The 121,762-nt window shown below is 49.8% G+C and overlaps 3 protein-coding genes across 6 annotated transcripts; 1 reads left to right on the forward strand and 2 right to left on the reverse strand.

Moving 5' to 3' along the window:
• Positions 1–1,086: 1,086 nt before the first annotated feature.
• Positions 1,087–11,048, reverse strand: NPC2 (NPC intracellular cholesterol transporter 2). Of its 2 annotated transcripts, none has more exons than XM_081047535.1 (4): positions 10,681–11,048; positions 6,306–6,413; positions 4,040–4,212; positions 1,087–1,902 (listed from the first exon to the last, which is right to left on the reverse strand). In XM_081047535.1, the coding sequence occupies exons 1-4, from the start codon at positions 10,760–10,762 to the stop codon at positions 1,816–1,818; spliced, it is 450 nt and encodes a 149-aa protein (XP_080903661.1). In that variant the 5' UTR covers positions 10,763–11,048; the 3' UTR covers positions 1,087–1,815. The 2 variants fall into 2 exon arrangements, with proteins under 2 accessions (XP_080903661.1, XP_080903660.1); XM_081047534.1 differs by having other exon boundaries at positions 10,444–10,954.
• A 99-nt stretch (positions 11,049–11,147) lies between these two features.
• On the forward strand, positions 11,148–15,553 carry ISCA2 (iron-sulfur cluster assembly 2). 2 transcript variants are annotated; one of them, XM_081047538.1, is made up of 4 exons: positions 11,148–11,269; positions 11,507–11,609; positions 11,723–11,838; positions 12,264–15,553. In XM_081047538.1, exons 1-4 carry the CDS (start codon positions 11,172–11,174, stop codon positions 12,436–12,438), a joined length of 492 nt encoding a protein of 163 aa, XP_080903664.1. In that variant the 5' UTR covers positions 11,148–11,171; the 3' UTR covers positions 12,439–15,553. The 2 variants fall into 2 exon arrangements, with proteins under 2 accessions (XP_080903664.1, XP_080903665.1); XM_081047539.1 differs by having other exon boundaries at positions 11,723–11,852; positions 12,264–15,457.
• LTBP2 (latent transforming growth factor beta binding protein 2) lies at positions 14,119–113,512 on the reverse strand (the record flags this gene model as incomplete). 2 transcript variants are annotated; one of them, XM_081047536.1, is made up of 36 exons in its annotated part: positions 14,119–16,946; positions 17,370–17,519; positions 19,161–19,442; positions 19,762–19,929; positions 20,025–20,162; positions 20,512–20,640; positions 21,418–21,501; positions 21,610–21,801; positions 22,657–22,800; positions 23,373–23,498; positions 23,805–23,936; positions 24,637–24,759; positions 25,189–25,314; positions 25,415–25,537; positions 26,413–26,538; positions 26,989–27,114; positions 27,343–27,465; positions 28,542–28,661; positions 33,492–33,611; positions 36,149–36,277; positions 36,991–37,119; positions 38,205–38,318; positions 39,208–39,247; positions 40,434–40,453; positions 41,561–41,776; positions 42,027–42,191; positions 45,308–45,430; positions 48,587–48,661; positions 58,224–58,326; positions 59,322–59,608; positions 60,449–60,655; positions 60,940–61,110; positions 63,112–63,302; positions 91,308–91,554; positions 105,136–105,206; positions 113,019–113,512. In XM_081047536.1, 36 exons carry the CDS (start codon positions 113,510–113,512, stop codon positions 16,801–16,803), a joined length of 5,460 nt encoding a protein of 1,819 aa, XP_080903662.1. In that variant the 3' UTR covers positions 14,119–16,800. The 2 variants fall into 2 exon arrangements, with proteins under 2 accessions (XP_080903662.1, XP_080903663.1); XM_081047537.1 differs by lacking the exons at positions 23,805–23,936; positions 24,637–24,759 and having other exon boundaries at positions 14,139–16,946.
• Between the last annotated feature and the right edge of the window lie 8,250 nt (positions 113,513–121,762).

Consider the following 121,762-nt stretch of genomic DNA (forward strand, 5'->3'; position numbering starts at 1 on the left):
GTTTCCGTTTACTCTCTGTGCTGTGTGTGAGGGGTCATTCTAAATCTTTTATGTATCATCTCCTTTAATCCTATAGCCCTACTGTTACTATCCCTATTTAACAGATAAGGATACTGAAATGCAGGAGAGGTTAAGGGATTCAAAGATCGCACTGGTGGTTCTATTAATTGGTGAAGCCAGGATCCAACTACTGGCAGTCTGCAGCCAGAGACCACAGCAGTTTAACTGCTTTGGAATTCATACAGGGTCCATCATGGGGAGACAGAGTGGGCTGTGCCTCTGGACACAATGTGAGAGGATACACAAAACGTCTTAGCTAAAGAGTACAGTGGTTGAATGGCTCCGGGAATTAACTAGCAAATCTTGGCTGTTGATAACTTTATTCCTGATCTATGGCTGTCCCCTGGTGGTTTCCCTGGGAAACTCACAAGCCAAAGAAATCCAAGGGTCTAGTGAAATCAGTGGGATGAAATGAACTGGACCAAATAACTTATTTGCTGTATAAAAAACCCACATAAAACAAATAGCCTTTCGAGGTCCACATTACTCAGCTCAGTTGTAAATAGGGTTGTAATCCCTGTGACAGCTAAGAGCTGATTGACAGCACATTGACTGAAACAGGAAGGAAAATACATGCCCCATGATTATACTTGTACTTCCAAAGGAGGCAATTCCAAGATTTAATGAACTCAGCCATTACTTGCAAGATCACATTTCATTTTGAAGCTTCTAGGTTTTCCAGAAGATTCCCAAGACTACTATGCTTCATGCCAACTTGTAACCTCACTCCCTGACCCCCTCCTCAATTCCCTTGACCTTTCAAACGTTATTATTCAACTAGGTGAAGTTTGCTTTCACTGCTTATTTCAAGCATACTTGGTGGTATGAGATTATACAAAATAAAGCAAAACAAGGTCATTTTGTATAAAATAGATAGGTAAGGTCTACCAAGGCAAAAAGGGGGGAGAAGGTAGTTTCTGAAGAGTCATGTTTTTCCTGCACTCTGGGACACGGGACTGGGTGTCTACCTTCCATAGATCTGGGGGAAATACTCCATCTGAAAGAAGCAAGTGACCACGGCACAAATACAGAACACTGCCATCTTTTTATTTATTCAAAGGGACATTTCCAGGTACAGAAAGAAATCACAAGGTAATATTAGAAAAAAATAAAAATCAAACACCTGCTAATCAAGTGTTGCACTTAATGCAAACTACCTAAGACAGAAAAGGAGCCATGAGATCACCACTGACAACCAGTCACCCAAAACACCACCCCTCCACCGAAACGCTGGATACCAGTGGAGAGCAGGGCATTGTTGTTGTTGCAGCGGAGCTAGAGGTGTTGTCAAGAGTCAGCAGACTTGTGGGCCAGATGCACTGAACTCAACGAGGCACTTGAAGATGTACTACTATCACAGCTAGAGGAATGTGGTTTGGAACCTGTCCTCCACTGCAAAGGCTGACAACCCCAGGGCAAGTCAACCAATATCCCTAAGCAGACTCATTTGGGTCCTGTCTGGCTGGACCCTCCTTATTCCAACAGCAAAGAACACTGAAGACAATTAAATCAATCCCTACAGTCAGTCTCTCCTTTTCCTTCAACCCTTTTACAAAAGATGTTATTACAATGGCAACAATTCTGAGCTCTCAGGAAATAGGGTCTTAGGTGCGGTTGGAGGCTGAGACGCATGAAACAGTTGTCTAGAAATTCCTTTCATCTTATGGCACTGATTTAGTTTAAATTGGACTTCTTCTTTTCTCCCTCCACCCATGTGCTCTCATCCCCAGATGGACATATTGGCATCAAATAGCTCTAGCTTTCAATCTGTACTGGGATTTCCCAGCAGAAGAGACATTTGTCTTTGTCATCCTGAAGTTCCCACTTCACCACCAGTTTTATCTGGAGAAAGAGAAAAAGAATTGGGAAAAATGAAACTAGGACCTCACCTCAATCCAGAATTGGTTTAACTACGAATCTTAGATGTACATTGAAACAAACTGCCTAAGTCTTGATGCTTTTCTTCTTAAATCGTACCATAATGAAAGCCGCTGCAGCTGTGGGCACAGCCTGTGTCCTTCAACTTAGAAGAGTGAACCAAGTTATACCTATGATTTGGTGTCAGCACCACATACTAACCTAGTTAACTTATCAAATATAATTTCCAAAGCATTGTTTTTCCATTTTAAATCAATGGTACATAAACAAAGGCTTACATGAAAAATAATTCTACGTTTAGACCATTTCTCATGTATGTGGAGATGTGATCCAGCTTTTTCTGACTGTAACCATGAAGAGCAGAGAGTAAAAAGTTAGATTCTTAGATATAAGGAAACTTATGCGTTAGTTGGAAATGGAAATGTCAAAGCACAAAGGATGTCCAAAGAAGTCTACTGTTGTATGAATAACTTCAGGAACAAGAACGCATGGTAGTATGTAGTTTCAGTTAACTTCCTTAAACTGCTTTTGATAATAGTATACCTCATTAGATATCTTTGCCTTAACTTGTTACACTCATACTATGAGCTGTCCTTTCTAATTCTTTTCCTTTGTATATATTAAATATATTAAAATATATTTATTTATTTTTCTCAGTCACAGTTGACATTCAATATTATTTCATATTAGTTTCAGGTGTACAGCACAGTGGTTAGACATTTATATAATTTATGAAGTGAACCCCCATTAGTCTAGTCTCCACCTGGCACTATACATGGTCGTTGCAACATTATTGACTAGATTCTCTATGCTGTACTTTACATCCCTTCTAATTCTTAAGAAATCACTGACACTTTGCCAGTCCTTTCTTACGTGGACATGAGCTTACTTGGTATTAGTTACTGCCACTCTTTTGTACTCAGCTGTTTCTTTACAACACAACATTTGAGGGACAGTGATACCCAGCTTTTGGCAACTTGTTTTGTGAGTTTTTCAAGACAAGTACATATTAACTATTTCACGTAGTGCCTAAGTTAACATAGCTTAAGCTGTTTTTCAAATGAAATACAATTCACTTAACAATAACTACCATATATTAACTGCCTACTATGTATCAGGCCCTAACCTGACACTATAAGTAACGGACGGAGGCTCCAAGAAGCCCATGATCATATGGCTACTCTGAGAATTAATGTATAAATCTATCCCTGACCTTTAGGGTCACTGACATACCGTGACCCTAAACACAGACTCCCTATCTTGGAGACTCTTTAGAATGTTCTTTATTTACTTGCTGTTTCTAGAAAATAAATGCCTAGATTGCGCCTGGTTCTATTTAATTTCCTTTCAAAAAAATGTTAACTCTTTTTTTCTTCATGGTAAAAAGTATCCTTCTACGTCTCCATTCTCATCAAGATTCATATCTTTAATACAGGCCCTTTCCAGCATTCTCTACCTTACAAATGTTAGGTAGAAAAAGAAGTAGGTATAGCAGAGTGAGTCAGAGGTGAAGGTAGGGGTTGGAGGGGAGAACGAAGAGTGGAAAAAGCTACCTCTGCGGTGGAGCTAACAAACTCTCTTGTGAACAGACAAACTACTTACAGCTCTCTTATGAACAGACCAGGATTTTCTGATGACAATGCTGTAAGCGCTTGAAATCCTGAACTATTTGATAACTGGCTAAAATCTTCCAACACTGCATAGGTTTTAGAGTCAGAAAACCTGGCTCTAAATCTAGGCTGTAATATTGCTTAGCTGAGTGGACTCTGTTCATATTACATAACACTGGAGGCTCAAATTTCTTCATCTGTAAAATCGGGATAATACCACCCCTGCACAGGGTGGTCATGAGAATCCAGTTAAATAGTAGATATAAAAATGGCTAACCATTAGACTGTAGACAAAGAACAGGGGGACACAATGGAAAGCATCTGCCATACCTCTTGGATCCTAACACTCTAGCTGGTCTCCTTTCCCTCGGGCTTCTGCTGCTTCATCATAGAGATGAAGGACTCCTACTCTCATCTTCTCTTCTACCTCATTCCTCAGATATGTAATCTAGTCACAAGGACACTCCAGTGTCCTTAACAATGTCACTTACAGAGGGGTAGTCACTCTTCACTGGTAGTTTATTCAGGTAGCTGTAGGTCTTGTTTTTTTCAATGGGGCAGTTGACTCCACTCTTACAACCATCAGACTCAGGAATGGGAAAAGCAATTGGGACGCCCATCAAGATGCCATATACCATGGCTTTGCTCCCTTGAGACTCAGTACCTGTGAGAGAGAGAGAGAGAGAGAGAGAGAGAGAGAGAGAGAGAGAGAGAGAGAGAGAGAGAGAATCAGATAGTGAAGGAAACAGCCTATTTACAAACTCTAAATAAAAAATTCAGATACATTCTCAAGCATTGCTATGATAATATGTACCTCTTAATTCCTAGGGTCTATTTCTCTTTGTAGTTATGCTACAGAGCAAGGATTCACTTCAAAACTTGAAAAATTACTGAATTATAGGGGGGGGAAGGAATCATTGGGGGTTGTTTTCTTTGCTCTTAACCCCACCTTGCTCTTCACTGCCTTTGTTTCTCAGGAGAATCAGAACTACTTGGATAAAACACCTAATCCGACAAAGTAACATTTTTGGCAGTACACTTTCTATTTACTATTCATATCAGCTTCTGTCAAAGTGCATTGTGTATATTAAAAAGTGTTAGGAGATTGGTTTCTTGAATTCTCCAACATTCCTGCCTAAAGGATTCCATTAGAAATTAATAAAATGGAAGGTGAAGAGGGAATAAAGAGTCTACACGGACATGCCATGGATTGTAACACTAGAGAAAGAGGCAACCTTTTAGAAACTAGGTTATTAGGTTGGTACAAAAGTAATTGTGGTGGAGGCTGGCCTGGTGGCTCAGGCGGAAGGCTGCCGGTTCGATTCCCACATGGGCCAGTGGGCTCCTAACCATAAGGGATGGTGGGCAGTGCCCCCTGCAACCAGGATTGAACACGGCACCTTGAGCTGAGCTGCTGCTGAGCTCCCAGATTGCTCAGTTGGTTGGCGTGCATCCTCTCAACCACAAGGTTGGCATTGGGGGTTCGACTCCCGCGAGGGATGGTGGGCTGCACCCCTGCAACTAGCAACTAGCAACTAGCAACGGCAACTGGCCCTGGAGCTGAGCTGCGCCCTCCACAACTAAGACGGAAAGGAGAACAACTTGAAGCTGAACGGCACCCTCCACAAGTAAGATTGAAAGGACAACAACTTGACTTGGAAACAGTCCTGGAAGTACACACTGTTCGCCAATAAAGTCCTGTTCCTCTTCCCCAATAAAATCTTTAAAAAAAAAAAAAAGTAATTGTGGTTTTTGCAATTATTTTCAATTGCAAAAACAGCAATTACTTTTGCACCATTTCTTGCTAAGCTCTACCCTCCATATAACAAGATGGGTAGGAGGAATAAATATAATAAAATTAGGGCAAACAGAATTATGAGCTATTAGGTTATTCTGGAGATCCAGAGTATTGGCTGTTCCCTTCTTTCTGTCTAGGTTGGTGATTACTTTTGTTTAGAAGGTATTAACACTGTTTTGGTTTGGAACAATAAAGGGGCCCGGGTATCATCTCGAAGCGAAACTAACTCTAATACTTACAGCTGTCTTTAGGCTTAAGAACAAGAGATGGCAGGAACATTGAGATTTCTTTTTTAGACTGTCTAGTCCGGTTCCATAGGATAGAAAATGAGAGAGAGATTCTAGAAATAAAGACTTTGCATTTGTCTAGATTCCTGGGAATCTGAAAGTGATGAATATGGTACCAGAAAGCAACAAGTTCCAATAATATTTCTTCAAGTTGAAGAAAGCTCTCAAATTTCTTGATTGCTTCTTGGGTCCCCAGTGAGTTCCCTAAACCTTACCGAGGCTAAGTATTAATTGCTCTTGTATTTTGAGGCAGAACATAGGTATGTTGCTTGAAATAACAGTATGGAGAAGTTCCAAAGTCCACAGATTTGGGGTCTGTGCTAATACTCTGCAGTCTGTAGGTAAACAGAACTGACATTCCCATAAAAGCCTACTGCGATATGATCCAAAATAGGAGAGAGAGAAGCCAAGCTGTCTTTTCTCACCTGTAAACACATGGAAATCTCTCTCTTTGCTTAAAGGGAGTCTGGATTCTAGGAAACAGACATAAGGGAACCCCATTATGAGAAGGGTATCTAAGGGCATAGTGAAAGCTAGCTTTGCACAAGTTAGAAGGGAAGGCACAGAATTCTTGATTGCAGTTCCCTCCCCCACATCCCTAAGCTCTTCCAATACTTGAGATTGATGTCATGCTTTAAGATGAATTTGAAGGTAAGAGTCACTTTTACTCACTACTAGTGAAGGTGACATTGACGGTGTAAGACTCTCCTTTCTGCAGAACGCAGGGCTGGATGGGGCATGGGCTCACATTCACTTCCTTTATAACTCCAACCTCAGAACCTGCAAAAGAAGAAAAATGAATTGGAAAAGGAGGAAAATAAACCACCTAGGCTGTCCCTACTTAATGAGATGATTCTCTGCTCTCCCAATGAGGGTGAGCTCGTTCTCCAGGAAACTGCTTATATTTGATGGGTGAAGGGGAATTAAGGGAATTATAAAGTATACGAGGTCTGATAATTAAGTTCGCGAACTCGTTGCAATGATGTTGCTAACCTTTTTTTGCTATCAAAGGGATTATTCCTTATGAATGTGTACCAACTGGACAGCTAACCAAGTTTATTATTTGGAAGTGCTGAAAAGGCTGCATGAAAAAGTTAGACGACCTGAACTTCTCGCCAACAATTCATGGCTCTTGCATCACGACAATGCATCAGCTCACATGGCACTGTCTGTGAGGGAGTTTTTAGCCAGTAAACAAATAATTCTATTGGAACACCCTCCCTACTCACCTAATCTGGCCCCCAATGACTTCTTCCTTTACCCAAAGATAAAGAAAATATCGAAAGGAAGACATTTTGATGACATTCAGGACATCAAGGGTAATACAATGACAGCTCTGACGGCCATTCCAGAAAAGAGTTCCAAAATTGCTTTGAAGGGTGGACTAGGCGCTGGCATCGGTGCACAGATTCTCAAGCGGAGCACTTTGAAGGTGACTGTAGATATTCAGCAATGATGTATGTAGCACTTTTTCTATAGGATGAGTTCGCGAACTTAATTGTCCACACATAGCCAGCTCCCCTACTCTACATCCTGGGAGGGCTATACATGGAAAATCATCTCCACCCCTCTTTCCACTCCGACACAGGATTTTAAAGCAGCACACATATATGGCACAAATCGCAGTGCTACTGTTTCCATTTGGAATCTTGAGAGTGGTTGCTCCCAAACTGTCCCCCCACCATCTTTCAATCCTGTCCTGGTATCTCTCCAAATCAGTGGTCTCCAAGCTCTGTATACCCCCACCAGTGAGAACAATTTAAGCAGGCACCTGCAATATACAGATGTACACTCGACTTTGGAAACCTGTGTTCTTCAAAATAAGTTATCTTTGAGGTAGGGTGGTCATCTCTTTTTTTTAAAAAAAATGTCACTCTAAACAAGGACATAAGTTATATTTGTTCACAATAAATGCTTGATCAAAAAAGGTTAAGTACAAATCGTTAAAAATCCTGTTATCTCATCCAGGCCCCTGAAACTGGACAGCTGAATAGGAGAGAATGCAAGTGAACTGCCTCCTACCACGGCCTGTAACAGGGTCCGCATAAGCTCTTCAACTCAGCCAGCACTGCTGAGATAGACTCTGGGACCTGAGGCCTGGGTGTGAAACCTCATTGGCCGCATTCCTCACTGTGTAACCAACCTCAAGGTGACATGCTGAACCACTCGGGGATAATAATAGTACCTACCTCACAGAGTAGGTGAGCTAACACACATACAGCTCTTAGGTAAGTGTTGGGAACACAGTAATGCTATACAGTAGTCCCCCTTATTTGCTTTTGGTGGTTTCAGTTACCTGCGGTTAACTGTGTTCCAAAAAAGATTAAATGGAAAATTCCAGAAATAAACAATTCGTAAGTTTTAAATTGTGAGCAGCGTGATGAAATCTTGCACTGTCCCACTCCATCCCGCCTAGGAGATGACTCATCCTTTTGTTCAGCTAGGCACTTAGTAACCGACTGTTCCAGTCCCCGTATTACAGTGCTTATGTCTAAGTAACCCTAACTTTAATTAATAATGGCCCCAAAGCTCAACAGTAGTGATGCTGGCAATTCAGACATGCCAAAAAGAAGCCATAAAGTGATTCTGTTAAGTGAAAAGGTATGTATGTATAGGAAAAAACTATATATATATATATAGTTTTTATTATATATATATAGTTTTTTATCATATATAGTTTATCATATATATAGTTTTTATCATATATACATGATAGTACCATATATATATATATATATATATATATGGTACTATCCCTGGATTCAGGCATCCACTGAACGTACCCACCTCAGATAAGAGGGGACCACTGTATAAATGTTTACCATTATTGTCATTATTTCAGGATTCAGTCCATAAATTTAACCTAGAATAGCTGCTCCTGGGTGGGTTAGCACATTCCCTTTTGACACACAAGGTGGGACTCTCACCTCGAATATATTTTGTGGGTAGAAATTATGGATCCAGCTGATAGAATGGGCTCTTTCTGACTCAAAAGTAGAACACAGGAAGACAAAAAGCAACCCGCAGGCTGGGAGCACATTTTCTGCTTTGCAGTCACCAGGTTAGCCCAGTTCTGGTATGAACTGAGAAGCTCATGTGGATGCTCTCTGCTTTCTCAGCCTGCGCCTGCTCTTAGGTGGAATAGTTGAATCATAGTGAACAACACGGCTCCAGCTAGGTCGGTAAATATCTTGCAGTCCTTTATCCCCAGCTTGTTTTTCCATCATGGCAAAATTCTCAAACTCTACAGGCAAGAATCCTCTTCTCTAAGACGCTCTACCACTCTGTCCTATCTTCTATGGACAGGAAAAAAAAAATCCAGAACTTTAAGCAACAACCTATTGAAAATCAGTGCTTATGCTAAAGCTTTCCACCTCCGGCTTCTACCTGCTTCTTTCAAGACTGGGTCACATGATCTAGTAGGAATTGAGTAAAGGGTAGTACTTATAGCTCCTTCATCCGGTTTTCTGGTTGACAAGAGGTTCTTGGATTTCCAATGTCAGTAAATCAAACTCCTTAGCCCTAAAGTGCAAAAATTGCAAAACTAGTTTGCCTGACCCAATTTCTCACTTAAGGAAATGCCACTCCAGGGGAAAGTGGGTGTACAGTGGAACTCAAAAACTTTTGATGTGGGCACTGAAATTTTTACATTGCATTTCCCAATTCAAAAGTAAATTGAAAATCTGTAACTGAAACTCTCCTTCCCTTAAGAAGTTCTTGCCATCCACCTATGCCTGCTTTTTTCAAATGAGTAGAGCAGTCTCTGGATTTAGTTTCCTTAGGTTTTTCTGTGTGGTTTTTTTTTTTTTTAAAGGTTAATGTTACCATTGAAACAAAGTGGCTCAAAAACACACACTAGTTTCTTATTGCCTACTAGCTATGAGAACTTGGGCAAGGTACTCTATGTGCCTGTTTCCTCATCTGTAAAACAGACTGTGAGGATTGAATGAGTTAATAAAATTAATATAGTGTCTTCCTCCAAATGTTGGTAACTAAGTTTAATGGAGGGGAAGGCAGTAATTTGAGATAATAAAAATATCTTTCATGTGCCAGTCTCCTAGTTCAGTGGAATAGCGTTTGTTAAGAATTAATAGGCTAGCAGCGTTTATTCCTTAATCTATCCCCTAGTTCCCACCTTCGTTTTTGCCTCAACATGAATTTTGATGACATAGTGGAAAGAGAATTTATTCCCTCATTTATTTTTTCAACAAATATTTATTGAGCAGTTACTATTCCCTGGGCACTGGATATAGAGGAGGAAACTTATTCTGGTTCCCATTCTGCTGTGTGACTTTGGGTAAGTTACTTAACATCTCTGGAATTCAATGACTGAATATATGATCTCCAAGTCTTCTTCCAACTTACAAATTTTATAAAATCAGTTTCATGCTTCTTTTATTTATCATTATACCTCTCCACTTCAGAAAAGCATGGTTGGAACACCTGACTGAACGAATTCACAATTTCTACAGCTCACCCCTGTATTTCTCAACAAAGATTCCAACCACAGCGTCAAGAGGGGGTTATGTGTCACCCGCTGTGACCGGAAACACGAATTTTATAGCTAGGAGTTAATCACAAAACTTCCATAGCCCAAGGGAAACGCTAACGAAACAAGTCTTGAAAAAGAGAACTGACTTTTGACTTATCAGCAAAAGGTAAACTAGAAGAGAGAACAGAGTGGGAGGGAGAGGTCATCCAAGATACAGACAAAAAAAAGTTCTGCGCCTCACCCCTCACTCCCCGCGCTGCATATGGAGCTTTGGTTGTCCGCCCTACAAACTTTAGGAAACTTCAGCAAGAGGCCCACCTCCAGGAATGTCCAGGGTCCCCAAACACTCGTTCCAAGGAAAGACACACAGCTGTGAGCGGTCGGGTTTCCTCGAGGCCGGCAGCTTCTTCTCCACCCCAGCCCACCCCACCAGGCGTGCAAGGCTCAGCCTGGCCGCCCACCGGGTCGGCCCCACCCAGCCCCGGGTCTCAGCGCGGTGTTCCGGCGGAGGCTCCCGCAGAGGGCGCCGGAACCTCGGGCTAGTCCCGGACTCACCGCAGTCCTTGAAACGCACCGGCTCTGCCAGGGCGGAGGCGCTGAGAGCCAGGAGCAGCCAAGCGGCGGCCAAGAAACGCATAGCTGCTAAAGAGCTTCCGAGCGCAAGGAAGGAAGAAGCGACCGCCGTAGTCACAAGATATACGGGCAGGGGCCGGCCAGGGGTGGAGCTCAGTCAGGCGACCCGGTACCAGCAACCGAAGCAGAAGCCCCGCCCCCAACTCCTGGGAGCTTGGTTCTGCGGGATCTCGCCCGGGCGCCCCTTTCTCCGCCCATGTTGTCCGCTTTGCGGCGGGGTGGGCTATGATACATCTCCACCCCGCCCCTCTCTTTAGCCCTCGGCTTTGTTGGTGCGTCCCCACTTCCGCAATGGGAGCTTTTCTAGCCAACCAAATTCCTTCTTCTCCCGCACCACCCAATAGGCGTGTCCGGAGGCGGGGTCTCTGTGGGTCCTGCCTTTTGAGGCCCAGGCGAAGAAGAGGATTGGAGCGATGCGAGGGGCGGGGTGTGTGGAGAAGATGGCGGCCGCCTGGGGCTTATCGCTAGCGGCCGCGGCGCTGAGAGCGGTCACCCCCGGGCCGAGGAGCAGGTACCAAGCCTAGAAGGGCAGCTGGGAAGTGTTAAGATTTGGGCCTCCAGGACTAAGCAGAAACTAAAGTCTGCGGGGAGGTGAGGGAGTGGCGTGAGGTTGTCCAGTTGGAGGTCGTCAGGTTTGACGTGAGCCAGTCCAGATGGGGGTCGTCAGGTTTGACTTGAGGCTGTGCAGGTGGGGGGTCGCCAGGTGCCCCTCTGCTCTGGGTTCATCCTCCTCCCTTGCGCGCGGCAGGCTGCTGGCGGCCTCCGCTGGACCGCGGGCGCGTCGGGAAGCGTCGTCTTCCAGTCCCGAGGCTGGCGAAGGGCAGATTCAGCTCACAGACAGCTGCGTCCAGGTAAGAGCAGCGGCGGTGCCTAAACGAGGGACGGAAAAGCGGGGACTTCCTCTTGACCTACCCTTTTTGTTCCCTTTACCCGTCATTCCTGCTCCTCTCTCCCTGTATTTCAGAGGCTTCTGGAAATCACCCAAGGGTCAGAATTCCTCAGGCTGGAGGTGGAAGGAGGTGGATGCTCCGGCTTCCAATACAAATTTTCACTGGATACAGTTGTCAACCCCGACGACAGGCAAGGAAAAAGGGGTGGGTCCTCAGAATGTGTATGGGGGGGAAGTGTCTCCAGTTTGACGTGCACTTTTATTCCAAATTTAAAAGGTTTTCAAAGGATGCTTAACGCCACCCTTCTCACACAGTAGGGATACAGTGAAGATATGTTGTCTTGATTTAAAATAAGTTATAGGAGGAAAATATGTCCATAGGGTAGTTGGTAGAGAGTCAGGCTGGACTAGGTTCCAGGCCTAAATCTCTAAGCATTTCCCAGTATGCTTTCCATTGAATCTTTTTGCCTCAAAATCAGCACCTGTTGGAAGTAATAAGGGTGCTTCCTCTGTATTTCAGAAAACCGAGGATATGCACCTCTCACATCAGGGTACAGAGGGTGTCATGTTTTTGGTGTTTATGATATTCATTAATGCTTTCCTCCTGTCTTTTCAGGGTATTTGAACAGGGTGGAGCACGAGTGGTGGTTGACTCTGATAGCTTGGCCTTCGTCAAAGGAGCCCAGGTGGACTTCAGCCAAGAACTGATCCGAAGCTCATTTCAAGTGTTGAACAATCCTCAAGCGCAGACAGGCTGCTCCTGTGGGTCATCCTTCTCTGTCAAACTTTGATGCAATGACTGGTGACACAGAGATTGCTACCCTTTGTACCAGTTTGAGGAACCTGGGATTAGTTGGAATTCTACATGTGTCCTTCCAATCATGTTCCTCTCTCAGTTTTATTTCCCACAGTGCAGGAGTGTTGTGTTTTGCCACTGTTATTTTTAGAATGTGAAGCTTTTACTCTTGACTTAATTTCTCCTGCACAATTCTAAAGCTAAGCTTCTAGATGCTGTTACCTACAATTTAATAATTGAAACCCAGTATAATCTGTAGAGCCTCCAAGGTTCCAAAATTGGAAATTACTTCTCTGGCCTTCAGAGCTGCTTGTACATATGTACATAGCTACGTATAAAAGCTTCATTTTAAAGAAAGTCCTCATTCAGTCGTGTTTTGGATCAAAGTCAGAGAATAGGTAGTTTGAACACTGGTTACTAGGCTAGAAAGGATGCAAAAGGCAAATGAAATGTTCTTATTTTCATCTCACCCTTCTTGAATGTGGTAGTTGACTTATCCTTATTTTCTGTGCAACACATTCTCTATTTCCCATTTGTTAAAGCAGATACGTTTTCCTTTCACACTCATGAATCTGCTAGATTCGCAAAACCAAAAGCCCATCACCCAGAAAGCAGACTTAACCCCCACTGATAACTGAATCACTTGAAAAATAGCCTCTATACTCCATACTTCTACAGACACTTCAGGATTCTATGATCATTTAGTGACTGAATCTTTTAAAGACGTTGCTTCACTTACCTTATGATGTAAGATGTCTCTGGTCTCCTGCATAGCAGGAACCGGTCCCTTTGTTGGTATAGATAACTTAGAGATTTTCTTTTAGGTTGGATTACCAGATAAAGTGAAGTATGTCCAGTTAAATTTGAATTTTAGATGAGTGACATAATTTTTAGTATGTGTCCCAAATACTGCATGAAACATACTTATACTAAAAATTATTTGTTGTTTATCTGAAATTCAATTTTAACTGGGCATCCTGTGTATTTATTTGTTAAACCTGGCAAGTTTACTGTAGGGTCAGTGAAAGAAAAGAATTTTAAGCCACACATTCCAATGAATTCTAAAGTACTTGTTTGGGTATGGCACTTAAATAGGCTACAGAGCTAGAAATCGTTGTGGTATGTGTATGACAGTGCTGGGCAGCCAGAATTGCACTGGACACCTGAAAATGGACAAAAATACCATCACCATGGTGACTGATTTATACATGCTAATGTTGGGGAAACCACACCTTACTTTCTTCTGAGAATTGAGCCGTATCCTTTTGGCCTTCTGTTATAAAGCATCGAGTGGAGGGTCCATATTTGGCAGGAGCATCCTACATAGAGAAGTAGGTAGCACTGGTCATCACAGTGCAGCCCTCCCTTAAACTGTGGCCCTGAGCTCATGTCATGCAGCTTAGGCCCTAACACTGTCCAGAAACATTATTCCGGTTTTGTGTGTTTGTCTCAAGGGCAGGAAAGTACTTTTCTAGGAATCTAGCATTGATGTTTATGATTACTCTTAAAATCCCTCTTTGCCATTTCTCCATAGAAATGCCACAGGGCTGCTTAAAGGAAGTTTGCTTTTAGAAGTTTTGAAATAATTATCATCTGGCTTTAATTGTAAAATAAGGTCAGGTAAATATATAAAGAGAGGGAACATTTAAGCAGTCTATGGCCAGCAGCTGTATTTAAAAATATTTTATTTTTTTTGGACTAGGTAATACATATGGTACAAAATTCAAAGAGACACAAAAGGGGATACAATGAAAAGCCTCCCAATCCTGTACCCATCTACCCGGTCACCCTCCCCACAAACCACCCTTGTTTCTAAGAATTGAACCCACAGGCATAACCCCATAGATAAAATGTGAAATAACATTTGCACAAGAATATTCATTACAGCATTATTTTTAATAGCAAAAGATAGGAAACAATGGAAATGTCCATCACTAGGAGACTGATTAAATAAATTATGATTTATCCATTCAATGGAATAGTATACATTTATAAAATAGAATGAGACAGCCCTTACGTGCCGGTATGTATTAAGTGAAAAAAGCAAGGTGTAGAACGGCATGCAGAGTAGGCTATGTGTGTGTGTAATACAAGGAAACGTGTACATGCATGAGATATCCCTGGAAGGGAAAGCAGGAACGTGAGGGTTGGGAGGAGGGACAACAGGAATAGCATTTAAGAAGGTGCAGTACCAGCAGGATATCCCAAGGAATGCTAAGGAGTTCTGTGAAACATGGGGGGTGAGGTGGAGTGCCACGGTGGAGGTTAGCAGATACCCAATTCTCTCCCCTTTCTTTAGATAAATAGCAGCATACATTACACTTTGTTATACAACCCTCCTTTTCCCCTTAATCTATTTTGGATATCAAGGCAGTTAGAGCCACTTTTTAGGGCTCCATAACGATTGCTTCTAATCTTTTGCTATTACAAATAATGCTATAATAAATAATCTCTTACATATATCATTTCACATTTGATGAGAATATAGCCGAAGGTTAAATTCCTAGAAGTGGAATTATGGATTCAAAGAGTAAGGGCTTTTATAATTTTGAAAGACATTGCCTTATTCTCCTCTTCAGAAATTGTGTCAGCTTGTACTCTTTCTCCAGATGCTTGCCAACCAGGAGTGTTAACACACTCCTTGATCTTTGCCAATCTGACAAAGTGTCTGGGTCTGGTTTTAGCTTGCATTTCTTTTATTATGAATGAAGGTCAGAATACTTGCATACATTTAAGAACAATATATTTTTATCTGCTGCAAACATCTCAACTAGTATAGTGACCTAGAGCAAATTATTTAAGCTTCATGTGTCTTCTTTTCCTCAGCTGTGAGTTGGTAATAAAAATAGTAAATAGGATTGTTGGGTGATTAAATGAAATTTGTGTATAGCATTCAACACTGCCGACCTAGCACATAGCAAGCATTCAATAAGTTATATGGTGGCTGACAATCAGAGCAGCAGGTAGGACAGGACAGATTAAATTAAAATAGTGTTCATCTTCATGTCTCCAGGCACTCGGAGCCTTGTTTACTTGCGTTGTTATTGATAAGAGAGATACAAAGTCAGAGCTTTCCTTGTCTTAGAAGAATAAAGAAGCTTTTCTCATTGGAACCCAATCAGAGAGCCGGCAAAGGGGTAGGCACAGCCTCATTTCTAATATTTAGACTTAGCCAACATGGTAAAGAAATTTGGTTTAATATGAAACAAAAATGTGAGAGACCAGATGAACATTTCTTTATTCTACCGTGGTTCTAAACTAGCTAGCCAAGGTTGGAGTGGGTCTTTACTTGTAAACTCGGAGGAATGCCAGCCAGTCATTTTCTGAAGGGGAAGAAGGCAGAGGCTTCTGGGTAGAGAGGAGACACAACAAAGGCAATCTGGCTTCCCCCAAAACATGACTACACTGCATTGCACAAGCTAGAAAATAGACCTCTTTATTTTTAGCACATCAAACTGGTGTCCACAGAAGGAGAAGCCAGGAGAGAGCAGGATGCGTCTAATGCAGGTCTTCGGAGATGGGCCCTGCCCGTGGCAGAGCCCCTCGTGCATCAGGTGCTGTGCTGGGTAGGTTTTGAACGTTTATTTGCTGGAAGCTACTGAATATTTTCTAGAGACTGTGTAAAGCCCTGGCTCCCCCTGTCCTATCAACTCCCCATATTTTTAGTATTGCCCCCTTGCTTTCTCAGGCTCCTTGCTCCCCTCATGTCTCACACTTCAGCAAGCTGGCATCAGTCTTGCTTCTGTCAGATGAGGGTATCTCCTGCCCCTCCCTGGGGCCACAGAAGTGACTACAGGATGGAGATGTGGCAAAATCTGGTCCCGACCAGATTGAATAGCAGTGATGGCTCCTGGGGGAGGAGGCACTGGCGTCACTCCCCAAACTTCCTCCAATCCTTTTTTGCTCCATGGATTCGGAAGGACCATCCCAGGGCAGGTGTAGCCTCTGACTCAGTTTTGGGATCATCAGGATGATCATCGTGGCTGGAAAGGGTGTCCGTAGTGTGAGGCCGAAGGACCTCGCATGTTTGCACAGCTTGAGGGAGGTCAGGGGGGGATGAGGGCCATCCTTTGGTACGTATCCCATAGCAAGGCCAGGACAGATGGCAAACTGGGCCTCACGGCCAGTGGCTGAAGCATTAAAGCATTTGGTGGTGGTTGAGCCGAGCGAGGGTGTGGTGGCATGGAGGCTGTGACGAGCTCACCACCAGCACTGAAGCTGGGAGAGATGGAGGCAGGGCTGGCTGGGCGTGGGGCTGCAGGGCCTCCCGCCTGATGTCTCCCCAGCTAGGAAAGCGTCCTCAAGGCCCCTGCCTGAGGCCAATTTCCAGGTAGCTGCCCACACCGACTCCTCACTGCTACTCCTTGGCGGTGCAGTGTGGGGGGCCTGCCTCGGCCACATAACCTGGGGAGCAGTGGCAGCGGTAGGAGCCCTCGGTGTTCTCGCAGTGACCGTGGGCGCAGAGCGCAGCAGGCCCGTTCAAATCATCACACTCATTGACATCTAAGGGAGGAAAACCGAGCTGGCCAGAGCTGAAGGGCCTCTGGTCACGAAGCCCTGGTCCCTGCCCTGCAGTGGAATCCCAGGGATGGCAGCCAGAGGCTGAAGTGACTGTCCCAAATGAGCAACTCAAGGACACAAATTAGGTGGTAATGAGCCCATACTGTGCCCAAGAGAGTGGCCTGCTCCCTTGTCCCTGACGTTTTTGGGTCAGGGCACCTCCATGGAAAGGTCTTTCTAAAGCCCGCATAAGGGCCTCCAGCCGACCTGGCGCAGGCAGTCCCACTAGGGGGCAGTATGGATTTTCCAGCTATTCTGAGTTCAGACATGCATTCCTAACGTGAGCAGTGGGCCAGTCTGACCGCCACAGGGAATCATCAGGGCCAGTTTGCTTCCCAGGCATTGCCACTCTGATGCCAAACTTACCCACACAGGCCATTTGGGCCATGTCCAGCTGGAAGCCCTCAAAGCAGTCACAGGTGTAGCCCTCCTGCACGCGCACACAGCGGCCATTCTCACAGCCATTCAGGATGCCACACTCCTCTGCCTGAAGCCCTTCGAAGCCGGCCTGGTGTTCTGGTAGAAGGAAGTCAGAGAAGGAAGCTGAGGCCCTGTGCCCAATCCCTGGACGCTCTCCCTCTGTTGAATTCCTGGGGTGGGGGTGGGGAGGGTCTTAAAACTCATAGATGCTAAAACAAAAGACTCATCTTAGAAAATAAGTGTGTGTCATTTTAGGTGGGTGAGACCTTTAAATGAGGCCTCCCAGGAAGGTTGGGATTCACCGCTTTTACAATGCCAGGCTCCTGAGCAGCTGAGTGTCTCTGGACATTTTGGGTTTTGTTGTGGTTGCGGGGAGGGTGTTTTGATAAGATCTTTAGATATATAGTTTTTTGCTTTGTTTTGTTTTGTTTTTGCTGGGAGGGGTTTGGCAGCGAAAGTGGATTACCCTTACTCAACACCAAGCAAAACTACCTCTTCTCTCTAAGCAGCTCCCCACCACTGAAAAAGACCCCCTCCCAAATCTCAGTGCCGTCTTTTTTCTTTTTTTTTTTTTAAAAAAGATTTTATTGGGGAAGGGGAACAGGACTTTATTGGGGGAACAGTGTGTACTTCCAGGCCTTTTTTTCCAAGTCAAGTTGTTGTCCTTTCAATCTTAGTTATGGAGGGTGCCATTCAGCTTCAACTTGTTTTCCTTTCAGTCTTAGTTGTGGAGGGCACAGCTCAGCTCCAGGGCTGGTTGCCGTTGCTAGTTGCAGGGGGCGCAGCCCACCATCCCTTGCGGGAGTCAAACCAGCAACCTTGTGGTTGAGAGGATGCGCTCCAACCAACTGAGCCATCCGGGAGCTCAGCGGCAGCTCAGCTCAATGTGCCATGTTCAATCTTAGTTGCAGGGGGCGCGCCCACCATCTCTTGCAGGACTTGAGGAATCGAACCAGCAACCTTGTGGTTGAGAGCCCGCACTCCAACCAACTGAGCCATCTGGAGGCATTGCTTCTCAAGGTGCCGTGTTCAATCTTAGTTGCAGGGGGCAGAGCCCACCATCCCTTGTGGTACTCGAGGAGTTGAACTGGCGACCTTGTGGCTGAGAGCCCACTGGCCCATGTGGGAATCGACTGGCAGCCTTCAGAGTTAGGAGCACGGAGCTCTAACTGCCTGAGCCACCGGGCTGGCCCTCAGTGCCGTCTTGATCAGTCTGATAAGGTGGCTGTGTCCGTGGCAGGGACCTGTCCATTGCACAGACGCCAGGCCTGAGTTCCTCGTTACCATCCAAGTCCTGAGTGCTGGAGTCACTGCCACTGACAAATCAAGTCACCACAGTGGGCTTTCAAAGGGATTAGAAATCCTTAATTCACATTTCAGGTCCCAAGTTTGAACCTGTAGAGCAGGTTATTCTGCATACCCTAGGTGGTGTGGAGCGGAAAAAACAGACAGTACCCGAGGGCACCAGCTTTCACTATCTCAACTCCCACAGGGAAGCTTTCGTGGTTGGGACAATGGTTTCCCATGCCTTTGTGTCCCCTGTGCTAGTTCATCAGAGGGACTTGTTAGGGTCTGACCCGGGCATTTGGAGCTGTCCCCTGAGTGGCCTGTGAGAGGGCTTGGTGTGTCTTTCCCTTGCCTGTCCTCACCCTGCTGGCAGCAATTAGCAGGTGGAGGAGATGGAAGTGAAACAACTTTGGTGCCCCACCTCTTCCCCATTTTTGCAGCCACACAGACCTGGATGGCTGGCCACATAGTACGGTTGCAGTTCTGAGGGCTGAAGGGGAGACTCAAGGACTGGTGTACGGTCCCCTGTGTGGCTGGCGGTGTTGTGGAAGGGCAGCTCGGGGATGGCATCCTCAGGGCCCAGGTAGTTGTAGAAGGGGGCCCCGTCTGGGCCGTAGAGGCTGTAGTGCAGGTCACCGGGCCCTGGGCCGTACTCATAGCCTGGCCGGAAGTGGACCCCGGCCTCCCGCTCTGCTTCAATCCGGGCCACGTTGCACAGCTGAGCATAAACCTCTGGCAGGGAGGAGGGAGAGAGGAAGATGGGCCCAACTCCTGGGAGCTAAAGCCTGGTGAGTGATCCCCTGGCTCACTGCCCCAGGGACAGAGGAGCCCACTGGGACTGGTCCCCTCTGACACTTCCTGGCAGTGCTCCTCTCCCCACCCCATCACCTGCCCCGCTTTATCCCCAAACAATAGGGACAGAAGAGGCCACTATGATTGCCCTACTTTCCAAATCCCCCTTCCAAGGTGAGGGCATTCTCTACCCAGGGGCCTATCCCAGCTCTGCAGGTGTCTCCCCTCCCTCCAAGCAGGCACAGGCCACCCGTTTCACCAGAGTTCCTGGGGGGGCACAGAGCACACTGCTGGCTCCAAGCCTCGCCATCCTGGCAGCAGCATTCCGTGTAGGTGGTGCGGCGCCCGTGCAGGGGTTGGCTGCACACATAATTGGTGACCTTTTTCCAGCAGATGTCCATGTGGATGTCGTGGTCAGGTAGGTCCTCTGGTGGCACAGGCACAGAGGCACATGAGTCCCCCACCCCCGTCCTGGTCCACTCCCCCTGCTGCCTGTTGCCCCGCTACCCCAGGCCCACTGACCCATGCTGTTGGTGCTATTTACGCAGCGCTGATGACTGAGGTCCAGGGTGAGGGGTGGGCTACAAAAGCAATGGAAAGAGCCTTCTGTGTTCACACACTCGCCATTCTCACAGGCCATGTCCTGGCACTCATCGTGATCTGTGGTGGCAGGAAGATGGGAGGAACATGTGGGGCAGTGCCAAGGCGGCTTGCCCACGGACCACCTTCATAGAAAGGAGTTTTCTTATAACTGACAATGAAGAGGTAGCACCTTTCCCCTGCTTCCCCTCCCTTGCTCCAGCCCAGCCTGGAAGGCCCCTTCCGCAGGGATACTTCTCCAACAGGTCCTCGTGTACAGACCCTGAGAGCCCCACAGCTCCCCTCACCTCAGACCTGCCGGCAGCGGCCCCCAGAAGGGAGACTCCCAAAAAGAATGGGGCTGGCTGGCAGGGCTGGGTGAGTGCTCAGCTGTGGGCCCAGGGGTGGGGAGGGCAGCGTGCGTCCTCACCCTCACACTTCCTGCGGGTGGCATCATAGTGGTAGCCAGGATTGCACAGGCAGATGTAGCCAGGCGCCGTATTGAGGCATCGGCCGTTCTGGCAGAGACCAGGCCCGAACATCACACACTCATCCGCGTCTGTGGGAAGGCAGAGCTGACGTGAGGGGAAGGTGAGCAGCACTGTAGCTGGTACTTGACACTAGTGGCTCCGAAGCCAGGCTTGCTGGCTTCGAATCCTGGCCCTGACACTTGCTAGTTGGGTGACTTTGGGCAACTTGCTTAAATTCTCCTTGCCTCAGTTTCAACCTTAAAAATGTAGATATGACTCTTAACCTCTTATGGTTGTTATGAAGATTAAAAGGGTAATACACATAAGGTACTTAAAGGTGTGCTTGGCACATAGCAAACACTTGAGGAAAAGTACTTCATTTTTTATTATTTCCTTCTCCATCTTCAGGATTACGGCATTGAAGGGCTCACACCTAAACCACCCACTTTGAGTATGGGTTCCCCAAAGTTTCTGGCTTTGCAAGTGTGGTCAGGGAGATAAGCAGCTGCCTCTGGCCTCTGTACAGCGGCACTGCCTGCTTCCCACTCTGTCCTGTGCCCTGTGGCTGGGTTAGTCAAGGCATCACAGTAGTTCTTGGAGGGTTCAGCCTCGGGGGAGCAGAAAAACTGAGGTGGGGTTGTCTGGACACTCCCAAAGGAGCTCCGGTCAGAACTTGCAGCTAAAACTCTGCAGGTCGTCAGCCCTGGGACAGAAATGATGGAAGTGACCTAGGAGGCTGGGGCTGCATGCAGAGCTCCCCTGGGGACCTCTGGAGCTCAGGGGAGTGGAGCTCCAGCTCAGGTGAGTGTGGGGATCAGGGTCTGTAGGGAGTGGAGTTTGGGGATCAGGGTCTGTAGGGAGGTTACCTGTGTACGTGGTCTGTCCAAACATCCAGGCCCCTTCCACAGGGATGTAGCCTTTTCCACTGGGGCAGATCTCACTGAATTCAACTGTAGGGAGGCATCCAAGCTTAGAGAGAGCAGCACTCTGTCCCCATTCTCCCAGTATCACCCTGCAAAGCTAACCCTGAGAGGATCTGGGACCCTCAGGGTCCTTACCTGAGTCCTCGGCTGGGCAGACGTCACAGGCCTCTCCCCAGCTGGCACCCTGGGTGCAGCAGCATTCGGCCTTCGTGGTATTCCGGCCCAGAAGGCTAGAGCAGGGCGGCTGGCCCTTGCGCCCAGAATAGCATTCCATGCGGATGGGGCCTGAGAGGCGGTCCCCTGGGGGGGCCGCAGGGATACTCTGACCTATGTGTGATAGACGCCCCTTGTTATTGTGTGTTCACGGCCCTCTGGGACACCCTAGTCTTTACAAATTTCACATTTATATACCATTTTACAGTGTACAAAATGCTTTTACCTATATTATCTCACTTGATGCTCTCAACAACCCTAGGAGGTGGGCATTATTATCATCAGCTCCCTTTACAGATGAGGCAATTGAGGCTTCGAGAAGCCAGGTGACTTGCCACAGCTGGTAAGTGACCCCAGTTTCTCAGGCGCCAAAGCCCCTGCTCTTTTCAGTATCCACTCTTCCTCCACTGCAGTGGGCTGCCCCCAGGCGCTGGCATGCCATATGGGCAGCCCTCTGCCCACTCCTCTGCTTTATACTGTACCCCAGCCCCTCCCACTCTTCCTTGTTCTAGGTCCTGCTTTCTTTTCCCCAAGTTAAAGAAAGCCAGCTGAGTTCTAGTCCAGCCTGGGGTGAGAGGCTGAACCCAGCAGCCCCGGGTGGAGTGAGAAGAGGAGAGTGGAGCTTAGCTCAGCCTCCAGGCCTTCCTTAGTGGGAGGGCTTCCCGGGGTAGGATTGAGGATCCCTCCAAGATCTCGGGACTGGTGCCCTCAGCGGGCCTCAGAGCTTCCTGAGCCTCCTGCTGCCTCCGGAATGTTTCCTGCCTTGGAGCAGAGCCCCCTTCTTGTCTTGACATTTGCTGCACTCTCAGACTCCTCGGCCTACCGCACTCCCTTCCTAAGCTGCGCCCCTATCCACACTGCTCCGATCTCGATCTCGGTGCAGGCTCCGTCTCAGGAGCGGGAGCAGTGGAAGAGTAAGCCCCAGAGCGGTTGTGCATCGTGGCTGGCTAGCCTACGGGGCGTGCTCACCTCCAGCCACCCGGGGGCGGCAGCGCCCCTCCTGAGTGTCGTACTCCTCCAGGTCGCTGGCACAGAGGCACAGGAAAGAGCCCTCCACGTTTTCACAGAGTGCCGCCCCACACACCGCCAGCATGAGCTCACACTCGTTCACGTCTGCCAGGCATAAGGACAGGCTCATGGGCGGAGGAGAGGCAGCCCAGGCCCCCTCCCTGCCTCCAGTATGGTGGGCCAACATTCATCCTCCCAAAAGGAAGAGGCTAGGTCTCAGGGAAAGAGCAGAAGTGGGTATGAGATAGCAGGAAGGAGGTACAGGTGGACAGAGGGCATGGGAATGGAGAGAGAAGGAGAAGGGTGACAGACAAGGGCCACTAAATGGACAGAGGAAGGATTCCGCCCTGTGCACATTCTCGGAACTCGCCGGTTGACACTGTGGTCTCTGGAGAAGGGTCTGAGCCATCATTGATGTGTTTGTTCCCCCTGCTGGTAGGATGTGGCCACGCTTTCCCTACCAACCTGGCCAAGGTGCCAGCGGTAGGGTGGAGCTGAAATCTCCCTTCCTCGCCCATTCTACGAGGACCCATTATGGAGCCGTGAGGGCATGAACATTTCAGGAGGAGGGCCCTAGGGCTTCTATCCAGGACAGCCAACATCGGTGGAGATGGGAAAAAGGGCCCGAGGGCCTGCCGTTCCCTGGCCCACACCCAGCTAGCCCGCAGGCTTCTCACCAACGCACTCCCAGCCGGAGGACGAGGTCTCGAAGCCCTGGTCACAGAGGCAGCGGAAGGAGCCTTCGGTGTTGTCGCAGAAGCCATGACTCCCACACACAGTGTCATTGGCACACTCGTCTATGTCTGCAGGACAGTGGAGACAAGAGTGTAGGGGGTGCTCTCACTTGCTCCCTTTATTTGCTGGGAACACTTATTTATTTGGTCTATTAACACTAAGATCTGTGAAAAGTAACTCGAAAACAGAACAAGAAAACTGTAACATTAACATTCCTCTTCAATTTTTGTGTAAGCCCCGCTGTATGGAATATATAAAAAACTTCAAAACTTCAGTTGCAAACATAGTGTCCTCGGGAGAAAATAGTTGCTAGCTGGATACATGAAAGTAGGTGTCCTCAGCATTCCCATGTCTGACACTTCCTCCCTACTCACCAATGCAGTCTCCAGTCGGGGCCATGTGGAAGCCAGGCGGGCAGCCCAGAACACAGCGGTAGGAGCCAGGGCTGTTCTCACACCTCCAGGCCCCACACACGGGTGCTCCGTAGTCCTCACACTCGTCAATATCTGTCCCCAGAGCCATGAGAGGGGACAGAAGTGGCCAGGTCACGGCTCTGGCCCCACCTCTCTGCCATTAAAAGGTGATGCCCACAACCATGCTGCCCTTGATCTATTCGGCATTATTGTGCTTATCTCAACCCCAGAACCCCAGGTTCAGAATCATTTCCCTGACCCAGCAGGGATGAATGTCTAAAAGAGAGTTCTGTGCTATTTAAGAAAGCACTGAGCCCTTAGCCTTTTGTGACACTCCTTTCCCCCACCCTCTCTTCCCTACATCAGAGCTCTTTATACTTCTCTTTATATAAATAAAACCTTCACCAAAGTGTATTACAGAAAGTTGTCTTCATAACTGTCTCTCTTGCTCAATTTCAAGATTGCCCATAACTGTCTATTTGTCCTAGCAAAAAGACATTGAACCTAGCAGGTTTTTAATAAATGTCTATTGAATCAGTTTGGCTTTAAAAACTTGATAGTGTGCTCTGCTAGCATGAGGATTATGATTGTCTTCATTTTTGTCATCCTCGCACAGTCCCTTAGTCAGCAGAGGCTCAACAAATGCATTCTCTATTGGATGATTAATCTGTGGAAAGTGCTCTGCTTCCTGAAAGCTGCAGTTCTTGGTCCCAGGGAGCCGAAGACCAGGCAGGGGTTGAGGTGGTCAGAAATGGGCAGAGCCCTGTCCACTCCCCCACCCTGGCACCCTTACCCACACACTCCCCGCTCTCTGGGGAGGGCTGGAAGCCAGTTTCACACAGACAGTTGAAGGAGCCCTCAGTGTTGACACAGCTCCCTCCCAAACACCAGTCTTTGACTGCACACTCGTCCACATCTAGAACAGAGACGCCTGTCAGCAGACCCGGCCATGGGTCCCTAGGGCCCTGTGCAGCTTCCTCTGGGCCCTAAGTAGCCCCCAGGGGGCCAGGGAGTGGCTCAGGGTAGGAAAGGGCTGGGAGATCTGAGGAAGAGTTCAGAGCTGGAAGCCCCAGGCCAGGCTGGGGGAGGAGCCCTGGAACTAGGGCTCTGTCAAGGGGAGAAGGGTGACACTCAGAGAGCTCAGAGGGCAAGTGCCTGCTGTAGACAGCATAGAGAGACCCTGGTGCAAGGGTCCCGCCCTGACACTTGGCTCCCTCTCATCACTGTCAGCCTCCCATCTTCCTAACCTCGGGTGGGACCAGGAGAATTTTATTTCAGTACTCTAGACATAGCCTCTAGCACCCCCTGCTGCTGGCAAGTGGACATGGCCACGCTAGCTTCTCACCCAGGCAGCTGGTGCCTCCCTCTGCGCTGGCAAAGCCCGGTGCGCAGAGACAGAAGAAGGACCCCTGGCTGTTGAGGCACTCGCCATGGGGTGCGCAGTACTCGTCTCCCACACACTCGTCCACATCTGCAGGGAGAAGACAGGCAGCGGGGTCTCCTGGGGATGCTCCCACCTCCCCATATACTCACTGCCTCCATTCCCTGGTGGGGTGACCTGAGCAACTCACCCTCACACACGGTGCCATTGACCAGCTGGAAACCCCGGGGGCAGAGGCACTGGTAGGAGCCAGCCATGTTTTTGCACTCGCCTCCCAGGCAGCTGCTCTGGAGGTCTTCACACTCATCCACATCTGCAGAGGCACACAGGAGGAAAGAAGCTACTGGCAGCACCTCCCAAGGACAGGGCGATGGGGAGGACTCCAGAGGACCTGTCACCTGCCTGAGGAGTCTGGCATCAAGGAGCATCATCCCTTATGAAGCAGCATAGTTTGGAGGAGCTGGGGGGGCAGGCTTTGGGGAGCAGGATGCCTGCAGCTCCCTCCACTGTTGCTCCGGCTCAGCAGGCCTCCCTGCCTCTGGCTGAGCTTTTCCAGTTTCCCACACTATGCCCACCTTGGGCACACTCGGGCTCTCCCAGCCACCATGGCTAGGCTGGCCAAACCCCACTGCCTTTCTGGCTGAGATGGCTTAGATTTTACTGAGAAGCAATAGGAAAACAGATGAGAACCAAACCCAGGAAACAGATACAGGGAAACTGAGAAGGTAACAGAAACCAGATTTTTCAAGTTGGCCTACAGATTGCCTGGTATAGGCCAGTGTTTTTCAAAATACCGTCCCAGCACCCACCCTGATGAGGAACTGTTGGGGAACTTGTTAGAAAACAGATCCCAACCTCTCTTGCCCCCAAGAGAAGTTAATTTAGCACGTCTGGGACAGGCCCAGGAAGCTGCATGTCAGACAAACTACCCCATTGGTGCCGGTGCACAATGAAGCCTGTGATCCAATGGCTCATTGCCCCTTAGACCCAGATCTGCAGTCGCCTTTCCAAGTCCTGTGGGGGAGGGGTGAGAATAAGTGTCCCAGCTAGCCACCATCCAAGCTGGACAGAGGGTCCCCTGGTCTGGAAACAGCCCCTGCTGTGCCCTGGCCACTCCCTTCTGGGAGGGTGACGGCTTAGTGTCCCATATCCCATCTGTGCTCTCCTCACCTGCAGGGGGGCTCTCACCTTCACAGGTGTGGCCCAGGGGGCTGGGCCGGTAGCCCTGGTCGCAGTCCCTGCAGGAGAAGGAGCCAGCAGTGTTGGTGCAGACTCCTGAGGGGCAGACTCCCGGAAAGGCACACTCGTCCAGGTCTGGGGCAGACAGCAGTCAGTCACTCCGGGGCTTGGGAGGGTGCCCTTCACCGGGCAAGGCAGGAACCTCCCTACGCCTCTGGCCTCCCTCTCTTAGAGAGCTTAGGGAGCTTAGAGAACTCTCTCCAGGGCCCTGGGGAAGGGCAAGCCCTGGCTGTGGACCTTCTCTAGGCCAACCCCAGCACCCTCTCCCCCGGATGCTCCTGGGGCAACTCCACTGTCAGCTTCCCTCTCGTCTCTGTGACTGCCTTTTCTTTCGGTCTTCACCTCTAAACTTTGGGACTATGATAACAGAAGCTCTTTTTGGGACCACGTCATGTATAGGGTCCTCTAGCCTAGCCTGGAGGCCCTTTGCATCAGTCCAAAGCTAGGGGACAAACGGAGAGTTCTTGGAAGGTAAGAGGGCCGATATTCTTTGTCCCTCTCTGCCAACCCCTTCCCCAGGGTTACCTTCACAGGCAGTGCCGTCTTCATTCACCCAGTACCCACTTTCGCAGGCTGAGCAGGCGAAGGAGCCCTCAGTGTTGAGGCAAAGGCCCGTGGGGCACGAGGACCGGCTGGAACATTCGTTGACATCTGAAACAGGCCATTGAGTTCTGTGTGGGACTCTACAGGACAGATATGTGGGGACAGCAGGGACTGACAGGTAGGCAGAGATTGGGCAAAGGAAAGGTCTTGGCAGTGATGTCTCAGGTCCACATGGTTAGGGGTGCGGGGCCGGGGGTAGATTAGGAGTGTGTGTGCGGGAGGAAGGAGATACAGGCTGGTTTGCTGCAGAGCAAGGGCGCTCCAGCATCGTCGTACCTTGGCAGCCCTTCTCCTCTGAGGTGAGCTCATAGCCCTGCTCACAAGAGCATCTAAAGGAGCCCTCCAGGTTGATGCATCTTCCATGGGCACAGACCCCAGGGGTGAGACACTCATTCACATCTGTGGGAGAGAAGTCCAAGATGGTGGGCTGGCCTCCTCTCCTTCCTGCAGCCCCTTCATCAGGCTTACAGCATCTCAATCATGAGGCCCAGGAATCACTATTCAGAGGAGCAATAGGCCACGCTGGGAAAGCCATGAGGACATCCCCGCGCCTGACACCTCCCACTTATGCAGGGCAGGGTGCCCTCCCCGGCCAGCTCACTTCAGTTAACACAGAGCACGCTGCATACATCCTAGAAAAGGGGGCCAGGTCCCCCAGCCCTGGGGCTGCTTTGGCCCACCTGAGGACACCTGCAGTAAAGTGTGCAAGACCCTTGACTCATCTTACAGTGGGTCTGAACCTCTCTGGCCCCCTCCCTGCCAACCAACTTAGAATGGTCTCATGTTCGCAGCCTAACAACCAGCTTCAGTAGGTGAGTGGGCAAAGCAGAAAAAGGCCAAGCAATGCCTGGGTAGATGAGTGGCAGTGTCAAGGGCCTGGGAAATGTCTGCCCTCTCCAGGCCTCAAAGCGTCTATTCACAACTCAGTCCTTCCTGACATTCTGAACCCCTGACCCTTCTTTCTGCGGGGGCGCAGGCGAAAGAACATTCCTCCTACAGCTGCCATGCAGCCCCCTGTGGAAGGAGAAGAGCACCCACTGCTCCGTCAGTGTTGCTGTTTAGACACTGCTGTTGAGAGGAAGAAAAGTAGAAGACCCTCCTCCCTGGAAACCAGATTGGGGTCTGGCTGCTACATCTCAACACCAGCGTCAGCCTCTTCCTACGATGCTTGTCACTTCACTCTAACCAGCAGGAGCCAGCCACAGAAGCTTCCGGGACTTTGTACTATAGCTTCTGGACAGATATGGCCAAGAAGCCAAGGGGACCCGCACCCAACTGGTTCCGAGGGCAGAGCACCAGCAACTGAAGCTTACCCATCTCATGCCCAAGGTCATCCGGGAACCTGGCCGGATCATGGAGAACAACAGCCTCCAAGACACTTCCCTCTGCCCACCTCTTTCTCTCCCTGTGTGTGGGCTTAACCAGAGGTCCCAAGGTCAGATAGTCCTCTCAGGGCCTTGGCAAGCAGTCCTCACCTACACAGCTCCCGCTCTGGCCCCTGTAACCCTCCTCACAGGCCAGACAAGTGTAGGATCCGGGGGAGTTGACGCATTTCCCATCAGGGCAGGTGCCAGGGTGACGGCATTCATCAATATCTGCAAAACAACATCCCCTCCCTTGGTCATCCATCCCTTGGGAACCACAGCACATGGGTGGGTCTGTGAAGAAGCAAATCCCTGACCCTGCCCTTGGTTGTGCAGAGGGAGGGATTCCAGTTTCTATACAGACGGAAACTAGGAAAAAGTGAGTGTTGTCCTGTGTTCCCTACTCCACCTTCCACCCACTGTCCTGGACAAAGATGGAAGAGAGATGGAAGAACTTTAGAAAGGGAGACACCCTGGGTGGGTGTGAGAGGATGTGGTTACCATGAGCTGTGGGAGGGTGAGAGAGCTCTACTTCATGAGCAGGATTTTTGGGAACGGCCTTCATATCTCCCTTGGTGAACTCCTGTTTCTTTACAAGTAGTGACAATTACTGGGATTGTACATACTTGGAACAGCAGGCCCCAGAATAGATCACCAGCTAGGCAATGAAGGCAAAATGGGTTTCCTTGCACCAGAAAATGAGGACCGAGGATGACCCCCAATCTTGGATGTGGCCAAGACCAGTCCTGAGATTGATGCAGAGAGAAGGGTGGACACTGGCATAGTTTCTCTGCTGGAGGGCAGACTCTTCTTCAATCCAAGAACCATATAGGGCTCCCAGCACCCACTCTGGTGAGATCCAGGAAAGTCAACCATAAAGGATGAGCCTCAGTACCAACAGGACAAGCAGGGGAAGAGGGGGTCCATGGAGGGAGAGGAACAGCAGTCCTGGGACAAAGACAATAAAGAGGAGCATGGAGATCTTGTTCCCAGGAGCTGCAGGCAGGGTTCTTTTCCAATGGGACCTGGCATCTTGGGGAGTCCATATCCAAGGCACCCAGGGGAACTGGCTGAGCGAGGGAGGTCCTAACACAGGGACTAAACTCTGGGTCAGGGCTGCAAGAGGACGCTGTGCTCCTCTGGCCCAGCGTTGAGGCTCCCAGTCATTACTCGTGACACACAGATCCACCGAGCTCCAGAGGAAACAGGAGGGTCTATTGTTCCTAAGTGGGTCATTGTCATTCTTTTGGAGGAAGTCCACCCGGTTATGCAGGTTCAGAGGCCCGACTGCCCAACCGGAAGACTTACTCAGCCCCATGGAGGAAATGCAGGAGGCAGGGCCAAGGGTCAGAACACAGGCTTATTGCAAAGGGACTAAAGCCAGCAGCTGTCATTATGGAACAGAGCATGGGCCCTGTTCTATGGGTGGATGGTGAAAATGAGTCTCCCCTGAGTCATTTGGCCTACATCAAAGTCCTCTGTCCAGGGAACCGGGCCCTCTCAAGACCAAAACTTCACGCTGAGGGTCCAGAAGAGGAAGACATTCACAGGGCAGATGGTTAGTCAGGTGGGTATTTGCAAGGAGACACCCAGAACTCCTAGGTAATCTTAGGATGAGGTTCATCTGAGATAAGGCTCATCGGAAAGAGGGCAGCCAAGAGCCATGAGTTGGGTTGTGGTGACACCACACTAAACTATTCTAAGTGCTTCTGTAAAGACAGAGATGGAGAGAATGAGACAGAGATGGAGGGAATGAAAGATCTAGGACTGCGAACTTTGGCCTCCCAGAAGAAAGCATCAGTACCACATCCTGCTGACCTTGGCTGAGGTACCGGAAGGAGGCTGAGCAAAGATATTAGGAAAGATAAGCAATCTTTGATTCAGGGAAGCGAGACTTTGGGATGAAGAGAAGGAGAATAAGGAGGAGGCAAGGATCCTCCTCTAAGATCACACGGAGGAAAAAAAAATTAGTTTTGGGGCCTCTCCTGTGGGGATCAGTTAGTGTAGGAAGGAGATGAGATTTACCAGCAGCAAAGCGCCCTGGGGTCTGTCCTCCCCCAAATGTTCTGGGCACTTATGTGGAGGTGGTGCACGGAATGTCTTATGCTGGGCCTTAGGACACTTGTAGTCCTAATGCTGTTCACTAAATATTCCAGCTCTCTGCTTTGGACTAGTGCCGGCCAGTGAGCTGTGAGTAGATATATGCCATGTGTGATTTATGGACCAAAGCATATAATTGCGTACAACCCTGCAGAGTGCTATTTCTTTCTTCCATGGAGACTAGCCACTTTCAAGATGTTGGCTATTCCTTTAGCCTGGTTCTAGAGTGAGGAAATGTCGGGGAGGGCACCAGTTGACCCATGATGGACATACGGCCTTGGTCAGATATAAGTTTGCGCTATTCTGAGTCACTGAGATTAGGGCTGTTTGTTAATGCCGCATAACCTATTCTCTCCTGGCACACCACTGCTGGTTTCCTTCTTCAAACCAGAGTCCCAGTCAGAGATTATCACACGTGAGAGGTCTGTCAGCAAGTGGGAGAAGAAGAGCAGAAGCTCAGAGCAGCCCTGAGCCAGGGGAGGCCGCTTCTGCATGGGAGCCGCTAGCTAAACCAATCAGAAGGAGCCAGATAAAGATCTGGATGAAGTGGAGTCCACTCCTAACCAGTCCGTGTTAAAGGCACTGGATCTAACCTCACCAGATATCCTGAGGCTGTTCTCCCAACCCCTTGGTGCCTGGACTGGAGCCAGAGTTTTCTGCCTAGTCTAGGGTTTGATTTTTAATGCTAAGATCCTGGCATGTTTTGGTAGGTTTTACCCTCGGCGTCAGGGGCAGGAGCTATCATTCTTACTTATTGCTATATTCCTAGCCCACGGCTGGGACACAGCTGGCATTCAGCCAATGTTTGCTGACCAAAGAATGAGACCATGTGATTAAGACACCACATCCTCCTCACGTGAGGCTGCTGAAGAGACCCCAGAAGACCCATGGAAACAGTCACCCCAGGGACCAGCTTGCCGACCTGCTGTCTGTACGAGGATTCTGGAGCGTCTCTACCAGCACTTCAGTCTGTGCATGAGAAAACGTAAGGGTACTAGCTTCTGCACCTTGTGAAAGCACAAGGAGGGGAGGGCGCTCAGTCAGGGGCCAGAAGCTCAGGTCACCTTGGATATGGGGTGGGGGTGGGGGTGGGGACAGTAAAGCCCTGGCAGCCTGCAGGAGAATCTAAGCCCTTTCTGTGGGAACCCAGATTCCTGGTACGACGGAAATGCCATTGAGACTTTGGATGGGCCGCTATCCAGACCACTCAGGCCTTTCACCAGAGATTTTGAGTTTAGTGGAGAAAGTGGTTTCTTAGTTGGAGAAAGAAAAAAGAGAGAGAGGAAATTGACCGGGCTCCCAGGGTGACAGGCTGGGCCTGTGGTTACCGACGGAAATCTGGAGAAGAGTGCAGGCTGTGTCAGTCTTTCTTTCAACAGACTCAGAGTGTCTGCCCTGGGCCAGGAACAGCCTGACCTCCCAGCCCAGGTGTGTCGGGAACCTTTCCTCCAGAGGGGAAGGGGACAATCCAGAAGCATGGTCTGGGGCACAGGGGGAGTCGAGATGTGAAAAAGAATGGAGCCCTCAGATAGTCATACTAGCCCTATTCACTTAGGGTCTGTATGTGTGCATTGTATGTCTTAGCTTATTCCGTCCTCACGTGAGCCTCTGAGATGCGCGTTGCGGTTTCCATTTTCAGAAATTGAGACAAGAGCCAAACCCAGGCCCGTCTCTGCCAGAGCCTGTGCCCTGAACATAGACTGGTTCTTTTTAATATCCTGGTAATGTTTTGGTTGATTTCTTTTCATTTTGCTTTTCTTTCTAATGCAGTCTTATGTCAGCTTCATAATGTGATGCCAAAATGAGGTAACCTGTCAGGTAGCACAATACCTGGCTGCTCGTAGGCCCCGACCAAATGCTCACTCCCTTTACTCTCCATTCTCCTGGAAAATACCAGGCTTTCTGCCTCTCTCACGCTCACGAGGAAAAGGGGTTCCGGCTCTGATCATCTTAGGCTTGAGTTTTAAAGGGGGAGCCCCAAGAGGGAAGTATTGAGAAGGGAAGGTGACATGCGGGGTGAGGGTGTGTGCAGACAGAGAGCTGTCTGTCTTGCCACCCCAGCCACCTCTCCCCGGTGCTAGGACCTTCTAGGACTCCGGACTTTGCTTCTGTAGTAGTGACATTGGGAAGAGGACTTGCCCGTCACAAGGCACACAAGCTCACTCCTCACCTCTAGGACCCTCTGAATCCAAGCAAGTCCTGTCCAGGAAAAACCTGGAGTCTGCGAGGAGGCTGGCCCTCGGGTCCAGAGCAGGATTTCTCTTCAGAAAGAGCCTTGATTTACCCTCATTTATTCTAGTCTCAGACAGTCTTGGGAGCATAGAACCCAGGCCTTTTGTAAGCATTTGACACTCCAGCCTGGCAGGAAGGTGGTAGTGGCAGAGTTGCCAGGAGGTGGCAGGTGCAAGACAGTCTGTGAGGCTGTGAGGTGACCAGTTAGCAATGTCACAGCCACTTTTGCTTAGGAAAGGGAGCAAGGATTGAGGCTCATTCATTCAACTAGCACTCATTCATTCAACTATCATTTGTTGGGGTGTCCAATGCATAGACAATTATCATGGCTCATCTAAGGATATGGTCCCCTCCTAAGAAGCTCACAGCCTAAAAGCTTTAGCAACAAGGCCAAGGCCGAGGCTCCAGTCACCTCCCTGATAGGCTGATTCCTCCTCTCCAAACAAGGAGAGTGCTATGACTTAAAGTGAGGGGCACGAGTGTCCAGAGGGAATGTTCCCAGGGTCTCATGTGCGTAAGTTGCTTGTGTTCCTTGCTTCAGGGGACAGACAGGAGGGCCAAAATGTCACTGAGGGAATGGAAGGGCCCAAGAATTCCCAGACAGGTCTCTCGCCATAGGAGTGGGCTCCACATCAAGAGGCCCAGTCAGGGACAAGCTGGAAGGGGCGTTGGGGGCAACCGGTGTGTGGCGAGGGACAAGGAGAAGGTGGCGCAGACTCAGGTCCTTACCTTGGCAGTGTCCCTTCCTGACCATGATGTAGCCCTGGTCACATCGGCAGTGGTAGGAGCCCTCTGTGTTGGTGCACCGCCCCTTGTGGCACGCCTCTGGCTGCTCACACTCGTCTATGTCTGTGAACACACACAAAAGGCCTGAGTTGAGACCAGCCCTGCAGGGGGTCCTGGGCATCCCAAGCTGAGGCCCAGGCGGGGAAGGCATTCCGGCTGTAGCCATGAGTGGCAGGGGCTCCTATACCAGGTCTGAGACTGACCTAGCTCAGGCCCTGGCAAACTCCCGAGTTCCTTTCTCCGAGGGAGGCTACTTTTGGGGCCCATGAGGACCCTCACAGTTGTTGTCTCATACCTCCCGTCTTCAGGCAGCGGCCCGTGATCTGAGGAGGCCAGCAACATTGCCCTCCTGACCCCAACACATCCCCCTGGGTTGGTCTGCTCCTAGAGTTCTCAAGGGCCTTCTTAAAGGTCAGGGAGCAAAAGACGGCAACAAGCAATTTCCAGGTAAGGACACCCAACAGTTAACCTACGTAGAGATGCTCATACTTATTAGTAAAGTGTAACTGTTACTGTAAATATTTAACATTCAAATAATTTATATTAACCAATGATATCACTGGAATTCTAGAGATTGTAATGATTAATATTAATGAATTATATGTAAATTAATGACATCATCCATAAATTAAAAACAAAGTAAATAATTAAAATAATGGGATCGTTTTATGAGACTGGCAAAATTTAGAAAGTGGATGTTATCCTGGATGAGGCATCATAAAGCAGCGGCCAGGCCCCACTGGGAGAAGCACTGAGTGCTGACCTTGAGCTCCCTCCCTCCTCCTCTCTGTTTGGTCTGGCAGAGACATCCCGGATACCCAGGCTGGCACGCAGTGGAACCCCTTGTCTGGACCACCTGGAGGAGCCACTGCTGGTCCCGGGCCAGCACCTCCAGCTGGGCCTACAGAGAGCAGTGCCTCTGGCCCACAACACCTCCGAGGCCGCGAAGCCCGGAGAAGCCCCTGGCCCACAGCCTCTTCCCTTGCTAACTCCAGCCTGTTCTGAGGACTGCTGCCTGAGTCACCTTCCTGAAAGCCAGCTGACTGCATCACCACCCTCTGCTTACAGACCTCTACTGGCTGCCACTGCCTGCGGGCCAGCGTCCAAACACTTCAGCCTGGCACTCAAGACTCTTCACAACTGGCCTCAGCCCCTGCCACTTCCTCCACATACCCCACGCTCCATCACACTGGATTTATCATTATTCCCAGCACATGCCAGGCCTGTTCACTACTCTGCTTTCTGCAGAAATGGTTCCCTTTCCCTGGAATACCTTCTGCTCCCTCTGGTCCTTCACCCTGCACATAAAGGAATATGTGGTTGGAAGCAAACCATGCTTTGGGACTTTGATTCTGTTTCCAGCTTTGTCAACTAGGTGTGAGCTAGTTTGGGGTTTAAATTCACCAATCTGAGCCTCAGTTTGCTAACCTATAAAATGGGGACAAGGATTTCTACTGTATGGTGTTGGGGTGGTAAGCTTCATGTAATAAAGTGCTTAGGACAGTGCTGGCATGTAGTAAGTGTTCATTAAGTGGTAGCTACTATTTATTCTGTCCCGGCTCAAACACCCCCTTGGGGAAACCTTCCCGCATTCTTCTATACAGAAACAGTTGCTTCCTCCCCCCACAGGGCCAATTCATGCTTACTCATCACACTACCCCCAGAGCTTACACAGCACCTGGCACATAGACGCTCAGTGCTGGAGTGCTGAGTGAATGATTCATACAAGTCTCCCATTCTTCGGTTAAGGTAGGTGGGTTTGCTTCCTTTGCTTCCCTTGCCCCCACGATCAGGTGAAAAGACCTGGATGGTTTTGGTCTCTGCAGACCAGACCTTTAGGAAATTAGAACCCAAGGGCACCCTGGCAATGGGAGGATACCCAGCTGCCTTGGCTTCCAGGAGAGGCCCGTTTCTGGGCTGCCCATCCCAGAAACACACTGTGAGTCCCAAGAACAACAGTGCCATTCTCCAGGTGAAGGATCCAACTGGGTTGTGAGTCTTAAGGCCCTGCTTGGAAAGTGCTGCATCATATTCTTTGTGAACGTTTGCAACCATGTAGGTATGGCAGTATAAATTCTGCATATAAAGGTTTGTGTCGGAAGCATTTTTACCCAGTTGTTCATGCAGAGCTTCCCAGGGAAGTTCAAAGCCTTGCAGGCATCTCTATTGCTGCCGAGGACCCATGCTCCTTGTGCAAAGCCATGCTGGCTCCCCAGTCAGCCAGGTGTCCCAGACATCGTCCTCACGGCTTGCCCTCTTTACCCAAAATGAAAGCAGCTCCTTGTCACTCAGAATTCGGGAGTCTGGCTTTTAGTTTTTCTCCCTAGCCATGTCCCTGGACCCTCACACTCTTGGCTTCGGCCACAATTCCTTGGAGTTTTTGTGAATGTTGCTGCTTTTCAGATTCCTCCCTCTCCTTCCGGTCTCAGGGTAGGTCAGCTTCCTCCCAGGTGCAGGTCAGAGCCCTGCTGCTGGTCCCCACAGCCCCTTTAACTCCCTCACGCTGCAGCATGGTGACCGGGTGCTGTGAGTGCCTGGATCTTCTTCCACCCCAACACGATCTGTGGGGTTCTGTGCCCATGTCAGGGGCAAGGGCTTACCTTGGCATTGCGGCGTGGTCCCGGAGGTGGCTGGCGTGTAGCCAGGGTAGCAGAGGCAGGAGTAGGAGCCCATGCTGTTGACACAACGTCCTCTTCCTGCGCAGGGATTCCTCAGACACTCGTTGTCATCTGGGCAGTGGGAGATGGGGAGGGAGGTCAGGGAGGTCTTGCTTGGGCACCTGCTAGCAAACTGTCCATGCTAAGGCTGCACTGGGCACGGTGCTGCGAGCCAAGGAGGGGATGAGGGAGTAAAGCAGGCCAGAGAGATGAAACATCTCTAAGGCTTGGAGCCACAAAGTTGGCCCATTTGGGCACCAAGGGCCCCGGCGGCTGCCCCCCTGCACCTCCTCCCTGCCCCACGGCCCCTCCCCCAGTGGCCCCATGATCACTTCCTTTCTCCTTCAAGGCACAGCGGAGGTGTCTACTTTGCACAGTAGTACTGGATGGGAGGAGGGATCAGGCCCACATGTGATGCTGTCTTGGTCCCAAACCTGTCCCCCGGGATGCCCTGGTGGAGACATTTACAATGAGGGCAGGTCTCGGGCTGCCCTGCAGGCAGTGGGATGGCCAGTGTGGGTGGTGGACTAAGCTCAGAGCTGAGGCCCCCAGGCACCAGTCGGGGATCCCTGGGGTGGCTTTCAACTCTTCTGGAGTCCTGGAGACTCATTGGACGGTGCTTCTAGAGACTGGTCTCCCCAAGGCTAAGGTTAGCTTTGTCCATAGTGACTGCTCCCCTCCTAAACCCACCAACCGCACAGCGCTGCATGGACATTCTGCTGCCTGTTCTCCTGACTCTGTTTCCCAGCTCTGCTCCCATCCAAGCCCAGGCCATGAGTAAATACCCATGCAGTAGGCCTGGCTGGGGTGCAGTCGGTAGCCCGGATTGCAGATGCATCTGTAGCCAGCGGAGAGGCTCACACAGGTTCCGGGGCCACAGATGTTATTGGCTCCAGAGGCACATCTGTCAATATCTGTGGGAGGCAGAGCGAAGCAGGGGTTATGGAAGAATCGGGGATGGGCAAAGGCAGTGGAGTGGGGTGGGAAGAGTTTGGGGGACAGGGCACAAGGGTCTCAAAGGAGCCAGAGAAACCTCATCCCCCTCTTAGCTGGGCCCTCCCCTATCTATGTAGTATTTTCCTTGTCATTTCCAGGTGCATTTTCCTTGTCAGACTCAGACTCCTGAGCCGAGCCCTTTCACCCAGCTCACACTGCTTGCCAGGCAGAGGGGAGAGCAGAACACTCCCTAGAGCAGTGCACTGAGCCCAGAGGAGAGGTCCTCGGAGCGGGCAGCGGGACGTCTTGGTTCAGGCCTGGAAGGCTCAAACCTCCACCCACCCACACTCTGACCGTTCCATCAGGCTGCAGGGCCCTTCTTTTGCCAGAGCCAATCCAGACATACCCCCTCTCCTAAGGTGGCCTCAGCCTGTGGGGTTAAGAGATCAGCGAGCCCCTAGTGTGGGCACATGTGAGCTCACACATGCACAGGGGGCCGCAGAGGCAATGCGGCCTTGCTTCTCGGGAACCAAGTCCCCAGACAATGAGTCTCTGAGGAATGCACATTCCAGAGCAAGGTGGATTTGCCAGGGATCTCCCCACACGGCACCCCCTCACCATTGTAGTGGGCCAGAGGGGTGGACGCAGGCTTTCAGGCAGTTAAACAACCTTGAGAACTAGAACCAGTTCCTTCCTGAAAGTTGGCCCTCCTCGTGGGCAGGGGGCTGCCCACTGCCAGGGTCCTCAGCCGACTCAGGCTCAGTAGCCTGGGAGAGCCAGGCTCCTGGAGGCTCTGCATGCTCCCTTTCCTTAAGAAGACCCCTGGATTGTCCTGGAAGGCCCCTCTGAGTAAGACCCACCCCCAGGAGTCCCTTCTGTTTCTCTTCCTGTCTGGAACAGTGCTCCAGAAAGGACTCCGTGTTCACTAGGGCGCCCTGTGCTCTCTGAGGCGAGGCCGGGGGCACTGAGCGTGGGCAGGAGTTCACTGGATACTGTTCATCGCGTTGAGAGGCCATGGAGTTGGCTCTGGGCAGTCACACCTCATGGGGCCAGCAGTAGGTACCTGGGGAACCCAAGGTCACCAACACGTTGGTGGGGGTGGTCACTTGCTCTGTTTCCTGGGTCTCTGTAATCCCCTGTCCAGGTAGTGGCGGTGTTGGTTGTCCTGTGGCATCTCCTGCAGAGGGGAGAGGGAGCAGATGTGCCGCGGCTGCCTGCCTTCCAGTCCTGGACCGTATTCCATCCAGAGATGCTGGCAGTGGCCCTTCCCTTCTCTGCCGTTAGGACTCCAAGAGCCATGGGTGGAGCCTAGAACTACTTCTGCCTCCTAGCCTCCTGAAACTTGACCTGGCTCCAAATAAAGTCAGAGAATGTGAGTGCTATAATGGGTCTCAGAGCTCATCCAGTCTCTGGCTCCATTTTACCAGCAAGGAGACGGAAACTCTCAGAAATGGCCACTTGTCCAAGGCCACCTAGCTTGCTGGACACAGAGCCAAAGCCAGGTCTCCTGGTTCCCACTTCAGCATTCTTCTCCCTGTTTGCAAAGCACTTTACAGCTTCCAGAGCTCTGCCATGAACGTGAACATCTCATCTGCCTTGGGAGGCAGCAGGGCAGGTATTAGTGTCCGTTTGACCATACAGGAAGTGGAAGTTCAGCTTTCTGACTTTGGAGCAGCTCCCTGTCTCCAACCCCAGTGACTGGTAAGCTGGGCTCTGCAGAGCCCTCACTGTTCCCAAGGGAGGGTAGGCCACTGGCAAAGGGCTCCGGGAACATGACCAGCCAGCTAGTGCTTTCTTCTTGGTCTCCTTTCTATGCTGAGTGGCACTATGAAGTGCAGACAGAATGCTGTGGTAGGGAAATATTTGCATAGCATTACTGTTCTTCGCTGACCTCCTTAGGTGTATAGGGCGCCCAGAAAAATATCCGCATGTCACACCGTCATCCACGACCTCACCTGACTTGAGCTCTGTGTATCAGCTCAGGTGAACTAACTCCACTACTAGATGAAGGTCTCTCCTTCCCTCCCTTTTCTGTTTCCTGGGAGCTGCTAGGAAGAGGGACTCACCTGGGACCCAGGCAGGTACTTGGGTAACACTGGGTGTGACCTGCACAGAAACGGGAGAATGTCACTCTTGGCTCCTCTGTCACCCCCATGACACTCTCCCTTCTGCCACCCTCACTCCTGTCTCCAGGTTTCCCATCCAAATCACTCACTCATATTTTCATGCATTCCTGCCATGGATGAATTTTTACTACATGCTGGGCATTTTGCTGGGTGCTTTATGTTCACTGTTTTAATCTTCTCAACTTTCCCATGATAGTAGGTTATAATGATTAAATGAGCTGATGTATATGTCATGTGCCATCTCAGTGTCATAGCACCAAGTATATCAATGCTGTGAGCTCAGATACAGCAACAGAAGCTCCAGACTTTCACTGCCTACCTAGGGTCCAGTGTGGGGAAGCCAGGACCCTAGGCCACACCCGGTGTCCCTCAGCACAGCCCACAGAGGCAGATAAACCGTGGGAACCTGGACAAGGAGCATGGGCAGAGGATGACAGAGGAGCAGGAGCATGGCTTGAGGCTGTCAGGACACAGAAGTAGAACTTCGGTCTGGCAGGACAACATGTGGTTCTCCAGGGAGAAAAAAGCTCATTGGAAAAACAGTGTTTGGGGACAGTTAGGTATGTAGGTTGGAGGGGCAGGGGACAGGGAAGGGATTGGCAGACTAGAGAAGGAAGAAGCTGATTCACTCTTCTGGAATGTTTTTCTAGGAGGTCACTCAGTGTTTTACAGCGGACTCCTGGGTACAGGGAAGGGAGTGGGATCCCCCTTTCTCAGTGAGGGGGTTTCAGGCTATGTACAACTAGGCTTCTATTTCCCCACGAGCCACTCTCAGAGGAGACCTTGAGATTTAAGCAAATCAAGCTCAGAAAGTGCCAAATCTGAAATTAATCCACAACTAGTTCTAGACCTCATCCACAGTGTTTGAATGACGGCCAGGACTAACAGGACACATTCCTGCTTCCCTTCTGAAGGGAGCCCCAAACCATCCCAAAGAGAGCATAGAAGCTACTGGATAAACAGGAGCTGTTGTTATTGCTTCCTTTAGGGTAAAACGAGGTGTTTGGAGTAACCCTCCCACTTTAGCATTTCTCCAAGTAAAATCCTACATGTACTCCATCCTTCTCCCTTTCCTCCCTCATGGGACACGGCCCAGTGGCCCAGTGGCTACCAGATTCCACTCTCTGCCATGCTTGCCCAACTCCCTTGTGGGAGGACTCACTTACCTGGCCAGCCTGAGAGTCACCTAGGAAAGAAAGGTGAGAGCATGAGCTCAGTGAGAACAGTCTGGCTGCCTTCTCCCCTCCACCCACTGCCAGGGCTGGTTCAATCATGACCTCTTGACCTTGTCCCTCGCAGGTCAGCAATGGAAAGTGCTGGGGTTCTTGCCTGCCTCTGCCCCTCCCGCCCTGCTGGGACTGGCCACTACAGATTCCAAAATCCCAGGTTTGGAGGGCCTACGAGGTGATTCACTTGGTGAGAGGAAACCTCCTGCTCCCTTTAAGGCTTCTGGTGACAAGAGTCCCACCCGCTCCCAGGCTAGTCCCCCATCAGTCCTGGCTGTAACCCTCCTTCTTACACTGCCACCTCCTCCTTGCCAAGCCTCCCAGCCACATTGGGTCACTCTGCCTCTCACTCTGGGTTATAGGCCAGGGGAATAGTTCTAGGAAGGAGAGGATCTGCTCCCTGCGTGCCCCAGGTCTAGTTTCCATGACAACTAAGGCTCTGTCCTGACATCTCCATCTGTCTGTTCCAGATTCCTGGAGCAATTTTGGCCATCACTTAGTTCTCCTTGTCCTAATATATCCTTGGCCTCCTGCTCTCTGCTACCAGTAACTTGAGCATGCTTTCTGCATGATTTCCCAGGCCACCTGCTGGGGATGCCATAAGCCCAGTCTCTTCCAAGCTGCAGGCCTCCTGGGCCTAAGGCAGTTGAGCTGGAGTTAGTGTTTTGACTCGAAGGCCAGGAAAGGGGATCTAAGGCACTCAGACCCCCGGCGTCCACCTGCCAGCTCTTCAGGCCTTGCAGCATGTACCAGCCTCCGAAGATGCAAGGTCTGGGGCAGGGCATGGAAAGGCCTGGAGTGATCAGCTGGAGTGAGGACTCCTGCTGACCTCTCCCACCTCCACCAGCAACTTCATGGGATGTGGGCACCTCCTAACTGCATATGGACGAGGAAGGGGGTGAGGCTTTCCCGTCATGCCAGGCCAGGAGAGCAGGTTCCCAGGGCTGGGTGCTGCTGCTGTAAACTCCCTTTGGAGAGGAGATGCCATGCAACCAGGATAAGCTCTTTGACATGCTGTAACCCAAGGGGAAGGGTAATCCCTCAGGCATCTCCCCCAGACCAAATACCCTTGTCAGGGGTGGTTCTGGCCTCCAGCCAAGTGCCAGTGGCTGCCCGGAGTGGCTGCCTCTCTGCTGTCTCAGGCAGGGTCCCATTGCTCTTCTGTCCTTGCTCCCATAAGGGCCTGGCCAGTTCCTCCTCCTCGGCTTTCCTCACCGTCAGGCGGATGTCTGAGCTCGAATAGGTGTAGCCATGGCCAGCAGGGCAGATCTCCCTGAAGGCCTCTGCAAGATCGACAGTCAGAGGACACGCTGAGAGATGCTGTTCCTGCAGGACCCCAGCACCATCCCTTCCCTCCCTTTGGAGAACAAAGCTACTGTGGCAGCAAGGAGGGAGGGACTCCAGGTTGGGTTAAGGAATTGAGCCAGAAGAAAGAGTAGGGTCTTCTGGATGAAGGTTAGGGACAGGTGGGGGGAAATGGCCCTTGGAGGAAGCCCCTTGATGCCCAGAGCTGAGAGGGAAACAGAGGGTTACCTGTGCCAGGCAGGGGGCATTTCTCACACTTGCTGCCCCATGCTTTGCCCACTCGGCTGCAGCAGCATATCTGCTTGGTGATCCTCTGGGCCAAAGGCAGGGCACAGATGCCGGGCCCCAGCGACCTGTAGCACAGCCCCTGCTGCATGGACACAGCCTTGTCCGCTGCAACAGACACAGCAGGTGGGGATGGCAGGTAGCCAGCAGGAGAGGAAAGCATAGGAGGGAAAGCTGAGGATGGAGGCATCGCGTGCACTGGGATTGGCCTGGCCCAACTCTCAGTGCGGAAGTTTGGGGCCCTGACAATGCTCACAAGAATGTTAGGAGGAACAGCTGCAGTGGAACACTTTAGCACCTTCTTATGTTACCTGTTTGAGGATACCCTTGACTCCCATTCATGTGGAGAACCTGAGAGCAGGAAATAGGGAGGTACCTGCTTGTCTCCAGGTGCTGAGTTTATAAGTGTCTACTAAAGCCCAGCATGGGGGTGAGTGGGCAGCAGTGTGCTCTGGGGACCATAGTCTTCTTGGGGAGATGAGACAAGATAAGAACCAAAGGCCTGATGGGCAGCTTTGAGGACAGGGACCCTATCTTGGTCATCTTTGTAACCAAGGCACCCTACACGGCATCTGGAGCAGGCAGCTATTCAGTAAATGCTGTTGGATCAATGGATAGATGACTAGATACACGAATCAAACTCTGGTGGACCAGAGTGAGGGCAAGCTGGGCGGGGTTTCTATAATAACAATGCTACAACCATTGTCCCCTTGCTGGTAAATATTACAGACTATTCTCTTGTAAATTAGCTCAACAGAAGATGAGGAGGCCAGGCCTTGGTGGAAGAGACTGAAATCCTAAGAAGTCTGGACAAGGGGACGAGGCATGGGGTAAAGAGGGCAACACTTACAGCTCAGGAACTGATGACTCTGGGGAGTCCTGGTCAGGACTGAGCAGCCCAAGTTCAAATCCCTGCTTCACCATGAGCTACATGACCTCCCTGGGCTTTACCTTCTTTATGTGTGAAATAAGGTGATGATTCCGTGGATAGTAGAAGACTGTATTTCTGCCTGTCTGGCACCTGTGCCCCCATATTCTGATAACAGCACCCTCATTTTGCTATGGGATCCATTCTATCCCCCAGCTTTGGTTCATGTGATTGGAGTGGAGGCTGACCCCACTTCCTGGCTGAAAAAGTACAGCCCCTTCCCCTGGTCACAGCGCTCGGGTCAGGGATGAGCTCTTGACAATTAGGCCCAATGGTAATCATCAGTTTGGGGACTTTTCCTGGATTTTTAGAAAAGAGGTGCTTTTAATTTTTCAAAAAAATTGAGTTTGCAAGGCTGGGAGATGTCGGCCTGGAGTGTCTGGTGGCCACCTTTCAAAGAACTATGAAACCGACACAGAGGAAACACTAGAGCAAGAAACATCCTCGTGACACTGGGGAAGCCTGGATCTGGTCAAGTCCAAGGAACACCTACTGTGTTTCCCCGAAAAGAAGACCGGGTCTTATATTAATTTTTGCTCCAAAAGACGCATTAGGGCTTATGCTCAGGGGATGTCCCCATCCTGAACAATCATGCTAGGGCTTCTTTTCCAGTTAGGTCTTATTTTCAGGTAAACACGGTAGCTCTGGCCTTCCTAGTTGTGTAGATGAATTCATTATATTTGTTTATGGTGGTTTGAGTTGAGATTCTGTCACTTGCAACCCAAAGACTCCTGACTAATAAACTTTCTTTACAGTGAGTGATATATGAGAAAATGCCTTGTCAAAGGTCATGTGCTACACAAAGGTCAGTTATCAGTCAGTCCATGAACCTGGGTGTCCAGGGGCAAACCTGCCTCCAGCTGCCACTTCCCTTGGGATATTGTATGCAAGGGCTCTGTCCTTTGGAGCAGGAGGGTAGAGGTGACCTAGCTGAGAATATTAGGAGGCGGCCCAGCCTAGAGGAACCCTTGTAGATTGCTCTACTCGCCCTGGTCAGGTGACAGGGAAGAGGGCAAAGCCCAGAAATGAAGGGAAGAGAAACTTTGAGCCTGCCCCCTCTTACTTCCAGGGAGATGAATCATCAGAGGAGACTGGAGCGGATAACATTAGGGAAGGAGAAAAAAATAAAGAACAGCCAAGGGCCATCTCTGCTTTCCTATACTAAAGGTCTCTTTTTGGCACTAATAAATATGTCACCTCAGACATTAAACACACCTGCTTGATAAAGGAATTTTCAGTGGGGGTGGGGGTGGAGAGAAGGAAGGGCTGTATGCTCATCAGGGACTTGATTACATGTCTCGTCACCAGGAGGTCTTCCCAAGAGTGACCTGACATGTTCTCCCTACTCTGGGCACACTGACTCTGTGGGTGCCCACTCCTAAGACTCTTACTGTGTCCTCTCCCTGGAGACACACGGTGGATCGACTCCTCCCTTCAAATGGGATGCTTCCTCTGGGTGGCGCTGGTGTCGTGTTCATTCTGTGATCTCAGACCCGGCAGTTTGCAGGTTGAGGGCTTAGATAGCTTGAGGGAGCTTTGCTGAGTGGAGGTGGCTGACCTGGGCTATCATTTTGCAGGGGCCAGTGGGGACTGGTTTTATTCAGCTCTGGTCAGGTCTCCCTGCCCCAGGAAAGCCCTGTCTGGGCCATGGCGTCCGCTCTGACATGGGGGTTGGGTCTGTCAGCCTGGGCCTTTCCCAGCTGGAAACCACAGAGGTCACTGGAAACAGCTGCCTGGGTGTGTACACGCATGCGCACGCTGACATGATGCTAATACGACTTGTGACACGTATGTGTTCATGGGTGCCGAGACACATTCAAAACCGCAAGAGACCACAGGATTACGGAAAATCCCCGGGGCTGGGGCAGCAGTGCCATTCATGCTAGAGACAGACCCCTCGAGAAAGGTCTGCAGCTAAGTGACCAGGCTGCTAAGCTCAGGCTCTAGAAGAGGCAGCCGCTGCTCAGCCAGATATTAGAGCAGAGGCAACACACATTCCCTCAAAGTAAATGAGGCAACAGGTAGGACAGAAATGATTAGACAAAGTAGAAAACCTCAAACTGCAAAGTCCCCAAAGAAATGCCTAAAGCCAAAAGTGAAGTAGTAACTGTCTCCGTTCCAGCAGCAGGAAACAGATCCATTATTGTACATTGGGCCCAGTTCCAGCTTGAGTTTTTGACACTGGGCCCTGGGATGGGGCCTGGTGGAAATTTCTGCTCTGGGCCCAGCCTGTGGATGCTGAGGGTCCCATCTTTCCTCCCAGTGTCCCCCACCCCTGGGCCCCACCAGCACTCACACACACAGCGGCTTCTTGATGGATCCAGCATGAGGCCAGGCCTGCAGGTGCATAGGTAGCTGCCCCTGGTGTTCACGCACTCCGAGTCCTTACACAGGCCCAGGGTCAGGCACTCATTGATATCTGCAGGGATGGAAAAGATGACCAGGCGCCCGCCCCACCGAGGCCTGATGGGGGGTGGGGCAAGGCTGGGGCAGAGATCTTCAAATACTTTCCCCAAATGAAAGGACAACGATAAGAGAGCTGTCATTTATTATGTGTGATCCCTCTCTCTGTGCCTCAGTTTCCTGATCTGTAAAATGGGGATAATAATAGTAACTACCAGCTAATCATAGATAGGAGGATAAAATGAGATAAAAATTTCAAATCACTTGGTCCTATAACTGGTAATAATGATCATAATATTAAGAGCTCATGTTTATTGAGTTCCTATTATGTGTCAGGTACCATGCCAGGTGCTTTACATATAACATCTTATTTAATTCTCACAATTTTATCAAGTAGGTCCACATGTCCTCATTTTATAGGTGGGGAAACTGAGGCTCCAAGAGTCACTTGCCCAAAGTCACGCAGCTAGTAAGTGACATGCTGGGAGGCAAACAGAGGAAGCAGAGAAGGGGATATTTGGGGTTCGAAGGTGGAGAAAGTGTTGTCTAGACCCTCTTATTCAGCTTTGCGAGATCTTGAAGCTTCTCTGCAGGACCCAAAGTCTGGAGAACATGTCTGCAGTGAGCTGCAGTATGAAGGGACCCCAAAAAGAAAGAGGAGGCAGGCGCTTGGGGGCAGAGGGTTAGGAGGGTATGTCTCCAGTTCCTTCAAACTCTCCTGCTTCAGACAGGCCCCCCGCACCCCCGAGACCAGGGAATACTCACACTAGGAGCTATGTCAGCTCCCTTTGTGATCTCAAAGATGTTTCACGCCCCAAACTTCTTTGTGCCAAGAGCAGATCCCAGCTCTCACACTTGAAGCTCCAAGAAGCCAGGGCCCCTCTTGGTGATGGAAACTTTGTGGCTGACATGGTGGCAGCAGTGATGGTGAGCATGAAAGGTGTGTGAAGGGCACCCACCTCCAAGGCCAGGAGATCACACCTGGCAGCCCAGCATCATCAGTGCCGTCTGCTCACTCACTTTGGCTTTGGGGAAATTGGCACCGAGCACAGGAATGAAGGGGCTGAAAGACGACCCAACCACTCCTCGGCAGGACGCCCCGCTGGAAGGAGAACTAGGAAGGGAACCTGATCCATTTGCTTCCAGACTGTGGCCAGAGCGATATGTCTACACACAAATCTGACTTGCCTCCACTTTGCTTGAGAAGTCTCCGGGCTCCCTATCAGCTCCCAGACGGAGCCCCTACACCCTGTCATGGTATCCAAGGCCTTCCGCCACATTTCTCCAAAGCCTGTGGGTGAGTACTGGCTCTGAGGAGACCCTGGGATGCCCGTGTTATCTCCTGTCTGTACGCAGTCTCTACTCCAGTCAGCCCAAATTACTCCTTTGTGTACACTTGTTTTCTGTGCCTGGAATGCCCATCTCCCCTTTGACTCGCCAACACTATACATTTTATAAGTCTAGGTCAGGTATCACCTGAAGACTTCCCCGAGCCTCCAGTCTGGGAACGGCCCCCACCATGCAATCCCATAGCACCCAGTGCTTCTTTCCATCGAGAGCACTTTTCTCATGGTGTGTAATTTTTAAGTTGTCTGTCTTCACCTGGGACAGCAGCTATGTATGAGCCATCCCTGTGTAATAGAACCTAGCACAATGTATGCAGTTCATAGCAACACCCCAAAATTACCCTGTGGAAGTGGGAGAGAAGAATGGAGAGAGAGAGGAGGGATGGCGCATGTGAGTACAGAGTTGAGTGGGTCCATTCACGCACAGGGAGACCAAGGCCACAGACATGGGAAGGGTAGAGGTTTCAGGGGCATGGTCTCCTGGGGCGGTCCCCTTGGCATCTTGGAGGTCCCCCTGGCATCTTATATACTGGATCCGCCGTGGAGGGAGAGCAAAGAGCTCATTTGAGATTCTGGGAATAAGTTTAACCTTGGCAGGCTGGGAAACCTTCCAAGAGGAGAGGCCCCTGAGGACAGTTTATGTATGAACGACCTTACTGCCCCCTTCAAGGGCAAAACTATAGACATCTTCCCACATCCACTGTCCACTAGGCCCGCAGCCCACTACCACTCAGGGGGGCTGCCCCAGGCTGGGCTAGGGGAAAGGCCCACCCTTTTGCCTGGTCCACCTTTTCTTATCCATGGGCCAGAAATTCCCTCTAGGGCATGGTATCCCATAGTCACCCCAGGGATCCTTAGACTTTTTTGTCCTGAATAAACCTTCAGAGAGAAGGCCCTAGGAGGCCATCTGGGTCAATCCCTTGTCTCCAACCCAACTTCACCCAAAGTACGCCGTACAGAGCCCCCGGCTAGAAGGCCCTGCTCAGATCAGACCTATTGCCAGGCCACAGCCAACAGGGGCTCTCCACTCAGTGCCTGAGCTGCTCAGTGGCAGCCGCTGTCCCCTCAGTGAAGGCTTCAGGACCCCGCAGTCATTCTGGTACTCCCCACCCCCTCCAGAATCCTCTGTAGTGACAAAGCCATAGCTGAACCTACTTCCCACCCCTCTGTCCCAAGGTGCCCCTGGGCCTTGGCCCTCTAGGGGCTCTCTAATGCAGAGTACCCTGGGCCTCAGCTGACCTTACAGAGCTGTCAGCTAGGCCAGCAAGGCTAGAGTCTGCGCTGTACAGTCCTTTTCTCCTCCAACTGTGCCCTCCCCTCCCCCCTCCTGCTGTGGGTTGAGGTGGGGGACGCCTGAGCAGCTGAAGGTGCTTTGTTGAGGAAAATCCACAGAGGTCCCCATTAACTTAGGCTGACTTGATTTCCCATCCTGGAGTCAAACGTCCTCCCATCCCAGGGAGATTAGCCCTGAAGATGAGTGGATGTGTGGAGACTGGGCTGGCATCCTCAGACACGGAACTACACAGCCCTAGAGAGGTACCTGGCCCAGGTCTGGGAGGGGGTGGGTGGAGATGGGGAGGAGGGGATGGGCTCAGCTCCCAGGTCCTTTCTCAGGTCAATCTATCACTATCCTCCGACTTCTTTAAGCCCCTGGAAACAACAGTTCCCATAAGTCCCCCAAACGGGGGCTTAGAGATACCTAGTAGAGACCACTCAGGCAGCATCAACGGCTTCTCCTGTCTGGGGGTGGGCGGGGGTGTCCCTACATCATCAGATCTCTGCCGTTTCCCTTTCCCAAGCCCAGCCTTGGCCCCTGTCATCCTTACCTTGACAATGAGTAACATTTAGTCTCTTGTAGCCCTGGGGACACTCCAGATGACCATTTTCAATCACTGGGGAGGCTGAGGAGTAAAGACACAGGCAGGTCTCGGTGAGGGCCCTTGGGCTCCTCTGTCACCCATGCTGGGAGCTGGGGTGCAGTCTGGTTCTCTAGCCCACCCTGCAGGTGTGAGGCTCCATGTCTCTCAGCCACCACCCCGGGCAGCTGTGCCTCCTTGGCTGAAATCCCTTCCCTGGTTCCCACCAGGTTACTCTTATCTCACCTTACTCTTTAAAATGATACTAATTAACTATATATCTTATAGACAGTTATATATTCTATGTCAATGTAATACAATATCAATATAATACAATCATATCAATATAATGCAATATAACATATGATTGAACATGTTTTGTTATTACTTTTCTAACTTTTTCTTTAGAAGTGATTATAGATTTGTAGGAAGTTGCAAAAACTAGTACAGAGAGGCCCTGAGCCCATCACCGAGTTTCTCCTAATGGTTACATCTCATGTAACTGCAGTTGTTGTATTAGTTTTTAAACATCTGGATGCAATTCACACCCTGGATCAATTTATTTTGATACTTGGTTTTAATGCTGCAGGACCTGACAAAGTATCCTAGCTCTGAGATGGAAGAAGCTCACGAGTGAATGCTCTTGCAAAACCATTACATTCATTTTTCACTCACATTCACCCACCACGTGATGCTGTTGTTGAAATCTGGCTCGTAAATTTCCATCTTCCTGGAGGTCACTTAGTTGCTCTTACAAATTCTAATTGAGTTATAAAATTCCAGCTTTCAAGTTTTTCAAGAGTGCAGATGGAGATGGTTTACAGCATCCATCCCATAATGAGGAAATAGTTTTCAGTATTTTGGTGCTGATACACTTCCCGCCTTGATTTCACAACATCCCCCCTTACTTTACAGAGAAAAAAAAATATTTATGTTAAATAAAACTGGGGGGAAAATCTCCATTACTTCGAAGGGCCAGAGTAGTACGGCAACCTTCTTCTGCAGCTCTAGCAGGTAACAGGACTGACAGCCGCCTGTCATCCCAGAAAAAGGCGGCAAATGGAGAAAACCCATCTTTTTGTTTAAAACAGAAAAACTCATCCTTAAGTTTGACAATTCCTTTGCCAAGGCATAGCCAGCAATTCTCAAGGGGTATAAGGGATTTTTCAGACATTATTCCAACACAAAGTTCTAAAAGAAACCATTATACTTTAAAGGTCTTTTCTTATAAAGTTAACTGCATGACTTCCTGTAGCAATCTGCCTTCTTCGGGCTTGGACTTCTTTGTGGCAATAGCTTGCTTATGAAGGCTGTGATAAGGGAATTCTATTTCCAGGTCTCTGCATCGCCATTACCTTACCTGCAGTCATAGCACCAGCGGCTACACTTCCAAAGTTGTGTGATAACGTTGATTTTTATTCAAAAGTTATTTATTGTTGAGAATATATGTCCTTTGGCTCATTCTTTCTTTAGTGGCTGACAAAAAGATAGTTCTTCATATATTTTATTGTTGAAATAGATTCTTGCAAATACCAAGAGACATGTTAGAAATAGCTATACTTTCATCCAGTTGTACAGCCAAGTTTGAGTGTCTCCTTGTTTTTCCATGTTTTTCTAATCAATACAGCTTTGATTGTCATTAGCTGCTATCTTTGGGCAAGGTTTGTTAGTAATGACAGCAGATAAAACTATATTTCATATAGCCTTCTTGATCTTTGGATTCTGGGCTCCATTTTGGGTCATATCTGAGAGGCTACCAGTATTTTTACTTTGACATATGGATGACTACAGGTTAGAGGAGAAGTGTCAGCTTTGCATTTTTTAATGAGTACTTGTGATTATGTTATTAGCATTATTTTGAATTGTATTTCTTTGCAGGGATTTTTTTTTTTTTTTAGAATCACTTCTCCACTTGGTGAGTGTTGCTTTAGTTAAAACTAGACAACGTAGGGTGGCCAGATGCCTCAGTTGGTTAGAGCGTGAGCTCTCAACAAGGTTGCCGGTTCAATTCCTGCATGGGATGGGGGTCTGTGCCCCCTGCAACTAAATATTGAAAACAGCGACTGGACTTGGAGCTGAGCTGCGCCGTCCACAACTAGATTGACGGACAATGACTTGGAGCTGATGGGCCCTGGAGAAACACACTGTTCCTCAATATTCCCCAATTAAAAAAAAATCCAGATCTAAAATTATAAAAAAAACCTAGATAAAGTAATTGAAAAATCCCATAAACCGAGCATTGTTGTATGTTGTGTGTTGTGATATGCCAGACAAACGTAAAAGGCACCACCTTTTCTTGGAACCCCAGTTTTCCCCGAGGACTGTCATTAGCTGCTATCTTTGGGTAAGGTTTGAATTGCCAAACATGACAGGTGACAGTCTGACATACGGAACGAAATAAGTGAGGATATAAATTAGTCTTATTTTTAAAAAATTAGGCTTAATGTTTTTTTAAGATTAAAAAGATGTAAATATAAGTTGTAATATTTGTTCCTGCCATGGAGGATTTTGCTAGGGGTTCCCATATTCTCGACGATGGGGACTAGTCTCCAGCCTAAAAGGTCACTGAGTGGATATAAATGTGGATTCTGAAAATGCTGGCATTGAGGCAGAAGGATGGGAGAGATACTGGGAAATATGAGCAGCCCCACGCCCAGCATTTGAGCTGTACGATTCAGAGTGAAGGGCGAGGACAGGTATCACTGCCCCTGCCACTGTCACCCACACCAGGCACGCCTCTCAAGTGCTCCCAACACATGCAGGATTTCCCTTGTCATAGCATTAATACGCTGCTCCGTGACAGCCTGTTGTCTTGCCCATCTCCCCCAATAAAGCATAAGCTCTATGACAGCGAGGACCTTGTCTTCCTTGTCACTGCTATGTCTCTAGAGCCAAGCATGGCACATGGAACAGTATAGGCACTCAGTCAAAAGGGAATGAATAATAATAGCAAACACTAAAATGGCACTCACTAAGAGCCAGGCCCTATTATAAAGGCTTTTACATTTATTAACTAATTTCATTCTCATAACAGCTCTTGGAGGTACTTACTAATATTATCCCCATTTTACACATGAGCAAACTGAGGCACAGAGGGGTTAGGAAACCTGTCCAAGGTCACCCAGCAGGTGAATGGAGCTGGGATTATGATCTCAGCTGCCTGCTCCCAGAAGATAAATTCTGAACCATTACTTTCTACTGCCTCCAAATAAATAAATGATTGAATTTATGCAAGTCTTAGGAATTGTCTAGGCTGAGAATCCTAGGGTCTAGAGGCCCCAGGGAGACACCTGCCCAGCAGGAAAAGTATCACCCTTCCTGGAACTCTCCCCTATCCCTTTGCCCCCTTTTAAATAAGAGATTAGGAGAGTGAATGAAAAAAAAATACAAGGTTACCCAGAAGGAAGCCAGAAGAACTAATCAGATGCCGGATAAATGTATATAACCAAAGTGCCACGCAGAATATATAAAGGAAATGGTGAAAAACCTATATTACCCCTCATGGCCCCTCAGCCAGATCAAGGATAAAATAACAGGTTGAAAAATAGAGTGAGGAGGATTTGTGAGATCTGGAGAGAGAGAGTAGCTAAGCCGTGATTTCTATGGGTGCTTCAAGGAGACACTTGGGAGCTGCCAGCAACCTTGTAATTGGGACACTTAGACCCGAGGAAGCAAAGCAGCGGCAGACAGATCTGCTGGAATCAACTGTCACTCCAAGGAATCTGAACATCACAAAATGCCCATGAATCCTGTAGGGCAGAGATGTGTAACTTTCCTGGTAAAGAAACCTGGACCACGTGGGCCTGGAACTGAGGTCTTCTGGTCGCTGACCTGCGCCTGTCCATTCACTGCTGCACGTCTGTCTGGGCACGTACCGGGAAGGAAGCAGAGGGCCCCTGGCTGCAGCCTGCCCTTGCCCTGCACATGCTCTCCCTTGGCTGCTGGGACTCCCAGGGAGGCCTCAACAAGGGCAAACTAATTGCTGGAGACAATTTTGGCCCCGACTCCATGACAGAGCTTCAGGGAGGAGGAGGAGGTGGAGACACGTGTCTGGCCAGAGGGCTGTCGACTAGCCATGCCAGTTTCAACCTAATGACAGATGGCTGCAGCAGAGAGGTGTGGAGGGTCCCCTGCCACCTACCCTTTTGCCCAGAGAACACACACACACACACACACACATACACGCTAGATGAGGGTGAGCCAGCTGGAGCTGAACCCCCAATTTGCAAAACTCGGCGAATGCTGGAGAGAAACTTCTAGTTCCCAGAGCAGGAGAAAGAATATGGCTGCTGGGGGCAGCCAGACCTGCATCCAGTTCCTGGTTCCAGTCTGAAGAACTGTGTGACCTGGACCACATTTCTTAACCTCTCTCAGTCTTGATTTTTTCATCTGTAGAAGGGGGGACAGAAACTCAGTTCGTGGATTGTTATGAAGATTAACTTTACCGAAACAATCAGTGGCAGACTGAAGCTAACACGATGCCTGCCACAGTCCCTTAAAAGCTCCCCAAGGCTCCCTCCCTTCCTCCCTTCCTTCTTTCCTCCTTCCTTTTTTCCTCCTTCCTCCCTCCCTTCCTTCCTCTTCCTCCTTCCTTCCTTCCTACCTTTTTCCTTCCTTCTTTTCTTCCTTCAACATAGTTTCAATAGCAAACTGGACTGCTGCCCTTTACTGGCTAGAGAGATTAGGGCAAGTTACTCAACCTCTCTGAGCCTCAGTTTTCTTATCAGTAAAATGGGGATGACAATTCCTTCCTGGATGGGTTATTGTGAACACTGAACAAACATGTAAATCTCTGAGCACAATGCTTGTCACGTGTTCCTAATTATCATAATGTTCATTATTCCACATTTTCCTCCTTGGTGAAGTCCTAATGGATCCCCCCAGTAATTGTGGAAATTCCACCCAAAGATGGGCTCTGACTGCTGCCTCAGGGCAACACTAGAGCCAAAGTGAGCATCTTGGTCACCACAAACAGTGAGGTGGAGAAGGGTCTGGTCAGACCCCTGCCTCAGAGAGGTGCCATTCCAGCCACCCTACCCCCATCCCTCCTTAGAGCTCTCCAGGCCAAGGTGCCACATGTCAGCGACACCCCCGCTTGGGAAGGGAGGGCAGGGACTTGAGTCCAGGCAAAATTCCCAAGAGGCTTCAAGTCCCTTGGAAGAAGCTCTCAGAACATCCTCAAGTCAAAGAGATGCTGCTTTTTCCAGCCCAACAACTGGAATTCTGAAAACTCCATTTCTTTATTGCAGGAAACGGGTGTCTCACCCAGAGTTCCAGCAAAGAGGAGCCCCACCCAGCACAGCTGTTCCCCAAGCCAGGGTCCCCTAGTTCAGCGAATGCTAAGTGCCCGAGAAGCGGCGCAGGAGGCAAAATAGAGACTGGTTAGAAACAGGGCCCCGGGGTCGTGCAAACCTGGGGGTTCAGACCCAATTTCCTCACCTGTAAAATGAAGACAGTAACACTCAACTCCTGGAGACATTGTCAGCATGCAAGGAGATAAGAAAGCACTTGGCCTGGCACATATGAAGCGCTCTGATTCACGATGATGGTGACGATAATGGCATTGCTGCCGTGACCTGCCTCACATTTCTCTGCTCCAACCTGGCCACATGCCCAAATCACCCTCACATGCCCAGGGGCTGGCATCACAGACCTGTGCCTGTCACACTCCTCGTGGGCAAGGGCTATGACAAAACCAAGCTTGTTTTCTACTGAGCGTTTCAAATGAATGTTCAGATGTGCATATGAACCTCCATTCACCCTCCCCTTGCCCCACATCAACTTCCTTCCCCAAGTCCTTCCACAAACCTGTTCTCAGTAGGCACCCTCCCCGTGGCGGAGCTCAGCACTGCTGGGCACACGCCATTATATTTCTTGACAGTTGCAGTTTTTAATAAGCTGCTCCTTGCACTCAGTTTCGAGGTGAGCTCTGCTTACAGAAACACCCACACGTCAGCTTTTGCCCTCCTGAACTGCACGCAACAGGCCTACCCACTTTTCTCTGGGCCAAGTCTTTCAACACATGTCTGTTAACTCTTAGGCCTGGGCTGCAGGTAGCTGTCCTGCCTGTCCACTCAACCCCAATTTTGTGGAGGGCCATTTGTCCTTCACGCACATGTTATTTATGAAATACCGCCGCCTAGAGATAGGGTTAGCATATGAAATTCTGTGAAATTCTGGTCTGGGGTCCTGATTTTTGTTGTCTTCAGGCAGGCTCAGGCCTTTCCAGAACAGTCAGGGAGATCGTGGTCAGGTGAGAGAGAATCAGACACACTGTGGTGTTTGAACCCTAGCTGCAGTTGTCCTAACTCTGTGACCTTGGACAAGCTCCTCAGCTTTCTCTCAACTTCATTTTCCTCACCTGTCAAATGGGGATAAAGAGCCTTGGCTTGCAGATTTTTGTAACAATTAAATGACGAGTGACGAGCCTAGCATAGTGTAAAAGTTCAGTAACTGGCGGCTATTATTGTCTTTAAGAGAGAAAGCTACAGAATCCTTTGAAGGGGCAGAGCAAGAGTTACCTCTCCCTGGAGATACAGGGAGGGGCCTGGGTTCTGAGGTGAACTCCTCCTGTGCCAGGCAGATGGAAAGATGATCTCGGGCAAACAGCTGGAGCCCACCACTGCAGGCCTTGAGCTGTGTGCCAGCCCTGCCTGCCCCAGCAAAGGGGCCTTGGGGTTGACACAGCCAGTGCCAAGCCAGATGGGGCAGCAGCCAACTTTCCAGTCAACCCAGATGTCTGTCTTTCTCAGATGAAAACTCAAAAATGTAGCTTTCATCAAAGTGGCTTTTGAGAGCTGGGTTCTCTCCAGACCCTGGCAGGGGGACTTCAGAAGCTCTGAGCAGGGACCTTTGATAATGCTTGCGGGGTCAGGAAGGTCCCTCAGAGCGAAGGGAGAAGGGGGGGAACCATAGGCTAACCTAGATTGACTGAGCCATCTCCCTGAGAAAGAAAGCACTAGGGAATTTTTCTAGAAGAAAAGGGATTTGTCTGTGCCATGTAATTGAGACTTCAAGATGGTCCTTTTCCATGTCAGAAATAGTAGTATTCTGCAGGGATCTTCTTTGACAGTCCAGCACAGAGCCTCAAAAGCCAAAGGTGATTTAGGGAAAGCCATGAAGTCACGTAGCTCCCCCACTGCTGGCTGTGTTACTCCCCTCACACTCAATTCTGCTAGACCACCCCATTGGGGATGACAAAGCCCTTTTCTGAGGGACACAGCTTCATTTTATCGGAGGAGAAATAGAGGCTCAGAGGGGCAAAGGCACCAGGGCTGAGAATGTCCTAGAATCCAGGGGTCCTGCCGGTCTGTCCCACCATTCCCAATCCCACCACAGCAGCTGGCCTTTCCTTCCGCTGACTCTTGCACAGTAGCTTGCTTGTCATGTCTACTTAAAGAAACATCCCCTGCCTGGCCCCAGGCTTGGGCGTGGAGCTAGGTGTCTGGCACCCTGTCAACACAAACAAGGCTCCCAGCTCTTGCCCCCTCTCTACACAATGCCCAGCTGCACTTTAACGTGTTTTAAATGTTTACGTTGCCCTGGTCTTTGTTATTGTGGTCTTTGGTGTGCTGGAATGCTTCACATTCCAGGGTCTGCACTGTGGTGCCCAGCTTGCCTAGATGTGCTGAACACAGTAGGGGAGAGGTGGTGGGAGGGGATACCTGGGACAGGGAGGGGGGAGGACTCAGCCTGGGGTGTGCTGTGCTTCAGGAAATGTTGCTTACTCTCTTGGTCTCACCTGCATATGCAATTTCCTTGGTTTGTTAATTAAGCTCTTCCACATCTCTCTGACTGGCAGTACTCTAATAATTCTCAGATCTCATCCTGGATGTCACCTTCTCTAAGAAGCTTTCCCTAATCCACCAGTTCGAGCTAGGATTTCCTACCCCACAGTGTATACAGATGTGCAGGTTGTGCACTGCACAAAAGCACGACATCTAAAGGAATCATTGGCATCCTAGATTTGTATATTAATAAAGACTGTTTTGAACACGTAGAAGAAGCACCTTTCTCTAATTTACACAAAGGTGCTACAGGACCTGTCAGTGTCCCCGATGCTGCTCCCTGTTCCCACCGTATTTGGCACCGTCTCGTCGCTGCACTAGCATTCTTTTTTTGGTGCCCACTACCTGTCAGCATTTCCCCTCCCTCACTAGACTGTAAGCTTTCTCCACTGTCTGTCCAGAGCTTGCACACTAGGGGCACTTTCAAGAGTTGCTTCATCAATGTTAAGAGTTGTTGACTAAATAAATGGAAGGCGGAATATGGAAGTCTCAAGGATCAGCGGGAAGAAAAGTGGCAACGACATCTCTGGCCTGCAGGGGGAGATGCTGAGCAGTTCAACACACTCCTGGTGGGGCAGTGGGTCCATTCCTTTTTCCCTTTTTGGAGAGATACTTTCTAATAATAATATTAACCTCTACCATTTATGGATCTAACGCTAAGCACACGTATCATCTCATTTACTCTCCACAGCAGCCCTACGAAGCTGGCACTGTTACTGTCTCCAGTTTGCACATCAGAGATGGAGCAGAGAGAGGTCAGCACGCAGAGCTGGGACTGGTATTTGGTATTTGTTAAACATTTAAGCCTGGAAGCTTAATACTACCCTTTGCTGCTTCACCAAAAATTCTATCACACTGTGAAACCGTCTACACTTATTTTTAGTTTGGAAAATATGGTCACTGCTCCACAGCCCAGGCTGAAGTTAGCCCTGCCCCTCCCACCTTTGGGCTCCGGTTCAGGCTCCCCCCCAGCAACGCTGACTCACTGAGTCGATTGCTGACAGCAAAAGAAATATACGGCAGGGCCAAGCACAGGAGTGAGGCTTGGAGGTGGAAGACTGGCTGAGCAGGCAGAAGCCATACTCAGGCACACGAAGCTTGTCAGAAACCATCCTCAGGCACACGCAGCCTCTCAACTGCAACAATGCCTATGAGAGCAGCACTCTGCTCACTCCTGAATTCTCAGTGCTTGGCACACACCAGGCACCCGGTGAGTACTTGCTGAGTGAGTGAATGAATGAATGAGTGAATACATGTTAGGTTTTCCCGCCACCCAAAAGAGGGCAGGGAACAGGATTTCCCACACCTCAAGGCCAAAGACATTCTGGGACAGACACCTAGTTGTGATTCAAACACTGGAGGCAGGAAACAGGTGAGGAGAAGGCCTGAGGTTCCCCCCAGGGAAACAATGAGGGAAACACTAAGTCCCCAAATTGAGGCTTCTGGGTCCCTCGTACCTGGGCAGGGGGTCTATGGGAGGAGGCCCAGGGGTAGAAGAGGGCCCAGCATAGGATGGGACCCCTAAAATCTGAGCAAGAACAAGTAACAAGAGGGAGGAACCCCTCCTAGGCAGTCAGCTGGAGCAGGTAGGCCAGACTGTACTCAGCAGAGGGTCTAACCTGCCTGAGCTAGTAGGAGCCTCAGCTGCTCCTTCAGCCAGAAGCACCTTCAAAGCAGTTCTGGACAGGCTTCCTGCTTTACCAGCATGTTCTATCTGCCTGGCCTCTGAGACGCTGGTGAGAGATGGTTGGGGGTACAGCAGAGGCCATACCCTGGGACAGTTTCCGCCACAACCCCAGACCCTGGCACCCAGCACTCACCTGGTCTGGGTGGGCAAGGGGCACACAAGGTCACCCCCCAGAAGGCTCCCACACTGCCACAGCAGTCCTCTTGGGTAGTCAGCTCCAGCAGGGGGTTGGCACACTGGAAAAAAGACACCATGGACTCCTGTCACCACTTCTTCCCTCCCTTGCTGTGCACAGAGGTGTCCCAGGAAAGTCTGAGATAAGAGCTCCCTTCCCCCACACATCTTGTCAGAGGATATCTCCACCCAAAGTTGGGTAGGAGACAGTCAGCTGATGTCCCAGAAGGAAGCAGAGAAACTCTCAGTCCACTCCACCGAGCTCTAAATTCAGGGGGTGAGGACACATCCCAGGCAAGACAAGATCTCTGTGCAGGTCTGCAAACTGCCCCCTTTCCTGTCCCAGCCCGAAGACAGAGGTTCCCAAAGGATGGGCTTTCTTCCGTCAAACTCCAAGGCCACCCGCAGTAACAACCTTCCCTGTGGGCAGGTCCAGGCTCAGGGACACCATAAGCTGAGAGGTCAGGGAGGGCTATCCCCCACCTCCTCCAGTCCCCTACCCTTGGAGGAATTTCTAGAAACACCAAAATGCAACCCCCAGAAAAACCATCCTGCATCTGGCTTAGCTCTGATTCTTAGGTGCCTGGACTCAGAAGAGCTCCCCCGATTTTCTATCACTGACTATGATGCCTCCAGAGGGGGATGGAGTGTCTTTCATCATTGCACCCCAAGGCTTTTGGGGTTAACCTGCATTTGCTAATTCCACGTCTCTGTGCCCCCAGTCTCAGCTGAATACGAAACTCCTTCTTCTTGCCAGACCTAACAGTCCCACTGTCCATGCACCAAGGGATCCTAGACTTAGGATTTGTTGGGACCTGAGTGCCCCTCTAGAGGGGGACTCTCTGGGGTCCTCTTCTACGTCTGTCACTGACAGATACCTCGTGGAGCCCAGGTAGGAGGCCCAGCCTCTCCACACTCAGGCAATTTTATGCCCTGAGTTTTCCTATCTGGTGAATGGGAGGCTCTGCAGACACTCACATTCAATAAGAATAAGGAGGAGAGAGAGAAGGAGAAGGGACAGAGCTGGGGAGGGCTGAGGCAGGGGCTGTGTTCTCACCTGGCCATTCACAGCGCTCAGGTAGCATCGGCCCAGCAGCCCCCGAGGCCTGGGAGCTGCTGGGGGCAGCGGCTGCCGGGCCTCTCCAGACTGAGTGGGGATGCTGTTGCCGTCCCAGTAGCTGTGGCCAGGGCTGACAGGGCGCTGCGGCGAGGGCCTGGTCTCCACACTGTTCTCCTCCGGGGTCTCCTCGGCCTCGCCCCGCACGCGTGCCACCTGGTGGACCTGCACGGAGGCCTCGGGCGGGTGGTGAATGTGCACCTTCACCAAGGAGGGGTTCACAGAGGCTGGGCACAGGGGTTGGGGTCAGAGTCGGGGAAACAGGGCCCCACCCCCTGAAAAGTGCCCACCAGCCCTGGGCCAGGCTGGCCACTGGTTGTACATCTTCCCAACATTCTCCTTCCATTTCTGTACTCTGTACTGAAACCCTAGCACAAGTCCCCTGTGAGGACAGGAGAAAGTGTAAACTCCTTCACTCCCTGCCTTTCAATTGAAGGACCTTCATTATCAACTTCTAAACTACCTTCCTGATTCCCCACAGTCTTGTACAGCCCTGAGCTCCAGCCCAACCAACCCTCCATGCCGTCATTCATGCCAGTGCCTCTGCAGAGGAAACCTCCCCACTCCCATCTGCCTAACCAAAGGCCACCATTGTTTAAAGCCTAACTGAAGCCCACCTCCTCCACGCAGGTTTCCCTGAATACCAGGCCTTACAAGGCTCTCCATCCCTGACCGCCTATATTTTTTTATACCTTTTATTTGGCACTTAATAATGGAAGTCAGGGGAAATGAAAAGCTTTATGATGCTGCTCTCTTTCCTGTCCATCCTCCCTCCGTTGTTCAGGTCTGTGGGTTTCTTGAAGGGAGGACCCTGTCCTTAGACTCTTTGGTCTCACACATAGCACCCAGTAGGGGGTAAGGGCAAAAATATTGATGAATTCAGATAGAAGAGCAAGGAAAAGTTTAGGGAATGGAACTGGGCCTGAGGTTGGAGGAGAAGGAGGGAGGTTTGACTGAAGAAAGAAAGGCCTGCAGACAGCCTCCTGTCCCCTCCACCAGATGCCAGCACTCACCCTACCCAGTAACCCAGTGTGTCCCCCAGCCCCACACCCCAACCCTGCACTCACCCAGCTGGTTGGAAAGAGGCAATGTGAAGGTGGACTGCTTCAAGGGACCCTCCAGTTGGCCCCTGTGGCGGGAGCCCCCCTCTGAAAGCTCCCTTGCCAGCTGTGGGGTGGGCAGATGACAGAACTTCCCAGTGGAATTGGCAGGGCACCAGCATTCATCCCTGCCGACGCAGCGGCCTCCATTCAGGCAGGGGATCTGGCAGAAATCTACGACATCGACCTCAAGGTGACCGGGCGTGGAAGGACACAGCAATACCCACCATGTCACTGGTGGGTGACAACAGAAAAGCAGTACTCCAAGTCTGCATGGCTCAGGGATCCCAGCATGCCCTGAAGGGCAGGGACTGTCCAGGGGGCCCGGGAGTGAAGAAGGGGTGATAATAACCAGCCCTTGCCTTTCTAAAGAGCCCTTTCATGTCTTTCGTCCACCCCGCAGTAATGTGGGAAACAGGGTCAGCCAGGAACCCTCATTCAAGAGAGAAAGGACTCACAGATGCGGAAGCCAGACTTGGGGTCATGCCCGTGACCACCCTGGCTGTACAGGGTGGTGGTGTCGCCACGCTCACAGCTGTTGGCACAGTGCCCATGGGCACAGGTCTGCTTGCAGATAGTAGGAGTGAAGACAATCTTGATCTTCTTGATTTTCTCCGTGAGGTTCAGCCCTGCAGAGAGAGGGCTTGGGTCCAGGGGGCAGGGCTGAGAGGCACAGCTGTGACCTCCAGAGGACGGTTAGAAAGGCCCGTGGGACCAGGGATGAATCCATCCCAAGGGCATGTGTTAAGTACCCACTGGATGCCAGGTCCCGTATGGGGGTAGGGTACCACCTTTGATAAGTTCACAGTCCATCCAGCATTTACTGAGGGACATCAGTGTGCAGTCAACTAAGCTCATGTTTTATGCACATTAACTCTCAACCCTCTTGAGTATTATTTGAGGTTGAACCATCAGAAGTTGTCATTTTTTGTAGGTTAGAATGATTAAATATTGGCATTGTTCCTGTATCCACCCTAATATTCCCATTTTACAGGTAAAGAAACAGGCTCAAAGAAGATTGGGTTGCAAGTGGTTCCACTGGGCTTTGAATTAAAGGGCAGAGATCAGAATGCAGCTCAGACCTGCTGGAGTGAAGAGTTTTCTAAGAGAAGTGGAAGAAGATAAAGCCTGAAAGAATGATTAGAGTCGGGTTTAGAGGGGGCAGCGGGGGCCGATTTCCAGAACAAAAATCAGTAGAGGGGAGTCACTGAAAAAGTCCAGTAAGAGATCAAAGAGGAAGTGTGTGTGTGGGGATGAATGCCCTCCCACCTGGGTGTGCAGGTGGATGGGAAGGCAAGGAAGTCACAAAAAAACAGAGAAATAACTCTGTGTGTGTGTGTGTGTGTGTGTGTGTGTGTGTGTGTGTGTGTGTGTGAGAGAGAGAGAGAGAGAGAGAGAGAGAGAGAGAGAGAGAGAGAGAGAGAGAGAAAGAGAGAGAGAGAGAAGGGCTATAAACAAGTGTATATGCTGTGAGGAAAGGGCTGAGAGAGGGACTGGTTGCAGGGGGAGGACGAGGGGCGAGGGGAGGACAAGTGACAGCCTAGTGGCCTAGCGTTCCAGAGGAATCAAGAAAGGGTGTGTGTGCCTTAGACAAGAAAAGGGACCCCTCCCTTTTAAGGTGACAAGAAAGGAGGTCATCAACCATAAAAAGGAATGAAGTACTGACATACTATAATATGGATAAACCTCGAAAACATTATACTAAGAGAAAGACCCAGACACAAAAGGCCATACACTGTATAATGCCTTTTATATGAAATATCCAGCATATTCAAATCTGCCAAGAAAAGGCTGAGAGAAGGACAGCGTGTGGAGAGGGGGGAATAGGGAGTGACGGCTTCAGGGCTCTGGGATTTCTTTTTGGAGAGATGACAATGTTGTGGAATTAGATCCTGGTAGCAGTTGAGCAGAGTTGTGAATATACTGAAAACCACTAACACGTACACTTTAAAATGTAATTTTATGTTGAGTAAATTTCACCTTAATTTTAAAAATGGAGAAAAAAAGAAAGGAAGTTCGCGGGGGCATGGGTGGAGGTAAGGAAGCACTGTGTGTCGTGGGCGCAGAGAGGCAGGAGTTCTCTGGGAGGGGGCAAGCATGTCCACGTGCTGACTGGGTGGGACCTGGGAGAGTGGAAGCAGCTTGGAGTATGAGAGAGTGTCCAGGCACACGCGGAAAGATTGTCAGCAATGACCAGAATGAGCAGAGGTGCGAATCCACGGGGATTCTCTGGGAAGCAGTGGCCTACTGGAGCTGCTAAGGAAGCAACTGGTCAGGTTGGTCCAGACAGGTTTGGGTTTGCAGAAAGGATGAGGTGGAATGACCGGGTCCGGGGAGGTGAGGTTCATAACGGGATATAGAGGAAGCGAAGTCCGGATGGGTGACAGGTGGGGCAGAAATGGAGCATCGAGGTCTAAGGGTCTCAAAGGGTCAAAATCCTGATCAGCTGGTTTGGGACTTCTGGAGCCTGGCACAAAGCAGGCGCTCTACAACTACTGATTGGCTGAAAGGATGAGGGACAGGTAACAACTCAGCCCCTCCGTGAGAGTGAAAGGGAGACGTAAGGTGGGGAGAAGCTCAGAGATTTAGATGCCCTGCTCTTCTAGGACCCCAAGACAGAGCATCCTTACCCCAGGAGGATGACAGGTGGTCCACATATGCTGCCCGCTGGGTGCCATCCCTCCGCTCAAGGCCTGGCCCTGCAGGCAGGGCATTGGAAGTCAGCTGGCCACCGGCCGAGGTGGCCGGGTAAAGTCGGACAGTCCGGGACAGCCCCACACTTCGCTGGGAGGTGTGGGTATGGCTGAGCTCACTCAGGGTCCTGTGGAGACAACCATGGCACCAAGGGGTTTGCACTGGGGAGCAGTGTCTCTGTGCCCACCCCATGCCTGCACCAGAAGAGTGCTTCCTGTTTGGCTATCTTCTTGCCAACTCTGGGAAAATGGAGGTGCCCTCCAGAACGGGACTGAGCTAAGACAGCAGCTAGTTTAGTAGGAGTGCCTACGCTTATGTGAAATCACCAGGCTTTGGCTGGGTATTCTGGACAAGTCACTTAGCCTCTCTGGGCCTCAGGACCCTTGACTGCAAAATGAAGGTGTTAGGCTGGTCCCATGTAGCTCTGACATGCTGAGTCTTTGATACCATTATGGAGTAGGCCCTGCTCCCAAACCATGGCCTGTGCCTACCCCCTGCTGTTTCTTAATGCAACCCTTCATGCAAATTACCTGTGGAACAGGTGCCCCACAAATACATGTTCACAGATTGATTTGGGGCGGAGTTAGAGGAGAATAAATGAATTCGTTATCCCCCACCCCAACAGAGCAAATACGTTTGTATATTTCCTTTCGACGTTTGCTCCAGTACATGTTCTTACTCTATTTTTATTACCTGTAGAATCAATTCAAACTCTAACTTTTCACTTAACATTAGAGCATACGTTATACAATTCCACAATTTTCGTATTTATCATCTTAATTGCTACATAATAGTCTGTCTGAAGATGAATCACAGTTTATTCGGACAATCTCCTGTTACATATTTAGATTGTTTTTAATTTTTAACTCTGAACATAGTCACTCACGTGGCTTTTTTCTTCTCTTACAATATTCCTTTTGTATAGGGGAATTTATTATGCCGTTCTATTTTATTCTGTAGGCTTGAAAAATTCTAATAATAAACATTTTGTAAAGGATTATTATTTTAAGATTAATTCTGTAGACTAGAATGACCTTATCAAAGGTGACAAACATTTATGGCTCTCGGCCCACACGGCTGTATATTGCTTTCCAAAAGAGCTGCATCAGGATATATAAATGTGCTCAAGTGCAAGCTCGCCAGCATAGCACATTATTAATATTTTCATACTTGGCTAATTGAGTAAGCATAAGATGATACTTCAATATTGCTTTTATCTTCCTTTCTTATTACTTCTGAGGTTGAAATGTTTTTCATACACCTATTAACCACTTGTGAAATTTTTCTGCTCACATTCTTTGATATCTTAACTATTGGAGATATTGACCTCATAAATTTGAACAAGTGCTTTCTGTGTTTATTATTAAGCACATCATCCTACAAGGAAGCCTCCATTATAAATACTCTTGTCCCCGTCACTGCATACGTGACAGTATCTGGACCGTGGTGGGTATGAGCACACTGCAGACATTGAAACAGAGAGTAATTATGTGTTCGAGGTTATATAACATGGAAATCAGGGCTCTGGAATTCCAAACCAGGGCAGCCTGACTCCTGTGCCACCCATCTAACCAGACCAGACCATGACGGAAGTTCAGCCTAGAAGCATCTGCTCAGACCTGGGGTGTTCCCCTTCCCCTAGTAGTTCCCACCTCTAGCCTCTCCACTGGATTCTTTGCCCAAGTGGGATAAGGTCCTGGAACCCTCTCCCTCTGCCATCCCTACTCCAGTTCTGTTGGCCTTGGATGCCCAGTCCATGAGCAAGCTCCCTTTTATCCTTTCCTAGAAGAATTCAAACCAGGAGAGATGTAAGAGCCCAGCACCCTGTAGCTCTTCCCCAGCCCTACCGGCCTAGGATTTTGCTCCTGTGAGCTTCAGTGCTGCTCCTTCTTCCAGTACCACCAGCAACAAATCCTCATCCTGATAGACCCCAACCATGCCTCACCCTGCTTCTCCAGTTTGGGGGTTGGAGTGGGAGAGAGGTCCTGTTAGCCACCCTAGAAGCTTTGGGAGCTGTACTGGACCAGAATTGGGAGCCCAAACCTCAGGCATCTGCTCCTCATTCCCAGGAGAAGGTCGGCACAACCAGCTGCAGCAGAAAACCCAATCCTTTCAACAGCTTTCAAAGGAGTGCCCGAAAGAGAGGTAGGCAAGCTGGTGGGTCAGTGGGATTCTTCTCCTGGTGTTACCAGGCTGATTCCATGGCTCAGCTTAGTGTCAGCACCACAAAGCACCCTAGAGAGGTGAAGGGAGTAGCTCACATTCTGCCCAGACCACCTGGAACTTATTTTGAACTTGACCCTGACAAAGAGCTCTCCAATCTGGTCGGTCGAGATGGAAACTGAAGGGGTTCTTTCTTGGTGGTTTGTTGTCATTGTTGCTCTCATTTGTCTCTCTAACTGGAACTCAATGCTCATGGCCCCAAGATTCCTGAATTCAAATCCCTTAAGGACCAGTGGTTAACTTTGCAGAGAAATTTAAAAAGAGAAAATAAAAGGAAAACAAAACAAAACATGTGTTCACTAGCTGTAGATAGGACCTGGCTGTCCGGAAGAGAGAGGACAGGCTTTGGGCCAGGCAGATGTCAGTTCTGCCTCTTACAAACAGTTTGGTCTTGAGCAAGTCATGTAGTTCCCCTAGCCTCAGATTCCTCATCAGTAAAAGGGAAAGAGTGATATCTGCCTCACTGAGTTGCTACAAGGACTATGAGAATCAGGAATACCGTGTGGTTATTTTGCAAATATTAGTAAATGGTCACAAGTTGAGAACTATGTGAGAATTTTTTTTTTAAACTAAAGTTTATTGGGGTGACAATTGTTAGTAAAGTTACATAGGTTTCAGGTGTACAATTCTCTGTATTACATCATCTATAAATCCCATTGTGTGTTCACCACCCAGAGTCAGTTCTCCTTCCTTCACCATATATTTGATCCCCTTTACCCTCATCTACCACCCTGCTCCCCACTTACCCTCTGGAGAATTTTTAAATCGTGTGAACAAAGAAAAAAAAATGCTAGATGCAGTTCAGACAATTCCTCTCTCCAAGCCACTGAAAATTCTTCTTCATCTAAGTGGAATTAAAGACTCAAAAAAAAAACACCCAACAACAACAAAAAAACCCCTTTCACTGGTCAAGCAAACTTATATGCAAAGGGCCAGATGCTTAATCTAGTGTCAGCACATTTTTAATAACCAGAGGAGCCTCTGAGCCCAAACCATTGTCATCAACTGCTGTGATGGGGATTTTGGGTTAAATGACAAAAATCAGAAAGTCCTGCCTATAGAGTCTCAGAATAAAGGAAGAAGCCCCTAGTTCTTTGATAAGCTCTACCTTTTATACCAAAAGCTCCTTATAAGAAAACTGCTGTCTCCCTTCGTAAACCCCAGCCTGTCCTTGGAGGTGGGCAGGGAAGTTCTCCAGTGTGTTGAAGGCTGTGAGCCCCTTGGTGGTATTTATCTGGTTGCTTGCGCCATCACCACTTAGAAGGCGTTAGGCAGCTAGCATGGGGAGGAGATTGTGAGCTGTGGAGTTTGTAAGCCCAGTCATCTGGCCTTGTGTTATCTTTGAGCTCATTTCTCTTAAGTGAATCACAAGCCTTTAGCAAAGTCCTAGTTGCATGCCCCACCCTAGTCTTAGTTAGGTTGCGGGGCATCCAAAAAAGAGTCCAGCACCACGTTTGGCTCAGGGTGGTCCAAAGAAGCAGTGCCCGCCTTAAGGACAAGAGAGTGGTGTCAAGAGAGACAAGCAAGAGCCTCGCTGAGAAAGTGACTTTCTTGGACCACAGTCCTTGGGCAAGGCTCTGTCCACTCTCTGCCTTGGAAGAGCTATTTTGATTTCATCAAAACATAGCAGTTCTCAGACTCCCCTGACATGAGCATAGGATTTGCTATCTCTCTGGGATTGTTCCAGGGAAGTCCTAGCAAAGCTGCCACAACATCTAGAACATCTCTAGACTTCAGGATTTCATGGATCAGGAAAATTTTAAAATAAATTTAGAGGACCAACATGAAGTTGTCAACTTGTTATTTAGGTAAGACATTAAAATACATACACACACACAACTACCAGTTATTACCACCATAATTTCATGAAAGAAAAATTATCAGTGCCAAAAATAAACATCTCAATAAGCTTAACTCTATGAAAATCTCATCACATTGACTTTATTTTCCTTGTTTCTTCATGGACCAATAAAAACTCTATCACAAACCAGCAAGGAGCCAAGGAGGAGCCACTGGACCACATGACTCACCAAAGTCTGCTCTGGCCTGAGGATTCACATGTTCTTTCAACCAATTTGGGAAGAAAAAATTTCATCCCTGCTGGCTGGGATCATCAGACCTAAGTGAAAACTTCTTAGACAGTACATCCCATAATGATGCCACTCAGCTAAATGTGATGTGCCCAAACCCTGCTTAACACACTAAGGTTTTCAGGCAGCTATGAGAAGACAAGTGGGTGAAGGGCTTTATGCCCTTCACCCCACCAACTTTCACCTTAGCCTCACAACTCCACTGTATCTCATTTATAAATGGGCTTCCATATGCTATTTTGTTTGATAAGTATTCCACTGCAAAAAGAATGTTTAAAAACATCACTACATCCCAGACAAGAAAAAGCTAAAGGAGTTCATCACCACCAAACCAGTAGTACAAGAAAAGGGACTTCTTAAAGATGAAGAAGAAAAAAGATAAAAAAATACAAATAATAAAATGGCAATAAAATATATATATACCTAAAATATATACCTATCAATTACTTTAAATGTAAATGTAGTAAGTGCTCTAATCAAAAGTTATAAGGTGGCTGAAGGGTAAGAAAACAAGACCCTTACATCTGCTGCCTACAAGATACTCACTTCAGATCAAAAGACACACACAGACTGAAAGTAAAGGGATGGAAAAAAGATATTTCATGAAAATGGGAAAAAAAAGCTGGAGTAGCAATAGTTATACCAGATAAAACAGACTTTAAAACAAAGGCTATAACAAGAGACAAAGAAGGACCAGTAATTCCACTTCTGAGTATTAAACCAAAGAAACCCAAAACACTAATTCAAAAAGATATGTGCTCATTGCAGTATTATTTACAATAGCCAAGATATGGAAACAACTAAGTGTCCATCAATAGATGACTGAATAAAGAAGAAGTGGTACACAATATTCCATGTATACAATGGAATATTACTCAACCATAAAAAATATGAAATCTTTCCATCTACAGCAACATGAACGGACATAGAGGGTATTATGCTAAGTGAAATAAGTCAGAAAGAGAGACAGAACCATATGATTTCACTTATATGTGGACTCTAAAAAACAAAATAAACTATCAAACAAAACAGAAACAAATTCATAGATACAGAGAACATTTTGATGGTTGCCAGATGGGAGGGGGGTTGGGGAATGGATAAAAAAAGGGGAAGGGATTAAGAAGTCCAAGTTGGTAGTTACAAAATAGTCATGGGGATGTAAAGTACAGCACAGGGAATATAGTCAATAATATGGTAATAACTATGTACGGTGTCAGATGGGGTGATCACTTCATAAGTTATATGAATGTTTAATTACTATGTTGTACACCTGAAACTAATATAATATTGTGTGCCAACTATAATTGAAAAATAAAAAATTATTTTTAAAAAACCATTATTACAAACTGTATAGAACAGTTATAGCTACTTGGCTCAGGGCTTTAAAAGCATCATCTTATTCACGTTATTTTACTGAATGAAAAAAAGCAAGTTGCAGAATAATATGGATAGTATGCCCAATTTTGTGTTTTAAGAAAAACTTCTCTCTTCCCCGCCCCCACAGATATTTATACATGCATAGGAAAGAGCTGAAGTATCTGTAAACAGTATCTACCCCTGAGGAATGAGAGTGCTTGAGTGTGTATAACTTTATATGTTTTTATATTTATGAAATGTTTTCAGTAAAAATTTTTTACAGTAAACGTGCATCATTTAGTAATAAAAATAAACCTCTATTTCCCCCCAGCAAGTCTATGTTACAGATAAGGAAACTAAGGCTTAGGAAAAGCATGGTAAATGTGTGTCAATGACTGGGATCCAAGGTGGGCTATGGGGGGGTGGCTGACAGAGGATTAGGAATTCAGATGTAAGAAAGACTGTGACTTTTGAGATGCCCATTTAAGAGATTTGTAGGATTTTTACAGTCTAAAACGGGGAGGAAGTTATTCCAGAAAGAAAAGTCTCATAAGAAAATGCATGGAGGGGCAGCCAGGTGGCTCAGTTGATTAGAGCGCAAGCTCTGAACAATAGGGTCGCAGGTTCATTCCCACATGGGCCAGTGAGCTGCGCCCTCCACAACTAGACTGAAGACAACGAGCTGCCTCGAAGCTTCAGGAGGGGTGACCAGATGGCTCAGGTGGCCAGATGGCTCAGTTGGTTAGAGCACGAGCTCTCAACAACAAGGTTACTGATTCAATTCCCACATCGGATGGTAGGCTGTGTCCCCTGAAACTAAAGATTGAAAACGGCAACTGGGCTTGGAGCTGAGTTGCGCTCTCCACAACTAGATTGAAGGACAACGACTTGGAGCTGATGGGCCCTGGAGAAACACACTGTTCCCCAATATTCCCCAATAAAATTTTTTTAAAAAAAGAAAGCAAATGCATGGGGGTAAAAGGCCTGGACCATATTTAAGAAAGAATAATGAGCATAGTTGGATAAAGGACAGAATGGAGGAAAGGGAAGGGAAGGGAGAGTAACTACCATTGAATGCCTACCTGGTAGTGGACCTCATGCTAGGCGTTTCACATAATACATCATTTACAAATCCAAACAACCCTATGATCAAAAACGTGTGCCTGCCCAAAACCACCTTAAACAAAGTTAAAAGATAAATGACAAAATTTGAATAATATGTACAACTCATATCACAAAGGACAAATTTCCGTAATGTACAAAGAGCTCTAAGAAACTGAAAAAACAGACCCATAATCCTAGAGAAAAAATCAGCAAAAGAATATGAACAGATCACAGAAACAAACAAAAAACCCCACAAACGCTTCTTTTTCTTAAATTTATCGGGGTGACAATTGTTAGTAAAGTTACATAGATTTCAGGTGTACAATTCTGTGTTACATCATCTATAAATCCCATTGTGTGTCCACCACCCAGAGTCAGTTCTCCTTCCATCACCACAAATGCTTCTTAAACACACGAAAATATGCTCGACTTTTTTCATTCTAAGAGATGTGCAAATGAAAACTACTCTGAAGAGTGCTTTTTAATCCATCAGATTAGCAAAACCCCAAAAGTTTAATCAGAGACTAATTTGGTAAGATTGTGCTGAAACGGGCACTGTCAGATGCTGTTGGTAGAAATGTAAATGGATACAGCCCTATGGACACCAACTTGGCAATGTCTACCCACATCACAGTGCATCTATGCTTTGTTCCTGCAGCTCTACCTCTGAGACTAAGCTGCAGATAAAACTGTTATGGTGTGTGCTGCTGACGCCCATCCCAGGTCCCCTTGAAGCTGGTGCACTCTCCATTGGCTTCTTCTGAGTCCTGTTGTTAGCTGATGGCAACCACTTGACAAGCTCCTCCCACCATCATGACTACTAAGCCAATGACTGCCTGAACCGGAAGTTCAAAAGCCCCAACCCCTTACCTCTAGGTAGGACAACTCTGCAAGCTCCACTCTCCATCAGGCCTTGGCTCGATTTCCCTGGGACCAATCCTTGCTTGGCTCTTTCCACCTTTCCATTCTGCTTCCCTCCCTCACTTTGCACTCCCCCAATAAATCACACACACCCAAATCCATTTTCCAGCTCCACCTATAGAGAAATCTGACCTAAGACACTTGTAAATGTCAGAAATGATGGAACGACAAGATTATTCACAATAGCACTATTTTGTAATAGCAAAATATATTGTAAAGAATAGAAACAACTTATGTATCCTTCGGTAGGGGATTGGTCAAGCAAACTAGGATGAATCCACAGGATGGAGTCATATGCCCTCAAAACAGAAAGAAGCATCTCCTTTACTTCCATAGCAAAAGCTCTTCAGGATATATTGAAAAGTGAAAAACAGCCCAAATCTGGCCCTCTGACTGTTTCTGTACAGACTGTGACCTAACAATTTACATTTTTAAATGGTTGAAAAAAAATCAAAAGAAGAATAATATTTCATGACATGAGAAAGTGATATGAAAATCAAATTTAATTTTCCATAAATACTGCTGTGAGCAGCCGATCGGTGAATGGCGACCGACTGCCTCAGCGAGAGGAGCACAAGGCTCATAATACCAGCATGGGCCAGGGAGCTGTGTCCTACACAACTACACTGAGAAACAACGGCTTGAACTGGAGGAGGGGGGGTAGGGGAGGCGGAAGAAAGGGGGGAAAATTTTCTCCATAAAGTTAATCGGAACACAGCCACATTCATCTAATACAATTGCTTTTCCTCTATGATGGCAGAGCTGAGTAGTCAGTCACAGAAACCATATGTTGTTCAAAGCCTAAAATATTTACTCTTTGGCCTTTTATGGAAAAAATTTGCTGACTCCTAGTGTGGGATATGTAAACTTTGTGTAAAAATAGAGAAAATAAGGACACCTGTTGCATTTATTTGCATATTCATAAAGCAACCTTGGAAGGATGCCCTGGGAATTAGTAACAGTGGGAAGTGGGTGGATGGGGAACAAGCTAGTGCTACAATGTAGTGAATGTTTATTCTGTGCCAGGCTCTGTGCCAATAATGCAGGTCGCATGCATTATCTAATACAGGCCTCTCCATACATAACCCTAAGCGTTACTCACTATCTCCATTTCATAGTCTAGAAAACAGAGGGTAGGGCTGTTGTATGCCTTGTTGAAGGCTGCAGAACTTCCAGGTGCAGAAGTGAGGCTACCAAACAGGGAGGTTCATCCTAAAGCCATCCCAGCATTTATTTCTTTACGGCCGTTTTAGACGTGAGAACACTGAGGTTTTGAGGAGTTAAGAACAGCTCTGGTCCATATGTTGGAGGGCTGGAAATATCAGGGACGTGTCTTGGCTGTGCAGAATGGGTAAGAGGGAGTCCCTGGAGACTTTGGAGCAGCCCACCCTCTATCACTCATTCAAGAAGCACTGACTGAGTGCATACCAGGCACTGAGGCCCAAGGATGCCAAAGACCCTCTTACCCTTTCTGCTGCAATGGAGGCTGGGCAAAGGGACCAGCGCCCTGGCAAAGGCTTTAAGGCACGAGGCAGGCCACATATTAGCCTTCAGATGCTCATGATCTTCAAGCTGGTCTAGGACATGATGGGATAGGCCTTTTCAAATGATTGTTACTCTGGTAAAAGACTACCTAGTGGTGGATGGACCAGAGTGGGGAGGGCTGGAGGCCAGCTGGAAGGCTTTGGCCACGTTGGAGATCACAGGGACCAAGGATGGGGCCAAGAAGAAGGCATTGATTCAAAGGATATTTAAGACAGAGAGTTTCCTAATGAATGTCAACTACAATTTTATATATGTGTATAGTTACAAGAAGTGGAGCATTAGGAATAGAGACAGTGGAAATGTAATGGCTGTGTGCGATGTCACTGGGGTAGTAAATGGGAGGAGGGGGGTTATCACTGTGTGAGGGACACAAATGATAAATGTTGAACTATTAAAAAAATTTTTTTAAAAAAGAGAATTTCCAGCTGTGGCTTAGACAAATGGGCAGAGGGGCTTCCAGAAGCCAAGACCCCAATGTAGAAGATCTAAGAAGACGCTTGGTGCTGGACCTGATGAGTGCTGAGTGCCTTGAGATGGGTCTCAGATGGGTACACTCAGGAGGCAGCACTCAGGAGCGAGTGGGATGGGGTGGGGGAGTCAAGTGTAGAGGCGGTGGTTACAGAGTTAAGGAGGGATGATATCATTCAAGGATGAGGCGTTAACTCTGCGAACACTTCCCAGTTTCAAGGGAGAAAAGTGTTAACGAACAGACTGCTCTCAGTTATGACTTATGCTCCCGTCAATTTGTCTCCAACCTTTGGCGCTTGCTACCATTTGTCTGCTAGCACACGATACAACAAATGAACAAGCTGTAAATGAATACTAATGGACAAACATGGCAACAGCCCACGGCACTTCACTTGACAGCTTGTTCTTCTCATGGGTACGTGCGTGTGCCTGTAGCCGGGTTTTCATTTTGCACACAGACGATCGTCACAGTTTCTGCTAATAAAACTGTTCCCAGCTTTAATCGTGGAATTAATTACATTATTAGTTTATGGGATTTCTTATGACTTCCAGGTGCTCTGACACCTAAAGAGTAAGAAATAGAGGAGAATAAAGAAAGGTAGAGGAGGGGGTTCTGGAGAATACCAACACTTGAGAGGCAGACAGAGGAAGAGGCTGTGAAGGCAGCTGAGAGGGAGCCACTGGGGAGGTAGGAGGGAACAGGGAGAGAGCACCCAGACTGGAGGGTCTTCCCAGAACTCCATCTCTGCTTCTGGCCTAAGGGGCCTGAAGGGTCTGTTTCTTCCTGTGACTGCAGACCCAGCTCATTACAGGTGAACGTGCCCTGGCATCTCCCAGCTGGCTGAGTCTCCCCTGAGAATCTGGGTGCTGGCTAGGCAGGGGAAGCCCTCACAGAGTTCTGCTCCTTCTTTTCTCTGGGAGGCAGGGGAAGCCCTCACAGAGTTCTGCTCCTTCTTTTCTCTGGGCCGGCCAGACCACGGTCAGATGGCCTTTGTGCGAAACCCCCAGGCACCCCAGAAAGTGTTGCCAGACATCCTGCTCCAGCCCCTGCCACAAGCCTGCTCTGCCCCAGCAGGAACAAGGGTGCACCCAGCCCTGGTGGGTGAAGGGGAGGGACACTGTGGCCTTGGCACAGAGCCAGAAACCTGCTAATTCTAGGTGATGCTCGACCTGTGGATTACGCAGGTGAGACCCAGGCTGGGCTAAAGCAGTGGCTATCACCCTCCAGCCCCTGAGTGTCAGAAGGGCCAGCCTGGTGGGTTCCCGGGTGTTACTGTGAGGAGGAGAGGATTCGAACCCTGCCCCACTTGTCCTAGACAATAATAAGGAATATTCATTGAGCACTAATTCCGTGCTGTGTATTATTTGTTATATTTACCTTATGTTATATAATCTTCACAACCACCTTAGGGGCTAGGTACTGTTATTGTCCCCATTTTTCATCAAAGGAAAATGAGGCACAGAGAGGTTAAAGAACTTGCCCAAGGTCGTTCATCTACACTCGCACTGTCCAATAGAACTTTCTGTGATGATGAAATGCTCTATAGTCCATGCCACCCAATATGCTAACGACTGGTCACCTGTGGCCTTTGAACCCTTGGAAGTGCAGTTGGTGTGACTGAGCAACTGAGTTTCACGTTAACTTGAATTTGAAATACCCTGTGGCTGGTGGCTACCACACTGGACAGCACAGTATGGAAAATGGAGATGGGGTTTGAACCCTGAGAGACTATCTTGGCCTGTAACGATGCGTTTAGAAGGCTCCTCGGACTCCTGCCCTGCATTCTTTGTCCCTAGAAGGCTTCGCTCATACCTCGTGCACTCGGGTCCCCTGGCTGCCCTGGTCTAGGAAAATCAGTCCCCTCCTAAACCTTCCTGTCCTGCCCCCAACTGCAGTATCTGTCATCAGGTGTTAGCAGGTCCATGGCAGGCAAGGAGCTGGATTTCCAGAGGACAGACCAGGACCTTGTCACAGGGAAGCAGGTTTCAGCAGGTGAGGAGGCTTCTGAAGAGCCCGAGTTGACCAGTGACATAGTGGCCCCTGGAGAAGCAGGAGCTCCCTATCCCTGGAATCATGGAGCTGAGAGCCCGTGTGCCAGAGTGAAAGCTGCAGGCCATCCTGCTCAGGGCAGGGCTTCTGGTCCATGACCTCCGGGAGGCCAGTGGTGGTGGAAACTCAGTGGGCAGTGCCTGGAGGACTCAGCCTGCCTGTCACCTGACACACTGATGTGGCCTTGTCGACACCAGCACCCTCATCCCCCAGTGCCCTCCTGAACAGGCCCAAAGCCAGCCTCCCCCAAGTGTCTCAAGACTCTCCTGCTGCAAACCCTGCTATGCCCAATCGTCCAAACCCTCGGCCTCACTGGTCATTCCCTACTCCACGCCTTGCGTGTCTGCCTGTGAGTCACATCTCCCCTCCGAGGTCCACCTCTTTCTTCGGCCACACCCAGGTCTGAGGGGTCTGGAGCTCCCGCACAGGGACCTCAGAGGATGCCCCGGCAGGGTAGGGGTGGAGAGGGGAAGAACCCTGGGAAAGTCTCTCCTGCTCAGACCACGCCCTGCTTGCTCCGGAGGGAACACAGTATCCCTGTTTCCTTGTAGGTAAATAAAAGGCAGAGGTGGACAGGAGCTGTGCATGTCTGGGACCTGACCCCTGCCTGCAGAGCAGCCCTGAAGTAGGTGCTGCCTCCGTCTCCCAAGGGTCCAGCGGCCCCTCTGAGGCTCAAGGCTCTCCTCCATCCTCCAGACCCCTCATGCCTCCACTGACTGTGGGCACTTTTCCACTGAGCAGCCTGCCTGGTAGGCTGCCAGGCTGCCAAGCCTTCACCTCTCAAGACTTTTTTCTCTCTGGATGTTAAGGGAGTAGCGCAGGAAAGCCAGAGCAGCTGCCCAGGCCCTGGGATCAAGCCTGGGGCACCTCAGGAGGCAGAGGTAGGAGGAGAAATTGCCCTGAGGGGCTTCTGAGGGCCCCAGGAAATGCCCCTCATTTTCTACCTAGCTTGCCCAAGTGTCAGAGTGCTGGGCAATCACCCCTCCCTCTCCCCAGGAGAAAGTGCCCCTCCAAGAGCTCCTTTGCCTCCTTCTGGGCCCAGGACTCCATCCAAAGAGCTGCAGCTCAGCCAGGGACACAGACCCCCCAGAGAGGAAAAGAAGAGATTAGGTCTTACTCTTCACATTCTCCATGGTGTCTTCACAGCACTGGGCACACAGCTGCTGCCCCCCCAATATTTATCATATTGAACTTCAAACTTCTCTGTGGCCTCTCCCAACTCTCTCACCTCCCTGGAACTATCTATCTCCTCAGCCCCGGCTGTGCCCCATTCCACAGCCGGCAGGACCAGCAGGCAATCTGAACCTCTGTCTCCCCCAGCAAGACCTGTCAGCTGGCGGTGTGGGTGAGGAGAACCTGGATGCCATGAATTCATCATGCAACTACTTCCACGGTGCACTTATGAGCATCTTATTGGGCGCATGGCCCCACGTGGGCATTATAAGCCTGTTGAGAGCTTATAATCTAGGTAGGGAAGCAGAGGGTGTGGGAAGCCTCGCACACCTGGTGCCTTTGTATGAATTAGAAAAGGGGCCCCCTCTGGGTGGCCAGTTTACAGAAGCTGTCCCTCTTCCTTCAGGATGGCACAGCATGGTGCCAGGGCTAGGTTTTAGCCCCATTCATCAGCTGACCAGTACCTTTGTGCAGGGCATACATAGCACGCACACCCATGTACAGCAACCCTGGCACAAGACCCTGCATGTGCGTGTTTCATAACACTCCAAGAGTGGAAAAGCAGCAGGTGCCAGGAGTCTCACTGCAAGATGCCTGGGGAAGGTTTTCTGGAGGTTGTGCTATGAGCTGGAGTGAGGGGTGGGGAGGGCAGAGTCCACCCAAGGCAGAGAGAACAATGAGCCAAAGGGATCAATTCAGCAATGTGCTGGTGGTTGTGTTCAAAGAGTAAGGAGGCCTGTCTGGTTAAAGGGAAAGTGGGAGGGGCCAAGGGTAGCAACAAATAATAGCAAATAGCTACATAGTTTGTATTATGTGTCAGGTACTATTCCAGGCACTTTACATATATTAACTAATTTAATCATCATTAAAATTAGGAAGTAGGTATTATTTCCTATCTCCATTTCACTGATGAGGCACAGAGAAGCTAGGCAACTTGCCTAAGGTCACACAACCAATGACTAACAGAGCTGGGAATCAAACACAGGTCGTCTGTAGATATTCTGGTTCCAGAGCCTGTACTCTAAACCTCTACACTATATGGCACTTTGAGAACCATGCTTTGGGACTGAGCTGTGGAGCCAAGGGTCCAGCCCTTATCCTGTGCATCTAGTGCATAAAGGGAAGTCTTGAAGGAAGGTGTTTTTACCAGGAAATAACAAGGTTAAAAATGGTCTCTTAGGATGGTGATTATGTCAAAATTCCTCGGAGCTCCCCTGCCTGCCCTTATTGCCCACTCTGCTCATATATCTCCTGTCTGGACCATTCCCAGAGACCTTCTCAGGGTATTTGTGGCCCGCAGCTGGTGGCAGGAGTGAGACAGTGAAGTCCCTGGAGCCTCAGCACTCCACATACAACCCACCTTGATCAAACAACTGCTCCACTTACTGAGCACCAGGCAGGGAATAAACATCACGTAGAAAGGTCCCCCAGTGCCCTGAGAGGCAGGACTCACCATCCCCACAGCACTGAAGCGACGCTGGCAGTGTGGAGAAGGTAAGTCTCTGACTCTGGCTCACATGTCTCATGAATGGCAAAACTCCGGATTCGAACCCAGGTCTACTGGAATCGAGTGCTCATCGTGCTCCTTCCACCACTGCATCCTAACTCTGGCTGCAAGCTGCTACAGGTAGTGCTGGATGGGTTGCAGAAATGCTCATGAGAAAAGCAAGGGGTTAAAGAGGTGAAGCATTGAAAGGGAATGAGAATGCAAGTCAGGACCAATGGGCAGCTGGCAAGGGCTCCAGGAGATTAGAGGAGGAGGAGGAGGGAGAGGAGAGAGCTTCAGGCTGAGGAGATAGAGGTAGGACCATTTCCCAAAGCCATGGAGGACTCGGTGCATGGGTATCTCACCACCACCAAACTGACATGAGATTCCCACCTTTTGGATCCTTGAGTTTCCAGCTCGAGGGTCTTTGGGACAACTGTACCCTTCAATATACGCCCCTCCCCACCACACACATGCACACACACGGAATTGAGCAGGTCTGCCTTATCGGATGGCAAACACAGGCCTATGGCTTCAGATGAGTTTACCCCACTCCTGGACCTGCCTGGACACGCCCACGGTAGACAAAGGCTGCAGAGTGACCCGGGTCAAGGATATGCTCCTCAGGGGCTGGCCAACGTCCTGGCAGCCTGCAGCCAGCCTGATCCTCCAGGGGCTGGCACTCTGCCCCAGGACCGTAAACAAAAGGAGAATTTCTACGAGAACTGGGACCCCAACCTGAGAAGTCTTCACTCAGCAATGAAGCCGCCCAAACCTACCAACTGATGATATGCAGACATCCGTTACAGGCGGTTCGTTTTTTATGTTTTTTAGGCCCTTTACATGTGACGCCTCACTTGATGAGTGCAACAGCTCTCTGCTATAAGAACTATCGATCCCCAGTTTACAGAAAACGGAAGCACAGAGAGGCTGTTAGCCTAGCTGGTATCCCCACGAGCAGGGAACGGCTGGGGCAGAGTCTCAGGGCCTGAGCCCTGTCTGACAGTCCCCACCCTGTTGTTCATCCTTGGCCATGACAGGAAACTTCGCCAGAACCGGAAACACCTTCATGTAGTCTGGACAAACTCTCAGAGTGTGTAATTACCACTGCTGCTTTTCTGATAGAAACAAAAGGCTCAGATAACCCCAGAGTCTAGAGAAAATAAGAGTGGGTGTCATTCCTAGAATACCGAAAAGGTACCAGGTGTATTTACATATATTAGTAAACCCTCCTGACAATTCTATAAGGTAGTGATGGTTATCTCCATCTTACAGATGAGAAACTGAGGCTCGTGAGGTTAAATCACTTGCTCTAGGCAGTATAGTTGTTAAGTGGTAGAGCTGAGATTCAAACCCAGACTTGTCTAATTATAAGATATAAATGATTTCACAATTCTTCCCTAAGAAACTCAAAAGAAAGAGAGAGAGAGAGAGGAAGAAAGAAAGGAAGGAAGGAAGGAAGGAAGGAAAGAAGGAAGGAAGGAAGGAAGGAAGGAAGGAAGGAAGGAAGGAAGGAAGGAAGGAAAGAAAGAAAGAAAGAAAGAAAGAAAGAAAGAAAGAAAGAAAGAAAGAAAGAAAGAAAGAAAGAAAGAAAGAAAGAAAGAAAGAAAGAAAGAAATGAGAAATCAATTTGTTTCCCACGGGTGTGGCTTGGCTGGGGTCTCAAGAGGACACCCCCGCTCCCTTGCAGTACCAAATCTCTTGAGTAGGCTCTGATGTAATCGCCTACCCTCTACTGGCTACACGTGGGGGTGGACATGTCAGCTAGCGGTCAGGGGCTGAGCGCTGGGAGGAAAACGCCGTGTAGGTGACCAACTGGAAACAGAAACGGGGTAGTTCCAGAAATTTTGACTTGCAATCTTCATTTTGCAAGGAATGGGGATTTTTCTTTTCGAAAAGCACTGGACTTCCTTGAATTTTAGACCTTTCACAAATATTTTTTTAGGACAAAAAAGAAGAAAAAAAACCCACAAAATGCCTGTCGCAGCTACTCACTTCCACAGTGAATCATGGACGTAAAACCACAGCTATGTGGCTAACAAAGGAACTATGTGTTTTCACATTTTGTTATTGGAAATCATTTAGCAATCTTCATTATGTCATCTGTAGACAGACAGACAGACAGACAGACACAAATACACACCCCTCTGGGTGTTAAGCAGCCACGAACTTACAACCACGGTCATCAGATGACTTTGCATTTAACCCCTTTTCCCTTTCCAATCCTTTTCTGAGAAATTATCCTTCCTACAAGGCTTAAATCTTCCGCCTTCGCCCTGCACCAGAGGTGGGGAGTGTGTGCATGCTCGCGCGCACAGGTGAGCTGGTGATTGAGGGAAGATGGGGAGGAATGCTCAGATACTGACTCAGCTAGTTCCACAAGTGGAAACAAGTGTACATTTCGGAGTCCCCTTTTGATTACGTTATCATAATACAGTTGTTTCTCAGTATCCACGGGGGATTGGCGGCAGGACACCCCCACACCCCCCACGGATACCAAAATCTGTGGATGCTCAAGTCTCTTTTGTAAAATGACATAGTATTTGCATATAATCTACCCATATTCTCCCATATACTTTAAATCATCTCTAGATTACTTATAATACCTAATACAATGTGAATGCTATGTAAATGGTTGTTATACTGTATTGTTTAGGGAATGATGATAAGGAAAAAAAAACCTGTTCAGCACAAACCAGAGGCCTAGCTACATAGTACCTGTCAGCAACAACGTAACAGTTTTTTCTGAATATTTTCAATCCACATGTGGTTGAATTCATGGACGTGGAGCCCATGGATAGGGACGGCGGACTATACCACTTCACTTTGGTAAAGTGATTTTCACCTGGGAAACTTACAGTGCCTTTTTTTGACAGTGGCAAATTAGTTAACTGGTGGCAGATTTAAACATTGCATAACTGGAAAAACTACTGGATCCATAAATCAGAAACTTCCTTCATGTTGTGGACAAGGAGTGAAACCTGATATATATTTGAAAACTTTGAGCTTAAAAGGAAAATTCACAGGGCCTGAAAAATGTCCATTATGATTTTTGAGGCATGTTGTCTCAGCACAGCTTTCCACCCACAACCCACGTCTGTCTGTCTGTCACTCTCTTTTCTCTCTCTCTCTCTCTCTCTCTCTCTCTCTCTCTCTCTCTCTCTCTCTCTCTCTCTCTCACACACACACACACACACACACACACACACACACAACAACAACCCAGAGGGTGGCATTTACTAAGCAGCCAGGTTTCTGTACAAAGCAACCAGATGGGATGGACCTTCCCTGGGGTATCTGAAAAAGAACACTGACTGCCTTTCCATTCCCTTCTCGCTTCTTGCTTCATTTCCCTAAGCCTTTCCCTTCAAACAAAAAGAGTATTTAGGTCAGCTAAATGCTATGAGTATAGCCACAAGCTTGAAATGTTTGTTGTTGTTATTTTTTTAAGTTGGATGCTGGAAACTGTACATGTTAATGTTGTGATGATCCCAACAAGCTCCCACCAGTCCCCACACATGGCCATGGGGGATGCCGCTCCAGGCTCTCACCATGAGTCTGTAGTTTTCTGAAGACACTAGATGCCACACCTGACCCAGTTCTCTGCAACTCCCACACCAGCCTTGCTGTCTGCACCCGTTGAGCTCACCTGCTCTGGGGGATGTTCACAAAACGGGTCCTGGAGTCTGGAGCAGGGTGGGCTTGGAATCACCCTCCCTTGGTTTCTTCATCGTGGAGTGGGGATAACAGGAGTATCCTCCTCACAGGGTCATTGTGAGGACTGGTTACTGTGCTGGAGACCTTCCACTTGCCCCAGTCCATGTGAGACCCAGCAAGAGGCAGAGGCAGCAGAGGAAGTGGAGGTATTGATTCTGCCACTCTCTCCTCACAGGCCACTGAGGGTGGGCAGTGGCTGTATTCTTCTACCAGAGGCCACAGCCCGGTTGTGGCCTCCTCCTCTGGTAGGAGCTATTCCGGGTAACGCCTGGCCCCTGGCTCCTTTAGTCCTGGAGTGTTAAAAGCTTCCCTGCACAGCTATCCCTGCGGTACCCAACATCCTTTGTTATTTGCCCTACTCCTGTCTGTGCCTTTACATATAGAGCCTTTATCAAACTGTCTCCATTGAGTGTGCCATCTGTTTCCTGCTGGAACTCCAACTGTTACAGATAAGAAAGAGTATCAGCTATTGAGTATTAAGCACGTAGGTATGTGGCTCAGCACTTTATCCACTTTATTTTATTTTATTCTGACTGTTTTATTCTAGCCAGCATTAGTACCATCAATTTAACTCATATAGCATCAAACGGCTGGTGAGCAACAGAATCAGATGAAAGGTCTGCCTCATGACCCATGCTTTGAACAATTATGCCATATTGTCCCCAGTATTACATTAGGTGGTGCCTAGACAGTGCTTCACGGAGTACTGCCAGCTGACTCAATAACGCTCATAGGGGTAGATTAAAATAATAACCATACCACACTCAAAAATCCCACAGTCCTTAATTCTACGGTGACATAACCCTAACCCAACCCTAACCAAACCCTAACCACAGCCCTAAGGTTAAAACCTCATTCTAACACCACACTAAAGTTTTCCTAACCACCATTCTACTGTGAAATAGGACGTCACCTCAGCCACAACCTTTATCCCACCCAGTCCTGACCCAAACATTCACCACAGTAACCACAATTCTAGACGCCTCATTAGCGTGAGGCTAGGGTCAGGGCTGTGAGGAGTATGGAGAGTCTCTCTGCCTCTCTGCTGTCGGGTGCCTGCCCCCATCCCAGTGGCAGGTACAGCCCTGCACCCCACTCCACTTATACGCTGCTACTTGAACTCAACATAATTGGCCAAAAGGCTTATGTGCAAAACCTTCTCCCATGTGTCACTGAGCTGGTGACTTTGATGTGGGGAGGGCAAGGAGAGAGGAAGGCAGAGTACTTAGCACAGAGCACTTGGCACAAAGCACTTAGCACAGGGAACAATGAACCCTGTGGATGGTGATGATGAAGAAGGATAATTAGAAGAGGAAGAGGCTCGTAGGTTTTTCCCTCCTTTTGCTGTGGGCCAACAGGAGGTGAACAGCATGTCTCAGAGATTGTAGAGGGCTGGGGACAGCTGGGCTATGAGGGTGCCCCTCTCTGGAACCAAACCTAGGGAAGAGTCCTGATAATCCTCAGCTCTGGGAGACTCCTGGAAAAGAGTCATTCGTTCTTCATTCAGAGATTTTGGGGCTGCCCTGGGCCACCTCTGTCCAGATGTCTACCTCCAAGCTTATACAGGAAAGGGAGGAAGGTAAGAGGAAGCGTGCAGGAAGCAGACACCATTTCTTTGAATCTGTCCACTTGTTCTGTGTGGGGAGCAAGCGAGGTGTTAGAAGGCCCTGTGCCCTGGAAAGGTGTCAGATCTGGGATCACCACATACAGCTGCACAGGCTGTACACTGCACAACTTTTGGGGTACCCGTCACAGAGACTGACGTGAAGCACACCTCTTGGTGCTGTGTCCATCGGCTAAGGTTAACTCTAAGGTTAAAACCGTGAAAAAGTGGGGAGGGAGGGCCTCAATGAGGAGTTTCTCCTGAAAGTTATCCACTCACATATGAGATACAAGCAAATACCCCAGCCCACTGTCAGAACTGCTGAATAACAATAATAACCAGCATTTACAAGGCAAGTTACAGTTCACAAAGCAACCTTTCATCCACATTGTTTTAGTTAATCCTTACAACATTCCAGTGAGGAAAGAATTATCCTTCCCATTTTACAGATAGAGACATTAAGGCTCAGTGAAGTTAAGTACCCAGGATGGAGGCTGGTTAGTAGCCCAGCTTAGAAGCAAAATTGGGTCTCCTAATTCTAAGTCTTTTCAAAATAGTGTAATCAAGGTCCTAAGGGTTGGGAAATTCCATAAAAACCCCAGGGGGCAAGCTTGGGGCTCAGAGTTATAAAAACAATTGAGAAAAAAATAAAAAATAAAAGACTAAGAAAAGAAAAAAGAAAAGGAAGGAAGGCGCTCAACTCCCAGAGGTCCCAAAAGCTTGACTCAGTCAGATTATAGGGGTTGAGTCAACCCAGCAGGGAGGCCCCACTCAGTAGCAGCTGAGGAAGTGGTGACACAGCATAAAAGATGCGGGCTGCTTAACCCCATCGCAGCCTTGCCAAGGAGGACTTGAAGCCAGATTGTCAGGGATAGCTAAGGTCTACCCTCGTGAAAGGCATCACATGTCCTTGTCACAACCTTGGAAATAGGTAGAGGGGGAGGAAGCAAGCACATTTCACCATCGGGGATGGAACATGGCCAAGCTGAAGGCCAGCATCTGCAATCATTAACTCTGGACCTCAGAGCAGATCCGTTCTATCCCTCTGATCTATAAATGGGGAAACTGAGGCCTAGAGGGATGGCAAGGGACTCATGCTAGAAGTTTCACAAAAACTTCTCCAAGTTCTCTTAGCTGATTTGGTCTCTCATTATGTCCCAGGGGGATACTGGAGAATGATCTTGGGTCCAAGGCACTTGAATAAGGAGGAGGGAGAGCAAAAGCAGGGTCATGTTGCCCAAAGGAGCAAGCAGAAGCCCAGAGCAGGAAAAGGAGGTAGGTGGAAGGTGTCCAGAGCAGGAGCCAGGTTCAGAGGGCCCAGCAAGCCTTCCAGAGTCAGGAGCTCCTGGGTTCCCAGGACAGATCCACAACCTAGCTGCCAACCTTTGTCCTGCCTCAGTTTCCCCATCTGTAAGCCCAGACATCACGGCAGAGAAAAACCTGTCACACACATGGGAATAGACAGGTAGGGTAAGAGATTTCACATGTATTAGACCTACTGTGTACCCTAGCAAGCACTCTATCTGCATCATTTCAGTGAATTCTCTCAACTGCCCTATGAGATGGCATTGGTTTTTGCACGTCAGAGTCAAGAAACCGATTTCAGTGAGGTGAGGTGACGGGCATAACTTTGAACATGCAGGTACCAGGGTTGAAATGCTGCCTGACTCAAAGCCCAGTGCCCTCCGACACACACACTGCGGCTGCCTCCTTGCACCTTCTCAGTGTCCCTTCTATGTCCAGCTGCCTTCTCCCCGGGGACCAAGTTTCTGATTCTGGTCGTCAGTCTCCTGGGACTATTCCTTGCCGTTCTATCAGGAAGGGATGCCTGGGTCTCCCCTGCAGCGTCTCCAGGTACAGTGATCTACTGACAGGTAGATCAGTGATCGATGTCAGCAATCCCTCAAACTGGCAGAGGCCACCCTTGGGGACAGTCTCTCCCCCTCACCCCACAGGAGGCCTGGGCAAGGCCTGCGGTGAAGGGAGGTAGCACTCCCAGGGGAAACCTATGGACTCAGTCTCAGCAACAGCAGAGTGGGCCAATAGGAGGCCAATAGGAGGCCAATAGGAGGCAGGTCACATGTCAGGGTGGGGGCGGAACAATGTCGGGTCCTCCTCTGAAGCAGCCAGTCCTGCGACCACTCACATACAGGCACACTTGACATACGTGCTCAGCGGCCCAGCACTCAACCCCAAGGCTGGACTTTTGGCAGGAGTTGCACTAATGACCCTGTCCCCACAGACAAAAGCTCGGCACAGGCCTGGGTCCCAGGCAGGGCTGTGGGAGTGGGGACAAGTAACTTCACCTCTCTGTGCTTCATCAATAGAATGGGGACCTTGGGAACCCACTGCAGGGAGTTGTGAGAATTAAACAAGATAGTGAGGGTAGACAGCCAAACCTGTTCACTCAGCACATATTTTTCTCAGCTTGACTCAGGCCAGTCGTTTTCGAGGTGCTGATGATGCATCAGCAAAGAGAACAGAAAAAACCCCTGTCCTCCTGGGCCTGCCGTTTTACTGGGGTAAGAAACACGGTAAATCAAAGAAATAAGTACAATATATAAGACAGTATGCTATGGAGAAAAATAGCGTGGTAGAGCGGAGGGAGTGTTTGGGGTGCACGGTTTTGAACTGAGTAAACATGGAGGGCCCCCCTGAGAAGGAAAGACCTAAAGGGGGGGAGTGTCTGGGAAGGGTGTTTGATGTGGGTTGAATTTTGTCTCCCAAAAAGATGTGTTGAAGTCCTAACACCCGACCTGTGAATGTGATCTTATTTGGAATTAGGGTCTTTGCAGATGTAATTAGTTAGCTTTAGAGAAGGTCATACTGGATTAGCGTGGACCCTAAATCCAATGACTGATGCCCTTATAAGAAAGACACCACCACCACCACAGAGAGAGAGAGGCGGGGGGGGGAAGGCCATGTGACAACGAAGGGAGAGCTTAGGGTGATGCAGCTACAAGCTAAGGGACACCAAGGATTGCAAGGAGCCACCAGAGAGAGGCATGGAACAGATTCACCCTCTAACCTCTGGAAGAAACAACCCTACCAGCCCTTTGATTTTGGACTTCTGGCCTGCTGAACTATGAGAGAATAAATTTCTGGTGTTTTAAGCCTCTCAGTGTGTGGTAATTCATTATGGCAGCCCTAGGAAATTACCATAATTCTCCAGGGCATAGCATCTCTGGCATGTTTGGGGAAACACCAGTTGGCTGGTATGGCAGAAGCAGGGTGAGTGAGGGGAGTGATTTGTGAGAGTTGATGTCAGAGATGTCAGAAAAGTTTTGGGGGCTCGATCATGTAGGGCCACCCCGTGACAAGCCCTTGACAAGGGGAGCTGTTACACTTCAGATGGCGGGTGCCAGCTGGAATGGGCTGCGCGATGTGTGGTGTGGTTGGCCCCCATGATCTTTGTCCCCTGATGTCACGCCTTTGAGCATGTTACGTTAAACAGCAAAAGGAAATTAAGATTGCTAACCAGCTGGCCTTAAAATAGGGATGATTCGTGTGGGCCCAATGTAATCACATAGGCCCTTAGACGTGGAAGAAGGCAGAAGAGTCAGTGAGAGAGACACAGCAGAAGGAGGAGGAAGAGGGAAGATTCAAAACATGCAGAGTTGCTGGCTTTGAAGATAGGAAGGTGGTCACAAGCCAAGGAATGTGAAGGGCTTCTAGATGCCATGAATGACCCTCAGGTGACAACCAGCAAGATAACGGGGACCTGAGTCCTACAACTGCAAGGAACTGAATCCTGCCAACATTTGAAGGAGCAAGGAAACAGTCTCCCCTAGAACCTCCAGGACACCTTGACTTTAGCCTCCTGGGGCCCATGTCTGAGGTTTGACCTGTAGAACTGTAGGATAATACATTTGCATTGTTTTAAGCTGCTAAATTTGTGGCAATCTGTTATGGCAGCCATACAAAACGAACACAGGGGATAAAAAGGTGAGGTCCACAGAGAGGAGGTGAACCAGAAAGAGAGAGAGACTGGATCAGGAAAAAGAAGGCTGAGTCCAGCTGCCTTCTGGGGGAGCAGCCGACTGAGAACCACCACCATGGGGTCCACAGCTTCCCATATACCTCCCTGCCACCCTCGCTTCCCTGCTCAACATTGTCCTCCAGACCCCTTGCTGCCAAAGTACTGACTAAGCCTGCTTAAGACGTCCCCAGGGCTCAGGTCCTCAGGCCAGGCCAAGGTGCAAACCCAGTGGAAGTCCCTCCCATTCTGAGAAATGTCATGACACCTCCCCTTCACCCCTCCCCCATAGAGCTGGTGCAATGGTCCTGGTGGAACAACAAAACCAGCCAAAGCCACCATTGGTTCTACTGCTCCATCTGCTAGTCATGCCTCCCTGAGGCTGGGGCTGGGTTCTGCCTTCTGCCTTCTGCCCAGAGCAGCTTTGCACACACACACATACGCACACGTGAGCTCACACACATGCATTCACATATACTGGGTTTCTGTCTGCTCTTTGCCATAGTTTCCTGTTCACTCAAGTCTTAATGGCAAAGAGAACCAGCCTGCTGATGGCTAACAGGTATTGAGCACTAACTGAACTCAGGCACCATACTCAGTGCTCTACTCACATGATCTCATTTCATCCTCCCTGCAATCCTATCAGGTGGGGACTACTGACTCCCAGAGCTTGGATGCTGCCTCATGGCACACAGCTGACGAGTGATAAATGCAGGATTGGAAGCCAGGCTTGTCCAAAAGCTTAGGCTCGGACCCTCACTACCCAAGGTGTGGTCCATGGACCAGCAGCATTAGTATCACCTGAGACCTGACGCTCAGCCCAGACCTGCGGAATCAGAAGCTGATGTGACGTTCCCAGATCCTTCACACGCACATTGCAGACGGAGAAGTGCTGTGTAAAGCACTGTGGTTCCAAGGCCTGCTGGTCCCAGGTGGTTGTAGCCACAACCTTCCCCAATCTCTCAAAGCCCTTCCCCAGCTGCCTGGCTCTTGCTTCCAGGTGCGGAGGCCTTCTGCCCAGCCTTGGGAAACAAACCTAGACCAGGGGCTCAAAAGAACTCTCCAGGCCCCTGTAGTCAGCCCAGGATGCAGCTGGACAACATCAATCCATGTCTGGCTCTCTGTAGGGCGTCCTGCCTGCTGCCGGAAGCTCTCCTGGCTCCTCCTTCTGGGACATCAGTCTCTTGGCCTCTGTCTAGTGCCGTTCTACAGACGGCCTCTGGCTATCACCAATCCCTGCAGCGTCTCCCCTCCCTGGACATTCTGCACTCCCCTCTCACTTCTAGAATGTCCCTGAGTCGTATCACCCCCTCTAGCTGGACACCAAGGGCCTGTCCAAGTTGCCATCAGGAGAGGGGCCAGCAGCTGCTTGGGAAACCTGGCTAAGCTCACAGGAAATGTCTGACACCACCAGGCAAGTGAGATTTGGCCTCCCAAAGCAAAACACAGCTGGGCCGACAGTGGACCACTCGGACTTTTCCAGATTTCATGGCATTGAGGTCCTAGGGCAGAGAGAGACTGGGCTGGCCTGGAGACTGCAGCTCATTAAAAACATCACAGTAGCCCTTGGCCAGGAAGCCCGTGAAGCTCAAAGAGGATGGCCCTGCTGTGGGCCAGAGACCTCACCCCGGGCCTTCCTCTCCAGTGCCTCTTGTACACATGAAACCTTTGCTGGGAGATCAAAGGCTCCCATAGCTCATCCTCATTCCCTCCCAGCCTCCTCCTCTCCCCAGCATCAAGCCTCATTCATTTATTCACTACTCCTGTTGATTGAGCACCCACAGTGGACCAGGCACTGTTAGATACTAGGGCCAGTTTCATGAATGAGTAGGACACAGTCTCTGCTCTCTGGAGCTCCTGGTCCAGCGAGCAAATAAACAGACCACCTCAAGGCAGAGTAAAAAGTGCTAGTGACACAGGGAGCCTCACCTCCTCCTGCACTCTGAGTAGTACGGGGGGCGATGCCCTCAGTTCCAGGTACAGGGTGAGGGTTCAATGCCAACTCGTCAGTATGGACCAAGTGACAGAGTGTAAATGCAGACCAGGTGCTTTCTATAAGCTAGGCCTGTGGGAGGCGCTGTGGGGAAATACAGAGTGCAGGACAGAGTCACCACCTTCTAGGGCACAGGCCACACAGTCTGACTGCAGACTCAGGGCACAGAACCCCAGGGATGTGTGCCACATGTGTGCTGCAAGGGTCAGATAGCTGGGTAGACATGATTAGGACTCGGGCTTTTTGGAGAAAATGGGAGTGGGCTTTGGAGAATGTAAGGAGCTGGACAGGCTGGGAAGATGGGGCAGGGGATGTCAGGCATCCCGTGACTCAAGGGTTTGAGAGCAGAATGACCTACCAAGCAACCACCCCCCAACACTCACACGCATGCACATACACAGGATATCAGTGTATTAGAAAATGAATGAATCACACAAGCCCAAAAGAGAGCTTGCAAGGGGAAAGCCCAGATGGAAGGAGTCTGCTTCCACCCTGCACCTGGCGCGTCCTGGAATGGGCAACTCTGGGGCTCTTTCAGATGCCTTCATACCACGCCCACACGCCTTGGAATGCTGTCTCAGTCAGGACCAATCAGAACAAGGCTCAGGCCCTGCCCACCTGCTCACAGCCAATCCCAGGCCTTTCACCTGCCCCTGTGTTGTCCACCTGGCCACTTGGCTCTGTCCCTCTCTCTGCCCCAGCATCCCAGGTCCTTGGCTGAAAGGTTTGGCTCTTCTGGTTTTGATCTTGGAGCTCCCTAGGCCTTGATCTGAGATCATCCTTCAGCTCTTCCTGCTCCTGGCTGTTTTTGGAAACTACCTGCTTGGGTGTTAGGGCCCTGGAACCTACCTTACCAACACCCTGGTCAGCCCACCCCGCCTCTTCAGAGTTGCTGGACAATCTCAAGCTCCTTTTTTCTCTCCCCTGAGCCTTCTGGCTGGGGACCTGACTCCGAGGTCAGCTTCCTCTCCCTGCTTCTCCCAGCCTCCGAAAGGGCAAATCCTTTTTTCCCTTAGTTCAGCAAGCCAAAGTTGCAACATTTCACAAAGAACTTCCTAAGTAGGAAGTAAATGGAAAAATTAACCTGAAAAACCAAAAGGAAAACATAACCCTCTAGCAATGGACCAGTTTACAAAGTTCAGATTTCCTGTCCTGAGCTAGTAAAAGTCGAGCCAGGTTGGTTGGCAAGCAAGCCAGGGAATCCTGCCCATGAACACACCCTCTGCCCACTTTTTATTCTACTCCCTTCCCCTCCATCCTTCTCTTCCCCTCCAAGGAGACAGGTCAGCACTGAGTGGTGAGTAAGCTGAAGGGTTTATTTTTCTGGCAGAGGAGTCCTTCCTGCATCACAGAGACCACAGGCAGAGTAGGAAGACACATCTATAAAGGGTTTTCTATGTACCAGGCACTGTTCTAAGCACTTTCCTTATGTTAACTACCCTGGTCCTTATAACAATCCCATGATGGTTAGCGTCCTTGTCCTTACCCTACTGACGAGGAATCAGAGCGGTAAGTAACTTGCTCCCAGTCACCCACCTGGGAAGTGGCAACACCAGGATTAGAAACAAGAAAGCCTGGTCCCGGAGCGGCTGGGTGGCTCAGTTGGTTAGAGCGTGAGCTCTGAACAACAGGGTTGCTGGTTCGATTCCCACATGGGCCAGTGAGCTGTGCCCTCCACACTAGATTGAAGACAACGAGCTGCTGCTGAGCTGCCGGAGGGGCGGCCGGATGGCTCAGTTCAGGGGTGTCCAAACTTTTTTCAACGTTTTTCACCAAGGGCCATACGCGGTAAAACACACAAACAGCTGGGCCACTCATTTGAGGTGAAGTACGTATTGCCTCACCTGGTTTACTTAAGTAAACTAAATATATTTTTGGAATTTGCTGCGGGCCAATTAACAATGGATTGCGGACCGCAGTTGGCCCGCAGGCCGCAGTTTGGACACCCCTGGCTCAGTTGATTAGAGCGCGGGCTCTCAACAACAAGGTTGCCGGTTCAATTCCCACAACTAAAGATTGAAAACGGCAACTGGACTTGGAGCTGAGCTGTGCCCTCCACAACCAGATTGAAGGACAACAACTTGGAGCTGATGGGCCCTGGAGAAACACACCATTCCTCAATATTATCCAATAAAATTAAAAAGAAAAGAAAGCCTGGTACCAGGCACATGCCCTCCAAAGCTTTTCTCCCAGGACCCAGAGGGTAAAAAGTTCACATCCCACCTCCAACCTCCCCAGTCCACCCCAGCCTAGCAAAGTCTGGGCCAACCCCAACACCTGCTCTCCTGCTCTTTACATCTCTGGCAGGGGCAGGGAAAGGGGACAAGAGTGGGAGAGTGGAAGGAAGAACAACTCCAGCCTTCTCCATCAAGTCTTCACCAAACGGTCCTAAGGAAGAAGCCCCTTCGGAGAGAGAAGGGGCCTTACCTGGCCGGTGGCAGCTGCGGTGCCCGTGGCTGTGTTCTGGCCGCAGTGCTTTCTCTGGCTGTGTTGCTCCTACGCAAGTTGGGTGAACCCTCCGCCGAGCGTCGAGGTGCTGGCCTGGAATTCTGGGGGTCAAATTCCTCCTCAGGGATGACTTCCTCACAGCGGGCTCCACGGAAGCCAGAGCGGCACACGCAGAGCTGAGGCCGGCTGCAGGAGCCCCTGTTCTGGCACGGCGGCTGGCACACAGCTGGGGAAACAGGGAGAGGTGAAGGCAGTGGCCAGGCGACTCCCACGTGTCAGGAGGGCCTCCTGCCTTGTGCTGCTTGGCCTTCCTCACTCAAGCAGGAAGCTAACTGCAAGCTTCAGAGGCTCCCTCGGCCCATTCACTCTCCCCTCCACCTACAGGCCTTAGGGTGAGGTTTGCCTGTCATCTCTGGACAACCAATCAAAGACTGAATGACCAGAGGCGTGCAGCAGCGCACACCGCCACTTCTAGCAGAACCTCCAATAATTGTGTTATGCACTTAAGAGTTTGCTTTTTGTCATCTGTCTCTCTACCAGACTGGAAGTCCCATGAGGGCAGATGTTCAGATATTTTGTTTTATTCCCTCCTGTAGCCCCAGGACTTAGAGTAGAGATTGTCACAGAGTAGATTCTCAATGATGAATGAATGAATGAAAGAATGAATGAGTCTCTTTTATGGGAAAGGGCTTGACACTGGCCTGAAAGTCAGGGGGTTTGAGTTGTTGAGTGGGGGAGGTTCTGTCTTCCATGAGCTGTGTGATCTTGACCTCACTGAGCCTCAGTTTCCTTATGACCCACATGAGGGGTAGGCTGAGGAGGCTGTGGGGATTCTAAGGGTCTCTCAAAGGCATCTTCAGCATGAAAATCTCTCCTCTTCTTCCTCTTCTCAGAACAACTGCTCTGAAGCTCCCACCCTTCATAGCACGTGGTGGAACTCCTGACTGGGAACTAGAAGGATTTTGCCACCTGGGCTCTGGGTCCAGCCTAGGGGTAAAGTGGGACTGGATCTGCTCCTCTTCAGCCAACCCAGCACTGGCCACAGGGCCCATGACTGCTCTCTTCACTGCATTTCATCACCTTGCAAAATCTGGAGCCACCTCCAGTGACCAGCAGCCAAGGGAGAGTCAAAGACAGGAACACACATTAGAGAGTGGGGCCCTGCCCACCTCTCCTAGGGCCTTCCCTGGGGGACAGGTAGGAACCCAGGAGAGCACGGTCAGGCTCATGCTGGACCCTCTAAATCCAGTGTCTCTTCCATCTGTCACTCATTCATTCAACAAATATTTGCTGAGTGCTTATGGTGTGCTAGGCACGAGGGACAAAGTCTTTGCCCATGTGGAGCTTGCAGGCGAGTGGGGAGGACCAAGAAACAAAGAAAACAACAGCATAATGTTGTTTCAGGCAGTATCATGGGCTGTGAAGGCAATTAAACATGTGATGGGGTGATTTGTGCCCAACCAGGCACTTCAGATGGGGTGATCAGGGCAGGCCTCTCTGAAGAGTGAGATGCAACTGGTACAAAGGAGGTGGATGGGCAGACATCTGGTCAGACTTTTCCAGGCAGAGGCAGAGGCAAGAGCAAAACTCTGGAGGCTGAAAGGAACACGGCATGTTCTAGGAGGTGCTAGAGGCCCAGGGAGGTGGGGGTCTGGTGACAGAATGGGAGAGTATGTGAGGTCCACGAGGGAATCAGAGGCAAATGGTGCAGCCCCCACCTGACTAACCACCAGGCCCCTGGCACCACCACCACCACAAGACATAATCCCTGCAGGCAAACCAGGACCAGTAAACACTGGGGAAGGAGGTGTGCCCAGGCCAGAACTCCGCCCTGGCTTATCCGAGGCAGGAAGTAGAAAGGGAAGGCCTGAATGGTTTCCCACGTGGGCCACAAGTGCTGTATCACTTATCAAACCCACACCTCTCTGCTGACAGAGACTCAAAGCTGGGCTTGGGTGACAGGAAGGTCATGCTGTTTCTCCCAGTCTAGGTGTCGCTTCCTCTTCTCAGTGGGTGGTCCTTGCCCTCAAAACCAGTCTAGCTTCCATCCTTTCCCTATTAGGCCCTGAGGATGGCCCACCCTTGACTTTAACAATAAGATCTTCCATTATCTAAAACTAAAACCCAAGATCCCAAATCCCTGTGCCTCACGGTGACTCACTTACTTTTGGTTCTGCCTTATTTGCTAATACATTCCACAAACATTGTGAGCACCTTCTCTTGGTCAGACGGGGCGCCACGTGGTACAGAGACAAGAGTTGAACCTGCATGGCAGAAGCTCTGCCCAGAGGTGGGCTCTCATAACCACAGAAGCGCCTTGCCATGTGGGGGGTTAGGTCCTCAGTGCAGACCAGTGTTGGCAAGCTTTGGTGGGTACAATGAATAGCTCATGGAAAATGGGTGGTTGGGAGACACTGTAATATGGCATTTATATACGAGTATGCATGTAACATCATGGTAAATAAAAATTCTAAAATGTTTCCAAACCAGCCAGATTTTTTTGGCGGAAAAACCTGCTTGGGAAGATAACCTTTCTGGATCAACCATTTACAAACCTGTGCAGAGGCCAGATCTGCTAAGAAATTTTTTCCAGCAAGTTTTGGGGTTTCAGACGTGTTGAGCCAGCCCTCATTGATTTCATTTGTATCCACTCTTATGTTGTTTTCACAAGTCTCAGCAAGAAGTGACTTCCTCGCTAAAGTGGTAAAGTGTTTTGTTCTGAGCTGAACTTCCGCATTATGGGATTGGAAAAGAAACTCCTCTCTTCTCTCTCCATTCCCCCAAAAGCCACCTTCAAATGGTGGCTCCAAGTGCCTGCCTATGAAAGGGTACATTCTTATGACAATTTTTACTAGTCTGTCATAAAATGAGAAAAATAAAAAGTTTTCTATAATGCTATTTATTTCCAGTTAAAAAGTGTCTTTTATTTTGAGATTGTCTTTTCTACCTGTTGGGTGTTAAAATCTTCTTTTTTAATTAAAGGTGATGGCAAATGGTAGTTTGTTTCTCTAACATGCTCACTTGGCAAAATGGAAAGCTGGCTACTATATTTTGATGCACAAGATGTTTTCAGATCTTTTATGGGTGCAAGTTTGGGACCCTTTGGGAAGGAGGGGGCAATAGTAGTCATGTGTCCTTTTGTTTAAAGGAGACTGGAGCAAAAACATTCCTCTGTCAAATGAGCTCCGATTTCAAAACTGAAGTATCTGAAATGAAATCAGCCATCTCAGAATGGCTGATGGCAGGGGCTGTTGCATAAAGCAAAGAAGGAAAAGCTGAGGGTCCAGGAGAGATAGTTCCATGCAATGGTATGGGAATTCTAAGAGAGAAAATTCCCAAACGTGGAGGGCCAGGAAGTTTTTGTTTTACTCTTGGAGCCTTATTCCATCCATTTTACCGCAACAGCAAAGACTATGCCTTATAGCTGAGAAATTACCCCAGGATAGGGTATGTGGCTTTAATGAGTCTTCATTGATTGATTATTGGTGAAGGGTTATCAAGCATGATGTCACGATGTCCATGTTTAGCCATACAGGACACACCCTGGCTTCTCCCTTTTGAAGGCTGGCATCCTCAGACAACCAGAAGGTGATGCTGTTACCAGCTGCCCTGTGCCCATTTGCCAATGCCAGTCTTTAGCCATTCATAATTTGGGCTCCTCCTGAACCCTTTCTTTTCTACACTCCCCTGGCACTCTCTTCCTCACTGAGGACTGGGCATGTGGAAAGTTTCAGCTTTGGGAGTTCAGCTCTGTGAGTTAGCAGGATGCCAAAAAGAGAGGGGAATAAAAAGAAAACTCTCAAAATTGCTTTGAAAGTAAGAAATAGAAGGCATTGTTCCTCCAACCCCCTGCCTCCTGGCTGTGCCCCTTCTACCATCACTCTGCTCCAAAACCGTCAAGCAGAGGTTTGCTCAGATTTTCCACACAAAACCCCCACCTTTGGGAGGAGCCCAAACTTGGAATGGGCAGGCCTAGGGGAGATTCTGGAAACAGCTCCTACAGTGTGGGCTGCTCAGCTCCCACTATGTGGGCTGCTCCTACCATCCACTCAGAGTCTCTGTGATCAGCTACTTGGTAGCAGAAAGAACATGGCATCGGGAGTCAGGATTTTGTTTGACTTCAGCTTAGCCACATCCCAGCTGCGCGACCTTGGGCACATCTCATCTCATTGAGACGCCTCAACGAGTGCCTCAGTTATCTCATCCATAAAGTGGGTCTGATCATTCCTTCCTCAAAGAGTTGTTGTAAGTCTCAACAGAGATCATGGATGTGGAAGTACTTTTTACTCTCTAAAGCTGTGCTGTCCGATAGTCTAATGCTGTAGCCATGAGCTATATGTGGCTATTTACGATGAAAAGGGTTACTGCTAAATAAAATGTAAAATTCAGTTCCTCAGTTGCACTAGCCACATTTCAAGGGTTCAATAGCCACATGCGATTCATGGCTACCATGTTGAACAGGAAGATATAAGACATGTCCATCATCACAGAAAGTTCTATTGGACAGCACTGCAAAGCTTAGAAAAAATACCTACCATAACCCCAATGGCAGAGGCTGCCATGACCCTTTTCCCAGAGAAAGGCAATGTCCACATAGACTCTGGTTAGAAAGATGGACCAAGCCCTGTGGTGCAGAGACAAGGCTGCTTTCCCGGCATTCAGTACAGCCAGTCCCCTCTCTACCTCCAGTCTCCCAGCCGCCAAGGAGGTCTTTTGTCGTCAGCTGTCTCTCCTGGGCCCCAGAGATACCTCCTCCCTCTACTTATAACCCATTAGGTAAGGCACTGACTTTGCGGTGGGCCCTTTAAGTCTGTGCCCTCCTCTGAGGCCTCTAGTGCCATCCCCTCTTGCCTGGAAGATGACCCCAGCTTGAGATCAGACTGTGGGCCCAGCACCCCCACCCCTGAAGCTCAGCAGCTCCCCCATGAAACCTCCATCTTTCCTAAAACTGGTGTCAGTGGAACACTAAGAACCTACCCCCTGAGCTACCCACATCCTCCCTCAGGACGGGGCCGATGCCCTTCCACACCCAGAGGGCTTTGCAGACAGTAGTCTCCTACCCACCTGGGCACCCCACCTTCAACCCTGACCTAGAGACCTCAGTTTGCCAGTGGAATTCACTTCTGGGGGGAGGGGTTCATCTGTTGTCCTGAGCTATTTCTTCCCAGCCTGGACCTTTGGTTTTCACAGAAAGGGGACCCTGATGACAGAGATCCCTAAGGCCAAGGAAATCCCTCTCTGGCCCCCACACACCTTTAGAATCCACCCGGGGCCTTGTCCTTTCCACACCCCAGCTCTGCCCAGGTCTCTGTCCCAAGGCCCCAACCTTAGCCCTGAGCCCCAGGCTACGGGAGAAGTCCGGTCCTTAAGGACTCCCCCTGCTCCTCCTACAGCTGTGCTGGGGCTGCACCTCCGACGGCTACAAACAGCACTGGGGCTCAGGGGCCGGCCAAGCGCCCAGCTCCAAAATAGCAGTTGTGTTCACATAAAAGCCTCTAATGAGAGAAAGATGCCGTTCTTGGCCCCTCGCACGTTCTCTGCAGACGCTGTCTGGCAGGCGGAGCGGGCCTCTACTGTTTGGCGGAGGGAGGGGAGGAAGGGGAGGTGTGAGTCAGACCTTGGCCTTCAGCCCGTCAGCATGGACCGCCCTGCTAATTGCATTAACAAATGCCTCAGTGCTGGGCCAATTGGGGGCCTGGGCCAGGGGGCAGCCTCAATTCCCACGGGCTCCAGCAGGCATGAAGAGGGGGACCACGGGCAAGGCTGTGGCCCAGGGCTAAGGCCTGGGTTTGCCTCTAGCTCCTGCTCCTAAGCAAAAGAGTCACCACCCACCTTGTCACAGCCCCAAGGACCTTCCTTGTCTGGGAGGAGGCAGGACTTGGGAGGCCTTATTGCTGGATGGGTCCCTGGAGATGAAACAAGGATGGGATGGGGTCCTGGGGCAGCCCCCATCAGGGATGAGCCCGGGCACCAGTCTTTTCCAGGGGAACAGCTCCAGGTCTTGGGAGACAGCTCTAAGGCTGACTGGAGCCATCCAAGCCCTTCTGCAGCGGTACAAGCTTGGGAGGGTTGGAGGACATCATTCTGCTTACAACTCAACCAAGGCCAGGGCAGAAGCATGGAGGAGAGAGCTGCTCTGAATTCCAACTGCATGACCTTGGGCAAGTTTCTTCACTTCTGTGAGCTTCAGTGTCCTCATCTAGAAAGTGATTGTGAATGCTATAGAAACTGTTTGCCTAGGATGGTAAGCAAGACAGACATGTCCTCTTCTTCATGGAGTTTCCAACTTAGACAGACTGTCAAGTGTCACAACAACAAGTGAACCAGCAAGAACAGAAATCGGGATATGAGTTATGGTGAAAACAGTCGAGGGGTTGAGGTCCAGAATAACAAGGCTGGTGGGGGTAGCTCTAGACTGAGTGGTTACGGGGAGCTCCTCTGAGGAGGGAAGCTTGAAACAGAGACTGGAAAGATGACAAGGAGCCAGCCTCATAAAGAGAGGAGGGAAAGCAAACAGAGAGAGTGGCATGTGCGACAGCCCGGAGGCTGACATTCCAGGAGCCCAGGCTGGATTGGGCGAGGGAGGGGGTGAGTGTGGAGAGAAGAGGCTGGATACGCTACAGCAGGGAAGTGTGGACTGGGATGTGTTATAATCTAATTTATGGAGAAAGAGCTGGAGGGGAAGGGGGACAGCGGATGAGCTGTCGGCCAATGGCTGCTATCACACAGGAGAGAATGTTTGAGCCTTGGACTAGAGGAGAAGCAGGGGAAGGAGGGAGAAGCAGTTTCCCCAGAAAGTTAGTAAGTAACACGGGCCGTGACAGATTAGCCATAAAGCCCGAGGGAGAGGAAATTGTCCTGGAGGGCCCCCAGGTGTCTGGCTCCAGCATTCAGGTAGATTGGGGATGCTTTTAATAGGGTAGGTAAGACCTGGGTGGGTTGTTGGCTCAGAGGGAAGGAAACCACGAGCTCGTTTTGGACAAGTTGAGGTGGGGATGTCTGCAAGCCCTCAAGAGCAGATGTTGAGTAGGCAATGGGACGAAGGAGTCTGGAGATCGGAGGAGAGGTCTGGCTGAAGATATACATAAATCGGGGCGTCGTCAGCCCAGAGACGATGTTTACATCCATGGGAATGCATTAGGTCATTCCAGGAGCAGTGCAGCGAAAAAGAACAGAAGAGGACCCAGGACTAGTTCTGGGAAGCCACATGTCATTGTTGGGTAGAGGAAAGGCAGCAGCAGGAGGGACCTGGACAGAGAGTCCATGACGGCCACTCACAGGGTGAAAGGGTTGGAAGTGTTTAGTGTGGTCCTTGGCAGAGAGAGCATTGCTCTACTCGTATTATTGCTGCATGTTAATTGTCTGGCATGGTGCCTACTGGTGCTCAGTAACAGGGTGGCAACGAATGCTCGGCTTGCCTCCCATGCCCCCCCCTTCACATGGGGGATTTGGGAGATCTGGGGAAAGTCCTGGGGCAGCCCAACATTAATATGTTGGGTAGAAAAGGAGAAGCCAGCTACGGAGGCAAGAAGAGGCAGCCGGGGATGAGTGGAGGAAACTGCCAGGTCCCGCATGGAATCGTACACACACTCAGTCCCTTTACAAACATATGTCAAGTAGATAGAGAAGGCTCGTACTGCGCAGCTATGGACAGGACACAGTCCCTGGCCTCAGGGGGCACCTGGGTAAGAACAGCTCCTAAATTAGGGGGCATGGACCTACTCACCAGAAAGACCTAAAGCGCCTGTAGGTGGTGGTGGTGGTGGTGGTGGGGAGATGGATGGCCCCTTGCTGGGACTGCACCCTTCATGTCAGCTGGGTCACGTGATTTCCCCCCTTAGCCACCTTCCTCCTTCCTCTACACCACTCTCTTGGACTCCTGAGTCTCACAGGATGGTCATGCAGAGATGAGCCATGCAGAGGCTCCAGCTTCTGTCTCCTGGTGGTTCCTAATCAGGGAGGAACCTGCAAATCACAGCCCTGCCCCGACCCTTTTCCCTAACATTTCTTCAGCACTTACCATTACGAGGCCCTGGGCTAATTTCTTCACACGTATCTCTTCTCTTCAGTGTGATAACTAACACAGGTACTAGTCTCATCCCCGTTCGACATATGGAAACACTGAGGTTGAGAGTGGCCAAGCAGTTCCCTAAGATCACCATGCTAGTAAGTGTGGGAGCAAGGGTTTGAACCCAGGGAATCTGGCTCCAAAGTTGGGGTTCTTACCCACCTGGCCACAGTCTTTCCCTTTGGGGTGGGGTCGTTCCAGGGCTGGGATGAGTGGTTCAGGGAAACTCCCTCAGGGAAGCCAAGGAGAAGACCAGATCAGGAGCAATGGAGCCCTCGTAGCACTGAGATATGAACCAGAATGAAAGCTATGCAGAGGCTCTGGACCAACGAGACATGAGCAAATGCCCAGGCCCACTCCAGGATCTCCTGAGGGTCTCCTGAACATGGTAGGGACTTTCCCGGCAGGACTGATCGACCTGGGGTTGCAGACACAGACCTGGGACAGGCCCCCTATTATTCGGTCCACACTTACTGAGCCTTTTATTTTGTATCCAGTGAACACTTGCCACGTGCTGTGCAGCACGCGGGGGAGTGGGCCGGGAGATACAGTCCCTGCCCTCAAATCAAAGCCAAACGTGGGTAGAGCACATAGAACATACCAGGTCTTGAACTGAACCTTCAACCTGCATCATCTGTTTGTCTCTTGCAACTCTGTGAGGAGACGCTAGTATTAGGCACATTTTACAGGAGAGGAAACTGAGGCACAGAGAGCTTAAGCATCTTGCCGTAGCCACATAGTTAAGTGGTGGAGCCGACACTTAAACCCAGGCAAGCAATACAGTCTCCTGGATCTACAATAAGACAACAGCCAAACTTCCAGGCTCTGCTATAAGACTGGGACAAATGGTTGCCCTCATCTGTAAATGGAATAAAGATAAAATCTAACTTATAGGGTGGTTGTGAGGATTAAAAATTAATAATACAAAGTCCTGACCCCGTGTAAGAGCTACTGAGTAGTATCTTTGTTAATCCTCAAAAACAGCGCTATACAGTAGATTGTTATACACACTGTATGGCTGAGGCTGCATGTCTAGAAGAGGGCCAGTCACTTGTCTGAGGACACCGGGCTGGGATTCAAGCCTATGACTCCTTGAATCTGTCACCAGAATCCAAAGCACATGCTCTGAAGCTTGAGCCTTACTGCTGGGGGTGGGGGAAATGTAGTCCACCTAGCCCCCTCCCCAACAGCTGCAGGGACGCCCTCTGGCCTCTCCAGAGCAGCCGCAGTGTCTGTGCAGTTAGGCTGAGACAAATTCAAAGAATTCTTCAAATCATCTTCTCCAGGGTGAGCCTCAGAAGCCCCCAACGCCTGTGTGTGTGTACTGGGGTGGTGATCGGGGTGAGTCAGTATGGACAGACTGGACAGTTTTCCAAAAGCCCTAACTATAAACAGGACCCCATCACCCCACCCTCTACAGTCCTCCGCTGAGCGGGCCGGGCAGGCCCCAGTCCGCTGTCTCCACAAATGCATAAACACATACATGGTGTGGCAGAGCTGACAAAGCCACAGAAGGAAAGGCAGATACCAAGACGAGAGGAAGACATGAGGACCCCGCTCAAGACCCTGCCAAGGTGGAGGGAGGAGCTGTGGCTCCAATAATAGCCACCTGTGGACATAGTGGACACTGGACTGCCCAAGGTCCAGTGACTGGCAGGGGTGAAGGATGGGGCCTGCCAGGGAGATAGTTTGTATGTACCAGCAACCTAGGATTCTGTGAGAGGAGGCAAGAGGCCAGGGGGGTGGCCCAGGGGCAAGGGCTCCTCACTCCCTGAGCATGGACATTGGGTTGGACCCACAAATATCTGGAGAGATCAGGAGATGGATTGAGTCGCCACAAGGTTCTGGGACTAGACTTCATTCTTGGCAATTGGGAGGATGTCACACACCCATCCTGGTCAACCCTCTCCTGCTGGCCGAGGAGTCACCCCATATGTGTGAAACTGCTCGGACAGAGTCATGAGCATTTCCAGGCATTGCCAGTCTTGGCTCCAGCCAAGAGGGCAGCTGAGGGGAGGGGAGAGGGAGACACAAACCATTGGGGGAAGCAGGAGAGCCAGCTGACAGGGTGCAGAGCCAAGAGTCCCACATTCTACAGATCTCGGGACCCAGACATTCAGGGCCAACGCCCCACAGCCTACGTGGTTCTTGTTAGGCTCATTAGCAGCAAGACAGCAACAAGCAAACAGCACAGGCCTCGCTAATTAGTACACAGACCTTCCGTAGACAAACTGACTTCAAGTAGAACAGACTGACGCCCACTGGCAATTCCTCCAGGAGAGCTGCCAGCCTGCGTGCGTGGGTCAGGGGACGACCAGGGGAGCAGCAGGGCGAGAGGGCCAGGAAGAGAAATAACAGGGTGAGAACCCCCAGGGTGGGGTGGGTATTGGCAGCCCCAGGCCAGGGCACTAGAATGCACACACACGTTGGTTCTGACAATCTGCAGACTCATCCAACCTCGAGTTTCCAGTGTCGAAATTCCAGTTTGGCAGAGACTAACACTGCAAAATCACGTGCAAGTTAGGAAGCTGAGACGCAAGGCCTGTGCCCAGACTCCTTGGGCAGCTGGTGAGAAGCCCACCCCCTCTGAAACCACCCTGTTCCAGCTTCAATTCAAACCTCAGCCACACTCTGCTCAGCTCACTAGAACTTACCAACGCCCCTCCCCTTCCCCAACCCCAAATCCCTTCCCAGGCCTCCAGAGTCTCCCAAGACCTTGCTACTCAAAGTGGGGTCCCTGAAACCAGCAGAAACAGCATCCCCTGGGAGCTTGTTAGAAGTAGAGACTGTCCAGCCCCATCCCGGACCTGCTGAATCAGAATCTATACTTTAATAAGATCCCAGAGGATTCAGGGGAACATTCAAATTTGAGTAGGGCCCCCCAGGGAAGATCTTCCTATGATTGATGCCAAACTGTTCAGTGTCTTCAGCTCTGGCAAGAACCACCTAGGGTGCTTAAAAAAAACCACCAGTGCCCAGGTGCCAGCTCGAACGCTTCTGTTGAGCATAAAACCACCTGACTACCCACATCCCTGGCTTCTCTTTCTCAGGGGAGTCACTGATTTTGAGTCACAGATCCTTTTCTCATGAGCTGTGTGACCTCGTGCAAGTCACTACCTCTCTGACGTTCACTGTCTTCATCTTTAAAATTATGAGACTTCCCTCCGCCACTCTTCCCCCAGCCACAGAGGGCCTGTCCTCTGACAGCCCCCACTAATTCAGGGTTCCTGAGAAGGAAAGAATTTTCAGGCAGAAGATCTGCTTTGCTGTTTGTTTTGTAGTTTGGGATTTTTATTTCTTTAACAGGAGAGCCTTCGAGAGACCGAAGATTCTGCCTGAGTTTCATTATCACACTGGGAGAGGTCAGGGCCAGGAGGTGTGAGGCAGAGCCGAGAGCTTGGTAAGCCAAAATCCCCATCGCCGCAGGACTGGAAGCAGCCCATCTCTCTACCTCGTCCCCATCTGTCCCCCTCTTGGGGGGTGTCAGACCAGAGATGAGGGCCTCCATCAGGGCTGGAAGCACCACAGATTTTGTCACGCACCTGGAAACCCTCAGACTGCAAAGGGCCTGGGGGCTTGTCCTTGGGAAGGAAGGGGTGCTGGTGAGATTGAGGCTTTGCAGCCAGGCTTACGGTCTGGCAGAAGGTAGTGGCAGTTCCAGGAGGGATGGTCAGGGGAGCTCTTGGAGCTGTCATACAGAACTGAGGAGCTGACAGGAGCTAAAAAGGGGCTCTGGGTGTGAGAGAGAAAAGCCCAAGGGGCTCCCTAAAACCCCCATATCTGTTGTCACCTGTGGGGATTCCAAACTCCAGAAGGCCCAGACTCAGTTGGTGTTGGAAGAGAACAAAGCCTCGTAAAGAAGAATACAGGGTTCTGGAGTCAGACTGCCTGGATCCAGTCCCGCTCCAGCCCTTGTGGTAGAATATCCTTAGCCATGTTTCCCAACTAACATGAGCCTCAGTATCCTCATCGGTAAGTGGGGACCATCAGTGAATACTCATGTTATAGGATTACTAAGAGGCTTTAGCTAAGTTATGTATGTGAAGAGCTTAGCACAGTGTTGGGCACATAGTGAATCCTCAGCTGTTAGCTAGTGTGTAGTAGCAGCAGCAGCAGAAATGGTAGGAGTAGTAATGGTAGTAGCAGTTATAATGGTAGTAGAGGTAGTAATAGTAGTAATTGTAGTAACAGTAGTAACAAAAGTAATAGTAGTAACAGTAGCAATGGTAGTAGTAGGTGGTCGTGGTACTAATGGTAGTACTAGTAGTAGTAGTGTGGAAGTAGCAGTAATGGTACTAGCAGCAGTAGTACTAGTAATGGTAGTGATGGTGGTGGTGGTAGCAGTAATGGTGAGACTACTACTGCTAGTAGCCATAGTAGTAATAATAATGGTAGTAGTAGTAATAGGGGTGGTGGTAGTAATAGTAGTAATGGTGGTGGTAGTAGTAGTAGTAATGGTGGTGGTGGTAGTAGTCGTAGTAATGGTGGTGGTAGTAGTAGTAGTAATGGTGGTGGTGGTGGTAGTAGTAGTAGTAGTAATGGTGGTGGTGGTAGTAGTAGTAGTAGTAATGGTGGTGGTAGTAGTAGTAGTAGTAGTAATGGTGGTGGTGGTAGTAGTAGTAGTGGTGGTGGTAGTAGTAATGGTGGTAGTGGTAATAGTAGTAATGGTGGTGGTGGTACTACTAGTAGTAATGGTGGTGGTGGTAGTAGTAGTAATGGTGGTGGTGGTACTAGTAGTAGTAATGGTGGTGGTGGTAGTAGTAGTAATGGTGGTGGTGGTGGTAATAGTAGTGATGGTAGTGGTGGTGGTAGTAGTAATGGTGGTGGTGGTGGTGGTAGTAGTAGTAATGATGGTGGTAGTAGTAGTACACTGTCATCCTCAGTTCACAGATGTAGAACATGAGGCCCAGAACGTACGGTAAGGCATCTGACAGCAGGATATAGTGATTAAGAAGAGAGGCCCTGGAGTCAAGTTACCTGAGTTCAAATCCTGCCATTTCTAGGTCATGTGACTTGTCTATGCCTCAATGTCCTCATCTGCCAAATAGGCTATGTAAGTGCACGTTGTATAAAGGGAGTATTGCGTGGGTATTGGCTCTTGTCATCGTTACTGCCTCCGACAGCATCAGTGGAGGCTTGGGCATAGAGCCCCTGGCTCCGCCTGCCTTACTTCTTGGTTTCCACGTAACTAAGATGAGCGGTCTCTCTTTTCCTCTATCTGGGCCAGCCAGCCAGGCTTCAGAGCCGTCCAAAGAAGGCTGTGCCAGACACGGGATCAGAGCCTCAACTGACCGTCCTGGCAGGATGCCTGACAGAGGCCAGGACCAGCGGAGCCAGAACAGAGGTGGATTCCCATAGCACACACTGTGAACGGTGCCCCTGGGAATGCGCAACGCAGAGGCTCTGGGCCAGCCACATTCTATAGACCACAAGAGCCTGTGGGCACCTAAGGGACCCTGCAGGCAGAACAAGCGGGGTGCCAACACAGTGGGGCAGCAGGGAGGGAATGCAAGGAGCTTTAAAAACAGGAGTGCTGATTGTATTTGAGAAGGTGTTTTCAGTTGGAGGCATTTTTAAATCTCCTCCCTCCCACAGCACATTGCCTCCACTGTGGAGAGAAGCTGCATCCTCAGGAGACAGACTAGGGAAGACACTTTCGCTCCAGGTTCTGGAGCCCCCATGCCCAGCCCACTTTGAAGGAGAGAGAAGGAGAAGGGTAGATGGGGTGGAGGCACTCACGTTTGATACAGTGGTTGGTGCTGTTTGCTGTGGTCCACCCTGGGCAGCACTGTCCCCCACACACGTTCCTCCTGTGGAGTCACCAAAACAGGGTCAGGCATAAGGAGGCTCAGACAGGACTATTCCCAGGACCCCCTGAATGGTCCCGCTCCCTCACAGGCAAAACCTAGGAGGACACTGCCAGGCTGGGCAGACGGTCCCCCTTATCTCAGGAGGCTGCACAGCTGGGCCAGGCTTTTTGGGATCCTACAAGTTTAATAGGAAATCCTGACTCACCGTTCTCTGCAGGATCTTGGGAAACCTCACTGTCTCCATCTGTACGATACCAGAGAAAGCACCTGCCTGACTGGGTTGTCGTGAAGAGTAAACGAGATAGGGGTATATAGCACCTGACACGAGCAAGCACTTCACTAGGACAACAACGACTGTGAACATGACGATGATCAAAAAGCAAGTTCAGAGAGGTTCAGTCACTTGCCAAGGCTAAACAAGAAGTGAGTGCCACAGCTGGATTTAAACTTGAGTTGGCCCAACTCTAAGTCATGCTCTAACTCTACATTGCCTCTCACCAGAAGATAAACACCATGGTTCTCGCCCAACACGATGACAATCTAAGGGGAGCTAGAAGGCACATAAAACTGTCTTAAGGACATCCATATGCATCACCTGCCAGCAAATGCACACGGGGAGGAGCCTCAGCCCTTGGGCAGGCTGGTGCGTGGTAAGACTGAGCACGGGGCCCTAGAATTTCTATTTAAGAGGGGTTTGTAAGGTGGCAAGCTGGTAGGAAGATGGGGCTGGAGACTTGGGGTAAGCCGTCTCTGCATAAGGAGCACGCTGTTTTAACTTTGGCGGGCTGATGGGACTTACTTTCTGGGGGAGAGTCCTTCTCCCATCTACTCTTTAGTGCTGGCACTGAGGGCACCCACAGGAGTCACTGACCTGTGGCAACGACTGGGGTACTCACACAACTCACCCAAACTCTCCTTTCAGGTGTCTGGTGAGGCCCACTGCCGCACCAGCAGGTGTCACCAGCCCTGACTCTCAATCTAAAGACCCAAATGCTTGGACCTCAGTGACTTCCCTAGAAGGGCTCTTCCTGGAGAAGACCTCTGGGGGCCTGACTCCTGCTCAGCCTGGGCAGGGTGCTGGCCTCATGGACCCCATCATTAGCATAGGAAATGATCTACCAAGCACTCACTGAAACTCAGGGTGAGTGGGTGGCAGAGGTACAGAGGAGAGTCAGGGTAAAGAACAGAGCAGGGGCTGTTCCTGTGACCTCTGTGGCCAGCATAGTGAGCATCTGGTCTCACTTAGGAGTTTGTTTGACATTTGAGTGGACCCCAAAGTTTGTGTGGTTTTGGAGCCCTACAAAACATTCAAAATAAATTCCTGCAGCTGGAAAAAGCTTAGGCTCATTCCTGACCCTTTGGCCCAACGTTGTGGGGAGCTGCCTCCCAAGGAGCTCCCAGAATGTCCCCCTAGCCAAGGGCTGCGCCATTCCAGCCAACTCGAAGCCTCTCTGGCCTGCTGCCTTCAGCAGCTTCCTGGCACCTGGACAGCCTCCTTTCCATCAGGGCACAAGCACTGGGTTCTGGGAAGGGGCTGGACCTTATACCCAGGGTTTCTGAGTGTGTGCCCTGGTGGAAGGGGGAACTGCTCATCCATTTGCAAGTCACGACCCTTGTGGTGGTGACGAGGCCTGAGAGGTCTTGAAAGGAAACAGAGTGCATGCCCTGGGAGTTTTCTAGGTTCTAAGGGGCCAGCCTGCTTGAGCGATCATTGCATGGAGCCCGGCCCAAGGAGGCCCCCTGAGCTGGCTGTCACCTCAGATGCCTTTTAGGATGGTTTTGCGGTTGACTGTAGGAGGACAGTAACTAGGCCTGCCTTGCCTGCCTGCCAATGGTGGAGCTGAGGACAGGCAGGTGGGGGGCAGACTGAGCCTGGAAAGGCACTCATGAGGGATTCAGGCTCTCAGCGAAGTCCTCTGAGGATCCTTTCTAGGCCAGTATAGAGTCTTGGGTAGAGGCCCAGGGATGTGGCCAGCAGGAAGATGACCATTTAGTGGGTTCTGGCTAGCTGGCAAGAGTAAATGAGCCTGGCTAGCTGGAGTATATGACTCAGGGCTTCTGACTTCCTGGGAGGAACCACTCAGAGACCATACGAACCCAAACTTCCAGGTGACACCACTTAGCAAACATTAGCCCAATATGCAGCATCACTGCCCAATCCTTGAGGACACTTCTGGCTAACAACCTGGGATGGTTGCTGTTCCATCTGGGACAAACCTGAGCATACTGATTGTCGTGCGGGGTGTCCGGTGGGGCGGCCTGCGGGGTCTCTGCTCCTGCTCCCCACATAAGAACGCAGGACATGGTGAGGCCAAAAAGGAACACCCACGGAGCCATAGGTAGGGAAGTCATACCACTATGGTCTCACTGGAGGCTGGGTTTACACGACGTGCGACCTGCTGTCCGCTTTGCTGCCAACCGACCAACTCTCCTCGACTCTCCTTACTCTCCTCGACTCTCCTTACTCTCCTTCAGTCTCCTCCTTCACTCTCCTCGGCTCCCCTCCGTAGCCGCGGCAGTTATATCAGTGACCAATGGCTTAATGGCTACAGCTGATGGCCAACCAGCCACAGCTGACGGCCATCCACTATCTGAGCCAGCACCTGTCCACATGAGGCCGAGAGCCTGGAAACTGCTTTCTGGGGCTCTGTCCCCACACTGATCCTTTGTTTAAAACCTCCCATGGCTCTCCACTGGCCTCTACAAAGCTGACCAGGCCCCCACCGGCCTGTGTAGTTTAATTAACATCATCACCATCCACAACCAAGGCAGTGGTCCCCCAAGGACACAAAGTTTGTCATCCCCCAGGTGCACTCTATGTGGTCACATTTCGAGGCCTTTGCTTAAGCTGCTCTCTGCCTAGAATACTCTCCCTCTCTTCCTTGACAATCAAAATCCTTTGCATACTCCAAGACTTACAGATCAAATGCTACCTTCTTTGTGTAAAACCTCCCCTAACAGTCACTACCCAGCCTTCTCCATTCTCCATCTCCTGTGATCATTTAGTACTGATTGTCGCAGGTTGTTGGCTGTACGGGTCGCTGTCTTGACTATCTTGAGGGTTCTTTCCTTTTCTTTTATTTTTTAAAGATTAATTTCAGGTGTACAAAACAACACAATGATGAGACACGTACACCCCTCACAAAGTGATAACCCCCCAAGTCTACTATGCATCTGACAGTGTATTACAATACCATAGCCTATATTCCCTATGCTGTACTTTATATCCCATGGCCATATATATATATATATATATATATATACATGTATATATATATACACACACACACACACATATATATATACATATATATATTTTTTAATTATAAATAATTATAGTTGACAGCCAATATTATTTTATATTAGTTTAAGTGTCCAGTGCGGTGGTTAGGCATTTATATGATCTATGAAGTGACCCCCTGATAGGTCCGGTACCCATCTGACACCCAACATAGTCTTCACAACATTATTGACTATATCCCCCATACTGTATTTCATATCCCTGTGATTATTTTGTGACGACCAGTTTGTACCTCTGAATGCCTTCACCTTCCCACCCATCTCTCAGCACCCTTCCCATCTGGCAACCATCAGTTTGTTCTCTGTGTCTATGAGTCTATTTCTGTTTTGTTTGCTCATTTATTCTCTTCTTTAGATTCCACATACAAGTAAGATCATGTGGTATTTGTCTTTCTCGGTCTGACTTATTTCACTTAGAATAATATCCTCTAGGTCCATTCATGTTGTTGCAAATGCTAAGATTTCATTATTTTTTATGGCAGAGTGATACTCCATTGCACAAATGTACCATAATTTCTTTATGCAATCATCTATTGATGGGCATTCCAGTTGTTTCTATATCTTGGCTACTGTGAACAGCACTGCAGTAAACATAAGGGTGCATATATTTTTTCACGTTCGTGTTTTAGATTTCTTTGCATAAATATCTAGGAGTGGAATTTCTAGGTTATAAGGTTGTTCTTTTTTCATTTTTTGAGGAACCTCCATACTGTTTTCCATAGTGGCTGCACCAATTGGCAATCCCACCAATAGCCCACGAGGGTTCCCTTTTCTCCTCATCCTCACCAACACTTGTTCTTTGTTTTGAAGGTTTTTTCCCATTCCTCTTTGTGCCTCGAGAGTCTCACACAGTGCCTCACACATGGGGTACACTTAATACTTCTTTGTTTCACTTAATACAGTGCTTCCCAAAAAGTGCATGAGCAACACTGAGGGTGGGAAAATGGGTTTTGGGTTTCCACAATCACAGCATTCGACAATGCTGAGTCACCTGGTGAGCAAGTGATTCTCATTTCTAGCCTCATTAGATCAGTGAAAAAAGTCTGTTTGAAGTTGTCTTCAAGCCAGGTCCTTTCCCCAACACTTGCCAGTCTCCCTTTTCAATAGGGAGCACACAGGACTGGGCTTCCTAAGATAAAAGTGTATGACTAGAATTTGAGAACATTTTGTCTTCATTTCAATTTTCCTACACTTACCTTCTCTTCATGACCAGTAGTTCTATTTTCAACTTATGATAGTGACACAATGTTTCCTTGAATATGAATTTATTTATGTAGAAATATGAGTCAAGCACTGTTTGTAACAGCAAAAAAAAGTTAATTCATTTAAATGTCCAAAAACAGGAGGATGAAAAAATAAACTGTGGTATATTCAGACAGTGGCATAATATACAACAGTTTAAATGAATAAACTTGGATTAATTATATTAACATGGTTAAATCTCAAAAATCGAATGAGAAGAGGAAAGACAACTTGTAAAAAAGGATAATACAGTATGGTATCACTTATCTATGTTTAAAATATGTAAAACTAATTATGTATTTTATGTGTGCATGCATCTGTATTACTACTAGTATAAAACGTACTTTGGAATCATAAGTAAATTTAGGGTAGTGGTTGACTCTGGGGAGAGAAGGAGGCAAATTTATAGAGGGAATATCAACTAAAGAAATCAGAAGCAAAATATGCCAAAATATTAAGGTTTGATAAAGCCTGATTGTGATTTATATTATATCCAATACATTTTGTATATTTGTACGAAACTTCATAATATAAAATACTTTAAAATAAATAAAACACAAAATCCTGTTGACTTAACAGTACATGCATTTATAGAACAATAATAGAGCAAGAGGGAAAAGACAGAGGAAAATGTGAAGATGGTATGCCTTGAAGCTAGTTCAAGAAACCCTGAATATTGTGAAACAATGGCTTAAAAAGTCTCCTATAGACTGTAAATTTCATTCGTGCAGGAACTGTGTCTGCTCTGGTTCGTTGTGTGCAATAAGTCCCCACTACATTGCCAGTTCCATGAGCAGAGAGGCTGTGTTCACCACTGTGATATCCCCTCCCTCTAGCACAGTGCCTGGCATAGGAGGCCCTCCAAATATTTGTTGAATGAATATAGAATCCCCAGCAGTGTTGATGTAATTCCAAACTTCACCAGCAGGTGGCACTTGGTCCTTGGCCCTGAGCAACCCACAAGGCAATTGCCAGAGAGGTCAGCCTGGCCAAGAGCCAAAAGCCAGAATGGACCTAGGTAGAAGAAGCCCATTAACAAGATTGCCAATCAGCCCCTTCCCTGTTGACTTGGAGAGGCTAGCTGGAGTGCCAGCGGAACCTGCCCTTTATCAAAGTTGCAGAAAATAAAAAAACAATCTGGGAAAGGAGCCAAACCCAGCATGTGATATGATGTGTGCACCTGCATATGCAGGTGCTTGTGGGTCGCACTTGTGCACATCTACCAGCCTTATTGTTGTGACAGGCTGCTTTGCTCATCATCGCCTCGTTTCAGGACTTCTAATAGTGCTCTCTGCCACCCCCACCCTCTGCTATCCCACCTTCCCCCAATCCCCACCTAAATGCCTGTGGTTTCAGCTCCTCCATGATCTGGCCTAATCTATGCCTCCAGCCTCACCCCTATGGCTCTCTACACACAGGTGCAGTCCTGCCCCAGGTCAATACCAACAGTGAGAAGCTCTTGTCTTTGGGCAGTGCTATAACTCTAGGCCTCACCCCTGCTACCTCCTCTATGCCATTGAGTGCCAGGGGGTCCAGCTCACAGGGCCTCCTTCTGCTCTGAGCTCCTAGGCCACAACTGTCCCATTCTTTCATGCTTACCTTGAAGCTTCCGGTGCTACAAAGCACATTCACGGGTACATATCTGTCTACGTCTCTAACTTGGTTTTAAGTGATTGAGTGGCTCTCCTGGAAGGAGCAATGCCTTTATCTCTGGGACCCATCCACGATCCCACGCTCTGCACACTCGCTCTTAAGACACATGTATTCACTTGCACAGGCCAGGAAAGGAAAAAAGCGAGACATGGCAAGTGCTCCATTAACACTTGTTTGCTGATTCTGTGTGTAAGTGGCTCGGCAGTACATGGGTCTACTCCGCCTGCTTTACGCTGGACCTTCTGTGGGCAGCAGGGAGCTCATTCACTCGTTCAACAGTTACTTTATGTGTGTCACCTACATGCAGGCACTCTTCTAGGCACTGGTAACACAGCAATGGACAAAACAAAGCCTCTGCATTCAGAGAACTTACATTAGCATGTGCTGGGAGACCAGACCATAAACACAGAAACAAAAACAGAAATATAATATGTCAGATGGGAATAAGTGCTAGGAAGAAGCTATATAAAGCAGGGTGAAGGGAGAAAGAGGGTGGGGCAGGCGTAGTCTGTGAAGGCGTCTCTGGGTAGACATCTGAATGAAGCAGTGAGTCCTGCTGAGTGTGGGAGAAGAGTGCTGCAGCCAAGGAAAACAGGAATGGAAAGGCCGTAAGGGTGTCCTGGGGAGTGGAACTGGTGTGCACCAGGACTAAACCATACTGGTAAATCAGGCCCAAGCCAAGAGGGCTGCCAGGTTCCTTTCCAGCCTCCCGGATGGTGCCCTCACCCAATCGGGCACTTCCTGGGCTCCTGTGCCGTCCATGCTGGCCATACCTGACAAACCCGGCAAGGCTGAGCGCCCTGCAGCCAGGATGATCCCCGACTGGGGAACTGGGGGCACTGGGGAGCCTGCCCACGCTGCGAGGGTGCCCCAGAGGGGCAACGGGTGTTGACCCAGGAGAGGGAAAAAAATCAATTGCAGGGTTGGGGAGAGGCTTAGCCCTGCAAAGTGCGCCAGTCACGCTGACATCTAGCTGCACAGACGGACGCACAGATCCACTCCGCCATGTAACCACTGCGCGGCAGCCACACCGGGGGCAAGTTTCCAGCCCAAAGTGCCCTCGAGCCTACCTGCGCCATTCCCACGTCCAACGATCCGTGTGCCCAGGCCAACCTGCGCCCCAACCAAAACATTTCCCCTCCATGCACAGGCTTCGCTGCCAGCTCCCTTCCCAGAAATGCATCTGCCTTCGCACTTTGGAGCCTCCGACATGCTCCACCTACCCGCCTTCTGTGCCCCCTGAACCTCCTCTGGGCTTCAAGCGCCCTGAACGCCCACCCTGCTGTGCCCTCCCGCCTCCTTCTCGGACCCCAGCAGCACAGCCGGCGTCCGCGGGCACCGGTGAGCCGAAAGCGGACGAATGCAGAGGCTCATTAGGAAAGGATTTAACGTCGGGTCTCGGAAAGCTGGTACGAAAGGTGAGGATGTTATTCCTCTTTCCCCTAAACACTTCGAAAGTGGTCTCGGTGCTGTTTCCCTGCAGTACCGAGGCCAGAGGGAGGAAGGGCAGAGCCCAGCACCCTCTCCTCTCGCCTGCATAGCCCCCCAGTAATGAGTGCACAGCCCTAGCCCCAGCCCTCGCTGCCCCCCGCCCCCGTGTCCCTCCCCAGTGCTCACCCCGCGAGCCGCCCTCGTGGCGGGGTTGGGGGCGCAGCCCGGGTTCGCTGCAGGGTCCCGAGGCGCGGGAGAGCCGGGGCGGCCCGGGCCCGGGGTGCAGGCTGCTGCGGGCCCCGCGGACTGCTTCTCCAGGTCTGCGCAGGTGGCTGGACTCGCCGCAGCTGCTGCGCGCGGGGCGGTCTCCTGGCCTCCGCCTTGCCGGGCCTCCTGGGGCTCCCCCAGCCTGGTTGTGTCTGCTCCGCGGGCGGTGAGCCCGGGACGGGCGCGTCCTGCTCCCGGAACAGGCTGTACACCTTGGCTGCAGCCGCTGCAGGGTGGCTGCCCCCGGGGCGCCACAGCCGATTCAAGTCCCTGCCAGCCGGCTCGTATCTTCCCAGCCGATCCCTCTGAGCATGACCCATACCCATGAAGAGAGCCAGGGTGAGAGGCAGGAAGCTCCGCCAGGGGTTCCGCAGGGCGCGCCCAGGGTAGGCGGCGGCGGTCGGCGGCTTCATGGCTCTGGGGGCCTCTGGAGAGCAGTGCGCGTGGGGAACAGTGTTGGGGGTGGCAGTCGGCGCGCGAGGCGACCCGCAGGCTGCGCTCGGGTCCCCTCCTGGCGGCCCGCTTCTCCTCGTCTCGGGGGCCCCGAGTCGGACTGCGGGCCAGGCTCTCCCCGGGTTGAGGGCTGGACGGCGGGAGCTGCCTGGGGCTGCAAGCCCTGCGCCTGGGGTCCACGCTGGGTCTCTAGCTGGGCGCGCCCCGCCGCTACACCTTCGCGCCCTCTCCGCGTAGCTGTAGCCTTCTGCACGGGAACCAGAGGGCTTTATTTTTGGAAACCTCTCCGTGTTTTTTCGTCTCTTTTATCCACACCATGCCCCCTCCTCGGAGGGACAGCTCAGCCCCCTCATTACGGGAGAGGGAGACAGGAATTCCAGCAACACCCACTTTGGCACCGGGAAGCGAGCGGGCGGCGAGGGGGGTTAACCCGTGAGGAGCTGGGGACCGCGCAGGGTGGACCCGAGGGCTGGGGACGGAGATGCCGCCTGCTGGGACAACGGCACCTGAGCCACCTTTGTCCTGTCCGGGGCATGCTCGAACTGCTGACCTGCCCCGAATGTATCTCCCGCCCCTGACCTCAGGGACAAACTCCGGGTTGCATGACCATGTCTGCAGCCTCGAAGGTCTGAAGGAGGCCAGGAGCGGTACCAAGAACGGTGTGACAGAGACGGGACCCTAGGGACCGGCGTCCGGCCCTTTCGCTTCCCGCTCCGGCCACTGGGGCGTCCGCCTGGCGTGCCGGCTCGCGCTGGGACAGCGCGGGGGTGCCCTGGAAGGTCGCCTGGTCGCGGGAGCGCTGGAGGGTCGCCTGGGGGCGCGCGCCCTCTAGTGGAACTGGCCGCGTCCTGGGCCACCCTGCAGCTGGTAGACCTGCCTGCCAGCCGCCCTGGCTCCCTCGTCTCAGTCCCCTTCCTGCTGCATCAGGGCCTGCCTGAGGAGGTGATGGCGGATCCTGGAGAAGGTGTCTTCTTTTTCACCCAGGCATGGATCTGGAGGCTCTGGAATAAGGCCACTCAAGGGGACAGAGTGTATCCAAGAGGGGAATTAAATCTTTCCTCAGGCTCAGAGGTCCATCACTGCCTCAGGAATCTCAGGAATGAGATTTGCCTCTGATTGATCGGGTGCTCACATCTTGTGTTGGCAGTAAGGGGACAGGGGTGCAAGAATGCCAATTGCCACCCATCTGAGTACCCCCAACAAGCAGCTCATCATTCACATCCATGGCGCCCTGCCGTAAAGCCTAAAGACTTGGCAACCATGGCTGCCTCTGGTGCATTTCTGTAGCCTACTGTTTCCTAGAGAGACAGAGCAGGCAGGAGGGCAACAGTTTACAACTTCTCACACTACACAAAGGACAGGCACAGTTAATATCTAACGTTGGAACATAGCCTCAACTCCTGACCTTGTCCTACAAAGCCCTGTATGACTGGCCCTCTCTCTGATCTGTTTCACCTCTTGCAGGAGCACTCACCACTGTACTGCAGCTGCATTGGCCTCTCTGCTCCTTGAACAAGCCAAGTTAATGCCCACTTCCCTCTCCCTGGACCGCTTATCTCCAAGATGTTTATAACTAGCTCCTCATTGTTTCTCCTCTCAGCTCAAGTATCACCTCCTGGAGTGGCTATCCCTGACCCCCCAATGCAGACAGCCCTCTCGCTCCCAAGTCACCACTTTCTAACACATACCCTGTTTTACCTTCATGGCTCTGATGACTTGTTGAAATTACTTATTTGCTTACTTGTATAACTGATGTATTGGATGGGCTGAACCTGAAGACATCAGGTCTTCAGGACAATCAGGAAACAGCTGTATTTTTCTCCCCCCCCCCCGCTACCTTCAACCATAGTATGGTGAATTTCCTTTCCCTACTCTCAATCTCAGAGTCTTTGTCTTGCCCTTCCTTCCCTATCAGTCATAAGACCAGTCTCATTTCTATAATTAAGACCAATTTTCAGGCGCTAAAAAATCTGGTCCTGTCCAAATCAAATCCCCATCCAATTTAATCAATTGTGAATTCAATTTAATACTCCTCCCTGCCTGCCATCGGACTCTCCCCTGGCCTGAGATCCTGTAGTGGATTGTGGTCTGGTTTTCCGGCCTCCCTTTTCTGCTGTGGCTCCTCTGTGTCAGGTTTGGGGGAGAGGTGTTAGAGGAAAACTGGCAAAGTCTTATGTGACAGGTGCCCTCGGCTGGCAGGTGCCAAATGTTGACTCTTTCATGGGCACCTATGTGGGTTCCTGGGAGGCTCTCTGCAGGGCCTCCACACTGCACTGCTATAGCAGTACACTCTGGCCAACTTCTTGAAGACTGCCATATCCCCTGCTCCTCATGAACTTTTCCATCCATGCCAGCAAACTGATGGTGAGTTGGCTGTTTCTCACTTCATAGAAGCCATTCCAATCAGGCTCCATAGTCAGAATTCTCCAGACAGGAAATGCCCAAAAGTCTCTTCATCTATGTGCATCTCCAATTCCTAAAGACATGTGTTGGGTTTCCCCCAGAACTTTCTTGCTGTGCTTTGTTACTTTGGGGTGCTTGCAGTTTCCAGCAACTCAGCCAGCATCAGTGGAGGAAGAGTTATGGGGAGTCATGCTAGCGTCCTCTTCTTGGGGGCCCCCAATCTCTCTGGCTCCCTTTATTTGGTTTACACTGGGGAGGACCCTCAGGGGAAACCTCTGGCCTGCCTACTAATGCAATAGTTCTCTACATCAATACTTTCTTCAATCCCTTTCATTTGTAGACTGGTGTTGAGAGATGTGGCCTGATAGTTGTTGAGCCTGTTCTGCCACGAGGAAAGTGTATAGTACTTCGCTTTGGAATGTGAGAATCTTCAGTCCTTATTGTTCTACCCTGTGTCTTCAGCAGAAATTCGAAGACCATACAAAAAATGCTGTTCAGCAACTGAAAAAAATCATTATTGTCTGACTTCCCAAGCCACAATGATAGCTCTGAAGGAATAAATATCTTGTCTACCTGGCTTGCCGCTGTTTCCCCAGAACGTAGAACCGTGCTTGACTCTAATAGACAGCCAAGAAATATGAGTTTGATGAATGGCTAACAGAATGAATGACAGAACAATCCCATGAAGTAGGGAGGGCTGGGATTATGAGACCCATTTTAAGAGAGAAAAACTGAGTTCTGGTGGTAGTTACTGGTCCAAATTCATGTGCTTACTGCCTCAAGGGATCTCCTTGAATTCTGTGCCTTGCATTTTGGGATGAATGCCATTTCGCTTCCCAGAATGTTCCATTCTCTCTCTGAGACACTGCTCCTTCACAACTATGGGAAAGCCTCAGCTCCACACTTCCCTCTCCCTGCCCAGTTGTCCACCCAACTCTTTAGTTCCTGGCTCCCTTCCTCTCCCAACTGCCTGCCTGTTCCTTCAGGAGCTCTCCTCTTCACCCCTCAGTGCTCACCTCAGATCCCATGAGCCTCCCAAGACCAGAAACCTTGGCATCATCTTCATCCCTGAGCTATTTTTTCCTCCCGTGTGTCCAAGTCATTATTACTGCTCCGTCTCCTCTGTCTGCACTCCTGGAAGTCTGCCGCCCATTCAGCCTCTCACCGCTTGGCCTCAGCCAAAGCCTCAGGCAGACACACTTCCCTCCCCACAAGGTGCCCCTCCTATTCCTTGGTGAGTACAAGTGGTCCTTGGAAATTCCCATCTTGTTGTCCTGGGAGCCCACAACCTGGCTGATCTACTCGAAAGATTGCGTCTCCTAGTCCCCCATCCCAGTGCCCTTCTCCTCTCCTGCCTTCCACTGACTGCCCATCACTCCCTTTCCCTGTAACTATTGGGATTTGTTGGTGCAGCTCTTTAGATCTCCAATCCCATAGACTCTTGAGGTTTTTCTTTCTTTTTTTTAAGCTGCCAAAATTTATGGAACTTAACTATGGTTCAGACACTGTGCTAAGAAGCATGCTACTTACATTGGCCCATGTAATCGAATAAAAGCTACTGGCTTGCCCAAGATGGCACAGCTGATAAGTAGCAGCTGCAGGATTCAAACTTTGGTCAATTCCCACCTGTGCCCAAGTCATTAAAACGGCACCACCTTGCCTTACCCCGTGGACTGGTGACTCCAGAGCCCTCCTCACAATTTAAGTGGCATCTTTCCCAACCACCTCTGCTGCTGTCGCCACCCAAGTACCTCGACTGCACATTCCCAATGCCCTTTTCCCTGCCTCCTAGCCCACAACTCAAGCCCCTGGGAACATGGAGTTATCAGAACTTTCTGTCCCCCTCTACGCTCCCTGCCCATAAGAGAAGGGAGCTCACTGTTTCCAGCATGGCCCTTGACTCATCATGTGTCACTCCCTTACCTTCTGATCCCAGTTTCCCCCTTAATGAGGCACAGAATGCTGCTAAGCCTATTCACCCATCTCTTGGGTCTGGGGAGGGAAATCTCCCCTGGAAAGCCCTGCAGAGAGACTCCCAAGGGGTTGATAAAAAGATTGCAGTGGGGAAAGTTTTGCCAGGACACACACCACAAGCAGGGATGGCGGTCTGCTGGACACGCAGGGCAACCTAATTGCTTTCTCATGTCTTGCTGGAATAATGCTGGTGGCCAGAAAGCTACCAGAACCTGAACTAGTTTGGTAAATAAGGACCAAAAGCAAGGACTGCATTTCTGCTCGCTTTGCTGAGACCCAGACTTCTGACAGAATTCCAGGGATTTTTCTTCCTTGGAAGTGACTGGACCTCCAGCCCCGAATTCCTCTCCCCAGGAGAGCTTGTTCCCTTGCTCAGAACAAATAACATATTTCCTGGTTAATCAGTGGGCAGAATAGCTGAAGAAAGGTTGATTGGGCCCCAGCCTTCCAGATGGGAGCAGCTCAGGGGCTGTGATATCCTTCCTGGTCCAGATGCTGGGCAGCTGAGACCCCTGCCCTGTGCAGCTTCAACCTCCACTTTGGAAGGTGGAGGCTGTATGAAGAGGTCCCAGCTCCCTCCTACACACGGATTTCAAGGCCCGCAGAGCCTGCCAAGACCAGTCCACCTCAGACACCGTGGCCTGGCATCCCCCCAGAGCTCACAGCCACCCTGCCCTGGACTGCCTGGGCCGTCTCCTCCCATGAGCGCGAATGTTTCTGTCTTGTGCAAACGGAGCTCAGTTTTCGGCTACACATGGCTTCTATTTTCTCATCTGAAAATGGAGATAATGGTGCTTTTCTTGCCACCCCCACCTTCAGGGCAAATTAGATAACCAGCCCCATGTAGCCTGTGATGAGAGGGGATCAATTACTCCTACTCCATTTACCAGCTGGTATATTCTCGAGTGCTTAAAATATGCCAGGCACTATGCTGTGTTTTACAGATATTTTCTCATTTCATCCTCGTGGTAATCTTATGAAGAAAGTGTTATTAGTCCATCATGTAGCAGATGAAGAAATGAAGGCTCAGAGAGGTGAAATGACTTGCCCACAATCACAAGGCTAGTAAGTAGCTACGCTAAGATTCCCTCTTAGTTTGTCTGGTTCCAGACAGTAAACCACGGCCAGCTTCCAGAGTAGCATTTCTCTGGAAACACAATTCTGCCTGCAGTGCTCTGGGAAACAGAAGCGTTCACAGCTGTTTGTGGTGTGGTGGGGGTGCTGATGGCCACATGGAATTGCTGTCACAAATTAGCCCCCATCTCACCCTCCTCGGGTCTATTTACAGCTGGGGTCCACTTTGGGTCAAGGGCAGACAAAGCCATCATGGTGAGTTTCAGTGAATCTGATTCCCACTCACCAAAGAGAAGGCAGGAAATCAAATTTGCCTTCTATCAAGTCATTTTCAATTGCTGGGTAAGGCTCATCTCAACCCTCAGCTTTTCTCTTTGGAAAAGAGATGTGACATAAATAGAGCGTCTACGTGGCCCTGTGAGGTAGGCATGGTAATTGCCGTTTCACAAACCCATGAAGTCTCGTGCTCAAGGTCATAGAGCTAGAAGTCAAGCCAGGATTCAACTAAAAAGTCTGAACGGCTCCAAAGTCCGTGCTGTTTCCACTACAGCACATTGCACTCGCTCCAGGATGTCCTGCAATCATGTGAAATGGGCAGCTCTTCAAAATAACTGATTTCACTTAGCTTCTCTTCATTTCCCCTCTCTGATATGAGGGGGGGCTGATCTGAAAGCTCTGTGCATTTAGCTAAAGCTCAAACAACATTTCCTACTTACCTCCGACTGGAGTGGAATCTCCTCGAACTCCTGGGGGCTGAAGCATAACTTCTCCCCAAGTAGAATCTTGAAGACCTGAACAGGAAAACAATATGAGCAGTCTGGAAAGCCTCCTTCTTTTAATTCCCCCCACCCCCAGGAAGATCACAGAGGCTTCAGGTACTCTACTGGGGGATGGGGGGATGGGGAGAGCTGTATTTGGATTGGGAGGAATCACATACTGTATTATCCTTTCAGAACCTCCAGGGAGAAAGCCCTGTGGGCTGATGGATGGTGGAGACCTATCCCAGATCTGGAATGGCTGTGCCGGAATTAGAGGGCAAGGAGAGCAGGAAACAACTTCCCTGTCACTGGAATCTCCCAGCTACTTCCCTTGGCTGTCATTGGAGTCTTCCTAAGAAACCTTGTGCCTACCTTGGTTTCTTGCTGGCACCCAATGTCATCCCTCACAGCCCAAGAGATAAAGGTGATGGGGACAGAAACAGGGGCAGCTGTAGGGTCTTTCTTAGATTAAGCTTTTCCTGACAGGCCTGTCAGTGACCTCCCGCTTACTTTTCCTCCTCAAGGCAAAGAAAGGGGATGATACCTTCTGCCATCATCTCCTGACCTCCATTTTACCCTGGATCATATGTCCTGAGAGAATGGGGACACTCGATGAGGTTTGCCCTGGTGCTTCCCACTACTCTCGCTAGGACCTCAAACCCTTAGGGACAGGCCCAGAACCTAAAACTCCCCAGTACAGGGCACAGACAAGGGAGGGTAGGTGCAGCCTGGTCCCAGCCGGTCTGCATGACTCATTCCCTGTTTCCGTCCACTCTGGTCTGAGTGCCTTGGCCCAGGGGCCTCCAGAAGGTTGTAACACAGGCTGGCCCTTTGCCCATCGGGGCTCAGCAGACAAAAATTAAAGACCTCACTCCTCAGGAACTCACACAGACAGCAGAGGCATGCTCTGTGCTCTGCCTCACCAGACCAGACCTCAGGCCGGAGGAGGTTGCTAGCCAAGAGGGGAAGGAAAGGCGTCTCCGCTCTTCCCCCGCCTCGGAACCCCCCATAGTCAGTCGTGAAGCCCTTCCCCTTGCCCACTTGCTTCTCACTCCTCCTTGGGTCTTTGCCTAAAGATGGTGCTGCTATGGGCACATTCTCAGCTCCACTCCACTCCTCCCCACCTGTGCCCGAAGACAGCAGTGAAAGAGAAACAGACTTGTAAACAACCATCGTACTCATACATGTTCTGGCAGCAGAGGTCAAGGCAGTCAGTTCGGACAGGGTCAGATCATGGCAGGGAGCACTGACCTGGTTCTGACCTGCATGTGCCCCTGGGGTCTTACTCCCTTTCCCTCCCAGGACCTCAGTTTCCTCATCTATGGAAAGAGGATGTTACTGGATGAACTCAGATTCACTGTCAACATTAAGGCTTTGATTTGAGGAGCAGAGAGACAAGCGGTGGGTGTAGATCCAAAAACTACAGGAGGAACCTCCGTGAACGATCAGCCAGCCCATTCCTTCGATTGATAGTTGAGGAAACTGAGATCCCAAAGATTTATCCAAGGCCAAGTGACTGGTTGTTGGCAGCACCAGTACTGGAACCCGGATCTCCTGACTCCTAGGCCTCTCACCTCTTTCTCTTTCAATTCCCCCCAAGAAGCTGGGAGCCGGTTGGCCGTCTTGGCCAGGGAAGCCACGAGTGGCTGTGCATGTCAGCAGCAGGGCCTCAGAGCCTGGGAACATCTCTGACAGGGTAGGTGCAAGTGCCAAAGCAGCTGGTGGAGAGGAATGGGGTCGGGCCCAGGAAGGGTGTATTAGAGATAAGTTGTCAGCATCTTTGCTCTTCCAGTTGGCACGAAGAAACAGAGAAGGGTCCCTGGTGATGGAGGGGAAACAGTCTCCATTTCTGATTGAACCATTGCTCCATGGAGGACTGGTATCTGTCTATTTCTCTCTGTCTGTCTCTGTCTCTCTGTCACACACACACACACACACACACACACACACTGTCTGCCCCTGCTTAGCTGCTGAGACCTGCCACCCACAGCCTTGATCTCG

Source organism: Rhinolophus hipposideros, assembly GCF_964194185.1.
Source record: "Rhinolophus hipposideros genome assembly, chromosome: 5".
Lineage (NCBI taxonomy): Eukaryota > Metazoa > Chordata > Mammalia > Chiroptera > Rhinolophidae > Rhinolophus > Rhinolophus hipposideros.

Excerpts from the sequence above, each read along its gene's own strand:
- ISCA2 (XM_081047538.1), top strand. The coding sequence starts at position 11,172 with ATGCGAGGGGCGGGGTGTGTGGAGAAGATGGCGGCCGCCTGGGGCTTA. Across the intron at positions 11,270-11,506 it reads ACCCCCGGGCCGAGGAGCAG|GCTGCTGGCGGCCTCCGCTG; the intron begins GTACCAAGCCTA and ends TGCGCGCGGCAG. Across the intron at positions 11,610-11,722 it reads TCACAGACAGCTGCGTCCAG|AGGCTTCTGGAAATCACCCA; the intron begins GTAAGAGCAGCG and ends CCTGTATTTCAG.
- NPC2 (XM_081047534.1), bottom strand. The coding sequence starts at position 10,762 with ATGCGTTTCTTGGCCGCCGCTTGGCTGCTCCTGGCTCTCAGCGCCTCC. Across the intron at positions 6,414-10,443 it reads GACCCTGGACATTCCTGGAG|GTTCTGAGGTTGGAGTTATA; the intron begins GTGGGCCTCTTG and ends CTTCTTTTGCAG. Across the intron at positions 4,213-6,305 it reads CAATGTCACCTTCACTAGTA|GTACTGAGTCTCAAGGGAGC; the intron begins GTGAGTAAAAGT and ends TCTCTCTCACAG.